This window comes from Mytilus californianus, unplaced genomic scaffold (genome assembly GCF_021869535.1).
Source record: "Mytilus californianus isolate M0D057914Y unplaced genomic scaffold, xbMytCali1.0.p SCAF_3, whole genome shotgun sequence".
Classification (NCBI taxonomy): Eukaryota; Metazoa; Mollusca; class Bivalvia; order Mytilida; family Mytilidae; genus Mytilus; species Mytilus californianus.
Window position 1 is genome coordinate 42,051,667 of NW_026262679.1, and position 144,179 is coordinate 42,195,845.

General features: G+C 32.4%; 1 protein-coding gene and 1 long non-coding RNA gene across 3 annotated transcripts; both read left to right on the forward strand.

Moving 5' to 3' along the window:
- Positions 1 to 12,798: 12,798 nt before the first annotated feature.
- Positions 12,799 to 107,123, forward strand: LOC127734599 (adipokinetic hormone/corazonin-related peptide receptor variant I-like). The gene is made up of 6 exons (XM_052244551.1): positions 12,799 to 13,856; positions 91,400 to 91,604; positions 96,434 to 96,556; positions 99,547 to 99,610; positions 104,396 to 104,484; positions 104,749 to 107,123. Exons 1-6 carry the CDS (start codon positions 13,230 to 13,232, stop codon positions 104,874 to 104,876), a joined length of 1,236 nt encoding a protein of 411 aa, XP_052100511.1. The 5' UTR covers positions 12,799 to 13,229; the 3' UTR covers positions 104,877 to 107,123.
- LOC127734600 (uncharacterized) lies at positions 43,320 to 47,048 on the forward strand. 2 transcript variants are annotated; one of them, XR_007997672.1, is made up of 4 exons: positions 43,320 to 43,450; positions 44,923 to 45,021; positions 45,693 to 45,813; positions 46,739 to 47,048. It is a non-coding gene; the product is annotated as an uncharacterized LOC127734600 (long non-coding RNA). The 2 variants fall into 2 exon arrangements; XR_007997673.1 differs by having other exon boundaries at positions 44,926 to 45,021.
- Positions 107,124 to 144,179: the final 37,056 nt, after the last annotated feature.

Here is a 144,179-nt window from a genome sequence, read left to right on the forward strand (position 1 = left end):
TCGTTGACAATCAAACTACACCTACTTAGTAAACGGTCAAGTTTGCCCAAGGCTGTAGTAATCTTAGTTTTTAAACTACAATATCATAATTATTCATAAACTGGAAATTTACCAACAAAATGTTTTACTTAAATCATTCCAGTACCGACGCACTGGATACATACAGTGTACCTGGAGCTATTGTTGAATACTCACCATCATTCCGAAAATCGTGAAATATATTGCTCAAGCAATCCATGCCTGCTGGGGTAAAGCAAGTACATGTAAGTGTTTGAATAATGCAACATTTTGTAAACAGTTATCTAACAGACAATTATCGTATCAATAATAGTTCATGTCAACACAGAAATAATCACTACTGCCCCTGTGATACCCTTGGTGACCAAATGTCCACCGTTAGTGACATCCAAATAGAGGCTCAAAGATACCAGACTATAAGTTATTACGCATAAAACGTATTCCTTCAATAATATAAAATATATCGAATCTTTTGGTTTTTTTTTTGGGATGTGTATTTTACCAATTATCATTGGCTTTGATTCGGTTAATGTGTTGAATGGTCGTATACGATTGACTGCATCACAATTTACAATGTTGAACAGTTCATTTTCATTTGAAAGATAAATCGGTATATCTAGATCACCTCCATTGAGTTTTGTAAATTAACTATAACAGGCTATGAAACGTTGTGTTTCACGTGACAGACCAGCAACACTTGACGTCAGCTTTTAGTCATCACATGCAATATATGTTTGCTATTCATCGTTTCAATGCAAAGTTTATTTAGCTTTTGTGAATTTGTGGATGTTCATCTAAATTATAAGATTTGCACTTCACTTTTTTCCTGTAAAGATGTAGTAAAACCGTAGGTTTTGATTAGAAATTCTTTTGTTTGTATCGTCGCGCTTTGTAAAAGTGATGACTGCCAGTGTCACATTTATTTGTGTGTCAACACGAAAGGTATAAAAACGGCCGTTGCTATGCAAAAGCAAAATCCCTTGCAATGCATCAAATAATAACAAATTGTTTAGAAAGAAAATGATTTCAGTAAATGATTAAAAAAAAAACGAAAATCGCATAACTGTGGCAACATTGTTCAAGAGTCAAGCGTGCTTTAAATTCTACTCAACTTATTTAGTATCTTCAGTCTAATTGACAAAGTGCTTCAAAAGAATGTCGCCAAGAGAAATACACAGACCGATTTCAATAAAATTATATATCTTTTATAGATACCAACGAATATATATCTCCTACAAAAATACCAAGAAATTTAAAATCAAACTGATAAGAAATGACTTAAAATAAAAAAAGATTAAAGCCAATTTGTACGAAACGTAGACTAATTGGTATACATGATCTCTTCCGTTGGAATCGTTGAAAAGTAATGTACTGAGAGTTCCTCACAATAACATGGATAATTAAATTATTACTGTTCAAGTTGTCCGTATTAAATATTTGAGTGTCATGCACTTTTATTTCGTTATGAAAGAAGAAAATATATCCCCCGAAGTAAAAAAAAAACTTCAAGCCATTTTTTAAAGTGTAATTATGAAGATTGGAATTCAATGACATACAGATTAATGACTGGAAGTCGAAGATTTGTTTTTAGACTTAAGTAAAAAATGCATGTCCAACGTTGTAAATGCGCTTCCAATTTTGATCGAAATTCAAGAATGGAAGATATAAACCAACTGATATATTTGTCTAAATATTAAATTGGATTCTTAAATTGTCAACATTTACCTAATGATATCCGAAACTTACTATTATACTTGGCCTTTTTTTAGTTCTAATTGGCTGTTTTATTCAACAATGCCACTGCAAGTTGACATCAAAACGTTTACATTTAAGGTTAATGTGCTACAATTTGCTAGACTTCATGGATAAATTGAAGAATAATGTTGCTGTCGCTTACCTAACCATGTTAACATCCAGTGGCAATTATTTCATGTAAATCCATGTACATTTTGACCGCCATTGGAAATTAACAATAGAATGTTGGATTGATGCAGACATTTTGCTTCGCAACAGGCCACCTATGGACCCATATAAGGTTTTGCAAGAGTTCTTTAACTTGTAGAGGGCTAAGCCATCACCCTACATGAGACGTCTGAGTTAATTCTATTCTACTGCTTGATGCCGAGAGTTTAGACATTTTTCACAGCAAAACAATACGCAGCACTAAAAGTACTTAAGCAAGGATTTCACTGCCAGAGGAGAAAACTCAGAGAATGACTATATTTCTATACACCAGTCATCCCGTGTGTTAAAACTTAATTGAAGTACGATGTCCTCTGTAAGTAACGAATCCATGGTTACTGCTGATCTTATTTTGAAATGCCTATTGATCGTTATCAGATTATCAAACGTACGGATTCTTATGAAACATACACGTAATGTTATTATATAAACATGAAAAAGGACAATGGAAATCCGCTTTGATACTGGATATCTAAACGTCACAAAAAATCCTATAAAGAACGAAATATAGCTGGGTTGTAAATATTTTCGACTAATCATATTTCTAAAGTTCTTTCAATATTTAAAAATGCATTTTCAAGACAAGAACATGATAATGTGATATGAATATAATCCTTGCTTTGTTCTGACCGAAACGCTGAGCCGGATTTTTATCTAGGTAACAGTTCGCAGGAAGACATGTCACCCTAACTGGGGACGTTAGTCTAACTCCGAGTCAACCAGTCTTTGCTTTACACTTTAAATACTACGTGCTTAGCGGGGACGCAACTAATGCCAAATTTTAAAGTCTCTTATTTCACCCTGCCGGGGTTCGATCTCCCTATTTGTAAGGGCAAACAGTGAGTGAATTCAATTTTTTTTCTTTTTGGGGAGACACTATAAATAATGTCCATATCTGTATATTTTTCACAGAAAAACAAAATCAATTAACTTATGCAATTTAGTTATGACCTTTACATTACACATAACATTTTAAACTGGTAAGCTAATAATTTTGAATAGCACCACACGGAAATAATTATTTTGATCAGATCTGAAAAATGAAAAGGACGAGCAACAATAGCATTGTCTAACAGTAAGTCACAATTTACTTTTTTTATTTTTCTATATACATGTAATCCTTTCACATAAGGAGACGGTCCACATGTTCGGGTAATGGTGTAAAAAAGAAACAGGCTGAAAATTATGTACGCCATACGGGTGCTTCGTCTTCAAAAGACTTATCAGTGACGTTCGGATAAAAAAGTTAAAAGGCAGAAGAAAGTACGATGTTAAAAAGCATTGAAAAGACAAAGCTACAAATTCCAAATGTCATTAATTCAAAAAGGATAGATTAAGTATATGAAAATATTGAAACATAACGTGAAGTAAATACAAAAAATGAAAACAACACTAAGTCTTTATAAATTTCATGTGTCCGAAGCGCTTTTCTAGATTTACATGCATCAGTAACACTCAAAGCCAAAAAATTGAAAGCAAAGGATGAACAAGAATCTTGCAATCATGCCTGTCTCCCCAATTTTTACAAAATACGATACATCTTTAGAGAGATTTCAGAAATTAATGACGTCTATCTTATATATGAAATGGTCAATTCCAATGACGATCACATTTCTCGATTATGCCGGTTCTTGAAGGTTGTCTCATAACACTGAAGCTTGTAATGAAAACACCAAAAGGATAATAATTTGTTCTAGCATTATTCATATGTATCGAATGTTGAAAATAGATTTTTTATCAGACTATACTCGTATATATGTCTAAACGGAAATAAAAACTTAAAACCAGTTTACAATTTGACGTCTTTGTTAAAAAGTAATTTCCTTCTTACCAGCTTGTCAGAGATGCAATGATGTCGATCGTCTCATTATGACGCAAGTATCTAAAATATTAAGCACAGTACGGAAATGTCTCGGTTCTATTTTAAAAGTTCTTTGTTTACCACACTAGGAAAACATACGACTGCCACATAACTTACGTATATGTATATGCTCTAAAATAAAATCTAATTGAATTTCATCATCGGGGAAAAAAATATGTTATTTATTAATTATGTTACAACGATTTTACCGTTAAAACAGAATTCAAATGGTAACTGTTGAGTACTTTCCTTATAGAGATGTTATTATTCGTTGATTACAATAGTTAAATATCAGCTTAGTAAGATTCACTCCTCGTGATAGTTGACCATAACGCAATCTTTATTTAAACAAAGATTTGTCAATCCTACATGTATTGGTAGTAACGGATCATCGATGTTTTTAAAAACGAGAGAGCATTCCTCGGCTTCAATCTAATCTAACTGGAATAGCCCCAGATGAAATGTAGCGGAGAGACTTCCCCAGCTTCAAAGATCATATAAAATCTTGTAATCGCTATTTTCTAAGGACTGTGTCATCATCGCAGTCTAGAAGCATGAGATATATATCAATCATACAGAAAGATCAAGAAATATTAAAGAACATAGCTATGGAATATCCTGAACGCAATTGTTGGTTTGTCAACAGCAAACAAACGACAAGAAATCAAAAGGGCAGCTTAGAGTCTTCAACAATAGACATCTTTCTATACAACATGACGAGCGTTTAATCATTGCATATCTAGAACATTTGTGAATAAATTAAACACTAATCAATTTCTCTAAATAACAAAAACAAAAAACTAAATATTAAAAGACAGGCGAAAGATACAAAAGGGACATTCAAACTCACAATTCGAAAATAAAAAAGACCAACAGACAAATAGACAAACAGACAAACAAAAGTACACAAAACACAAAACAGAAAACTAAAAATTAAGCAACACGAACCCCACCAAAAACTGGGGGTGATCTAAGGTGTTCCTGAAGGGTAAGCAGATCCTGCTCCATATGTGGCACCCGTCGTGTTGCTCATGTTTGTACAAACCCCGTAGTAAGTCTTAATCAAAAGGTCACATTCGGGGAAAAGGTAGCGGGATTGTAGTTACGACATTTGGAATATATCCGCTATCATCTGTGAAACGGATATTTCATAACGGTCAACCAAATTGTGATGGCGTCCGTAAAATTACGAAGGGATAATTTCAACTTCACCACTTGGAACTCTTGGTTTAAAAGCCTCCTTGTGAGCAACAACCCTCTATCAAGGAAATCATGATAGGTAATACAAGAATATCGTATCAACTGGGAGATATATACTTCGTATGCAGGCGCTGCTGGAATGTTGCTACATAGAAATGGAAAGTTCAAAATTGGGAAGCTGAAATCTTCTCTTTTGTCGTAAAGTTTTGTTTTCAACCGACCCTCATTGTCAATTTATAGATATAAGTCAAGAAATGAGGCAAACTTAACTATCTGTTGTATCCTTTATCTCAAGTTCGATGGGATAGATGCGTTCAACATAGTCACCAAATGTTGAATTATTTTGTGAGAGAATATCATCTATATAGCGGAAAGTAAAGTTAAAAAATACTGCTCACTTCTTTTCTTTCTTCCTAAGAAGTTCCTGTATGAAGTCAGCCATATATGAATAAAGGAACAAGTCGGCAAGACGAGGGGCGCAGTTGATTCCCATGGGAATGCCGATTGTTTGTTGAAAATCACGTCCTCCAAACGTAACAAATATGCTGTCAATCAAGAAATTAAGCATCTTGATAATGTAATTTTTTGTTTGAATCAGTGTGATTTTTTACAAAGTAGGATTAAACCCTCCCTAAGACAAGATACTTGTATCTACGTTGGCCATTCTTTTTTATGAAACAAAGCATGACCAACTCTTCCAATTGTATAAAAATTGAAAGGTACAGACTGATCTATAAAATAGGGAGGTGTTTTCGAGTGAACTGATTTATGATGAAGGATATTGCGCAAGTTGATCTTTTCCAATGCGAACTGGTTTGAAAAATCTGTGACTTGCAATATCCGAAACGATAGCTGTTATTTTTTAAATACTGACGAGAATTGTCGTTAAAACCTTTATCCTAATTATTACTGCGAGTTGAAATTTACCTGCCCTAAATTGGAAATATTTATATGTGGTTTATTCGTCATTAGTACAGTTATTTGATAACACAATAAAACAAGGCACATAATAAGCTGTCAACAAATGTCATATGTCAAATCAAAATAGTTATCATCTACCATACTACGTAATTCCTACTATATTTCCAATCAAACTGGATTACCTAGCAGCAACTACTTGTATATCGGGGTGAAAAACAATTTTACGTCTCCATCAGCAGTCTCTTCAGAGATGTCTTCATTTAAGCAAACTAGCACTAGTGGCATGGAAAGGGAAATTTCTTTCGCGTTTATAGGGTCTAATTACGGATTCTTTTTTGAAAGGGTTAAAAATTTAGGAGAGATATTAAAAAGTGTAACTCATTCAGGATGTTAACTTCCTCCGTGATAAAATTCCAATGTTTTGTGCAACGCAAATAATGAAACTTTGGAATTGTGCGCCTTTAATTTCCTACTGACGTCTGACAACTCAGTATCTTCTGTACGAAGAGAAAGGATTTCTATAGATAACATTTAAGGAGTTATTCAAGAAAACTGCTTCGGAAAAACGCAGTTAATACAGTTTATTTTTATATATTTGACCGAGATCGGTTTATTTGAAGTTATTTAATTGTTCTACTGGGGTAATGAAAACATGCTTTATTGTCCAACTTAGTGCCATAATATGTATTACAAGTTTCAAGAACGTGTAATGCTGAACTTTTTGGGGGGAATGAAACAAAAGTGAAATCTGTTGTACTATAGCTCCTTTATTTTACCGTTGTTGATTTTCAGTAATTTCTATAAAGTGCAGCTTATATCTTTTCAAAAATCATATGGTTAAAGGGTTAAGATATTGTTTTAAAGCTTCAGATATAACTATGTGTGTGTAGAAAAACCTGATATTTTTACGTAAGGCGAATGTGTGATTATTATTATTTCAATTTCTAGTTATTTTAAGCGTTTTGTTTAGTTTGATCTCTGTTTTGTTATACATTTAGTATTCGTTTCTTGAAAATGGTTATACATTTTATAATACTAAGTTGGACAATATAGAGTTACAGTAGAACCATGAAATGACTCCAAATAAAATGATCTCGGTGGAGTCGTTAAATGGTAGGAAATGTCAGTGTTGATTTGAGGTGCACTTCGTTATACAATATTCCGATGGCCTGTTAGTTATAATTTAATCAATTTAAGTTATAGCAAAGTAATAAAACAGATGATGTCGTCTTGTATTACAGAAAAGTAAATGAAGACGTATCTTTATATCGCCGTACATCTTCCTTTATATGAATGTAAATTCCAGACTACAGCTTACATAATTATTATGGTTAACCATTCAACTTTGCGATTAAAAGAATTCGAGATTGTCGAAAGCGTGCACCATTTTGCAATTACAAAATAGGCGGAAGATATCAAAGGGATATTTAAACTTGTAGACAACAAATTGACAACGCTAAGGCCGAAAAAAGAGGGGATCGGTTAACCCTTCGGGGCACCTAAGATCACTCCCGGTTTTCGGTAAGGTTCGTGTTGCTCAGTCTTCAGTTTTCTATGCTGTGTATTGCATACTGTTTTTTTATCGTTCTTCGTATTTTGCCATCGCATTATCAGTTTTTTCCCGACTAATGAGTTTGAAAATCCCTTTGGTGTCTTCCGCCTCTCTTCCGTTTAAAGATATTTTAGCAAGGTTGAGTATAATGACAGAGTTAACAGACAAATAAACAATGGACACTTAGATTAGATGACAAAAATCAATAACATACGTAGCGGATATGTATAGATGTTAAAGAGTACCGCATAAGTCCGCTTCGTAATTGCTGTCAGATGTTAGTTTTTTGTTTGTTTCATCGTTTACGACCACCGTTAAAGCAACTGTAAAGGTGGAGAACAGCAATTAAAAGTGTGTGCCTTGAATAGATATATTAGTTATTAAATAATGCTGAAAGATATTTTTGTCTAATATTTCCATCAAAAATCTTTATCTTTCCAGATAAACTATATCGAAAGAATTCAAATATTCTTATTTGCATTTGATTAATGATTACTGCTGCATATAGCTATCAGGAATCTAATTGTTTGCTGTGATACGACATATGCATAAGCAATTCTGTTAAATGAAATACTTGTAAAGTACATGTTCCCTTAATTTTCTCTTACATTTTATACTTATTAGTATTCTGCAAGCTATGATTTTAAAGCCTTTACAAATGTTGCAATACGCTTTAATGAGTTCTATGAATAAATCGTGAACAATATTATAACCAATAACTGTAGATTTATCAAAATATTATAATTGTCTGATTTGAAAGTCTCTAGTGAATCTTATGGAAACGAAACGTGTGTCTAGCGTACTAATTTATAAGCCTGGTACATTTATCTACGCCGATTTTTATCTGAATTTGCAAAATAATGTTTGTTTGTTTAATTCAAAGGGAACTCTGTTGTATGGTGACTTATTCGCGCGCGATAAATGATATGAAATTCCTTGAAAGAACATATTATCAAGACTGATTCACTTACTCATTGAATAATTCATTATGAATCTAAGTATATCCTGATCTCCAATTAACCTGTTGATTATTTTGTTTTAGACCATTCGAAAAAACATGTTGGTCAAAAAATGTCAAACATTCGACATTTTTCGAATGTATTAATATTTTTGCTAAAATGTCTCATAAATGACACAACAGTCATGTTTAATACACAAAATGATAGAAATGTCTTTAAATTTGTACATATAGAAAGGCATATTTAATTTTTTTTAAAATAGGAATAATAATAAACCTTATGTGGATTTAGCTTTCCTCTTTAGGTGCCCTTTTGCGAATTCTATGCGACTATCATACAAGTCAGAGGTTTAGCTAGCTATTTACCAGGTTTAATCCACCATTTTCTACATAAGGTAATGCCTGTACCAAGTCAGGAATATAACAGTTGTTTTCCATTTGTTTGATGTGTTTGAGCTTTTGATTTTGTCATTTGATAATGGACTTTCTGTTTTGAATTTTTCTTGGAGTTCAGTATTTTTGTTATTTTACTTGTTTGGTAATATAGCTCCTAAAAATATTGTTGTTTAAGTATTTATTCATTCTTGGCTTTATTGGTTTGGTCTGAATCTCCTGATACATGTTTATTCAGTTTAGTGCTTTAGGCGCACCAAATTTATGAAGTGTATGTTTATTCATTATACATCATATAATCAGGCATAGGGAAATCGTAATCAATAATCGCAATTACATGTAGCTGTAATCGATTACATTTTGTAATGTAATACCACGTAATCAGTAATCATGAATTTTTTGTATTACAAGTAATCGTAATTTATTCGATTACAATGTAACAAACCGGTGTAATCATGATTATACTGTTTCCGATTTTTTGTATTACTGAATTATAAAAGACATATAATCCAGTAATACAAAAAATCGGAAATTTCTTATATTAAGAATTGATATAGAACACCCACTTATACTGAAGTAATGAAGATTGATGAGCTATCGATTGATCCAAAACAATTACTTTTTACAAGATTTAGAGAGAAAAAAACATGTTAACTGTCATCATTATAATTATAAAACAATAATACTTCTGAACAGAATTCTACGATAGCTCAATTCTATCTTAAGCCAGATTTGCCTCAATGTTTTGTAATTTGTTTTAAAGTTTGTTCAATTTTTGAATTTAGTTTAGTATTCCAAATGTTATGATTTTGTCACGGAAGGGTTACACGTAGGCGACGAATGCACGTTTGGCATACTAAATTACGAGTCTGTTTTCCTTGAATTTTTACTAACAGTTGTGTAAAAATAACAGAGCAAAAATCAATAATTCTAACAGGAACGACTGTTCATGTGCTCAAGTTTAATGATTATACTGATGTATTAAACTCTGTCTAATCTTATATTTAAGTAGCTTTTGAACATTTTTTATTACATTAACATGGTTTTTACCTACTAAATACAGTACGTTATTGAACGCTTACTATAACAAAAAAATATCCGGACTCAAACTGTTTATATTTCTTACTAATTGTATCACTATATGCAATAGGATTAGAAGCTCAAAATAATTATTGACAGAATTTAGCACCTTTCGGATCACGAAAGTTTTAATATGATTTAATTGTGTTTTTCTCTCTCACTATTTTGTGGTATTTCTTGTTCCTTTCGTCGTAATGTGGTAATATGGAATTTGACGCCAAAATAATTATTGACCGAATTTGGCACTTAAAGTAAGTACCTTTCGGATAAAAGAGAGTTTCAATAGGATTCAATTGTGTTTTTCTCTCTCACTATTTTGTGGTATTCCTTGTTCCTTTCGTCGTCTTGTGTTAATGATAAGATGTAGTTGACAGTTCAAAACGACGATAGGGAGTATCGTTCAAAAACGACGAAAGGTATTATCGTTCAAAAACGACGATAGGGAGTATCGTTCAAAAACGACGATAGGGAGTATCGTTCAAAAACGACGAAAGGTATTATCGTTCAAAAACGACGATAGGGAGTATCGTTCAAAAACGACGAAAGGTATTATCGTTCAAAAACGACGATAGGGAGTATCGTTCAAAAACGACGAAAGGTATTATCGTTCAAAAACGACGATAGGGAGTATCGTTCAAAAACGACGAAAGGTATTATCGTTATGATAAATGGATCAATTTTTGATAATTTATTTCTTAACGGCCCTTTTAGGACAGCGATATATTTGTCTCTTCCTAAAAAAGATGATTGAACAAGGTTTAACTAATTCTTTTTATCAATCTCGGTTTAGAATGAGAATGATACTAGTGTTAATGTTTGAAATTAAAACGTTCAAATACTATCCCATACGGAGGGGGACTTTGATTGAGTATAAAATTGAGAATGGAAACGGGGAATGCATCAAAAAGACAACAACCCGACCAAAGAGCAGAAAACAGCCCAAGGTCACCAATGGGTCTTCAACATAGCGAGAAAATCCGTCTCCCGGAGGCGGGCTCCAGCTAGCCCCTAAATAATATTGTATACTACTCTACTTAACCTTCCTTTTAATATGTTTAACATCATATCATAATTAACTGATGTTCAAAACTCGTAGAATCATTTTAAATATAAAAGCCAAAAGATAGAACCCGAGGAATCGAATCTTCAAATGTAGTGAGACCGGTTGCGCTGACAGGATAAGTATCTCTTGCTTTACATGTTCCATCCGTCATGCGAATGCAGACTTAGTAAAAAATGTCCAGCTAGGTGAACTTTCAATGAGATCTGTATGCTTTTGTTTTCGTCTTAATAATGAGTTAGCCGCTTTCATCCAAATAAGATGTGAAATGTTAGGACATGCTTGTGTGATAGACGTTTACTGTATGGTTCAATATTAGTTTTTAAAACGATTAACTTTCGTTTTGTTCAATCACGTCTATTGCTAAGTATTAGCTATTTACCAAGATGTAGATAATGAAGTTGGTCTGATAAAAACCAGATATTATTCAATGTGCAAACTTTTGTTAAAACAATTTGCAAAATGGATCTTTCAAGGTTGTTTAAAATAAAGTGCATTATTGATTCAATGTGTGGTAAGACAGTTGCACAGATTTTTTTAGAATTCCTTTGTAAAAGAAAACATACAAGTGCATACCGTTTCTAATCATTTCAATATCTTGTATTTATAGTCTATTTTGTGCGCATGTTGTTTTGCGTATAATTCAAAAGAGTAATTTACTTTGAAATTACAGTATGATAACACGAAGGTTTGTAATCGGTAAAATTTCACTATCGATTTGATTTAGGTCAGGAATTTCTAATTATCATTTATAAGTGATTTTCTGATACGAAAAGAGTATCAATTCTTTTCACCTAACTAATTAAATAAATTCATTAAAACTAAATTTCATTCATTTTTTCATTTGTGCTGCAGTATTACATCTTCTACAAGAGTTCTAATATTTTGTGAGATTTAAACATCGGTAAACTAGTGTTGTCTTAATTCAAAAAAGATTAAATACAGGATTCTTTTAATAGTATCATGAATGTAACCAATAACTATTTACTGGCTTTTTGTTAAAAAAGATTCAAAATTTATACCGATTTGATTTCAACCTGCCCATTATATTTTAATAACTTGATAAAATCTAAAACGTTCAAAAAGTTACAATGTAAAATTGATTGGGATTTGAAGATATGATTTCAAATGAAATTCTTCGGAAATTCAATGTGTAATCGCCATTTGAAAATGCGCCATCGATGTATTTTGCAGCTGTCTGTGCATTTTCCTGTAACTATTAAGTTTTGAATAAAAGTCAATTTTTTTTAACATTGAATTAGATGGCTTTGATTTATATACTTGTACTAGTGTAGAGCATAAGACAGATTAACGGTTTATAAGACATTCTAAATATTACAATTTTAGTACAAATGAAGATCCAATTGCTTTTTATAAAATTCATTAGACAATTTCTTCTTTTCAAATTTTCCAGTTCTGTAACTTCTATTACAGAACAATTACGTTTTATTATATTTTGAATAAAATAATGATCTTTTCACATATTTTGTTCAATGAAATACTGCATGTTCAATTAATAAATCCAGCAAAGCTATTTTAATATGCATTTACCACAGCAAATAACATTAACGGTACCAAAGCTTTTAAATCAATTCCCAATAGTTTTATTAATTTTCATTCATGTTTCCTTAATCATAAAACTCTCCATCCTACACTCTCTGCTTGATAATAACAAAATAATGATCAGTGAACGGTTTTAAATCTCTTTAACAGTAGTTCCGTAGTACCGATGAGCTCAGATTCATCATCACATGTAAAACCTCCTGGTGTCATTGATACGATATATTACAGATTTGTTTTAGTATCACCCTGTAAGATAAGGGCGTTACAATTCGACCTGCCAATCAGACAAATTGTTAACAGTTCATTACAGACTTCCTGCAAATGGACATTATTAGGAAGATTTCTCGTAAGTTAGCATGTTGACGGTTGAACTCGCTGTATTATCGTATTGACTGACATATCGATTTGAGAAAATAACTGTTCTGTGTTAAATAAAGGATAAGAATGTAACTTCTCTTCATTCACAAACTTTTATGGTTGGCAGTCACTACTAACTTTAATTGATTTTTACCATACCTGCATTTAACATTATACCTTCGCATACATTTCAAATGAGAATTAATAAGTACTTATTTGTAATTTGAAATGTAAAAGCACTTGCAAACAGGATAGTGTTATTATATAAACAATACACATTGGTCAATTTTGTAAAATAAAGAAAATGACTGCACAAGAAGATCCGTTCGATTTATTTTCATATCATATGCCAGAGGTATCACGCTGGAACATTTCCGGTGGGTTTGATTCAAAAAGACCATACTCTTCTTGTACGGAAAATGGCATCTGTAACTGGGATATAAACTCCACGGATGGTAAAACTCACATTGTGAACCATTTCAATGGTTCAATTCCGCCGCTTCCGCGTGAAATGACATTTAATGATGACAGTGTTCTTTCCGTGATTGCATATTCTTGTCTTTTTGTGATCGCTGCTACCGGAAACTTGACCGTTCTGATAACTTTGTTAAGGAGTCGGACTATTAAATCACGTGTAAACACCTATATTATGCACCTCTCTATCGCCGACCTAATTGTTGCCTTTGTTATGTTGCCTTTAGAAACCGTATGGAATATCACCGTTTCATGGGAGGCAGGTGACGCTGCATGTCGAATCTTAATGTTTTTTCGTGCCCTTGGATTTTATTTATCTTCCTTTATCTTGGTGACGATAAGTCTTGACAGATATTTTTCAATAGTGCACCCTATGAGTATCCATGATGCTGAACGCCGGGGCAAATTAATGATATCCTTAGCTTGGGCTCTTAGTGTGATTGCTAGTCTTCCACAGGTAAGTCAACGTTTTTGTTTACTAGTTTGGAGGAAGGATATTTTTCGGTTTGTAGTTGAAGCGATTATTTCGAAGAAATTCGGGATTTACCCGGTAAACGTACGGAGTTTTAGATTATGATATAAGAATAAACAGGAATTTTTGTCATATCTATTTCGGGATTTTTTTTTTATTTCTCGGAGTCTCTTTCTCTTATAGATAACATATTTTTAAGTATCAATCAACGCAAAAAAAAATAAATCTAACTGTAAATATTTTCATAAGTGTTATGAAGGGCCATTCGGGTCACAATGCAACTTTTTACACGTTTTTGTTTACTAGCTAGGAGAAAGGATATTTTTCGGTTTTGAAGTTGAAGCGATTATAAAGCGATTATTTCGAAGAAATTCGTGATTTACCCGGTAAACGTATGGAGTTTTAGATTATGATATAAGAATAAACAGGGATTTTTTGGCATGAACACTTTTTGTCATATCTATTTCGGGATTTTTTTTATTTTTTTTTTTATTCCTCGGGATCTTTGTAGAAAACATACTTTTAAGTATAAATCAACGCTAAAAAAAAAAAAAAAAAAAAATGAATCTAAACGTAAATATTTTCAAAAGTGTTATGAAGGGCCATTCGGGTCACAATGCAACTTTTTACACGTTCGCTAGAGAAACGAGTTGTAGAATGTTCGCGTAGTTCTAGAGCCATGCGTCGCTGTTGGTTCCTGTAGGGAATGTGTATCATTCGAAAACCTATCATATTTATAACGGACTAATTGAATTATCTGGCCCTGCAACACTGTATCATAGATATGCAGTGCAATATAGCATATGTCTTGTTATATAATGATAACCTTGAAAGAACTTATGACAGCTTTTTATGACTTTTAAGGGCTGAATACAGTACTTATCTGACAAAGACACTGAATTTTCATTTGATATCATTTAAAAATCGCGTCGAGTTTTTAAATTCTCAGAACAGATGATTTCATTACAAATGTAAGGTCGTTTATACCGTGAACAACTTGAAACATGCAATAGTTGCAATGCGTTACTCTCAGTAACGCGAAGGAACTGTAACGCGTTATTCTATGCTACGTGAACTATGTGGTTTGCGTTGCTCTCGGGTACGCGAACCAACAGCAACGCGTTGCTTTAAGTTACGCGAATAAACTGCAACACGTTTATCTAGTCAATGTGTCAACAATTGCATTGTGACCCGAATGGCCCTTCATAGATTGATATGTACTGACGACTGTCTGCTGTGTTAAAACCAAGACATTCATAATGCCTTTAGTCATTTCCACAAGAGCATAAACAGGGTTGAAAAAAATCCTTGTTTGTGATTATTTTTAATTATTGTTGCGATATAAAATGATGAACAGTATAAAATACGGTTTGTATTACTTAACAACCTAATGTTTCGAAATTAGTTTTGATGAATGTGCTTATCTGATAAAAGTCAGTTTAAGGGATTGAAAGCGTGTGGATTTTAATACAATGTATTTTTACAGAAAACATAAAATGTATATGCATCGCTTGGTTTAAAAAAATAATGGTTGCATGTTAATCAAACAGTTTCACTTTATAGACATGTTGCATATACCTATTGAGACGCATATCCTTGTTATGTGGATAATGAAAATTATTGTTCATATTAATCAAAATATTGAATTTGTTTTCGAAAGTATCATGTTTCAGTAAGTCTATTTACAATCTAAAATGTGCAATCCTGTTTTTGCAATATGTTTTTTATTAAATAACTTTGAAATCAACAAGACAACTATTATTGAAAGAGTGAATAAAGTAATGAACATTTATTAATATTCTTACAATAACAAACTAAATTTATTTTACGCTAACGAACAACCTAAATGATAGGCATCGAGGGCAATTAAACAGATAGCAAATTTGTTTCGGAGTTCAAACACCAGGCTATATGAATTTTCAATTATTCCTTAATATACTTAAATGCTTATTTCATGAAGATTAACCTGACTTCTCAAAATAAGCGGATAAAATCGACCTTAGAATATGTAACGGTAATCTTCATACCAACATTATTTACAAACAGGACGCCTTTTCTTTTCCTATTGATACTTTTCCTTTCCTCAATGAAAATGATCCGTTTGCTTTTTCTTATGGCGCGTACATTTCTTATATGTTTCGACATGAACAAAATTCTACTGATATCTTAAATATTTTACAAGGATAAATATATCATAAATTGTAACGTAAATATAAGGATTAAGTTTAATGAATATTGAATTTAAAGTAAACACCCAGGTGTTATGGTAATATCTTTTATAAAGCTAACAAGTTTAGGAATGAACATTCATTTCTTTACAAAATTTGTTGTTGAAACAGAATTTAGATGGTCTTTGTTTCACTCATCATATTTTACTCGACTCTTGGCGATTCAACCTGAGATCAAGGGGCATGTTTATCGAAGCAGTCGTAGCACTAGAACATGACATTGCCAAAGCCTATCTAAGGACATATATTTTTCTTAAAAAATGAATACAACACGTTACAAATGTCCGAAGCGCTTTTCTGGATTTACCTTCATCAGGAACGTTAAAAGCCGAATATTTGAAAGCCAAGGGTGTATAAGAACCGAAACAGTTGCAGAGCTATATAACTAAAATGGGGCATAAAAAATAGCCAAATCCATCTAAGGTCAACTTTGCCTGAGGGAGTTGAATCCTTAGTTTCTTTATAATTTCAAAATTAATAAGCGGACAATTTTAGAAATATACGCTATTAATCATGTCAGTACCGAAGTTCGGGCTACTGAGTTGATGATACCCTCGGGGACTGACAGTCCACCAGCAGAGGTATCGACCCAGTGCCGTAAAAAATGAAAACAACACGTTAAAAATTTCATGCGTCCACAGCGCTTTTCTGGATTTACCTTCGTCAGGAATGCTCAAAGCCGATTTGAAAGCAAAGGATGTATAAGAGTCAAAAAGTTGAAGAGCTATATAACTAAAAGGACCTAAAAAATAGCCAAATCCATCTAAGGCCAAACTTGCCTGAGGGAGTTGAAACCTTATTTTTTGATAATTTCAAAATTTATAAGCGGACACTTTTAGAAAGGTTTGTTATAAATCATGTCAGTACCGAAGTACTGACTACTGAGCTGATGATACCCTCGGGGACTGACAGTCCACCAGCAGAGGTATCGACCCAGGGCTGTAAAAAATGAAAACAACACGTTAAAAATTGCATGCGTCCAAAGCGCTATCCTGAATTTGCCTTCATCAGGAACGCTCAAAGCCAAATATTTGAAAGCCAAGGATGTATAGGAACCGAAACAGTTGAAAAGCTATATAACTTAAAAGTGGCCTAAAAAATAGCCAAATCAATCTAAGGACAACTTTGCCTAAGTGGGTTTATCAAACAGATCCCAAATTAGTGTAAATATTATGTATTGTCCTGTGTTCAAGACATTAATTTAGGTTTGTTAAGAAAATTCTAATTTTAGGATATATTTTATGATGCTTAATTTGTATCTGAAAATCCCATGTTAGCACTATTGTTTGCCAAATTGGACAGTATAAAGAAAGTAAAGATTTATGCTATTCCACAGTATCCATTATAGTCCGTTGTTCGGAATCTGTAAAGTTAGCGTTGCTTCTTACGCTCATATTCACTCATTTATGTTTTTGTCTGTACTAAAGTAGTTTATCTAGTCTCAAGTTTCTTTAAATAGTGTCCCATTCTATGATTAGATTTTACGACATGCATAATTCCGTCTTTTAGTTGGTATTACAATTTTGAAAGTCTTTTCACTGAACCATGCTGCCAGGTTACTATACGATTGTAATATAAAGACTTTGACTAGTAGAGTCAATACTTGTCAATTGTTAAAGTTGTTGTCTAGCTGTCCTTTTATTTTTGGAGTCGTTTGGTTAATGTCTCATTGAATTACCCCACAACTTCTTTTAATGTATAATAAATATTTTTTTTAGTCACAATTGAATCAATTGGTATTAAATATACAATAACTGCTTCGGATAGACAAAGATTCAAAGATTAGTTTTTCCCGCCTGTAGATATCTTTCAGAAAAGTCATAAATATGTGATAGTAAGCTTGATAAATAGCAATTACTACTTTTTTATTTGAAAAAAAACTATAAAAGTGTATATCTGTTGGTTAAAGTTTGAAGATGTCTATCGTAATTTTGAGATGATACATGTAGATGCTGTAACCATAATGTCATTAATTGACTATGAATACTGAAGATTCATGAAGTCGATTATCCATGCACTGCTAAATTCTTTGTTTTAAACAGCGTAAATCACAAGGGATTTTGATTTTGTGCTTTTAAATGTTATAATAGTTGACAGGAAATAGATAATGAATGCTGCAGCTTCATAAAGTGGATTATCCACTACTGAATTCTTCGTTTTAAACAGTATAAATCACAAGGGATTTTGTCTCCAATGATTTTGTGCTTTTATATGTTATAAAAATTAACAAAAAATAAAAATTTGGAATTTTACATAAAAAAATACATATAACAGACGTTCATAAAAATGATTTAGTACATTAGTCAGTTTGCTGTGAACAATGACACCCAAGTATTTGGTAGAACTGAACTCTTACTGGCTTTTTAACACTTCATTAGATACAGTTATAATTGTATCGCCAGCTGTATTCCCGGGTTAGTTTTATTGTATTAGAATTGCCATTCATTTTCGCATGTCCAGAATTGTTTAGATGACTGTATGAACTAATTAGATTACATCAGATTCGTAGTCGCGAAATGGAGTTTATGGACACAGTGATAGGTTTGTCTGATCTTTATGCTAAACAAATTAACAAACACCTTACTTCAATTTTGCTGTTAAAGCAGCCAGTCACGGAATAGAATTTGTAAATCTTCTTGCAGATTACAAAAACACTCAAAAAAATACAAAGATTTTTGTCCTTAGTGTTCGGCGAATGAAATCGTCGGATCAACGTTTTATAAAAATAAGGTCATTAGTTGAACAACCATGCACGAGTTTACGTCATTCACTGAACATATTCGATTCGTGTTGTTCGAACAAATATGACAAGTTGAATTAAATGCAGCAATTACAGAAGCTGAAACGAAAAGAAAAACCCGCGCGAGATGGTTGCATAAACCAATTATTACACATTCAAACAGCAGATGTACATGAACCTGAAGATTTGTCAATCAAATCTCCAGGTGACGGTGCCAACTCTTATAACACAGTACTGTTTTTCCTATTCTAACGAAATACTCATAAAGAGTTCTATAGAAAGCATTTGAAATATCCCGGAACATCGACTGCAACTGTGAAACGTTGTTGTCAACTACTCCGATCATTAACGGTGAAACTGACGACAGACGTACTCCAATCAAACTTGTGTTACAAGTCATTTTCCATTAGAATGAACATTAAAGTATCAGTCTTCAGACCTGCCAACTTTCACGCTTTATGAGGGATTTCCCCAATGAGAGATGTTGACCGGAATTCTTTATTATATCATCTTAATACCCCAAAACAGCCATTCAAATGAATTGAAAGGGTATTTATGCACAAAGATACTCATTCAAACAATATAGTAGTAGATTTTAATTAAAAACACTAATGACAATATAAGATGTCCACTTGCGCTTAAAATCCACAATGAAAATTTTGAAAAATTTGCAGGTATGCGTCTTTGTTTTCTTGAAATAACCGTGTACAAATGTCTGATTTCATTACATGTCACAGATACATGTATCGGCAGTACTCAAGTTCTACTAGGTCATTCGTTATAGATGTCTTGCCAAACCAATGACATCACAATGTCATGATTGAGACTTGCATCATGTATCAGCCCAAGTTTATTATAGTACATATAAAATATACGTACATTGTCGAAAAAATCAAAATATAATTTTACGAGATTTAAAACCATGCAGGAAGAAGAGATAAGCTCTACGACATTTTTTTTATGTTTCGCAGAAAAAAAAAAACAAATTTCATATTTTAATTTGATTTTGTACCTAAAAATAGACAGTGTTTATCCAGAAATGATCATCGAATGGAGCAAAAAAAAAAAACGGAAAGATTTACTGTGATTTTCGAAGTTTATTACAGAAATGCTGTTCAATATGTGGCTAATAAGGTTACGAAAAGATTATAAATTGCCTCATTACCAATTGCAAGTTATAAGTTTTCACCTCTACATGCAATTGCCGTTATGCAATAATGTTTTGGGGCCTTGCAATTGGTCTTCGTTTCCTGTTAAACGTAAAATTATCAAGAAAATGATGCAAAACCAATTAACTACCATCTGTTCCATATAAAGGTATCAAGTGCATGTTGCGTAATTTAAATTTCAGAATGGGGAAATTCGTGACAACGTTTATCGGTTAATCCGATAAAGTGGATTAGGACATACAATATTAATTAAATGTGCGTCAAAAACACAGCAACCACACAAAAGACATCTAGCCGAAGAGGTCAACAAGCTGTCTTCACACACACTTTTTAATATGATATGTCAAGCACTAAATCAAACAATAAATTTAACAGAGTCTATCAAAGATCTGCCATCATAACTAAAACAAAATTCCCTACATGACAAAGAAACTAAGATATAACGAAAGGCAACTACTGGTAAGATTTCCGGCTTCAAACGCGCGTCTGGCGTACCAAATTATAAGCCTGGTATCTTTTGTGTTGAAAGTAATATCAATGTTTAGGCCATGAATGTTTTTTTTTTCTATCCACAGGCATAGATTGCCGTTGCCATCTATTTCTATCATTAATAGAGGAACAATTTTGCGCGAACGTAGAATAATGCCTTCTACTTTCGATTTTGTTTACTACTAAATTCTTTATTTATTTATAGCATCTAAATTGACTAATAGTGATTGCTAATAGTTTTTTCTTTTATATGTAACAGTGATGGTATAGATTTTAGTTCCTTTTAAAGGGACATTAATTACGAATTCGACCAAAAAAAATAAAATATGTTTAATTTGTTTTGTTTCGAACATTAATAAAAGCGGAATAAAAACATATATTGACAGTCGGTTTGGTTCAATTTCGTCAAAACAAGCTGAAACACATCGCTGGTGTATTATTGACTTGCAAGTCAATAATTCAACTCATTTGAATCCGTATTCATGCAACCTTTTCATTTGTTCTTTAGATGAGATGGGTGCGCATAGGTTTATCGTGTGGCTCATTCATTAAAAAGAAAAAAAATGTCATTATTGAAAAGTAAAACAGGGGAGCAACCAGAAATAACCGTTTCACTGACTGATCCAGCCCACAAAAAAAATCATTCTTATGCAGGTAAAACGATGATTTACATGTATTTTTTTTTATAAAAGGACGTAACACTGCTACTAACCGTGTATTAAAATACTAACCCAATATCAAAAAAACAGGGTCTACATGTGTTCGCTTTTAACCAATGATATTCATAGAAATGTATAGGAGGTACATGAAAGAGAATGTATTATATGACTGTCGACAGTCTTCGGAGTTCATCTCGATGGATAATCAGATGGCGTCTGGTCTAAAATATGTACGAAATGTGGATACGTTAGAGCTCATGCATTGTTAATTGTTTCGTTTGGACTTTTTGAAATTTGTATATTTGTTTTTTATATGTTATAAAAAAATTGAAAATTTGAGTCAAATCTGACAGGTAATGCCCCTTTCACAAAGGATTGCAAGTATTTTGATGGATTTTTATAATTGTGTACAAAAGACATGTACTTCATATTTCGTAGAACTTAGAAAGTTTTTTTTTTAATTATACAAAAGCAATTTCGATATTTTTTTTTTGCTTAATTCAAAACAATATTAAACAAAAACCAAAATCATAGGACCCGGTTTGAAACTGTATCAAGTATCGTACTTAGCGTACTGTGTTGCCATCGTAGTCATTTGTTAAAAAATATGTCAGTGGCTGGATTGAAGCAATAGTTGTATGTCACTATAATTTATTTCGAAAAAAATCAAACAACGTGCATTGGGAATTCAGATTTATAAAATGAGTTCAAACAATATTTATAAACACTTCTGAATTATCAAAGAAATACAATATTGAAACAATTACGGAGCACAATAGTTAAAACACTTTATATGTACAAGCTAAAAAGTCGAAGTCTAGAATAGTACTGAAGATGTTTGATTATCAGATGATGAAAAAGATAAACTGCTTTTTGTTCCAATTATCCTTGGTACATGCATTTCTTTACAGAAAAAAAGAACATAAATTTATTGTTGTTAAAATGGAATAATGTACATGTTAGTACTTTGTCCCCTTTAAAACTGCACTTGCGACTTTAATTAAATAAACAATTGAATTTAAATGAAGCACTGCACACTTGAGAATAATCACCTGGCGAAAAAATATGTAATAGCGATATGCATCTGTGGTCTGCATCATACAATTAAAAGAACAAAGAGTTATCTGTAAGTTAACAAAATTTTGATATACATTTGTACCGTCTGCTTATTTACGGTGTTGTGACCTAACTTGATTCGCACTTTGTACATTCTCGATTTGACCGATCCTGACATACAATATACGAATTATTAACAAGAACATGTTCCCAATATCGATAGAATTTCATGGGTGGACATCTCATTGAAAACGGATTTAAAGCTTTTCTCGTAGACACTTCATAAATCTTTCTTGTATTATTTCATCATGTTTTCTATCATCACTACAAGAATTAATTGTCCTATAGTCTACAGTATGTCATTTCTGTTGACAAGTGGAAAAAGTTGACTTTTATCACAAGTTTCTTTTATCTTATTTTCTGTCAAAAGTCAGTATTGAAAACCTTAATTCAAGGAATTGGAAAAAAATTTTAATTTCAAATTTAAGTCAAGTGAGTTTGGAATTCTTTCTTACAACAACAATTTTGTTAATCTCATATTAATACCAATGGAAAAAACTGCTCCCCTGTCTTTAGGGAAATGAGAAAATAATCTAATTGATATAGCCACGTTTGTAATTTACGTTCTGCAATCTATAACAAATACCTCTTATTGTGCAACTAATAATAAATTCTCAATTAGCAGCCGCTTGGAAAACTACAAAATAATTAAATTTTCGATTCCTTGACATTTAATTCAAAATGTTATTTAGAATTTTTAAAGTTACTCACTCTGAAAATAATACTTCCAGCGATAAATAATTTCTTGTTCTGAATTACAGTAGGATTTCAAGCTGTCCTCACCTTATAGAAGCGAAAGATAAAATGAAATTTGAATAAATAATTCAATTTAACTAGTGCATAGACACTCCAGAATACTCGTCCACATCAAAAAGAGTTTGAATCTTAATATCAATGTTGAGCATTTATAACCGAATGTTAACGTTTAGCTGCTTCTTTCAAGATATTATTTTAATGACTTAATCATCCAATTATTTTCCTGAATATAATTATGAAATGGGGGGGGGGGGGGGGGGGGGGGGGGTGATTGTTTGAAAGCTGTTGGTGGTGGGAGAGTTAATGTTATTGTTATGCTATCTTGTAAAAAAGACTACACTAGTGAACATAAACGTTTTTCTATGATACAACTGCAATAGGATATCTATCCATCCATGACACAAAATCAGTACATGCACAGCAAAAAAAACCAAAAAACAAAACACACACACAAAAAGCAAAGGGCGTTATTTTTTTGCAGAAAAGTACAGAAGAGCATACATTTCAAGAACGGGGGAACTTTCTACGCATATTTAAATTACTTGAATCACCATGAGTCTGTTTTGTTTCAATATTATATATAAATTGTGCAACCATTCTCTGGAGATTATAGTTTTACAATACTGATACTCAGATTGAGTGCTACATCTGCATAGATCACAAGTGATATAACAGGTCTCTACATAGCATCAAAATGAATTACCCTTGAGTCTAGTTTATTTGCTTTATACTGTTCCTCCTTGGGAGGAAAGATATATGATCGATTCCATTTTTTATTCAATGTTTGTATTACTGTTAAATGAAGTAATGCATTTCAATTGAAGAACTGAAGAAATAATCCCTCGAACAACTGTTTAATACTTAATACTGAAAAACAACCTCATGTGCATGTTTTATGCTGTAAACTTTTAAATGTTAAGGAATACAAAGCACATTTATTTCTGTTATTAAACCTCTCTCAAATGAATTGGTTTACTGCTTAGTTGGATTTATTTTATTCGATACATAGCATCATCCTAGTTTGATTTCACCAAAAATATCATTTCAAACCATCTATATGTGTATAAAGAATACATTGGAAAGAAGTATTTAAAATAAACTATACGTCACTGTACGGCATATGCCAGAAAAGAATGAAACTAGAAAGAGAAAGGCTCTTCGGTATCGGTAAAAAAAGTTATCAATAACGAAACTTAATTTAATTCAAAATTTCCGTTTATAAGCTCTGTAATTGTACTCTACAGTGATTGCAACTCCGTCGGACAAAGGTAACAATATTGAGGTTTTTTTTGTCGATCTCTTTATGTTCGTTCTTCTTCCTGATGCTCTAGCAAGTTTTATGTATAAGGCTTTCAATACTTTTGGGTTTTGAGCATGCGTACATGAAGGTTATTTCACAAACACGTGACTTGTATCATACTTTTATATCGATCCAAATAGTCTATCCCTTAAACCTAATAATAAAAATAAAAATAATTGTGGTAATGATAATTTTGAAAAAAATATATTATTAATATTAAAAATGAAATAGTAACAAGTAAACAGGCAAAGAGAATCACTTAAAATCCGTCATTGGCAGGTCATGAGTTTAAGTAACAAACATTGTTTATGTAACATGTCAAGTCAGAATCGACATTCAAATGGAGATTCACATAAAATTTTCATGGTAACACCGATTTTCAATGATAAAATTTGATTGATGAAAGCAATTACTTTGGTTTGGTAGACGTTTGTACCCAATACAAAATACAAACATTTATGGATACATTATTTTATCTGATCTTTCCTATGCTGTTTGATACAGAAGAAACATTTCATTATTTAAAGCAACTAGTTTACCAAGAAGTGAAAACTACTACTGACTGATAAAAACATGACAAAATATTATATGCAGCTACATTAAAACTGCATTGAGAAAAGTGTTCATGTGCGTTTTAAGATGCAAAAAATCAATAAATTTAGGTTTGACGTAAAGCTGAAATATTATTATCATTATTTTGTGGTTGTGCGTGTGCATGTATATGTATAAGATTTTTGATTAATCAATTTAAATTCACTACTTCTGAAGAACTTGTGATAGATTATTTGGATAAAACAAATAAAAGGTAACCCTTTGATTCCAAAAAACATGAAAACTCAAGTTTGATCCTGGAATATTTTCATTTCCTTGTAAGAGCTTCAATATCACAGCTATTCCTTCATTTTTGAGTTGCAGTAATAACAATGTATCTATCGGCAATATAATGTTGTCGTATGTAAGGGGAAAAGCATAACTAGAATCAAATAGTTTTGTAAATATTCTCTTTGGATTTCAATTTTTACTCCATTCTTTTTAATTTTTTCACACCTAAAAAGTAAGAATATGCCTATGATGCACTCAAACTAGTTTGAAAAAGGACAGACACCATCATAGCATTATCAAAAGATAAAAAGACGAAAAGACAAACAGCAGTCCACAAAACTAAAGACTGAAAAGAACGAACCCCATAAAACCAAAACGGTGGTAAACACAAATGTTCCAAGAAAGCAGTAACTGTTATTGCTTTACTTGTTGTACCGATTGTGATGCTCCTGACAATTCAGGATCCATTGATAAGTCTCACAATGTAACATATAAACGAGGATTGTGTCTACGACAAATTGATCATAATCGTAATCATCTATAAAACAATTAACCGTAACGGTCAACTTAATCATAACAGAATCCGCAAAGGTTTCAACTTCATCATTTTAATAACTTTTTTATAAGTAACAACCCTCTATCAGCGAATTTCTGATAGAAATCGTAAGGTTTGAAATATATTATTAACTGGGAAACATATGCTCGTTATTGAGTTTCTGTTGGAATATTGCAACATAAATAACGATAAAAATGAAGTAATCTGTCTTGTCTTAAAAGTTTATCCTTAACCAAGTATCATTGTCGTCTATGCATAGTTAGGTGTATATAAGTCAAAGACTTATGAAGTATTTGATCCAATCGTGTGGTATCTTGTATTTAAAAAATACAGTATTTGATGGACGCGATCAAAAAGAAATGAAAGGACAAAGTATATGCCAATGAAACAGCCGTCCTAACACACCAGAACAGAGATCTATTAATAATAAGAACACAATAGACAAGTTGTTATGCCACCTGTCAAGCTCCTAATCGTGCGCACAACATGTTTTTTTCTGGAACAATATTCACCAGACACGCGCGTGACAAAAAGTTTAGAAAGCCAAAAACATAAAACCGTTTAAAGACAGTCTTTGTGACAACAGAGCTCTGACTGAACATATTAACTAATAAACGGGATTAAACTAGTCATGATAACTATTTTATAAGTAACACACCTCTATCAGCGAATTTCTGATAGAAATCAACTAGTATACATATTTGTTTAGGGGCCAGCTGAAGGACGCCTCCGGGTGCGGGAGTTTCTCGCTGCATTGAAGACCCATTGGTGGCCTTCGGCTGTTGTCTGCTCTATGGTCGGGTTGTTGTCTCTTTGACACATTCCCCATTTCCATTCTCAATTTTACATTGTTACTAAATATTACTTTATTGCATTTATATATTTTCAATTGCGCTAAAATTTACAAGAAAACAAGTTATTATTCACTTTACTTAAAAGCCTTTTCCTGTTAAATTTCAAGTTACTGACAAGGCCATACCTCTGACGTCTTTAAGATGTAACCTCTGATATTAAAATCTAATTGATATCAAAGTCTGGGTTTACATCAAACAAAACAAAATCAAATTGTATGAATCTTTATTGAAACAATTTAGAAGTTATACCAATACCACTTCGTTTTACAAACTTGAACTGTAATAAAGGCTCCAAATAAATAAATTTCCAATATCACGATGTTTTGTATTTAAAGTGGAATGATGTGTTCCAGGTTTAAGCGATTCTTATTTCAAAATTATTGACTAATAAAGTGCTCCTTCTTTAATATCAATACAAATAGCAGTCTTTTAATTAACACAATTAAAAATGTTTAAGCTAACAAAGACTGCGAAACAAATCGATACTTTCAAAATGAACCGGTGCTTTCTGTAGTCATGGTAGTAGGTCTTTTGTTGGCATGAAGCATATGCATGTTATTATACTTATTGGACATCTGTATACTTGTCAAGAATACTTTGATTCATTTCCTACTAAGTGAATGAGTTCTAATGTTGCTCTGATCTACAATCCTGACCACTACCAACCCCTAAGATTACGCTTGAGATCGAATAAACCTTTTTTCATCTTCAAAGAATACCGTAACGATTCAATTTTGGTTTATTTTTCAGTGACATAACTTGTCGTGTAGATTTTTCAGAAAAAAAGGCATGTCTTCGTTTAGTTTTATTTTCCTCAAGTAGAAATGTTCAATATCAAAATTTCTCCAAGCAGGAAAACATATGTTGAAATTTGCGAGATGGGAATGTACATGTGTTATTATCATATGTCATGATATTGACCATTTTTTACAAAAATATATCAAATGAAATCATCAAAATGCTGCAAAATATTCAAAACCTTAGTGGTAGTAAGACATGTCATAACAATAAACGAATTCACGATATTTACCTCCATGGTGAATTACTATTCTTCGAAGGAATCAATGGTGAATCAGATTATTATTTGAAAAGCGCCGTCGTTCAAGATGCTACGATGCGTTTGTTCTTTACGATATGTTGATTGTGCCAATAAACTAAAAAAAAAAAGAATTGCATTTCATTTTTTAAACCCTACAGTATTATTTTCCCTTTCAGTCAGATGGTTTTTATACCTTAGATAATATCAAATATATGGGAGAATTTGTAATCCTGTTTGACATAAGTGGTTTTCATTAAGAGTCATACATCAAACGCTTCCAACACTACTGTTTCGGTCTTATATAGACGTATAGTACGGATTAAAGAGTGAACGACTCGCACCGATACAAGAGCTTGAGAAGATAAACACATAAAACATGTGACAAGTTCGAACATAAATCTACACATTTCATTGACGAAATGCATAATTACTATATGGTATTTAACTCAGTAATATGAGGTATGAATAACCTTAAAGTGAAGTATAAATTTTGGATGTTAAAATGAACTGAAATTAAAGACAAAGATTAAAATATAAGAAACATTCCACGAGACTTTTCCATTTAGATTAAAAAAAAAGAAGAAGAAAAAAAAATGGAATATTCTACAGGAAAAAAATGTTTTGCAAAGGATTAAGTATTGTCAAGGCGTTATATATAACTAGAAGAAGCCCGCGAAATCGCGGTACAATTGGGCAAGTGTTGTAACAAAGAGTAAGGGTGTTGTTTACACATAAAAAAGGGGGAGACGTCCGGACGTCGGGTGCCTGTGTTTACACATAAAAAGGGGGAGGATCACTTACACACGTTCAACGCCCATTTCATTTCTTGACAGTTCTGCACCTGAGTAAAAAGGGTGGATGTCGTTTAATTTAGCAAAATGATGTACTTACAATACAATACAGGATCCTTATAGGCCGAACTGTCCTATTTTCTATCCCTTCTTCTTACTTTCACTTGGATTTCGCGGGCAGTACGTCGACTGAGCATGCGCGAAAGCGTATAAGACATGGATCGATAACGGTCTCCGAATTTGGATATTTTCTCAAAAATTGGGGTTTTCTGTGGAAAAAAGATTGTTTCAAAGACAAATTTAGGAAGTACAAAACATTACATTTATACGTCATATCACAAATATTTCCGACTTAGTATGGTTTCAGAGGAGTTGCGACAAATGAAATCGGTCTCTTCCTTTAGTAGTATAGATATATCAATGAACTCTCATTCCTTTTTCTTCATTATACATATTACATAAGGAGTACGACTTGAACTCGTTTTGTTCGCGGTATTAATTTTGTCAATGATAATGATTCCAATTATGATATCGCCTCAATCCCTTTCCTGTTCGACGGCCATTAAAGTAACAGAAGCTACTCAGGTATGTCAATTATTTCGAAGAGCGTAAATTAGTATCAAACCGATTCATGGTTTGTCAAATGTTTGTAAGTATTTTTTTGTACTAACTTTCTATTTTATGTTTTTCCAGTAATTGCATAAATCAAACGAAAATCAAGTCGAGATCTTCGGATGGGTATTTAAATGAAATGCGTTGTCAAGACGTCGATAACGTCGGATCAAAACAAATTGTGAATGCGTAGAAAAAGATATAGTTCCTTACATTTTCTACTTTAATTTCATAAAAAAAGCCTTTTGCCAATGTAATAAAAAGAATAACTAATCAAAGATTTCAAATATCGAAAAATATTCAACTCGTGACCGAACAACTCTGATAAATAACTCAGGACGTACGCGCATTCGTGAATTAATGTGTTGTTCGGTCACTCGTTGAATATTTTTCTCTATTTGAATTCTTCGATTAGTTATTCTATAAGTCTAAATTGAAAACAGCGTTCAAACCTATGATTGCGTTGGATAAAAACCGCAATTTTATACGTGTGCATGCAAAACAAATTTCTTGGTAGAGGGGTCTAAATACAGCACAAACAACATTTTCCAAAAGACCAAAAAGTGCAAGTGATAAACATATATATTATAAAACATGTTGCCTATAAACTTTCATGTACAAATTATAATTTGTACATAATTGTTATATAAGTTATCATTTTATCATTATTTTATTAACCTCTTAACATAATTGGATAACACAAGCACACTGTCTTTATTATAGCTTATCACTATCATATTTTCAGGCTTACATGCTACAGTCTTATACATAAACTCATCATAAATACCAGCCTTAAAACTGTGTACTCCAGACGCGTCTCGTCTTCAAAAGACTCATTAGTGACATACATAGCACTGATACAAAGTTTATATAAGAACACCAAAAGATATTTCGTGGACATAGAATCTGGTATTTGGGAAAAAATAAAAAATAGATTCTAAACCAGTCAGGTTTCCTCATTTTTAGTTTTCTTACAAAGAGAATAGTGCATAATATTAGATTCATGTAAATTTGTGAGTAAACCATCAAGTCGGATACTTATGGAAGATAAACTTGTATCATCCTGTGAAAAAAAGTGTGCATCAAAATACTGATAACTTGTACAAAAAAACCGAGCTAATTATATCTTGTACACTTCATATATATATCATTAGACGATCAACCAATAAATCGGGGTTTTAATAGGCCTTTTTGGTTTCTGTTTTTGTGAATTCGCTTTAGTACTCCAGCTTCTTATTCCACGGTGGATTTTGAACCCAAATATTACACAACTCATTTAATCTGACTTCATTTCTTTCTCGGCTGTTAACCGAAGAAATCGTAGAAAGTACTGGTTATTAAGGCCTTTATTTGACAATCAAATGTCTTTCTGATTAAGAGAATTGCAGTAATCATCAGTTATGGCCTAGTTATATTTCCATACCGGAAATAACGACAGACAATCTAAAATTCTGTATTTACTTTAATTACTTTATGTTTTCTATTTTCCCTACATTTGTGCTTCGACTACTAGTTAATCAAATCGTAAAACATCTTACAAGTGAAAAAAGGGAAAATGATTTGTCGGTGCAAGTATTTAAATGAAAACTATTAAACTGCCATCTATTCTGTTATGTGTTGACTGAAGTTAAAGTCATATGAGACGAATTTCTTGAAATTATAATGTTAAGGAAATTATTGAAATAATGCATGCATATATACTATACTAAGTCTTCTATGCACGGTTTATAAAGAAATTATTATGAATCTAGAACGTATTATCGACAAAAAGAATTTCAATCAGTGATTGTTGATCGCAAGCTTATCAACATTCGAATTTTTTGCCGAAGTTTCCTGGATCATGACATTGATAATCAATCAACATAGAATCGTGGAGCACGTGAAAAAAACTGAATTAATAGAGCGATGTTTTTCTTTTTATATTTTCAATGCGTTCCCATTTTTTTATCAAACTTTTCCATTACAGTTGTTAAATGGTTTGGTGTATTCATTTGTTGTTTAAGAATCAATTATTACAAGTCACCTTCCAGTGCACGTTTGTTTACATTTCTTCATCACGGTTTTCCCTCGCACTCGTGCTGTGTGGTGGCCGAAGTTCTAACGAGAGGTCTCGTAGTTAAGGTCACTGCATACGGAAAAATTTCGGCGAATTACATTGATTCAGAAGCAGTACTTTTATGACAATTTTGATAAGATAAAGGATTTTCTGATACAAGAAAGTCTACGTACACGTACGTTTTATTTAAACTTAGACATTCAATTATATAAAACATATTCAACTTTTTTTTATATTTGAAGTATCATATTTAAATTACCGTTGTGGTGTTGGATTTATAAAAAGTCTGTAATAAACCCTTATAATCTTTTATTTAGGAGTTTTTTTAAATTATTTTCTGTAGCAAAATTACGATTTGTATGCATATGTGTACTCTGCAAACTACAAAGAATCTGAATAAAAAATCCTTTGTTCTTAACAAATCTGGATTTATGTCGCTTTGTTGTAACTTTAAGGTCATTGAGATTACTCAAAAGAAATATAATTGTAACTTGTATAGCTAACTCTTGTCTGAACTTTGTTGACCAGTCCCGGCTGTGCTCGATACATACTTGACACGATGCGATCAAACATACTGTCTAGTACTGTCCTGACAAGTCAGTACTAACCGACGAACACAGGAGCAATGTATATAGATCAAGCTTTTTATGCTGTGACTTAATTTTCTCAGTCGATCAAGGGTAATAAATTGTAAACAGACGTCGCAAGATACTGCATGGTGTCATCTACCGTAACACGCTTACGCCGTTTTTTTTAGTAACGTTAAGAACAGATTTCTGCAGAACATTTTTTAACGTTTCTTTCTCTAAATAAAGTAATTGTTTAATATTTGAAATATGATATGCTATTTACAGACTTTGGTTATGATCTTCATGCAAACATTGAGACTATCTAAAATGTCTAAACGTTATGATTCTGGTTTTAAAAAATGACATTGTTTACATCAATTTCGGAACAGATAAAAGTAACCGTTGCTACACGTATAATGGCTGTTTTACTTGGTAAGAGGTTTGCATTTAAGGCAGAATCGTCAGTAAACACGGAAACTAAATAACCGACGGACACCAGGAGCTGCTACTTCTTATTGTTTATCTACCAGGTCAGCTTCATTATTTACCGGCCTTTCTATGGTGTGAATATGAATTATGCCAATTTTTATTGATTTAAGCATACCCCGCGGCTGTTTCGACACAAACATCATCTGTAAAACATGAACATGGTTTCACAAGTGGAATCATTGTTTTAATTTTTCTGAACTTGAGGAATTTTTTTGTAAGTCTTTTACTTGTAATAACATCAGTGCGTTATATGCATACTGTGGCATTCACGCTTCTCAACGGTGAAAACTTTGAAAAATAGCTCGGGGGACATTGGCCTGGACACAACTATTTATTGATATCTTTTTTATTCTTTAACGCACTATCAACATACACATACCAATACGTACTTTAGTATTTGTACTTTTCAAGTCTTGTGCAAATTTGAATCATAAACCTTGTTGAATGCAAGTTTCCTGCCACTGAGAATACACATGTAATGCAGCACCGTATAATATTTTGTGCTGAGGGGACAATTCTTTGAACTATATACATGTCATACATATATCGTAAAACGAGTTTCGTTTGAATTTTCAAAGCGAGAAAAAGTACAGTAAATGTACATTTTTTTATATAAAAACATCATACTTGTGGTCATTTTCTATATAGCAATTTTATCTTTTAATCTGATATAACGTTAAATTTCGCAACAATAACTGACACGGGACACACTTCATGCGTCATCTGATTCCCATATTTTTCGACTCCAACCGTTTTTAAAGGGAAAACGAATATTGCGTTATTACATGTAAGGTGTTATGATGTCCATGAACGGGGAACAAAATGGAGCAATTTCGCGGAAACAAAAATCCACTACACTCGATTTATGTCGAATAGCATCATGCAAAATGTAACGCGGGACAGAACACAAATTAAAATTTTACGTGCTTTGGACTATTATCCCTCTTAAATCTATCATTGCACTACATAATGCTTGCAATATTAAAAAAGGTAATATAATAAACTTGTAATTCCTTTGATATATCGCATTTATACTGAAAAATGTTCAAAAATAGGTGGAGCACGTTTTTTAAAAGTAACACCAGTATCTTGCGACGTCTCATTGTATTTGTAATTGGCAATTTACTGTTAATACTCTTACCTGTATATGTTATTTGTTCGCTCAAGTTTTTATAGTTGCAGACCAGAAGTAAAAAAAAACAACTATGAAAAATTGAGCGAACAAATAACATGTACTGGTAAGAGTGAAGGAAGTAGGTGAGATGATGAGCCAGAGTAGTCTATCACGTTGATGAATCCTTGATGATATCTGGCTTTCAGTAGCTGAAGTCAGGTGTCTACAACTCTGAATTAGGGGTCTTAATTTATAGACGAACTCCTCCCGCTGAATACTGGATAATTGTACATTCTGTTACTACTTGGGTCTTCTTGAGTAGTTGGATGATCTCGCAGATGTTGGTGTGAGCATGTTAAATTCTCTTGAATTCGTTATCTTTTTGTGCTCTCCTTCCAATTGGTTGGTGGTGCTGGGTACTTTGGTCTAGGAGTGGTTCCATAAAAAGAGGTATCTTAAACCAAAACTCTGTCATTTAGTCGGTAAATATTGTTGTATTGGGTATATTTTCAGCTTCTCTAATGTCTTTAAGAGTTGTAAGCCAAACATCTTCGAGTATGTATATTTCATCATAGTGTGGCTGAAATCGCCATATGATTCACATAGACAATTAGGAGTTTTTTCATATAATGAATCATCAATTTGAATGTTAAAGCACACAAAGGTTTTGAGCAGACGGGCATTAACGTTGACATTGATTGACAAAAAAAGACGCATATAAACAATGCCAGACAAGTCGTGTTACATAAAAGGAGCTCACAGAAAAGATCATGATGTAACATTTGGTATTACCATTTTATTGAATAAAAATAGCAATTTTATTGGTAATATATTTGAGAGAAATTGCTTGTCATGTGTCGTTTGATATCCTTATTGAAGCTCCGTTAAGACTAGACATTAGTATAAAGTAGACTAGAAAAAAACATACAAGAGATGTAATCATTCATCGTTACAGTTACATTGTTAGTTACGTACAAGAACAGTTTTTGTTGCAGCTATTTTCAACAGAATTGCTTTTTGAATTGGTCCAAAATTGATGACATTCCAGAATAAAAAAAAAAGACCTGGAATTCTTCTGTTTGTACAGCACTGCGACTCATTTCACAAACAAAATCTAACGAGAAAAAATATTCGTAAGTCATGAACATTACAACTATAACTTTTGTCGTAAGATTTGTGGTGAAAAGAGCCCCAGAAACAGAATTAGTTTAAACTTTATCCGTCGAACATTGTATGATGACTATACACAGCATAATTATATAAAGCTATAAATCGGTCCTCGTTTGCACAACAGTCAGTACTCCAAGAAAACCTCGCGTAATTCACTAATGTGACATTATATAAATAACACATAGCTGAGAGGGTGATAGAGCAGATTGTTACCCCGAGAAAACATTGTCAGCTGAGGCGAAGCCAAGGTTGACCATGTCTTTTCGAGGGGTAACAGTCTGCTCTATCACCCTCTCAGATATCTGTTATGTAATTTATTATACTGAATGTTCTGTTATTACTGTCGATTAAATTTCAAATTCAAAGTAATAATCTATGACGTCTTTTACATAACAACCATCCGTATTTAATAAAGCGCACACTTGATCAAGCGTCTCCTTGAAGGGTATTAGAGTATTTGCCATAGAATAGAGTAAATTAACACCCTCGTATAAGCCAATCAAAATATTGCATTTTTACGCGAAGTATAATAAATTGTAAAGACGTATAGAAAAATTCGGTTTGTTAATATAAAGAATAACCCTTTAAAATGTTTATGTACTAGTGACTGATCTTTCCAGAGGTCGGGAACCTCACTATTGGCTGTTAGTCTATAGATATATCTTAATGTAATTGTATGTTTAATGTTGATGGCAGAGGGAACCTCACTATTGGCTGTTAGTCTGTAGATATATCTTAATGTGATTGTATGTTTAATGTTGATGGCAGAGGGAACCTCACTATTGGATGTTAGTCTGTAGATATATCTTAATGTGATTATATGTTTAATGTTGATGGCATAGGGAACCTCACTATTGGCTGTTAGTCTGTAGATATATCTTAATGTGATTGTATGTTTAATGTTGATGGCAAAGGGAACCTCACTATTGGCTGTTAGTCTGTAGATATATCTTAATGTGATTGTATGTTTAATGTTGATGGCAGAGGTAACCTCACTATTGGCTGTTAGTCTGTAGATATATCTTAATGTGATTGTATGTTTAATGTTGAAGGCAGAGGGAACCTCACTATTGGCTGTAAGTCTGTAGATATATCTTAATGTGATTGTATGTTTAATGTTGATGGCAGAGGTAACCTCACTATTGGCTGTTAGTCTGTAGATATATCTTAATGTGATTGTATGTTTAATGTTGATGGCAGATCTTTGGTAGTCCCTGTTAAATTTGTTCAAATTCTTTGTATACTTGGACATATTTAGAGCTAGACATATTGTAAAGACTTTTGTCTATTTTTATGACTGTATGTTGACCTCTATATGTTCGTCTGTTTTGTGTCGTTGTGTTGCTGTCCATTTGACATAGGTCCAAGTTCTTCTTTTATTGATTTGTAGACTGATTTAAGAAACTAATAAAACCAGTTCCAGGGAGAGTAATGGGGTCCTGAAAATGGATGTAGGTTAAATGTTAATATCCCTAGTGCAAAGTAATTATAGTTATACTTTTTTTTCAAATTTACATTTTATAACAGTGTACAAAAACCCACAATTAATTTTTATGAGTGTGTAAATTATTTTAGAATTCAATACACTAGACTTACTAGGAAACTAAGAAAGATATCTTAATATGTAGATACAGACACGGTGCTCAAATTTACAGACTCAAAAGAATACACGAATAACAACAAGCTACTACATAACCTGGATAGTAAATGTTTTCCACCACAAGCTTATAACTATAACTAGGTACCGTTCCTGACAGATATTCATGTATGTGATGGATTATCAGGTACATGTATGTGATGGATTATCAGGTACATGTATGTGATGGATTATCAGATACATGTATGTGATGGATTAGCAGATACATGTATGTGATGGATTAGCAGATACATGTATGTGATGGATTATCAGATACATGTATGTGATGGATTATCAGGTACATGTACATGTATGTGATGGATTATCAGATACATGCATGTGATGGATTATCAGGTACATGTATGTGATGGATTATCAGGTACATGTATGTGATGGATTATCAGATACATGTATGTGATGGATTATTATTTACTAGAAAAAAAATTGTCAACTCCTGACCATATTACAATAACTCCTTTTTTTATCTGAATGGGATGTTTCTTACTTATTTGTACAATTTTAAACTGTGCGTATGACATGATGGTGTTAGTCCCATTGAATATACCCATGTATCTATACCATGATATTTTGATTTGAAGCATAATGATAGTGTTATTTTTATTAAACAATAATTTAGAAGAGGGTATTTCAGGAATTCGACGTTAGTTTATAGTTTGATAAATGCAGAATATCCAATAACATTTACTGACACAATAATGTATTTAGTACTGACTGCTCTTTTCATACTTTACATGACAATACATCAATTATTAAAGTGTGTCGCTTGGTTTCAACAGTTTGTTGTTGACAAGGACGTTGAGGTCAATATTAACTTTTTTTACAAATCATTAAAGAGTAAAAATTGTCATTACTGACCAACGAAATCATAGAAGTCAGCGGTAAGGTTTGAGGTAAGAAAAGGAGTCCTGTAAAACAAGTTTTACGTATTTGCTTCTGTACTAACAATTTCCAATAAAGAACGCATGTTTCACCGAACAAAGAAACACACTTAAGAAACGGACTGGGCGCTCCCAAACATGAATAAACCGACCACATTCTTTATGAGCTGGTTAAAAGTCTAGAATATGTAATTCAGTGGTTGTCGTTGGTTGCTGTCTGTCATATTTATTTCGTTTATTATTTTGTAATAAATGATACCGTTGGTTTTTCATTTTGTCTTGTCGGAGCCTTTTATAGCTTACTTTACGGTATTGATATTGATCATTGTTGAAGGTCATAGAGTGCCCTTTAGGTGTCTATATCTTTACCAAACGGATACTTGTTTCATTGGCAATCATACCACATCTCATTATATTATATCATAATTATGTACTATTAACACTCTTAAATAATCTATATCCAAGTTGAATTTTGTACTTTCAGATGGTACCAATTAGAAATTATGCATTATGTTTCATTAGCATTTACACGTATTTTAATGATCTTCATCATCAACAATAATTGTAAATAATCCTACTGAGATTGACTGAACCATATTTACATAATATGGTATATCTTTTTGTCAATATCTGATTATTTGCGAAATTAAAAGATTTTACTTTAATTTTCTGTGGTAATTAGGAAGATCTTTAAATAACCAGATTTCCTTCGATGAGCTTTTTAGGTGCGTTTGGAATGTTCCAAACAACATTCGAATGTATATGTGTATATTGGCCTCTATTCATGAATACCACCAGGAATAAATCAGATATCCAGTGTTTGGTCTATTACAAGTCTTACAGTTGTGTAATGACAACTTAAATTCATCTTTTTTTAAGACTAGGAGTAAGTCTCAGTTAGAAGACAAAAATCAAAGGAAGTCATTAATTTTTAGATTGGATGGTATTTATTTATCTTTTTTTCTTTGCATATAATTATGGCTTTTACATTTATGCCCAACTGGCATGGTTTGTTTTGAATAAATTCTCAATCGATATTTTTGTGATAAGGTTTACTTAAATCTCTATCAGGCAAAATGTCCTATATATAAAATATTGTTTTTATAAAAAGAATTGCAATACGAGATTAAGAAGGTATATGAAAAAGACGTCAACAAAACAAGATGAATTACAACAAGATGTCTAGTTGGAGGCAAACACGTCGGTAGTGTCTTCAATATAAGTTCAGTATGTCAAGATCATTGCTGACAAGATCCTGCGGTCTTGACATATTGGAAATAGAGTAATCAGAAGGTTGTGCCTTCCTGTATGTTTTATTACATTATTATATGAAATCTCTTCCGAAATAAAGCCACTGATAGTTTGCGGGCATTCTTTACACATTATGTTTATTATTGGTTGGCTGGAACTTGGTGTTTTTATTATCTATTAAACCGGTATTACAGGGATGAGTGATTTGTCTGTGCCCATTATTGAACGTTCTTTAATATACCTTTAACTTATCAAGCTTGAGAGTAGGAGGATTGAGATTTAGATACAACTAGTCTAATTCGGTCACTTATATATGTACACGTGTCCCAATTCACTGTTTAAGATTGGTTGTCTTTTATTAATCATACATACCTGTTTTGTTTTTGTTTTTCGTTTTTTTGTTCATAGGGATATTTCGTGTTGATGGCAAATCTTTTGAGTCGCTCACCTATTCTTCAATAGGGCCATTAAAAGCTTGATGTATTGTATTTACACTTACCTATTGTTGAAGACCACAATTGTGTTATCTCTAGATGTATTTTGCTAGTTCCTTCTTTTTTGTAGGAAATCTTCCCGCACACCACTTTTATTCAAACTAACTAACAAGGATGACATTCACATTGCTATATGGCGGAGTAAAACAGTTTTCAGTACTCAGCACTGCCTTTTCTATTTCCATCAATGGAATAACAAAAAGCCTGAGAATTATGTTCAACAAAAAGTAAAAATCATTTCAGAGAAAGCCCTCGAATCCGAAATAACGATAACAATACAGCTGCGTGTAAAACGGTAAATAAATAAATAATAAGTATCAAAATGCTTTTAGTTCAAAGCACTTGATTTGATAATAAGGAAATCAAAGTATCTTACACTCTAATGATGGCTGATATACTTTTAAGTTGTCAATAAGAACAATAAAGGTACTTAGTACATTATCTGAAACTGATATATAATTCACGTGTATGACCTTTAAGAACAAAAAACGTGCATTGCCGAACTTTTCATCTCTTTTGTAGCAAATACAAATACATTTTATATTATCCGACAATGAATATTATTGTATTTATCCTGCAATTAATTTTTCACGCCCATATATTTTGTTTTATAATTAACAGTCGTTATCCTTGTTTCTCATTGGTATGACTTCGACAGCGAAGGCAACAAAAAAAAGAAGATTTTTTTAACGTCTACCACTTTTTTTTAATTTTACCGTTCGTCCATCATAGAAACGGGAAATTAGGAGATGATAATTCATTTGTATAAACAAGTTAAACTATATCATAAATTTTCTTGTAAACACAAGGACCATTTTCAAAAAAAGTCTTTTAATCTTTACTTAAATTCATAGTATCACAGCCAAATATGTGACTTTTATTTTTAAACAGGTCATCAAATTTTATACGCCGTAGATTGCCTCAAACCTCAACTTTTAGACATTTTGGCAAACATTGAGTATTAATCCCAAAAATGTACACGAAGGACATCCTAAACCAAGATTGTGTTGGAGGTAAGTAAGGGATTTTTTTTTCGAATACAATTTATTTCTTTTTGGTAAGCGATGTCTTTCGATCCAAATTTGACCAAAACAAGTAAAATTTGCAATTTTGCATGAAAATGCCTTCAACAGTAATATGTAGTGATTGATAACTATTTGAATTCTATGGAAATATGTTGAATTGTGTGAAACATTATTTCAAGTATGTGATAAAGGCTTACTAATATACATGTAGCAGTAGGATGATAAAGGCTTACTAATATACATGTAGCAGTAGGATGATAAAGGCTTACTAATATACATGTAACAGTAGGATGATAAAGGCTTACTAATATACATGTAGCAGTAGGATGATGAAGGCTTATATACATGTAGCAGTAGGATAATAAAGGCTTACTAATATACATGTAACAGTATGATGATAAAGTCTTACTAATATACATGTAGCAGTAGGATGATAAAGGCTTACTAAAATACATGTAGCAGTAGGATGATAAAGGCTTACTAATATACATGTGACAGTAGGATGATAAAGGCTTACTAATATACATGTAGCAGTAGGATGATAAAGGCTTACTAATATACATGTAGCAGTAGGATGATAAAGGCTTACTAATATACATGTAGCAGTAGGATGATAAAGGCTTACTAATATACATGTAGCAGTAGGATGATAAAGACTTGCTACTATACATGTAGCAGTAGGATGATAAAGGCTTACTAATATACATGTAGCAGTAGGATGATAAAGGCTTGCTAATATACATGTAGCAGTAGGATGATAAAGGCTTACTAATATACATGTAGCAGTAGGATGATAAAGGCTTACTAATATACATGTAGCAGTAGGATGATAAAGGCTTACTAATATACATGTAGCAGTAGGATGATAAAGGCTTACTAATATACATGTAGCAGTAGGATGATAAAGGCTTACTAATATACATGTAACAGTAGGATGATAAAGGCTTACTAATATACATGTAGCAGTAGGATGATGAAGGCTTATATACATGTAGCATAGGATAATAAAGGCTTACTAATATACATGTAACAGTAGGATGATAAAGGCTTATATACATGTAGCAGTAGGATAATAAAGGCTTACTAATATATGTAACAGTAGGATGATATAGGCTTACTAATATACATGTAACAGTATGATGATGAAGGCTTACTAATATACATGTAACAGTAGGATGATAAAGGCTTACTAATATACATGTAACAGTAGGATGTGACTACTTTTAGGTCTTCCTTTTACAATTGATGCCGAGAGGAAAAAACGTTGAAAATTGATTGTATGTTTATACTTTTAAATGAAAAGAAACAAATGAAATATTTTAGTTGCATTCCAAACTCTGGTAGAGAGTGTCTCACTGGCAATCTTCTTATTTTGATATTAATAAATAAGCGATTCGAAATCAAAATAAAATATAAGCCGCAATAATTTTACAGTATAGTTATATCCCTTCATTTTTGGCTTATTAAGCAAAAAGACAATGCTTATTATTGTAACATTTCATGTATTTCTCCGGTAACGTATGGAGAAATACTGACTGAATATTAGGGTACTTAACTTGGACATTTTTTTTTTACTATTTTTTTAGGCGATGATAATGATCGCGGTTACTGTTAATTGTTCTATTAGATAAACTTTCATGATTGTCTCGCGAAGATGCACAGGGGACACATTGGAAATCAATTCCGATGTGAAATAAGATCGAATCAATCTTTTGTATCCTCATATAGCTGGTACTAGATGTAAATAAATCTACTTATCTGTGGGTAACAGATGTCATTTATAGCGTCCGTTGTAATTGGTTCCAGTCAAAAAGCACTAAAAAAATATCCATTTGCAGCAACATCAAAATAAACATAATTATTTTGTTGTTGGATAATGTCTAAAACATAACAAGTCAGATAAAAATTGAAAGTCAATTATAATTACATTTGATATTTTGTTCCCGAATTTTGCAATGCCGTCATTTACCAATGCATTGTTTTGTTCTTATATACTAGTACCCGGGTTTTTTTTTCGCAATCAATAACACGAAGTCCGTAAGTGTCGTGCGGTGCTAAAAGTCATTGATGAAAAACTAAAATTGAATCCGGCTAAATTGTTATTATTGAAACGCGCGTTTAAAACCAGGAGTGTTAAATTATAGATCTGGAAAAATATATTCTTTAATGTTTTACTCTACATGTCAATCTTATAATTATAATTAGCATTAACTTTCATGTTTTGACACTAATACACAAGATATGATTGAAAGGGGGGATACAATCGTTAGTATTACGACAAAAGTTGTGGGCGTAATGAAGCAAATCAGATTTCGTTCTTAAGAGTTGTTAATATATATCATTGAGAAAAACCGGAACTGCTCAAGTTGCAGTTTAGTTTAATGACTTAAGAATTCAATGCCGATAAGCAATATCAATGGAATATTTATTTACTTATTTGTAAAATAAAAGTCTTTGGTAACTGATGTGACCTTGGATCATAGAACAATCACCCATTATATTCACTAATTCATTATGTTTTACAGATTTATCTGAATAATAATCTCTCATTATTGTAAACAATGGTTTCAAGTTAAGGTTTACTGACATTAGATATGATTATTACGGATCAGGCAGAACATAATAGATGCCACTATTCATGGGATTATATGTAAGGTCGCAAGGCTTTTGTTTTCTTTCTTGTCAGTTGTACGGTAGATTTGAATGTATGATGAATCATTGATGTTTTATTAGTAGGATATCGTTCAGAAACAATGGCATACAACAAAATCAAAACAAAACAACAAAGAAAATTAACAAAACAAAGCAAACCAACACAACACAACACAACATATCAAAAGCAAAGTACAAACAAAAGAAAAACAAACAAACAACACGCAATAGAAAGGCGGGATTAAATTTAAAAAAAACGACAAGAAAAACGAAAAAATATAAAAACAAGCAATGCAAAAATTCGGTATGCAATGTAGCACTAGAATGCCAGTGAAAATATGTGCATTGGCAGAACAAGCTTCTATTACATTTATTAAAGCAGTTTCTGTTTATTTGTGGCATCAGTTGTGAAGATTATGCATTACGTTTATACACTGTAAAAACAAGTGTAATTTTAAAAACATTTCAAACACTTGTAAGAAAATCGCAAATGTTTTATTTTAGACGCAAGTGTTTTAGAATAAACATGTGTGCTTTTGACAAATTTCTTCTGTTTATCGTTAAACACTCGTGTTTTATTTTAAACAGTTTATAATGACGGTAAAGAAATAGCCCCAATTTATTGTTTAGCGATTTATCAACATAAAGTCGAGTGATCAGCTTCAATAGCAAAGCCGGACACTTTAAATAGTAAAAAACGTCATGTAACTAAAGCTTTAAACCATGCAATTCAGATAAAGAAAAGTAATTCTTGGTCTTTTTTGTATATGATTTCCTATGGATTATAATTGAAATTTGGTTGAAAAAAACTATAAGTACTGAAAAAAGGGTAAAATTAAACAAATACTAGACATGATCATCCGGGGGTGCAGCAATAAATATTGACAGAGGATCATCGCTCAGATATTGTCAAAACGGATAAGCGTTTTCAACATATGAAAACTAAACACACAGAAAAACACTCGCGTTTTCGTAATATGATACACACGTGACCAGCCTTTAATACCGCCAAAGGTATCCAGTGTCCTAGCTGCAGCTGAGAGGGAAATGTACACAGGGCTAGAAGAATCATGATTACAATCTGGATTAAAAGGTAAGTTTAATTGTTATAAAAATTATTGTCATCTAATTCGTGTTTTACTTTTCTTGTTTAATTTCATTGTGGAATTATCCTCGGACAAGCAAATTAGTATTAATATTTTAACCGATGTGGAATGTTTTGGTCGAAAGCCGCATCCCAGATTAATTTGGCGGCAATTTCTTTACAAATGCTTTTACACGACTGACATAAGCGTTATAATATTTAATCCTAATATTTAATATAACTCTTTCTTTTGTGATCATTTAAATAAAATTGTTTTAAGTTAGGCTTAACTGCTGGGGTACAGCAAGGATTTTCATTGTAGTAAATTCTTCGTTTAGCGAGGATAAACAGTATATCTTCCCATGTGATATAGTGATAAGCCTGACTAGCTTTCGTATGTGTATTCACAAAAGAAAATCTAAGAAACGACTGATTTACGAACGACAATACTCGACAAATTGTATTTTTGTTCATCTGAAAATCACCCCATTTAGGACCCCAATATATTTAGCAAGATAAGTTTTCTCCCTTGAAAGCAATCTTCTGTATTATTTTCCCGTAGTTTTTCAACAGACACACAGGTCAAAACAAAGATGTTAGTTAATTTTTGTAAGACTATAATATTAACAATAAGATTACAAAATGTAAATTATGCTTCTTAATTGTTATCTCATAATCAATAGAAAAAATACATGACATCATGTCAGGTTAACTTAAGGTGTTTCACTGTTTTTGTTCCTGTGTCGATGTGTGTATAATCACTAAATCAGGGACTTTCTATAGTAAGTACTTAGTATAGAAAGTCCCTGGTGTAATACTAATCATGCTAATAATGTAGTTTGTTGATTTGTGGGTATGTATGTGTATGTGTCTTTTGCATGTAAACTGTTATTAAAATTGAAAGAAAACAAATGAAAATCGAGATATCTACTGACAGTACAGTAGCAAATATAGAAAATTTCAGTGGAGGATCCAGAGATTTTCATTAGGGTGGGGAACTGACTGCCTAAGAGGGGGCCCGCTCCAGTCATGCTTCAGTGATTCCTTAGATAATCAACCAACAAATGGGGGCCCCCTACCCCCCCCCCCCCCCCCCCTAAATCCGCCTCTGTTTTTACACCTGACTATACATGTACTGTTATAGATTTATATAGTCTCAGTTCATATGTACATTCTGTAGCAAGGACTAGGTCATGCTAGTGATTTAAATATTTATATTGAAAAAAAATCATGATTATGTTGCAACAATTAACCTGTTAACTGAACAAATATAAAATTTTCAGGATAAAATGTACTTCTGTCTTCAGAATTCCATTTTATTTAGTATAAGTTGTTGTACAAATGTAAGACTTTACAAGGAGGTAGAATATCAGGCTAAAGTTAAAGATTGTAAGACAAATTAGGTTTATGGCCTGCAATCATAATTGTGTTGCCTATCCAATTTAACTACCTCATTTGTCTATTATTTTACTGTTTTTCAGCAGTGAGTACATTGGACAGCATTCAAAAGAAAAAAAATGAAGAACACAGAAACAGACAAAAGAAAAAAAAAAGAAAAAGAAGAAACACCTGAAATCATGGTATGTTATTTTTATGCCCCGGCCATAAGTGGCAGGGGCATATAGTGCTACCTATGTCTATCCTTCTGTGACTTCAATATTTCCAAACAAAACAGTTGTCTTGACTTTGTTTTGAATAATGAAACATAAATGTACATATACTGAGTCATGTTAATATACATGCATAAGAAAAACAATAGTTTTGAGATATTTGTATTTGTGTGTTGCAGTACATATTATCAGGGTCTACCTTTTAATTTAAAGTCAACATTTTAACCAGAGCATTACATGTAAGCTTAAGGGTCCTCATATGACCATGATTTCATTGAGAAGAAAACAGAAAAAAACATTGAAAATACAAACTTAGATTTATTGGTAGAGTCATGCCAAACAAAATAATATGTGTTTCAGGTTTCAGTCATTTTGTCGGTATTGATTACAAAAATGGGATGTAGTTACATATAAGAATAAAATGTAGTATGATTGCCAATTAGATAACTCTCCATCAGAGACCAAATGATGTAGAAGTAAGCAACTATAGGGTACTGTATGGCCTTCAACAATGAGCAAAACCCATAACCAAAAGTGCAAATGCAAGCTATCAATTCAAACAATGTACGTTTTCGTACATTGTACATATAAATTATACGATTGCAGACTAAATATTATAAAAACAAATATTTCTGTTCCAGATATTGGATGAATTTTAATTTATCAAGATGCTGAAGTTTAAATGAATCTGAAGGTTATAGGAAGTAGACCTGAAAAAGTTCTGAGGTGTCTTACCAAAGATAAACAAAAAAAGAATTGAAGGTATGACTAGATTTACATAGTAACATGTATTTTTCAAGCAACTCCTATTTATAAAATCATTTTTATTCGTTTAAGATATTAACAAGATATGATAATTAATTTTTTATGACAGATATCATCAATATTTTGAGTATTATAATGAAAATAACCTGGTGTCATATATATTACCATTAAAAATTCAATATGACATAATATCTGTACATCAACATATATGTATAAAAAGAAGATGTGGTATGATTGCCAATGAGACAACTCTCCACAATAGACCAAATGACACAGACATTAACAACTATAGGTCACCGTACGGCCTTCAACAATGAGCAAAGCCCATAACGCATAGTCAGCTATAAAAGCCGGTCTTAGACCCCGAAATGTATCTACTGTGGACTTTATTTATAAGAGTAATATGATTGGTTGCTTATTAATAGAATGGTGTAACTAAAAAGATGTATAATGTTAACCCCATATGAAAGTACAGCTGAATAATTGCTTATCAGTTAACCCTTTTATAATGGAAAAGTGAGGTTTACCACTGATCTGTTAACCATTATCATCAGGGAACAGTGCAGCAATTCTCACATTTGTTTACTTTCTTTTTTTGCGCACTCAGTCTTAACATTTGTCCATTAGTTTTCAAGGTTAAGGTTTTTTTTTTTTCTTCAGAAAATCACTTTGAACACAATGAATTTGGTTTCTGTTGATTTTTAATGAACTTTACACATATATCTGCATATGTTTTGTAATTAACTGTGCAATATATAAATAGATTTTATTTAAAATGACAATATATCAACTCACAATTATTTTCAAGAAAAGGGGCATCTAGATTCAAGTATATTAGGTAGTAAAAATTCACTTTTAAGTTATAATTTAAACATTTAATACCTTCAAAGGCCATACATAAATGAATTGAACAATATTTCAGGAGGCAGAGTACAAATTTCTTCCTGAAACTGGATACTCAAAGGCAAAGGGAAGAAGTCGACTACTTTCATATCCATACATGAAAATGTTGTTGAAAACGAAGTGGATAAGTACACAAAAAGCCACCATGAGGAGGGACTCAGATCAGCTTTATATTTGAAAGGGACAAGAACAATTAGAAATGTCAGATATAGCGACTGAAACTTTATATTATTTTACATGTTACATCTATTATACTGTATCAATCTTGGAAAATATTTGTGATTTTATAAAGAATAATTGCAATGAATAAAATTTCATACATTTTTTTTTATTTCTCAGTATTTATGATGCCTATACAAAATTTTATATTCGTGTAGGAGATTACTCTTGGTATAACATGTACCTTGTTTTGGAAACAAACAACTGGTTGCACTATGCAGGGTATTTTTTTGTTCGAACATTAATGAGTAAATAATGACAAAATACTCCAGTCATAAAACCTGACAAGTTTAAAATATTTGGGGTATAGGAAACTGCAAAGGACAAATTTTAGTGGTAAGATTTTCTATACAAGCCAATGATACAGATCTTGTCATTTGAAGAGCTAAAGGAACAATACTAATGCTTAGCTAAAACACATTTTAAAAACACACATTTCAAAACATACAATGCAAAAACACTTGCGGTGTACACAAAAAATCACACATGTGTTTAAACAAAAACATATCTCATTTATAAACACTTAAAAGTGTTTTAAAAGTGTGTCTCCTTCATAAACACTTAAAAGTGTTTTATATTAAACGCTGAAGTGTTTTAGGTAAAACATCATAGTGTTATTGACAAAACATGTGTGTTTTGAAGGAAAACATTAGTGATTACTGTATAAAACATTTTAAACGTTTTACATAAAACACAAGTGCTTAGAATTAAACACTTAAAAGTGTTTTAAAACTGTGTCTGATATGTGTTTTAAAAGTGTTTTATTTTGAAACACTTGTTTTTACAGTGATATCTGGATTATACCTAGTTTTGCGAGGAAAGTGCATAACGCTTATGCGAAATTTTAGCCGCTTTTAATCTGTGAAAAAATCTTGCAATAATATTGCACATACTTATTATTATTTTATTTTTTTAGTATTTCGATCTTCAATTACATTATACATTTACATTGAAGGAATACAATATACACACGAAGGCATCTAAAGATACATCATTGTTTTGTCAATTTGTTCAGTGTGTTACTGTTATTCATACACGTACTTCTGTAGTAATGGCTTCATGTGCTGCTGTTATAGTCATTATTTCAACAATGGATGAAGAACTGAAAATTTCCCTCATCTAAGTTTCTTTCGACCTGAGATTATATTGTACAGATACATTTTTTTTTACCTTTCTATTGTTGAAGATGATGTATATTGATCTCTAAGATATGTTTTTGTTTGTGTTGTTGGGTTGCTGTCTCATTGACGTATAATCTAGATCTTCGTTTTTCATTTTGATGCAGTTACTTTAAACTGGTAGATTTGAGTATCCCGCATCGCATTATTTATGCCATGGGGATGTTTGTGGTGCCCTTGTTGATCCCGAATAACAATTTGAATGACGTGAAATTATATCAGTCTATCGCAAAACCGTTCATCGGAAAGTTTTAACAAATATGGCAATGTTGACAACTGAAAATTACAGACAAAATTGTACACCTGAAAAAGTTTTTAAGACATGACAGGGGATAGATATATGAAGATATGTGCATTGTGTGTTTAAGGAAATAAAATAATTTCTGGATTTTGAGAGTCAATACTGCAAAAGATGGAAAAATAGATTTAACATGGTCCCCTCAATTACACTGCTCTAATCACGTATAATTGTTGTGTAGACTCTTTTGTACGTGTCATTTCCGTTATCTAAGCTTATTTTGGCACCTTCTGTAGCATACAAAAAACACATCAAAATCCAGATAAGTTTTGAAGGTTTTGCATTTAATCTTTATAAACGTCGTTTGTCTGTTTTTACGTGTACACTTTATGGTGAAAACACGGTTTGATTTTTGTCAATATTAACCTTAAATTATACGTGGCGGTTTTCTACGTTTAACACTTGAAAAAACAGTATATTGCATAAATGATTATTGATTTATTGATGGCAAATAGTACTTACATTATAAAAAACATGTTTATTTACTTAGAAGATTACGAGATTCATGTTTACTTTTTAGCTCTCCCGGCATTGCACAATCATATTATCAATTAATCCACGGTAGGTATAGTGTCCGGCTGGGATCATGGTTTTGCGAGTGATTTGATCGTTTTTTTCCAGTGTGGCCACTTTTTTTCGAGTGAATATGATCAAAAATGTAAACAAACAGACTTAATTTCTGGTAAAACGTGAAAAAAATATGCTACAAAAAACCTGATCTACACTCGAAAAGGACCGATTCACTCGAAAAACATGATCTCCGCCGGACACTATATCTACCGTGTAATCTTTCAGACGATTGTAAATACTTGATCAGTTACTCTCTCATTGTAACAACAATATTCAAATCCTTTTTATCAACTTTTAACTTGATATTCTAATGGGGTTTTAATATAAATGTTTAATAAGGGTATACACATGCTGGTCATTGTCAGTCAATTCATATAATTTATCTGCTACATATTATGAATGAAATTTTCCAAATCAGCTTTATAACTTTCCTTTCTAATACATGTCGATATTTGAACACTGCATGGTGTGTATTGTACGGCATCACTTACATCTTTTATAATGTGCTTTTCGTGTACGTCCATTAAGTATTACAATAAACCCATTCATACGAAATTACATACTTTGGGTAGAGCTAATTCGATTTAACTGCTTCCCTTTCGTAACATGAACGTGGCATAATGTGTGGGAGTTATCTCCCATTATGGTTTAAGCTTTCGATGGTTTGTTTATATCGTTTTAATTGCCTTATTTGTCCCCAGTATTTTAAATGTTTATGTCTTGAACATCCACCTGATATTGTTTTTTCTTCAATTCATTTGATATTTGATATATTTATATATTAGTTCCATTTCTCAATACATTGTATTGTTCTTCATGGCAAAGGCAATCTGTATACAGATTTATAAATCTACATTTTATTCGATAAATAATTTTCGCAATAAGTGTTAATATGATTGTTCTCGAAAACTTGTTACGATCACACAAGAATAAAATAAGCCAATTGTCTAATGTATATCATCTACATGACAATGCAATTTATAACGACTGCATATGACAAAAATAAACAGATATCGATTTTGTTCAGTATGTGCGCTAATGCTTTGATCTGACAACGTTTTAAACAAAGTGGACATGTGCAATTAATAATCATTCATGAAATCAAAGTGACAAATCGAATTGTGTCGCATTTGCCAGTCTTAATCGTTATTTCTTGAATTGAAAACAAACAAAAATAGGTGTTTAAATTCATGATATTCTGGTAAAAATTATAATAATTCGCTCATTACCTGACGTTTTGTCTTTTGTTTGTTTTTATTGTTCTTTATTGGTTCAGACTGAAATAATTTGTTTAATTGATTGGTTGGTAGGTTGTTTTGTGTGTGAGTGTGTGTATTTATTTTTTCATCGTTGGTAGTGGCTTAAATTCTTACAGTAAAGTTATCATTGAATAAAAATATATATATATATATTATTAAATATTTGAATCATTTCATGCGTATTTCAAAGTATTACAATTTTATCACATTGGTCTAGTTTACAGACACCCGTCTGTGAAAGAAGTAATATGTGTCTGCCAACCACATGTTATCGTAGCTATCATACTTAGGGTTCTAATAGGCTCTTCTATCAATTCAGGTAAAAAAGCACAACAGGTGTGTACTATCAATACAGAAATGTATTTAACTTTAATTGCTAATTTTTTTTGGAATTGATTGTTCATCATGTACAAATATCTTTCAGCATGTAAACTGAAATAGTCTTTTGATCTTTCTTGTCTGACGTAAAAAAAAATAATATGAAGTTATAAAATTGTTTGTTTTTTCATGCAGTAAAATTCCTTTGAACGTCACAAAATTATTAGCACATACTTCGTGAGAGCTTTGATATTTATACTAAATTAGGATTTAGTTACCAAAAAGAGAATTGCATTGTAAAATAGTCTTGCTGTTAGCATAACAATTAAGTAGAATATTTAAAGTGTAGTTTCGAGCTGAAATTGTTATCTTAAATACCGTGATTATACACACACAAAAATCAAAGTTCATATAGAAAAAAAACTTTCAGTTGGTATGATTGCTAATGAGACAACTATCCACCAAAGACAAAATGACGTAAATGGAAACAAATATTAGTCACAAATATCTTTCAGTATGTAAACTGAAGAAGTCTTCTGATCTTTCTTGTCTGACGTAAAAAAATAATATGAAGTTATAAAATTGTTTGTTTTTTTCATGCAGTAAAATTCCTTTGAACGTCACAAAATTATTAGCACATACTTCGTGAGAGCTTTGATATTTATACTATATTTGTTGCCTTCAACAATTAAAAACTATACAAGGTACTGACCTCGAATCATGAATGTGAAATAATTCAAACGAATGTACAAAACCATAAATTAAACGAAAAACAATTATAATAGACAGCAACCAATGACAACCACTGAATCACAGGCTCTTGACGTGGGACAGACACATAGAGAATGTGGCGGGGTTAAACATAACTGATAGTGCTCACCTTACCTATAACCCGGGTCAATGGTTTAACATTACAACAATAAAAAAAAACTGTAAAGATAAGTTAAAAAAAGGCTTGATTCATAAGATCGACACAAGGACCTCATTAAGGAGTTCTCTTTCGGGAATAACATATTTGAACTTAACTAGTATTATTAACTCATGAAATATGTTTTTATCTTAAGTTCATTATACATTATAGACACGTGTCGATAATAAAAGTCAAAATGTTTTAGACTATCTTATATGATATACTTTTCATAATCTTGAGCTTTACAGCTTATCGGTTTATACATAATATAAAAGTAATATTTGCAATAAACATGAAGAAAAAGAATGTTAAAATATCAGATATATACCATCAGCACGAAATAAGTTGATGAGCAAAGAACACTTAAAGATGTAAAACTCATTAAAGATACCAAGTAAACAATTGAAAATTTCTGAATTTGTTTCTGACCTGGAAATGAAACACAAGCATGTTAAACTAGTTATGCAAGTAAAAGGACATCTTGAAAATAGGCTAAACAGTGAATAATACATTGTAGGTTAAAATTGTGATAATAAGTAATTGTTCAGAAAAAAAAAGAAATATGTTAACTTTTGTGGACGAATACATTGCAGATGTAAATTGAATTTCATCCAATCATTGTGAGTTCTGAAATAGGAAAAGCCAATTCATTTTATATTGATGTGTTGATTGATCAAAATGTTCTACTACATGGTTTTTGAATTTCAAAAACAAGAAATATGATAAAAAGTCTTGTATGGATACAACACACCGATGTGACCGGGTTGGAAAAAACTCAAAGATCTCTATAACACAAAACTAACCACTTTTAAATTATCAAAGTTTTTATTTGATAGTATTTTCCTTGTGAAAAATTCACAAAAAGAAGATGGTCTGAAAATCAAATAAACATTTTGAAGAAAGAATCAACATTACGTGAATTTTTCAAGTCGCTGTTTTCTTAATCTAGCAACAATATTGTTTTAAAGAGTCGCTTCATACTTGATCAATATTCTATCATAAACTGAATTGATTTTTAATCGTGATGCGATATCGGCCCATCTATAATTGCTGAAATAACAGAGAAAGACCTGATAATTGACAAATAAACAGTTTATTACAAATGTATCATTGGCGTTAAATTAAATTGTCGATACTTCTAGACAATACGCCCCTTAATGAAGAAATAAAATCTAATTAAGAATTTTTAGAACTCTTATCAAATATAGTCGATATTCCTTAAAGGCACGCAATTGCTCTTATCAAAGCCTAATTTGCCGATTTTCTATCGAACTATTATACTGCCTCATTTCAGTGTTTGTCTACAATATAAAAATAAGGAGACGATTGCCAAGGAAACAACTATCCACCTGAGTTCAAATGATGTGGATTCAAGCAGTTATTAGTCACCGTATGGCCTTCAACAATGAAAAAAGAACTCATACCGTATATAGTCATGCAGCTATAACAGGCCCTGGCATGAACAATGTGAGACAATTCAAAGAGACAACTAACGGCTTCATTAGGAACAATACATTTAAAAAAAAACAAATGTGACAGACATGAACCAACGATAACCACTGACTTTTTTTCACTCCAAAGTAAAGCCTATTTTGTTTTTAGTCTTTAAACTTCTTGGAACTCTCATATAATTGTATATATAAAAGTAAGGAAATTAGGTATGATTGCCAACGAGTAAAGTATCCGACAGAGCCCAAAGGACGAAGATGTAAACAAAAATGGTTCACCGTGTAAGGCTTTAACACTTATCAACACACATACCAGATAGACAGCTGTAAAAAGATCCAGCTTGACAAAATGTGAAATGATTCAATTTATGAAACCAATGGCCTGATTTATGCAAACAGCAATTAGCGAAAAACAAATATGACAGACAGCAACCAACGAGAACCACTGATTTACAGACTTCTGACTTGGGACAGGCAAATGAACATATAGCCTAGTACGTTGACATAAATTATCTATTAGTGAAACCGGAATGCCTTATTAAATTTGCTGTTGAGCAGAACAAGTACTATAACTTTTCTCATTACCAAAACAAAAAAGTAATGTTAACTACTTCAGAGTGGTGTACATTAATACTAAAGATATTGCACTCAATCGAAAGAGAAAGGCTTATACAGTAGATGAATTCAGATATTCAGGAAAGAATAAGCAGTTCCTGCTCCACTTGTTGCGTCCGTCGTGACAAGTAAAAATTCGGATCAAGGTAAAGAGGATTAAAGACATTAAAGTGTGGCTATGACAAATTCAGTGTCATCTTTCAAACAGATATTTTATAACCTAATTCCACCTATTAATGCTGTCTTTTGATTGGATGAGAGACATGGTATTTTTCACCAATTTTCTATGTATTGAGATATTTTTTCTCTGCCGGTGAATTTGTCATTAGGGAATTCCATGTGCCGGGGTATTTGCTAGCAAATACCATGGCAGATGGAAAATACCTGATCTAAAAATAACACGACTTTCAAAGACTTCTAGACTTTTCGTTGAGAAATCGATAAGTACAAATACACAAGATGGTTGACATTGCAGACGACGCGTCAGCCAAACAAGTTGAAAATCGCTTTGCAGATGCTTCTTAGTAGGAAGTAAATGATCTTCTAACAAACATTCACTCTAAAAACACTGCAAAGTCCACAAAATTTGCTGTAAAATTGTTACGGGATTCTTGTTTGGAAAAGGAACGTGATGTTGAATTTGAAAATTTGCCGGTGTCAGAACTGTGTACACTTTTGAAAGGATTTTATATCAACTTGCGTCGCCACAACGGAGAACTTTATACCCGTAGTATTTTCTTAGTGGTTCGTCAGAGCTTGAATAGGTTTCTTAGAAATCCGCCAGTTAGTAAAACTTTTGATATCATCGCAAATTCTACGTTCAGCATTGCCAACGATGCATTTAAAGCCACGTGTAAAAAATTAAGGCAAGAAGGAAAGGGAAAGATCCAACACAAACCCAGTATTGAGAAAGGTGATATAGTCAAACTTTACACTCATCCTCGTGTATTCAATCCAAACATACCTACTGGACTTCTTAACAAGGTGTTCTTTGAACTAATTTTGTATTTTTGTCGTAGGGGACAGGAAAACTTGAGTAACCTTAAAGAGTCTGATTTTGACATTCAAACTGATGATTCGGGTAAGCGCTACGTATGTAAAGTTACATCAGAGTTAACTAAAAATCATCAGGGTGACCAAACTGAGGAATTTGAACCCGAAGGTGGTAGGATGTATGAAACAAAAACAGCTATGTGCCCACTGGCATCCTTTGTTAAATATTTAGAGAAAAGAAACCCAAATTGTTCTGCGCTATTGCAGAGAGCTAAGGATGACTTTGATGAGGATAGTAATAGTTGGTTTCAAAACAAGCCATTAGGTAAAAACACACTTGGTGATATGATGGCTTCTATTTCTAAAGCTGCCAGTTTGTCCAAAGTCTATAGTAACCATTGTATTCGTTCAACTTGCATTACTCTTTTGAATGAAGCAGGATTTGAAGGACGTCATATTATCACTATATCTGGCCACCGTAGTGCGGAAAGTATCAAATCTTATTGCCGTGACACAACAAACAAACAAAAACGAGAAATGTCTAAATTTGTGTCTGAATTTACTAACGTAACTGAAACAACTCATAGTGAAAATCTAACTGTTCAAGCAAGCAATGTTGAATTCGACAACAGTGTAACGGAGGATGAATTGGTTCTTTCCGCTTCACAAACTGATCAAATAATTGATGAAATTGTGCAGGGTGAAGTGGAGCTTCAACCGTTATCCGATATCACGAATATTCCAAACACAGATCAACAAGTGAAAATTGACTCTAAAGTTGCACCTAGTTCAACATGATCTAGTTTAATGCTTCACAACTGCAGTGTTACAATTAATATGGTTCAGCCATAAAAATTTAGACGTCTGTTGACTTATTGACCGAAAGTGTTATTAATTCAAAAGTTTAATGTTGGACTTTTAAATTTTACATTTACAAGTTACTGACTCGAGCTCGTTACATGTATTTTGATTTGTTGATATTTTTGGAATATTTAATATCAACTATCAAACATATATTATGATTTGTTTTACAGTGCCCAAGTGTCAAAATATGAATTCAAAATCTGAAAGTTGAATCTTCATGTCCGAATTTTTGTCTTTTTGCATCATGAATTTACTCATAAAAACATGGAAAGAAAGTCATGAATTTATCTTTGTTTATTGTTGTTCTTCATCCTGACTATTAGGTATGAGTACTTATATTTAACAGAAATTTCAAGATGTACCCCCAGCATGTAGATTGAAGATATTGCTAATTTTTTAAAGTTTGTTTTGCTATTCTTCATCTTGTATCACATTTTGTGGTAGGATTTTGTGTCATTTGAGTCTGTCACACAGTTAGTTGTTTACCTGATTAAGTCACAATTGTTGTCTGGCTTTGTCATTGGTTTTGTCATTTAATTTGTCGCACAAAAAATCCATTATGTTATACAATTAAAATTTGCAACCAGGCTATTTACAGTTTAGTTTAAAAACAAGATTATTGGACAGTGAGGAACACGTTACGACTGATTACCATTTATACATATACAAGTAACAAAAATTAAACAGTCAAGCAGAACCTGATAACAATCAAAATTCGGAGGTCAAGATGGATACAAAGAGCATTTGGTGGAATTAAACTATTATATCATGCTTACAAGGGGTATTTTTCCGAAATACCGGTTTTGAGGTCAATTCTATGGTCAAGATGGATACAAAGGACATTCGGTAGAATTAAACAATTATATCATGCTGACAAGGGGTATTTGCCAAAAATATCGGTTTCGAGGTAAACAAATTTCCCTCGCCTAACGGCTCTGGAAATTTGTACCTCTCAACCGGTATTTTTGGCAAATACCCCTTGTAAGCATGATATATTTGTATAAAATCATGATGACGTTCGGAAAACTTCCAAAGAGTTGATTTCAACTAAGGAATCTTTTGTTCAATATTTTCCTCGTTAGCAGAAAAGCTTTGGAATATTGTATGAACTCAGAAATATATATAATATCAATATTCAATCACTGTTTGAATGTTGGTATACAGTAACATAGATCGAAATGAAGAAAAATGTTATGGAGAAAAGAAGAAGCAATTTTAGTGTCTCATCATAAAGGCAGATGGCAGAGAAATATTTGGGGAAAATTATGATGTTGGCCAAGGCCTTTTCCAAAAAGACATTTTATCAGCTTAACTATCCTTGTATAAGACATCTTTTAAGTTTAATCTTTCAAATCTGATCCATATCTAGATATATATGGCAAGATCTCAAAAGGAGGGAATGAAGGATGTGTAATAATGTATTTATGGTATTTTTTAAACCCATAGGAGCAAAAAGTGGTCTTTCATACCATCTCCTTTCCCGAGCTGAAATACATATGGTTTAAAGTAACTTGGTTTTACCTAAATTTAGTATCGAAACATATTTGTTTTAATATATTTTTTAATCTACTAAATACGTACATACAATCTACATTGTACTAAGAAATTACATAAACAAGGGGAGATGCATTACACATGTAGGTGATTTTTTCTATTTTTTATTAGGTATACCGAAATCAGTTCATAGTAATAATTCATTTTTCAATATATTATTAGGCAGATCATTGAAAGTGTTGCTTTATCTGGAAAAGCATAGAGGTGTATGGTAAAACAAGTTTGCAACTGCTATTTAGGATTTTTGAGAATTTGAACTAGTTAGCATTTGTATAGTTGCTAGATGAAATTGTAGGACAAACTTAAAATGCCCTCTTTTAATGTGGATTGAAAACAGAAGCTTTTTAGCTGACCTGTGGTCTCAATTTTTGTCTGTGGTCCGAAACCTTTTGAAAAACCTTCTTATCTGAAATCACTTAATTGAGCAATTGAATCTGTAAAAGCAAAACACATTGTCTTCTTGAGGACAGGGTGCGGAGGTTTTATCAGTAATCTATGCACCTTTTAATTATTTTTGTTTTGTTAGATATTTGAATTCTGTTTTTTTTATGGATAACTGAAGTGGGCGGTTAATTTCTTGCAAATGACGTGTCTTGTTTTGGAAAGATTTGGCGAGTACCAACATCCTGCTCTTTTTTTTTTTTTCTACACTCGTTTTTCTTGAACATAAATATATCATATCCTAAATTAAGGATACAAATACTAGCATTTTTTATTTGTATTCAATTAATCAAAAGAACTATGTTATCCTATAAACATGTATACCTTCCTTAAAACTCTTAAATGTGGCGCGTTATTTACGCCTCAAATATGAAAAATAATGTATAATGCAATCGATTTTATTTAGTAGTCAACTTCAGTTGACTGTATTTTAGGTGATCTAAGTCAACCATATAAAGCTTCATCCACACCAACTGCTTAGACCACTGTTTATAATTCGAAGGGAAATGAACATACCTCCGCAAGGTGAGGAACATTATATACCCATATTTCCTACAAAGATTGAACAATCATATTGTTCTTTTTCTTATTTGTTTATTAAATTGTATAAATTAGAGACCTTTTAGGGGTAGAAAAAGTAATACTTCGAATCAACAAAGCGATAACACTTGATAAGTGTAATATAGTTTAGGACTTCATCTCATAGACAACACCAGTGTATTGACTTGACATAATACGGATATAAGGATTCGGCACGAAACTGGAAACATGTAATAATACGTCATTATTGTCTGGATTCAAAGGATTCAGACTTTCATATTCAATTAGCGGATATCCGTTACATTAAATGTTAACGTCATTTTGGACAGTTAGTACACTTAAGTCACGGATTAGGATTGTCATTATCCAAATGTTCTATAAGTTGATATGATTTTTTTCAGCTTTATTAAGAATTGGTGATATTTGAACTGCGATGTTTGAAATTAGTTTTCATTTCCCACATACTGATTTTTTATTTCCTTTTCTCACAACTAAAGTACGTACGTAGTTTTATAAGTCTTTTACTAAATGTTTAATTCTTCGATATAAATGATAGAAAGAGGAAAACAAAGACGAATATCATCTTTATCATCGACATTTTCCCGAATGTACACTGTAAGCCTCGTCCGTTAGCTACATCGGTTTTGTGTAAAAAGTTAATATTTGTTTATATCCTGCATGTTACTCAGAAAGTTTACATTTAATTCGTTTTCTGTAGTACAAATGAATATAGATGTAGTCGAGAATAATAAAGAGGCTTTAACGAACAGATAAGTAAGCCTGAAAGTTTTGGTCGTTATGAATATGTATCTGACATTCATTTTTTGCCACTAAAAATATACAAAAGTTGGATATACGTCCTTGACGTAAACAAACTACCCCCCCCCCCCCCCCCCCCTCTAAAAAAATCATTCACTCATAATAGATACCAGGCTTAAAAGTTTATACGTCAGACTAACGTTTCGTCTTCAAAAGATATAGTACAAACTTGAAGAGCATTGAGGACTCAACATTCCGTAAGATTTTGCCAACTAAAGCCAAAGTAATCTGTTCTTTGGATACAAAATTCTTAGTATATCGAAAAATTCAAAGTTCTATTTATGGTTATGACCATATCAATGATAATTCAATGATAAGGTTCAACTGCAATCCGACAAAAAACAATTCATTTCTTTTTGTAGTCACGGTACTAAAGTTTGATAAGAAGTTGTGTTTCGAATTTGGTCATGGAGTAATTAAATAGGCCGGATAGGGAATATGAATATCCATTTGATTCTCCGCTTGAAATATACAAATAAAACTACGAAACTAAAAGAGAATAAACATGCATAGAACTATACAGCCAATCCCTTTCTAATTTGTCGTTTATTCAAATGAAAGTGAAGATGTTTAGTTTGCTGTGTGTTGTTACTTGTCTATCTAATTGCTCTGCCACGTCTTCCTATTTTCATATGCTTGATTGGCACGCTCATTATAGACGTCATCTTTGATAGAATTGACTAAGAGAAAATATTTTCGAAATGCTGTAGCAAACTCTAAATATATTTGAACTATCTGGACTTATACAAAACAGATTCATCGAGATTTGAAAACAAACTTACACACGAACTGTATTAAGTGTTTATTTCATTTACTAACACTAGGTCGATACTGCTGCTGGTGGATCATTAGTCCCGAATGTATCATTAGCTCGGTAGTCAGGGCTTCGGTACTCATATTTATTTAAAATTCCCTGTTCATAAATTACGAAATTATTAATAAACAATGGTTCCAACTCACTCAGGCAAAACAAACAAAAGATAAATTTGACTATTCTGTTTAAGTTCTTTATGCTCATTTAGCCCATAACGTTAACTTTGCTGCGTATTTACGCATCCCTGGCTTTCAAATATTTAATTTGAGCATTCCTGATGAAGGTAAATACAGAAATGCGCATCTGACGCACGGAATTAATAAAGTGTTTGTTTCATTTACTATCACTGGGACGATACCGCTGCTAGGGGACACTATATCAACAGCTTATTAGTCAGTGCTTCGTTACTGACATGATTTATAGCAGATACTTATATTTAAAATTCCCGTCCATAAATTACAAAATATCTAAGATACTAAGGTTCCAAATCCATCACGCAAAGTTGACCTTAGGTGAATTTGGCTGTTCTGTTTAGGTCATTTTTGGTCATTTAGATCCTAATGTTCACGTTGCAGCGTATTTTCGGATCCCTGATTTGAATGTTAGGTTTGAGCGTTCCTGATGAAGGTTTATTCAAAAAAGAGCTTGGACGCATGACATATAATAAGGGTCATTTAGAGTATAAAAATAGTGGTATAGTAAACAATTATGATACTAAAGTAAATGCCTTTAATAAACACTTTGTAGACATTGCTGATGGTTTCATAAAAGCATGACATGAACTTCATTTTAAAAGACAGGAAAGTTTAATACCATCAAAATGCAGTAGCGATGATGCTAAATTTTGTATATAAAAATGAGTACACATGGTGTGTAGTTAACTTTTAAAAGACTTGAAAAACCTGAAGCAACGAGATTGAATGACGTAGGTACCAAAATTTAATGTATGTGTTATGAGGTACTTGCATCTTTTTGACTACATATATTTAATCACAGTTTAATATCTGTGAATTTTCCATTTATTTTTAAATCTGCAAAAAAACTCATAAAATATACGAGGCTTATAGTTTTATACGCCAGACGCGCATTTCGTCTACAAAAGACTCGTCGGTGACGCTCGAATCAAGAAAGTTAAACGGCAAATAAAGCACGAAGTTGAAGTACATTAAGGATCAAAAATTCCGAAAGGTTTTGCAAAATACAGTTTCGGTAATTAATTTCCTGGGGTAGAAAATCCTTAGTATTTCGAAAAATCCTAAGCTCTTAAAACAGTTAAATTATAGATTTTACAAAATCAAGGATGATGCATGTCAACACAGAAATGCTGACTACTGAGCTGGTGAAACCCTCAGGAGGAAACCGCCACAAGCAGTGGCATCTATCCAGTGGTTTAAATAAACTAAGTCAAAGGTACCAGGCTTATAATTTTGTAAGCCAGACGTGCGTTTCTTCTGCAAGACTCATCAATGACGCTCGTATCAAAATTGTTAAAAAACTAAAATAGTACAAAGTTGAAGAGCATTATGGACCAAAAATTCCGAAAGGTTTTGCCATATGGAGGTAAGGTAATCTGTTCCTGCAAGGCTTTGTCATATTTTTACAGGACGGAAATGAATGCAATATCAGGTCTACTGTGCCATCAAAGAAGTTGATAGACACGTAGCTGTACAATTTTATCAACATTTAAATCTTTAAAGAAAGTTTCTGCTAAACTCAGTGTCAGTATTCAGACCTGTGCATTCATGTGTCACTGTACTACGGCAGATATCATCCAATCAAAATTGGTGTTAACGGTCATATATTCTTAATTGACCAATACTCAACTCATTGCGAAATATAAATAAAAATACAAGTATGTTTATGACGGTAGTGTGATATTTTAAAAAGATTTGACATACAGCATTTCACCTACTTTCCTAAACATGTTTAGGGGCCAGCTGAAGGACGCCTCCGGGTGCGGGAATTTCTCGCTGCATTGAAGACCTGTTGGTGGCCTTCTGCTGTTGTCTGTTCTGTGGTCGGGTTGTTGTCTCTTTGACACATTCCCCATTTCCATTCTCAATTTTATCATGTTCCCTGTGAAATATGTACAGAAATATAATACTTTATTTTTGTTGATCGGTAACCATTAAAGCGGATTGAACATTAGACTTATTAAGTATTGTCTGGCTTTTGCATCTGATTGCCATATCGAGTTCTGAATAAATATTTACGATTGTAATAATGCATGAAAAGCCGATAGAATTGATCCATATGGAAAATTATATGTAATTATTCCAAATAGGAATGTCCCAAAAGTACAAATTGTTTATAAAGTAAATCCTACACGCCATTCGATGTAGATACGATTCTGATCCTACTGATCCCTAATTAGAATACTAGTAAGCGTAGATCATCTTTTACGTATTAATGTTGTTATTGTTTTGCTTATACCAGTATCTAAATGTACATACTACGTATTTACAAAAGTAAATATTAACCTAGTGTTGCGTGATTTCAGGAAAAAACTATAATAATTTGTACTTAAGATACCTTGTATGTTGGTGTGCCTGTTCCTGTACTGTTCTGAATCACAGTTTACCAAACTCAGTAAAACCCTGTCTAAATTCCATTTAATCGTTTAATTCAACAACACTTACTGCAATCATGATGATAATTTCTTTAAATAATTAAGAAATGCTTAAATGTAATGCCAAAATTTACCCAAAGAAAAACTTACTTTGAATAAATCAAATATTAACAGCAATTACTGTTCTTTCCTAGATTTAAACATTTCAGTTTTACAAGAGAATTTCTACACCAAATTTACGACAAAAGGTACGATTTTTCTCTTTTTCTATTGGTGATTTCCTATATGGATGGTGTTCATTTGGCACGGACTTATGGTGTTTATATATCCCAAATCGTTTGCTTTGCCCGTGTCTGCAGTGCCATTTTAATTAGTGTAATTTATGTATTTCTGATAAATTGTTAAGACAGGGATTTTGATACCATAAAATACCTAAAACCTTTTCTCAATTCTACCATAGATACAAAGACTTAGATTGGAAGTTTAGCTGTACCTGTATTAAACTTATTTCAAACGGATATAGCACATCCTAATTTTGATGGTGATGTTGTTTACCGAGCCCGTAAATCTAGACAAAATCCGGATAAACTTATCAATTCTTTAAATAAACTTCTTCTAAAAGGTTACCAATTCAACACTGTAATTAGATCTTTGAATATTGTTTTATTGTATGTTATCAGTAAATTAAAATCATACTTAATATTATTATCATACACATATCTACATTTGTACATTCGCGGTTCTACAATCTGTCGATACCTATGTTTTGGCATTGCACAACGTCATGTTTTTCTCTGACTGTTAATTACGTCTCTATATTAAATTCATTGGATGTTGGATGTGTACTGATTAATATTTCACTCATCGATACATGATTTTTTTATTAGTAGTTATTGGCTTTGAACTAGCTGTCAGTCAGTAACTGCGAGTACTCTCAGATCTGTACTTTGTGTCTTCTTTGTTGTGAGGGATGCATAAATTCCCTGCCATGTCTGGTCTGTGTTTTTGTTAAGGTTTTTCTGCTTTGTATCGATCTGATGAGTTAAGCCCTTTTCAACCGATTTTTATAGTTTGTTCTTATGTTGTGCCGTCACAGCACTTTCCCATGAAAGGGAAGGTTTCAAACATGTTTAACCCAGTCACATTCCAAATGTGCCTATCCCAAGTCAGAAGCCTGTACATGTAGTTCAGTGGTTGTCGTTGGTTCGTGTCTGTCATATTTGTTTTTCGTAAATTGGTTTATTATCAAGTAGGCCGTTAGTTTTCTCAATTGAATTGTTTCATATTTTTTCATGTCGGGGCTTTTTTGTAGCCGACTATACGGTATGTTTTTTTTCATTGTTGAAGGCCGTACGGTTGCTTTTGATTGCAAACATCCACTTCATTTGAACTTTGGTGGATAGTTGTTTCATTGGCAATCACACCACATATTACTATTTTTTATATTTTTTTATTTTGCCTTCATTTCTCACATTCTTATATAATCTTTTCATAAAAGGCTTAACAAATATACTTAATTGCCATCTAACTACCATCTGTAACATTTTACTCGTCAGACTTATTACAAATATTCAAAAAGGTGTCATGTTTTTTTTTTAGTTTAGTCATACTGTGTGATATTTTAACTGTGATGTACGAAATTATACTGGATTTAGTATACAATAAAAGCGATTTATTTTATAACAATAAGGAGATGTTGTATGATTGCCATAATAAAGTTATCTAGTCCAAAATGATGTTGATGTAAGCAACTAAAGATCAACGCACGCTTTTAATAATGAGAGAACCCTGACCATATAGCCAGCTATAAAAGGTTTGAATAAACGAAAAACATAAACAACAGACAGCAACCAAAGACAATCATAGAATAGCAGGCTCCTCACTTGAGACAAGCGGGGTTAAACATGTTTGTGAGCTCTCAACACACCCTTTACCTTGGACAGTGGTGTAACAGCACAACATCAAAAATTGTTTATTTCATTTTCTTATCATTACTTAATTTCTACGGGTCGTTTGAAGCCATTTTCTTAGTGTATACTGTTGAATATTTGCCTTTAACAGTTATTCGATATAAAAAATCGCAAATGGAAAACGAAGAGGAATCTTATTTGAACAGACATCATCTTCAAAAATCAGTACAAAGTGAACGACATATTGTATAGCCACATGACTTGTTGAAGTTTGGATGCTTCCTATAAATATTTTTTCTGGGTTTATTTTGTTATAAGGGCTGCTGTTTTCATTGTCTTATAGCCCTAGATTCTATTAACTCGTATTAGATCAGATATTATAGGTAACGTGAACACGTGGTGGAAATAACAGTAAGAAGATATCTTTTTACATTTATCTTCCATAAACCCTTTCTAATTTTGTAAATAACTAATTGATATTTATAATAGAAAATGAATTTTAAACATCAATAATGGTTTTTAATCAAATTCCACGCACAGAAATTACAGATAATAGTTGTTGATGTATAAAATGTACAGATGCATTACATTTTGTACTCAATTTGTGAACAAGAATTGTTTTACCTTTGATTGTTTATATTTTAACAGCTGTCAGAACGTGCGAACATCACATATTACATCTAGTTTGATGTATGCGACGGCAATTGATCTTGCTTTATGTTGTATTTGATTTTCATTGAAAACAAGACTTAAAAAATCAATTTAATATTTCCTTAACATTTGTAAAATATTTTTATCGTAACCCTGAACCGCATTCAAACATTATTATAGTTACGATACATTTTGTATATACACTACAAACCTGTAAAAGTCTGAAATGGCCTATATCTGTACTCGACTGTACTGATTTTTACTCAACCAGTCTGAATTGGTCTGTAATTTACTTGATATTATTCGACTGTAGTCTGAACCATACTTAACAGTCTGAACTAGTACTCGACCTTTACTCGACCAGTAATTAACCATTTTAAACGCGTCTGAACCATTCTCGACATAGTCTTTAACCATTCTCGACCTAGTCTGAAGCATGCTCGACCTAGGCTGAACCATGCTCGACCAAGTCTAAACCATACTCGACCTAGTCTGAACCATACTCGACCAAGTCTTAACCAACCCTGACCTATTTTTTGTATCTATCTGTTGTATTTAATCAATTTAGGAACTGTTTTTAACAACAGTTAAAAACCCTGGCTAGGAATTTGAACAACAATTTGAAATTAAAAATGTATTCAATATAGCATTGAAACCAAAATTTCACAATAAATATAATTTGACTTCAACACTTATATACATACATATATATCACCTTTAAAATTAAAATAAAACAAGGTGATCAAATAATCTAAAAAACTGAATTATGACTAATATTGTCAATGTTATTCAACATTTTTTTAATGTTTCAGATATATTTTATGGGTACTGGACAATTTTCACCATTAACTTAACCCTAGTATAGATTTATGGTGTCAGTCGAGTTAAGTTAATAATGCAGTGAACATTTTTTTTTTATTAGAATATATATAAAATAGTATAAAAGCAACTTAATAAATTTAAAAACATGACACCGTTGTTTTGTAAAACCAAAAAATTAATATAATCATGATAATAGAACTTCCATAGAAATCCTTGATAACCATTTAAAAAAGGAAATGTGTTCCAAAGTTGCAGTAAAAATTTATTTTAAATAAATTTAAATAAGTTTTGTCAAAATTAAAGACATGGCATACAAGACGCACTTTAATAAGGTTTGATTACCTCAGTACATGTGTGTTTTAAAAAGAAAGCCTTATTTTTCTTAAACTCGTGTATTACTTTATCTAGTGAATTCAAAAGGCCTTGCGATTTAAGTTTTACAGGATGTTGCAATTTTGAATGAATGTTATTTAAAATTTGTTACTCTCTGACCAGGTGTGATCTCTTTAATGAGTTTGACCCAAGCAGGAGGTATTACTTTATACAATACCACTAATCAGAAGAACAATTTTATACATTTCTTTAATTTTTTATCCCATTTTGATATATATTATATATAATATATATAATATATCCCAAATTATAATAAGAATAGATATATTTCTGATATAAGGTTAAACAATGTCAGTGATTTTGTTGGCTGTTGTTACCTCATTAAAAAGATAGTTATATAACTATTGTATGTAACCATGAACCTATGTAGTTTTTATTAGGAATTTAGGAAAATTAAGTTTAAAAAAAAACACATGCCAAACAAGAAGCACCCTAATAAGGTTTTATTACCCTAAGTATAGGTGTGGTTTTCAGGTAAAAGAAAATCTTTTTTTAATAAGACTAAAACTTTAAAATTAATATTATTAAATTATTATATCAGATAATTTAACTATCTCGATTTGATAAATCTGAGAATCATGTAAGGATGTAAAAATCTGTTTCTTTATATATCTTTATTTTATTGTTGCTGTTGTCATGTCAGTTAAAAAGAAATGTATTTTAACAGTTAAAATTAAAACAAAGTAGAGGTTATTTGGTCAAGTATAGTTCGGACTGGTCGAGTATTGTTCAGTCCTTTGGTCGAGTATGGTTTAGACTGAAATAATAGGTCGAGAACTGGTCAAGTATTGGTCGAGTACAGGTCGAGAATGTTCAGACTATTCAATGGCAAAGATAAGGGTCAAGTACAAATCAGTACAGTCGAGTATGGTTAAGACTGGGGTCGAGTAATGTCATGTAAAATTCAGACCAATTCAGACTGGTCGAGTAAAAATCAGTACAGTCGAGTACAGATATAGGCCATTTCAGACTTTTACTGGTTTGTAGTGATAGTAAGGTGATAAAAGAATGATTTTATAAATTTAAGAACTCTCTGTGATTTCAGGGTTCTGGGACAAAAAGTGAAATTATCAAATCGTCTTCAAATATGATTTTAAAGTAAATATGTACAGCAAAGATTTTTTAACGCACTCGCTAATGTTTCGTTTAAACATTAAATCAGTCAATATGATTACTGCTTCCATACATGTAGCTAAAATGTCTCCTTTTTCAAATGTTTCTGGTGAGAACAAAATCAAACTGATTTTGAGGAAAAAAGCCTTACACGAAAGAAATTATGCTGTTGTATAAAATTACAAAATATTATATGATAGGACTTGATAAAAAACTTTCTAGTCGATCTCATGTCTTCTCAGTTCATAAAGGTTAAGTACACAAGTCATTCACATTGATTTGATTTAGACAGCAATTTTGAATAAAGTGCGCCTGAATAACTGTCAATGAACTGCAGGAGCAAATTTGTGTGAATAAATCTGTAATCTTCAATCAACAAAAACCAATTAGATTACTACATATGACAAACGATTAAAAGGTTGAATATGGTTGTCAGAAAACTGTATGGAACATCAATGAAAAGGTTTCTAAATGGTAAATCACATTAAACATTCAATGCATTCATAATACGCTTCAATCCCAGCTTAAGAAACTACTTGTATAAGCGATTTGCAAACATGTTATAAAATGTCTCGTAAAATACGGATATTTAATATTACTTTTTTTTATTCGTACTTTGCCGCCTACATTGTCCTTGTAGGTTGTTTTGGAATTCTTAGCCTTAGGCCTGGAGGGTATTGTAGACATATATGTTATTCGCACGGAACTCCGTATTCCAAGAGGTCTTTTAACAACATCTCGATTAATTGCTTAAAATTTGCCATTCTTTTATTTTAGACATAAAAGTTTTTCATTTGTTCGTTGAATTAATTCAAATTACAATATAAAGTATCGTTGCATTAGCATGAAAGTAAAAGCCTTGCTCGAAAGATATTTTGCTGGGACAAAATTTATTATCAAAGTAAGGAATATCCCTCATGCAGTAATTTCAGCATTTTAAACAATGTTTTTATGTTTTGGATTAAACGTTGTTTTGCTTCATTGAATAGACTTCAGTGGAAAAGACTTAGTATGGTTCATTGATGCATGCATGACACTAAACCTTTACTGACCATAGAAGAAAAATGAAAAAGTGTAAATATGAGAGAAGTAATCTCAACTATAAAGTCGGCACATCTGTAAGAATATAAGTGTAAACATTGATTTTGGAAAGTGCATTTGATTCATCAATACATTTACTGTTTAATTTCATTAATAATATTAGCTCGATACCTCTACTGCTGAATATTTAGTCGCTTTAGGTATAACCAACCCCGTAGCTCAGCAATTTATTTTAGATTGGTATTGTCAATTTAATTTAAAAGTATGGAGTGATACAATTTGAAGTGAAGGATCATTTCCTTCATACAAAGCTCTCATTCCTTAGCCGGAATTGAATTTTTCTTTCAGATTTGGAACATCAAATACTTCGATATTAAAGGGGCATTAGCTACGAGATATAAAAAAAATGAAATACGATTTTTTTTGTTCAATCATTAATGAAAGTGAGATAATGTAGCCAGTTTGGTTCAATTTTGTCAAAATAAGCTTAGAAACATCGCTGATGAATTATTCACTTGCAATTGAATAACTGGACCTCATTGAATCCGTTTTCATGTGAACTTCAATTTAACTCCTTAGCTAGAGTTTGGTTACGCATGAATTAGGCGTGTTCAAATATTAAGAGGAAAAGAATATCAACATTGAAAGAAACAAAGGTAAACCATTTGATTGACTGATTCGATCCGCAAAAAAACTCATTTTTATACAGGTAAAAACGATGATTAACATATATTTTTAACCTATATGAAATCAAACAGACCTAGAAAATTCCAATTGCACGAGTTCGTATCTATTTATGTCTATATTTATGTTTATATCGGGTTATATTACCGTCGGCAGTCTTCGGAGGTCACCTATATGGTTAATTAGATATGGCGTCTAGACTGAAATACACACGAAGTGCTGCTACATGTTATCGAGCCGAATGCATTGTAAATTGTTTATTTTAGACTTTTTATAATTTGGATATACGTTTTAGTATGTTATAAATCAAATATGAGAATTTGACAGCTAATGCCCCTGTAACCCTTCATTGAAGAGGAATTAAATTTGTTGCATGCGTAACTATGGCATAAGCATTTGTCCTGTTTAAAATTAGAATTACCACTTAGTCGATATTTGCTAGTTGACAAATTATATTTTATGGTATCGCATTACCAATAGTTCACTAGATTAACTTTGGTATGAAAATATTATTGTTATGAAAATATTAATGCTGTTTGAAAACAAAATTGCAGTGACAAACTGATAAATGCATTAATCTCCTTCGAGCTCAGTTAATTCTGTAGTGTAATTTGGTTCTGCGTTTTAAACTTTTTCTCTTTGTAGTAACTCTTCACTTTATATTACATGATTTTTATCCAAAATATTTTTTGCCTTTGGTATCAATGAAGGGACATTATCTGCGGTGCATCCAAATTTGTGAGTTTTTTTTATGTAACTAGTTATCTCCAAGTAAACCATTATTTACTTCCGCCGGATAATCCCTATCATAACATTTCAAGGTTTTTCACAAAAGAGATAAGCTGTATTATTATATGGTCCATTCCTGCTTTACATGTTTCAGTAATTATATATCTTGTCCGCAATTCTTTAGTTAAAATCGAAAAAAAAATATCTAAGAGCGTATCTGAAACTCTCGCACTTGGTGATACCATTACCATCAGTATTAGTGATTAGAGCGTAATAAATAAACGGATAAGTGATGGCTATGGAAATGGATGTCAGTCGTAGAGCCGTCATGACATTAATCATTGCAATTTGTCTCCCTTCATTTGTGCGATCAAATGTGTCTGATGATGAAGTCTGAAACCTAACAACATGATAAAACCTTACATTAACCTAATTCTAATTAATTGAATCGAAAGGAATCGAAAAACTAGGCAGTATTAAGTGCACCATTTAATTATAATTTGTAGACACGAGATGGTTTTGATGGGTTATAAGTTTGTAACTAATCAAGATTTATTTGTTCGTATACCAAAGTAAAATGAACCGAGCATATAAGCATTCAAATATCGTCCGATATTACCTTACTTTCAATCTGACTAAAAAGACAAATCCTGTGTTTACGCTTTTTTACAAGGACCTGACAGCGCACCATCCTTTTTTCGGTTTTGACGTTCTTTTGGGATCTCCGAATTTTATCGAAAGGTTACACCTATTTAAAAATCTTGAGGAAGTTGTTTAATTGGTGGACGTATCAGAACATAAAATAGAACAGAGTAGTGCCCGATCCTTGTACGTGAATCGTTGAGACATGATCTGTATTTTAATCAGATTGCATAAATTTCAGCTTTCAGTTTCGTTGTTGTATATATAAATCTGTATTAATGTTTAACTGTCTTGTGTATTTTTCCCTTCTATGATAGCTGGTAAGAATTTTTTTTTTACTTATATTAGATTTGTAATTGGCGAAAACGAAACTCAGAACGAGTGCATACTTCTATTTATTTAGGTAATCAAAATTAAGGAAGACTCGAATCCTTACATCAGAGATGATTGGTTGCGGTGATTTGTCTACAAAAATGATACTCTATCGATAATTGTTAACTACATATGGAGATAAAACATCAAGGTTCACCCGCAGCCTACAACCTATTAATGTTTATTTTGTTTTGCTTTTTATTGTGGTTTTATATGCTTATTTCATTCATATTTATGATGAAATTGCCAAACCTCAGTTCAATAGTTATGTCTGATCTGGTATTGAATTTGATGAGAAGAAGAAAAATTAAATTATAGACTCCCAGCGTGCATAAAAAACACTATTACGTAGTAACAGAAAATATTTCTCCTCTGAAGCAGATAATTATCTAAAAATTGATTAATGCATGTTGTATATTCACTCATGACATCAACTATTTGTACTGTACATCAGCATACTTAGCGGAAAAAATGGTACCTATGAAATTTGTGTGTTTAGTTTACTGCTATTTAACTTCTAATGAATAAAGCGTACTGATGAGAAATTTGAAGTTGCAACAAGTCACCTCTCATGAACAGTTTTAAGTACTTTTAATCGAAAGTATGATATACAACCAAATGATTAAAATCACATTAGCAATAAGTTTTTTAGGGATAAAAGGAACACTTACAATTTTGTATGTTTCGTCAAAAGTAGTTGCATATGAAAGGAAATGGAAAAATAGAAACAATAATACTGAACTAAGTTTTTCAGACTACTATCTGTCCAACAGTTTTAACATTTACACTGGAGAAACTTCAAGGTTACATATCTGTAAAGATGGTGTTCTATATCTAGATAGATCTACAGTGTTTGTATAAATAAAGGCAACAGTAGTATACCGTTAGTTTAAAAAGGTGCTAATTTATTTTTTTCTCATTTTTAGTGTGTGTTTGTGTGTGAGAGAGTTTTGCATGATTTTCAGTCTTAATTCTCAATTTTACAACTACTGCTTAAAAGACATCAACCTGTCTCTTTCTGTATGTAATGACTATCATGGCAGTTTAACATCCCAAACATAAAAATTCTGTTATTACGTGTTGATCTAATTGAATACTCAGAACTAAAGCTTACTAGTCAATGTCAATCTGAAAACTCGAGAGAAAAAGAGAACACAAACATAATAACTAGTTTCCGATTCCTAATGTAGTGCGGTTGCTTAAGATTTATCAACTGTCATTTAAAATATAGTATTATTGTATAATTTTGAATAACACATTGACAATACAAACATTTTGGAGTTTTGCTCTTTACCTTCAATATGCAAACTCATTTTTGATGTAATTTATTTTGGGATCTTATTTAAGAGCCATGAAAAACGTAACGAGTTTTTATTTTGTCGTCATCGACAAATAAATCTACGATTTAAAAATTGCAAGAAAGGCATTAACTTTCAAATGTTCATGTATATACTACCAAATTTTTGAAAATGATATCATATGATTATCATTGGGACGATTGGCAATTCTGACTTAGTAAAGGCACAATGCAAATAAATGCATCCAGCTGATCTAGTTTTTAAGAACGTCAATATGTAAAGCAATACTTTTCAGCTTAAATCAAATAACAGAAAATTTAATTTGCACTGAATTTAGCCTTATAGTGCAACGTGTTGTAAATCATCTCCCATCACTCATCTATATTGCAAGCGCAATTATTCAAGCTGCAGTTCCGTTATCTATTATTACAACATTGAAATCGCATTCTTTCTATCCTGTTATGTCATTTTGGTATATGATTGATGTTTGTGTCTGGAATTTCTTCTCAAAGTGATATGTAATTTTCTACAAGGTAAATTATGCATAAAACAATGTATCAAAAAGATCTTTTAAGACTGAAAGCAAATGCAAATTTTCAATAATTCATATTTCATATGAGCATCCCAAAAGTATGTATGAAGAGAAATGGAGATGTACTTAAAGTATTGCCGTCTGTTTAAATGTAAATAGGAAACCAATTTAAGCACAGTAACAGCCACTGTGGTAACATTATTCACTGTCTAAGAACGGCACATTTAATGTCTTGTAACCAAATTGTCTGATTAAAAACGATATATGTGTCGACCTTAAATAATGAACAGACTTTATAACTTGTCTTTGGGTTGTCATGCAGGGCGATACACATCATACATGCATTTTAGCAGCAAATCGTTTGTGTCACCATAGATACTACTTCCTTTACTGAAATCTATCATCTCTTTGTGCAAATAACTGTATGCAAATAAACATAAAATTATGCGATATTCAGCTATTATGTTCACGTGTGTCGTGATAATTTTGCATTTAAGTTTTCCCCTTAACTTTGTGCTTAAAAGGAGTCGATTAACCGCGGTGTAATGTCTTAGTCATGTGTTGTTTGAAGGTCTCATCGTTTTGATTTTCTTTGTAACGCAGTTGGTGCTTTTCTGGTCTAAAACTCATCACCATTATTCATGCGGAATTATTTGTTATTAATAGGTGACTAAAGTTGTAAAGAGACTTTACTTTTATTCAAGTCATTAAATAATGTGTTGCGTCTTTGTTTAAACGACATGGTCGGCTTACCGTCCTCGTTTTCATGCTTCTTGAATTTGCCTTACGTTCATCACAATTGTAACTGTTTTGTAACATTTATATGTGTAAACTGTACTGTTTTTACTTCGTGTTAAAATCAAGGACAGAGTTAATGATTATTAAGGTTAAAATACATATATATCGCCAATGGCAGTCAGCAGGGTTTAAGAACATCCGTTGTTCGACCTGCTAGTCAAATGCGTTTTGTTAAAATATACTTTTTCACTTTTTTTGGTCTTTTGGAAAATGTTGTTTGTGCTGTATTTAGACACATCTACCAAGAAATTTGTTTTGCATGCACACGTATAAAAATTGCGGTTTTTATTCAACGCAATCATAGGTTTGAACGTTGTTTTCAATTTAGACTTGTTTATATTTTTTCGTTTGGGCTTGTATTATATTAGCCTTCGGGTTTATATGATCCGTTCATCCTATTTCGACTCTTCAAAATTCAAGAGTCTATCCTAAGTTGAGGTAAATTATATGGCCTTCCAAATACCGTTTCGATTCCTAACATCACTGAAGAGACATTTATTGTCGAAATCCGGATATGGTGTACTTGTTTGCGGTATACCATCTTTTCCGCAAGTTTATTGTTTTCTGTTTGGTATTAAATTAAGTTAAGATTCATTGTGTTACATCTGGTGTTCCGTTTATTTGGCAATCGCCAATGGCAGTCAGCAGGGTTTAAGAACATCCGTTGTTCGACCTGCTAGTCAAATTCGTTTTGTTAAAATATACTTTTTCACTTTTTTTGGTCTTTTGGAAAATGTTGAAAAAAACAAACTCATGGTAAATTCAATGAAGGGAAAGTCCATAAAACATGACAAATTCAAACGCTCGAATATATAAAACAAAAGGGCGACTGGAAAACAACTGCCAAAATACCGATTTGGTTCAGGTATTTTCCGAAGAAGAAATTGGCTAATGCGAAAATAATTGGGATCCAAAAATTGTGTAATCATGTATTATAGATATATTACATGCAAATTGAATAATCTAACCTGACTTTCTTTTATTTAAGTTACAGCACAAATTACAGCATGTATTAAATCCTTCTTATCATTTGTCTTAGTGTCTCGAAGGAGTCTCGATATAATAGGACTAACATATATATTACTTGCCATGAGCAACACTACTGGTGTTCTTTGTGGAAGATCTAGAGGTACTGTCTTTCGGGCACCTGAATCATATATGTACGTTTTGTTAGTCCATTGGTCGCAAAGGAAATCTGTCTGTCCAAGATCAAAACCCTTGTCGATGGTTGTCAAATGTCATATAGTAAGGTTTTTATTATTTAGAAATTTTTGTGTTGATTGCAGATCTTAAAATTTCATATAGACGCGGGAATGATTTAGAGCTTGATACACCTGTCTATTGTTGATGACAGTAAGCTGCCCTCTAGACGTCTATTGGTTATTTTGGTCGATGCGTTGTTGTTTAATGGACGTATAACCAACATCTGTTTTTCAAAAAATTCTTCTGTCGGTTTTGAAACTTGTAGACTAATTAACATATACTGCGTTCAGAAGTAGGTGTGTACTTCAATGTATAGTTTGTATAGAATTAACAATACCAGTCTAGCTAATCAAATGTTTATAATGTATAACGGGACATGACTGCGCATGTATGATTATAACTGCATATTGATTCAGCCGTGTCGTCATTCAGAAGCCTGCAAGTGTTTAATTTAAATCTGTTGTCATTTCCTTGCATTTCAGATTTTTATCAGTACCATACCCATTTGTTCTGCAGATTAAAAACACTACGTTCGTAAGCTAATTTAATTGATCAACACTGAATTCCTAGAAAAATATATGTCTGGCGTTTTGAAAGTTTACGTCTTTTTTATTGCTTCGTTAACAGAGCTTTTCACGATAAACATAACAAAGGCATACTTAATGCTTAAGTTTGAACTGCACTGCTACAAAGGATTTGATCAGCCGCATTACCTTTTTATGGCACATTTGTCCTTCACAAGTTACTTTTTTAAGTGTTATTATTTTGCATTTGCTCTGAATGATATTTTTATTTAGTGTAGATAGGACAATATAACGGTTTTTGTATGCTAATATTCATTTCGGACTAAGAATGGGCGAGACGTTAGTTTTCAATGTTGGATGTTTCCCTGTGAGAACCAGAAGAATTTATTCGAGTCGAGTATGTAGTTTGGTATCCGTATATTTTAGTGGTGTTTACTCCCATATCAACAAAGTAAAATGTATTCATCGAAGGGGACCGATTGATAAGTTGACTATTAATGTCTATTCGGTGATGCTGACGAATATGTTAAATCTGGACCATAATGAAATGATGAACAGCTGAATTTATCAAAGCAGTTCATGAAGTAGATCAAACCAAGCTAAGATATTGAAAACACAAAATATTACCCTTTGAAATCCAATCAAAAATAAAATGTAACAAGAACGCCTTCGTGTGTAACATTGTTAATTGGATTAAACCTAAATGATGACAATCCTAAACTGCATTATCTGGGGACGTGCGAACTTATCGAAATTCGTAACATTAGATAGACCATAATTATATTGATATGGTAACCAATTCTGTCTGAGATATGAATTATGTAAAATTAAGTTATATTCACGTCACAAGCATTTCAATTTAATTTATTTTATCAAATTATAATAGTCTGTAGAAGTCTTATAAAATATGAGAAAAAGATTTAGAAATTTGTCATGAATAATCAGATCCAAAATGCTCAGCTCAATATTTATATTCCATTAGCCTGAAGGTGTAACCATAGCATTACAATTTTCCATTGTAAATCAACCTATTACATAATCAGATACTCTAAAAAATCTGAAACAAAATAAAATATGTAAGTCTTCAAACTCATGAATTCCAAAACACGACTATCAAAATGAGAAAGCATTAAACCCACTAGGAACTCACGTCATATACGTTTTTATAGAATGTAAAATAAGGAGCTGTGGTATTATTGTACAAAAGACAACTATCCAACAGAGTCCAATAACGTTGATTTAAGCAACTAAATGTCACTGTAAGGTCATCAACAATGAACAGACCCAATACCGTGTGTTCTATAGAAGACCCCGACATGACAAAATGTAAAACAATTCAAACGAGACGACAAGATATATGACATTAAACAAAAACAAATATGACAGACAGCAACCAGCGACAACCACTGAATACAGGCTCCTAGCTTGGGACAGGCACATAAAGAATATGGCGGGATTAAACATGTTTGTGAGTGCTCAACCCTCACCTAATCTGGGACAGAGATGTAACAGCACAGCAAAGGAACAGCATGTAAAAATCAGTTGGAAATGGCTTCAATCATTAGATTTGCGCTAATCAAAAAAACATATAACATGAAGACGTGCAAAAGAAACATAGTACCAATCTAAGAGTACTTAGTCTAGCAGTTACTGAAAACAAGTTCAAAAACCAATAACAAATAATGAATTACAAATCATGTTCTCCTACATTAGAATATCAATCAGTACACAATGAACGGATAAAGTGTAAAGACGTCATAAACAGTCTGAGAAAGGCATGACCCTTTTTATGAAATAGAAGTTTATCAGATAAAATGAAATACTTACTAAAAGATTGGCTTAAAATAAAAAAAAAAAGGATTTATATTGTTCGAAAATGGGATTGAGTCAAAATTTTGGAAAGGTCTTTAAATCGACATTTACTTTCGATTGCGTGAATTTCAAAATTTGCATAAACGAATTTCTTGTTCATTTTATTTATAGCTTCCTATAAAATGTATAGGAACAAATAGATAAACAAAATGAAGAAAACAATGTTCCAATCGTATGGACACTTTTGACTTAACAGCAGTGGTTTGACCAACCGTAATTTATATATCAAAGCACATGCATTTGTATGTTTAAAAAAATATACTTGCAGTAGTTGTTAGTACTCATATGTACTGGTGTTCCGTCTGACTATAACAATTCTATAGATTAATTTTTACGGTTGACTGTCCCGGCTCTAAAAAAAAACCAGCTTGAATATTTTTCTTTAAATTCTTATAATATTTTTGATAAAGCCTCTTTATGGTGTCTTTATAATTCCTATACTAACTAAAATATCAATAAGTAAAACTAAGAGGAAAGCAAATATCTTTTATGTGAAGTCTTCTATCACAAGGATAATTTCCTGAAGTAGAATGTTGTGTTTGGTTGTCTTGTACAATATCATTTATATTGACTTATATGAAAAACCTGCAGGCAGTTATAAACAGCCATTAATTTCTGCTGTTCGATTTATTTCTTGGTAAAAGATAATTAGTATTTTTTTCTGTGTTACATTATACGTGGAACAAAGTAGAATTGTCGTATATAAATCAAATGTCTGCTGTTACAAGCACAATTTAAAGAAAGCAATTCATTACATGTAGTCTAATATAAACATGGATAAGACCCGAGGAGAGTGCTTTGCAGAATTTTGAACTCGATCGGAGTCTGGTGTTAGGACGATTGTTTCTGAAAGCTATATATCAGTAAAGTTAAATTATTTGTATGATTAACTAGAGCTATAATTAGTTCTGAATATCAAGCATATGGACCAGGCAATTACCGTCTATAATCGAACAGCACGAAAATTGAGAAACAAAAACAAACGTGCAGAACTCATGTGGCTAACAATTATTCAGTGTCAGAATACTTATAAAGCACTTCAATGTCAATAAAATCCTGATTGGCTGCAATAATTCCAATGTGTGTGTGTTATTGATATGTGCTGTTGGGTAACGCAATTTAATTAAAACAAATAATTGTAATAATTATGACGATCTCTCAAATAACGACGACTCCTTTTAACATACTATTTGGCAATGGTTTGTTGTGTTTATTTCAAAATTTTGGATTTCATAGGCAAAATATTAAGAAATCGACGTTGGAATAACTAAAAAAACTTGTAAACATTGAATTATGTGTTTGAATTTGTTGTAACAACATATGACTAATTAACCAAGGTTAACCAAAGTAAATCATGTGGAAATAAAAGTGAAAAATAATTTATATTACAATATTTCATTCAATTATTTAATATCATTCTCGGTAAATTGTACATTTTATGCACAACATAAACCTAATAGAATTATTTTCCTTAATAAAAACAGTAAATAATTTCAGAAGGATAAAAATATTTATTAGATTAGAAATAAATGTGATAATATCAAATGCAAGTGATTATTTTACAGTACTAAATTGTCATTTGAATGTATTATGTAGGATTGGGGATAATTGTCGTTTGCAGCCACTAAAGTTGATATGTTTTTGTTTGTTGATGGTGGTTGGACAGTTACGAGTAGACCTCTGCCAGTAACAGTTCCCTCCAAACTGAAATTAACTTGGAAATTGTAATAATTTTGTATTGATTAATTCTGGTTGGCTACTCTATATTACAGTAAATCTAACATTTATTTGTACATATTAGCCTTGGTAAACTAATTGTGAATGATAGCAAAAACCTTCTTTCCTAAATCAAATAGTCTAACATCCTATCTTTTTTTGGATAAATACTCGGTGGTTAATTATTCATATTTCATTTATTTCCGGTTTCCTTTTTATAAATAAAATTGTATTTTCCGTATTTGTTCGTCTGCTGATAACACTAAAATAAGTGTCTTTAAATTATTAAACTTTGTGCATTATTTAATCATAGATTTAATATGATCTTCGAATTATGGTTATTCCTAAACTGAAAAAAGTAAAATGCATACCAAATAAAAACAACATGTATTATTCTTTACATGTTAGAATAGGAAAATTCAAACTGTTGGAATAGACAGAAAACACCCTTACAATGTTTATAATAATAAGAAATTTTATGATTGCACATGAGACGACCGTCAAACAGAGACCACATGACGTAGAATTTATCAATTATAGGTCATTGTATGGCATTCAACAATGAGCAAAATTCATACCGCAAAGCAAGCAAGCAATGACAAATGTAAAACAATTCAAAAGAATTACAGAATGTGGCGGGTTAAGCATGTTTGCAGCCGTCCAACCCTCTCCCTATCCTAGGACAGTGGCGTAACAGTACGACATTATATTCACTTTAGTTGATTAAACACAATTTCTCCTTCATTTGTAGAAAACGGAAAATGTAAGGATATCTGATAACGATACTGCACTTACAAACAAGCAGAAAAAACGTAAACAGTAGTATGTTTTTGAAATAATTTGAATAAATGTGAAAGGCTAAATAACATTTTAGCAGATGGTAGTGCATCCAGTGGAAAACGATATTCAATTATGGAGTTTGCACCATGGGTTTAATTAAAAGTAAAACCAGTTTCAGCCCTTTGAACTGCAATCAAAAATAATCCTGCATAGAACCCTGGTTCAGCAAACCACACCAATTAACATTTAGATGCTTCATGGAATTTTGAGTAATTAAATTATCTTTTGTTTTACTTTTTGAATGATACAATGTAATTAAAAGCATATTTAAGATGCGTTAATCAACACTTTGTTGTGATACATCTTAGATTCAATCCTACACTTACCTTTTGATAAAGCGTCTTTTGGATTTAGTGATTAAAGAGTTTGAAATGAAGGTTAAAACGGAAATAAAACCTATTTTGAAAAGGAAATCTGAGAGATTTTAAAACGTTGTTCATCAGTCATTTTGACGTTAAACGGTTTTTTGTCGGGATTATTGCACTGAATTTCAAGGACTGTTAAATAAATAATAGATATTTCTTTATGCCTAAATAGACTTTTCTGTGCAAAAACATTTGAAGTAGATGGATTGATCTGATGCGTGACTAAACTACAATATCTTTGACACAACATTTTTAAAAGATATTGGTGATTTAAGTCTTAAATAAGAGTCGAAATAACTAGGGGAATCTTAATTGGTAAAATTATAAAGTCAGTTTTTACATTTGAGAAATGAAGTGTACGGCATAATTTCAAACATCTGCACTTTGAACAAAAAAGTGACTACCCATCCCACTAGCAATCATTTTCTGTCTCAAAATAAACAATCATAATTGTGAAATTGACAGATTGTTTGCATTTTTACTATCACTGACTCATTTGCACACTCTTATCATGTGGTCTGATTCCGAAAAGGCATAGTTGGCATGATACGGGTTATGATCTTCTCATATATTTTATGATGGTATGATACTAAACCCCTAACGGGAGGGACTGTGCTTGATTTTCATATGATGAAGACATAATCTTTCAATCAGTTTAATTGAGGTCTGGAGCTGGCATGTCAGTAACTGCTAGTAGTCCTTTGTTAATTTATGTATCATTGTCATTTTGCTTAGTTTCTTCTGTTACCTATTCTGACATCGGACTCGGACTTCTTTTAAACTGAGTTTTACTGTGCGTATTCCTGTGTGTTTGTTTATTCTACATTGGCTAATGGTATAGGGGGAGGGTTGAGATCTCACAAAAAATATTTAACCCCGCCGCATTTTTGCGCCTGTCCCAAGTCAGGAGCCTCTGGTCTTCGTTAGTCTTGTATGTTTTTTTAATTTTAGTTCATTTATATGTTTCCGAGTTTAGTGTGACGTCCATTTTCACTGAACTACACATGTATGTTTAGGGGCAAGCTGAAGCCCGCCTCCGGGTGCGTGATTTTCTCACTGTGTTGAAGACCCATCGGTGGCCTTGGGCTGTTTTCTGCTCTTTGGTCGGGTTGTTGTCTCTTTGACACATTCCCCATTTCCATTCTCAATTTTATAGATATATTTTGACATTGCACAAGATCATGTTTTTCACTGAATGCTAATGATGTCTTTACACTAATTCCATTGAATGTTGGATGTGTACTAGTTGAAATGAAATTGCGAATGGAAACGGGGAATGCATCAAAAAGACAACAACCCGCCAAAATAACAGAAAACAGCCCAAGGCCACCAACGGGTCTTTAACATAGTGAAAAGTCCTGCATCCGGAGGCGGGCTTCAGCTGGCCCCTAAACAAAAGTTTAGATCTTTACTTGTCTGTAGTATTTTTTATTAGTTGTTTTTGTGCTTCGTATCGATCTGATGGGTTAATCCTCTTCGACTAATTTTCATAGTTTGTAATTATGTTGTGCTGTTACACAACTGTCCCAGGTTGGGGGGGGCTTTGGGTTGAGCGCCGAAATGGTCTCTCATGGAATGTTGTCTCAATGGCAATTATACCACATTTTCTTATTTTTATTTAAAAAAACCAGTCCTTGGTAGTCAAGGAAAATGTCAAGTTAGTAGATGCTAAATGTTCAAAATGAATTCAGTGTTTCGGTACTGCCATGATTTATAACATTTTTTTTATTTTTCAATTTTAGATTTAGAAATTAATAAACAAGATAGACTAAGGTTCCTAGTTCAGTAAAATTGACCTTAATTGGAATAAATTGTCTATTCATTTATGCTGCTTTTGGTCACATAGCTCTCAAGTATTTACATTTATAACTACTGGCCAAAATAATTCCTAAAGGGATGAGGAGGTCTTCTTTCCATTTACTAATCACTTTAGCTCAAATTTAATATTGAATGTTTCTGTCCTCGATTCTACATGAACGTATTTTTAACATTTTTTTTAATTCTAAACAGGCCGTACCTCTATGTCATTTAGTCTCTGTTGGAGAGTTGTCAGATTGAAAACGTGAAAACAACACGTTATTAATTCCATGCGTCCGAAGCGCTTTTCTGGATTTACCTTCATCAGGAACGCTCAAAGCCGAATATTTGAAAGCCGATGATGTATAAGAACAGAAACAGTTGAAGAGCTATATGACCAAAAAGTACCTGAAAAAATAGCCAAATGCATCTAAGTATAAAAAATAAGAAGATGTGGTATGATTGCCAATGAGACAACTCTCCACAAGAGACCAAATGACACAAAAATTAACAACTAAGGTCAACTTTGTCGGAGGGAGTTGAAACCTTAGTTTCTAAACGGGCAATATTAGAAAGATTTGTTATAAATCATGTCAGTAATAAAGTACTGACTACTGACTTGAAAATACTCTCATAAATATTATGACATTTACTGCGCTGGTGGGATCCTGTAATTGATGACTAAATGCAATCTAATGATGAAGGATATTGATGGTGCATATTGTTTTTAAATGCATGCAATTACATCAATGTTATTTTAGATATGCTTTAAAACTAATTTAGAAATATTATTTTATTATATTTGAAACCATTGCGACTATTTTAATACACGAACAAATGCAAAACTAAATAGATTGTGATTCAACAGCTGAAAAACAAAAAGGTCCCTAGATGCTTGAAAAACATTGTCGTGTTCGTCTTTACAGTTTAATCTTCACGTAATAAAATTTGTTTTATGAAGTGATCAAATAATCATTTTTACTTTGTGATTTTTGTGTCTGAATTATGCAATAAAATTGTATAAACAGATTCACGCTAACACATCTATACAAATTCGAAAAATTGTATAGTTACGTTAGCGTGTAATCAAAAATTTTACTGATCTCATTTTCGAGTTCATTATTTTACTCCTACATCTATTTTCTGATTGAAGGTTCATCTAAGTAGTTCAATATTTCAAATCAGTGAAACCGATTATATAACTTTTCCACAAGCTGATTTTAATGTTTAATGCCCTTCTTATTGACAAAGTATATGAGCATTTATAAACTGATTTTCATAATTATACATGTACTAACATCATTCGACCAAGGACAGCAATCAGTGCTCGGGACTACCATAATTTATAACATACTTTTTTAAATACTCCGTTGTTAAAATTCGAAATTATTATAAAACTAAGGTTTTAACTTTCTCTTCTAAGATGACCTTAATTGGATTTGGCAAATCTTCTAGTTCCCTTTTGTTCACATTGATCTACAAGTATTCAGGTATTCTAATCTCAATCGTTTTTTCAAATGTTTGTATTATAGCGTTCCTAATGAAGGTTACGCTTCGGAAGCACCGACATTCATAAAGTTTTATTTTCATTTAACATACATTTGTTAACAAAATATACATGCGCATATTTTACAAACTCAGAAAATAAGTTGTTTTTAAGACTTATATTGTTTGCGAAATAGTAATATGTTATTGTGAAAGTTCTTAATTTGGTGGACATAATTAGAAAAACTCATCTTGAACGATATTTTATGTTATAAATGAAAACGGAGAGACTTTGGTTATGCTGAGCCGGACTCAACTAGTTTAACCAGGTGACTGAATCGCAATCTCGGCGAATATATAAAGAACACAAACTTGTTCGGAAATTGTAATTATAATATTCCACCAGAAAGGTAATACAGTAGTCAGTAGATTGTTTGGTAAATTGACAGTGATATGTCTCGATTTCCTCAGAAAATTAAATGTCGTCCATGTTACATGTGTTGAAATATTGAAGCAGACAGTAGTGTCACAGAAATTAAAGGCAGTCAATACACACGGTGATGTAAGAAATCGGTCCAGTGCGATTTGTTCCGGATGATTATGAAAACAAATAGTAAACATTGAATGTGAAACAGAATACTCCCCGTCTGATGTCTAACTGATATCACTATTCCAAATATATAACACACTTGAATATTTCACTGTAAAAATCCATAGTATCACTATTAACGAAAACTATATACAGTCGTTCCCTATGAGAAGAATCAAGTCCACGATTGGGCGTGTGTAGATGGTGGCTTTTCCATTTACGATGATTCGTACTTCTGCTTTCCGGACATGTTCGTCGGAACTTTTAAATGGGTTTACTTTAACGCCTATGGGCCATTGAGTACGGCAAAGGTTTTTGTCCTTTAGGAGAATGACGTCTCCTTTGATGAGATCACGGCGATCTTCGGTCCATTTTCGTCGTGGTTGTAGTAGCGGCAGGTACTCTTTCCTCCAACGGGACCAGAAAACACTGGCCAGAGCCTGTACACGTCTCCATTCGGCTAGACATAGATCCCGTTTGTCAAATTCTCCAAGCTGATCTGAAGTGAAGAAATAATCAGTCTATTGTGTCAATAACATAGCTGGTGTTAAGATTAACGGATTCTCTGGATCTGTCGATACCGGTACCAGAGGTCTAGAGTTCACTATTGCTGAAACTTCTGCCATTAGCGTGTTGAGCACGTCATGCGTTAGGCTCCTTCCGGCGGCATTCAAAAGCATAGAATCAAGTATTCTCCTGACGATACAAATCATTCTCTCCCAGGCTCCACCCATGTGGGACGAATGCGGCGGATTAAATATCCATGTTGTACCAGAATTGTACAAAAAGTTCTTGAAGGGTCCGTCATCAAGTCATCGATTGAGCCAATAAAGTTGGTTCCAGCCCTCGTCACTAAGCATGTGAATAGAATTGCCCAACGTTTTGAGTTAGCGTATCCACCACGGGTTTTACGTGAAACAATTGTCCATGGTCCAAATGTGTCTATTCCAACGTTAGTAAACGGAGGTGAGGGTTCAAGACGGTCCTCTGGCAAATCAGACATGATTTGACACTCGGTTTTTCCTCTCAGTTTGCGGCATGTCACACATTTGTGAATAATAGACGAAATCAGGCGTTTCGCTCCAACGATCCAGAATCCTGCGGATCTAATAGCTCCATCAGTGAAATGGCGACCTTGATGTTTAATATTGTCATGGTAGTGTCTGACTAACAGTGTTACTATATGATGGCGTCCAGGAACGATCAATGGTTTCTTTTCACGGATGTCCAAGTCAGATTTGACGATACGGCCTCCCACTCGTAGTAGTCCTCGTTCGTCCAAATACGGGCTGAGGTTAGCTATAGGACTTCGCTTATGAATTTGTTCCTTGCATCGAATGTTATCTATTTCTTCTCCGTAAACTTCGTGCTGAGCGGACATTAAGATGAAGTTTTCGGCATTCGAAAAGCTTTCAAGAGAAGTCACTGATTCTGCCTGTTTTGGCCCGTGTAAACGGGAGAAACGTTCCAAAAAAGCTATTGCTCGAACAAGTGATGTCCAGTTGGAGAATCGGTTGAATCTTTCAGTTCCGATACCTTTACGCTCAGTTGTGGCAAAAGTCCTCTGATCTATTAGTTGATAAATATCCTCGGAATTCTCCTCCTGTTCTGAGGAAAGAAGTTGTCTCGGTCCCAATAACCACTAACTACTATGAATTTCGTGGGCTGGTACGGACCTTGTTCCCGAATCTGCGTGATTACGGTTCGTTGGTACATAATTTCATTGACTTGGAGAGCTAAATTTCCTTATTTTCTCTACTCTATTGGCGACGTAGATAAAGAACCTTCTTGTCTCGTTACTGATGTAACCTAAGACCACTTTACTGTCTGTGTAGAATTTCACGGTGTCTATGTGTAAATCTAAATTATCCACGATGGTTTGTGTGATCTAAATTGCTAATACGGCAGCAGATAGTTCAAGTCGTGGAATAGTATGACCACTTGTTGGTGTAACTTTAGCTTTCCCAAGAATGAACCCAATGTTTGGTTCACCACTACTGTCGGTCGTGCGTAGATATGCAACAGCTGCTATGGCTTTTTCCGACGCATCCGAGAAGACATGTAACTCCTTTGTGGTGGTTTTGCTGAGATACGGCACGTAGGTACGTGGAATGCGCAATGTTTCAATAGCAGTTAGAGTATCTCTCCAAGATTTCCACTCAGCTGCTGTCTCATCAGAGAGAGGTTGGTCCCAATCGACGGTTTCTGATACTATTTTCCTTAATAGGAGTTTCCCTTGTATAATCACTGGAATCAAAAATCCAAGAGGATCGTAGATGCTGTTAATTGTTGATAAAATTCCTCTCCGAGTGATCGGTTTGTTTTCTGGTGACAATTGGAATAAGAAGTTGTCAGTGTTTACGTCCCAGTTGAGTCCAAGACTACGTTGTAGGGGTTTGCTGTCGCAATCTAAGTCTAGATCTTTAAGATTTGAAGCCAAATCACTGGCATGAAATGCAGACATAACTTCCGCACAATTAGAGGCGAACTTGTGAAGGCGTAAGTTTCCGTATTTTTCTAATGCTTGCTGTGTATCCTTCATGAGATTAACAGCTTCCTCTTTGGTAGGACATGACGTAAGACCGTCGTCAACATAGAAGTCTCTTGTAACAAAGCTAGTCACGTGACTGCCAAACTCTTGTTCTGATGCCTGAGCTGCTTTTCTGAGTCCAAGCGTAGCAACGGCAGGTGACGGACTATTTCCAAAACCATGAACTCTCATGCGGTATTCGACAAGGTTCTCTTGTAGGTCGTTGTCTTTATGCCATAAAAATCTCAGATAATTTCGGTGGTCTTTTCTGACTACAAAACAGTGAAACATGTGTTGAACGTCTCCAGTAACCGCGACCATTTCTTTCCTGAAACGCAGCAGTACTCCCAAGAGATCATTGGTCAAGTCAATACCTATTAGCAGGACGCCGTTAAGTGAGACTCCGTTACATTTTGCGGAAGAATCAAACACACCCCTAATCTGATCGGGTTTCTTCGGGTAATAGACACCAAACAATGGTAAATACCAGCACTCTTCGTTGTCGTCTAATGGTGGAGCAAGCTCTGCATGATTGTTGTCCAGAATCTTACTCATGAATGTGAGAAAGTGTTCCCGTTTTACTGGGTTCCTACTCAGACTGGCGTCTAACAGATTAGCACGATGAAGAGCTTGTTGTCTGTTACTTGGCAATGGCTGTCTTGGCACTCGGAACGGTAACTGTGCTACCCAACTTCCTTCCGAGTCCCTCATTAATTCGTTGTCCATCTGCTTCATGAACATTTTGTCTTCATGTGACATTCCAGGCTTATCATCGTTCCTTGTTTTTTCAAAGAGTGGCGATTGTAAATCTTTCTTTACAGGGTCTGTGAAATTTTCCCGGATGTTAATCTTGCTTGTGCATGGTTGAAAAGTTGACGGTTGTCCTGTAGGTAAAATGTTGGTTATTTTGACGTTTAGTTCATAGGGCACGTGCTGCTTGTTAATGCAAGTCTCTCCTATTACTGTAAATTCAGAAATTATTGCGTGCATTTATTATTGCGATTTTTAAAAAATGGACAAAAATGCGAGTTTAATTATTGCGATTTCAGCAAAATCTACATACAGATCTATGTTTTAGTTATCAAAATGCGAGTTCTTATTATTGCGATACTCATCTAGTCGCATTATTCGCATTAATAAAAACCTCGCAATAATTTCTGAATTTACAGTACTACCCAACCCAGTTTCAGTTGTTGTGCATATGGAGTTTTGGGTGGTCCTATACGCTGGTCAAGGACGTGGTGTGCCTCTATAAGGTCTCAGCCAATTAAGAGAAGAATTTGGCAATGTTCCTCTATTGGTGGAATGCTTCCTCTGAGTTCTTTTAAATGAGGGTGATGCATTGTGACTTCAGGAGTAGGAATTTCGTCCCTATTATTGGGAATATGATCACATTCTATCAGTCCAGGCAGGTCAAATTTGTCATTACCATTTATTGATTCCATGACGAAACCTCTGCCTCTTTTCCCGGAAGTGACTACTCTGCCGGAGCATGTTGATAAGGTATAGTTTTTCGGTTTATCTTTTACGTCGAAAAGATTGAAGAATTCGGGCGATGCTAGTGACCGGTTGCTTTGGTCATCAATGATGGCGTACATACGGATGACTTTGTCCTGGTTATCCTTGTGATAAACATTCACAGGTAGTATTTTAGCACAGGATTTCCCGCTATATGTATCCTTGCAGATCTCGGTACAGGTAGAATTAACTGAGGTTGACTTAGTTTCAGCCGATTCTGTTGGCTCCCCGCCGTAGGCTTGCTTGGGCGGGCTAGACTGAGAACTTGCAGGTTGCTGTGGTTTAGTGATGTGAAGTGCAGTAGTGTGTTGTTTACTTCCACATTCTTTACAACTTATGCGTGCATTGCATTCCCGGCTTCTGTGTGTGGTGGAATCGCAACTCTTGTAACAGACATTGTTTTGTTTCAAAAGACCTTTGCGTTCCTCAATTGATTTGGCTCGGAACGCTCGACATTCATTTAAGGAATGCTTTGTATTGTGCCGAATACAAAGACCTTGTTTGTTGGCGTCTCCAGATTGCTGCTCAACCGCTGTTTTATGAGCACCAACTTTAGTCTTGGGGTGAGACGTCAACCTAGGCGCAGCACCTTTTGTATTAGGTGTGGCTTTTGACCCAAAGATGAACCCAGGGTCGTTTTTAATTTTGCTAATTTCACTGATGAATGCAGTTAGCTCCGTAAAAGGCGGAAAGGCAACATCGTGGTTCGATTTATATCTAGATGCCCTAGTTATCCGCTTTTCTTGAAGTCCATAGGGTAGTTTTTCAATGATAGGGTTTATTCCAGACGGTGAGTCGAAATAAGCCAGCAGGCATCCCAGCTTAGGATTTTCCTTGTGATATTCTATTTCTGATAAAATATCAGACAGTTCATAGAGACGTGCATTGTCTTTATTTGTCAAGGTTGGAAAATTGACGAGTTTATTCGTGAGAGAAGCCTCCAACATTTCTGGAGCACCATACCGCTCGTCAAGCCTCTTCCATAATCTTTGTATGCCTTTTGTAGGATTATTTGCGTTCGACGCTCTTATGCTAATGGCATGTTTAGCAGACTCTGGCCCGAGCCACTTGCTCAATAGGTCTATCTGTTCAGAGTCAGAAACTTGTAATTCGTCTGTGACGTTTTTAAAGCTGGCTTTCCATGTATGGAAGGATTCTGCCCGGTCATTAAAGCTTGTTAGCCGGGAGAACAGCAGGTCCTTGCGTAGGAGAAATCTGGTTATCTCCGACGTAGGGTTGATTTGTTGCTGTCGTGCAACAGGGATCTCTTCTGCAACACCCTGTTTTTGGTGTTCAGCAAGGATCTCCTCTGAAACGCCTAGTTTTTGGTATGCAACAGGGATCTCTTCTGAAACGCCCTGTTTTCCTATGCAAGTTATTGTTCCCAGATCTGGGAATACATTAACTTCCGGTGACTTAGCATGTGTAGGCAAGACTGCAGGTGTCTGTGATGGCAGGTTCAATGCCACGGAGGGCCCGAAGTCTGGCGCTTCATGACTTAGCTCAATCTTAACAGACGTTTGTTTTTTCTGTTGAGAGGCTGTCACTTCCTGTATGGCAGTTGGTTCAGGATGTTTATTAACAAAGTCTTGCACACGTTGGAGCGGGTCTTCCGTCTCGTCAGGGAGATCGTCTAGCGCTTGGCTGTCATCGTACTCTAGGATACGAGCCTCGGCATCTGCGGCTGAAGCTTCTTTCTGTGCTTCTAGAAGGTTCAAATTGGCCTTTAGTTCAGCTCTTTCCCGGCTTACACGCGCAGTCTCTTGTTCCAATTGAGCTTTCCTGCGTATTTCGTGAGCTTTTCTTTGAGCGGCTTCCTGTTCTAATTGAGCTTTTCTTTGAGCGGCCTCCTGTTCTGCTCGGATGGCTTCTTCCTCCATTTCGGCTTTGACTTCCGTTTGTATGAACAGAGCTTGTACTCCTAATAAGGCCTCCTGTTTAAGGATCAGGGTATGTTTTTCGGCAAAGGCAATTTTAGACTTAGCAGCCTCTGCTTTGGCACGCTTCCTCTGTGCTAGGCTTGACATATCAGAGACGTTTGAGCTCCCACTGTGCGATGTTTTCTTGCCCTTAGATGTCTTTGTTTTTGTAGATTTAGCCTTTGTCAGGGTGAGGTAATGCTCGTGTAATGTTTCAATTGCCAGGTTCACTTTTGACAGTCGAATATCTGTTGAAAGATTACAAGTATCAATGTCTTTAAGACTGTCCAACGTTCTGGTATTTTTTAGAAATTTCAGGTACTCGTCTGTGAGCCTGCGATAATTAGTACAGGCTTGTACAATTTTGTCCTGTGCTGTTAGCAGTTGCTGGAGTTCGTTAGGAGGCGTGGTCACTTCCAAAAACTGGAATTCTAGATCTGACCAGAGGGCCTCTAGCTCCTGACAGAACTTGTCACGTTTCTCTGTGAATGCCCCATGACCCCTTTCCGTGAGGTCACGTATTCGCCTAGTCTCGGGTTTTTCATCTTAATGTGTGGTTTCAGACGGATTTTCTAGTAGTTCTTCACTAGCGTCACCCTCTGGGGGCTGAACCTCGTCTTGCTGTTCCGCGTGACTGGGATCCATGATGTAAATCAACTTACTGTAGGCAATGTTTCTTCAACGTTGTTGGTTTGCTGCCTATGACACACAAGCTGTGTTGCGTAGTGTCAATGTAACAGCTACGAACGATGCTCCGTTGTATTTCCTGTTCAGGAGATGTGTAGACAAGTTGTTGTCAATTTACTATGCTGAGCCGGACTCAACTAGTTTAACTAGGTGACTGAATCGCAATCTCGGCGAATATATAAAGAACACAAACTTGTTTGGAAATTGTAATTATAATATTCCACCAGAAAGGTAATACAGTAGTCAGTAGATTGTTTGGTAAATTGACAGTGATATGTCTCGATTTTATTCAGAAAATTAAATGTCGTCCATGTTACATGTGTTGAAATATTGAAGCAGACGGTGTCACAGAAATTAAAGGCAGTCAATACATACGGTGATGTAAGAAATCGGTCCAGTGCGATTTGTTCCGGAAGATTATGAAAACAAATAGTAAACATTGAATGTGAAACAGAGTATGGGTTATATATTGTGCTACTGTCTGTATTTAAGTCGACTAAATGATCCCTCTTATGGTTATTTTACAGTTAATATCTTAATTGCACATGTTTGACAGCTATCATATATAGAAAGGGCATTGGACACTAAAATCAGCTTGTAGAAATGTTTTACAATCGTTTTCATTTAACATACATTTGTTAACAAAATTTACATGCGCATATTTTACAAACTCAAAAAATAAAATTGTGCGCATGTATATTTTGTGAAAGTTCTAAATTTGATGGACATATTTAGAAAAAAAACATCTTCAACAATGTTTAATATTATAAATAAAAAAGCACAGACTTTGGTTATAGACTGTTCTACTGTCTGTATTTTAGTCGACTAAATGATCCTTCATACGCTTTTTTTTAAGTTAATTTCTTATTATCAAATGTTTGACAGTCACTATTAGTTAATTGATTTTGCATCTTCTTTTGCTTGGTTGTCTGTGTCCTTCAGTCGTTGATGGTAATTTCTCCTCAGTGAAGCTTGAGGACAAAATATTTTAAAATTACAAAATCTAATACAAACGGCGAAGAGCTGAAAAATTAGAAATGACCAAACGTATTTAGAAAAACTAAGACAAGGAAGCAGAGTTTTGCAAGATAAAATATTGAAATTCAAACTTTGAAACTTGTTTGAATCTTTTTTAAACATCTTCAAGCATGACACTTCTTCGTAAATTGTGACGCCCATATATGCTTTTAAATATTTATTCTTATTATATGTGTTTATATTTATATTTTTTCTATTTATAGAGTATAATATTCCATGTGGAACGACATCCAATTTTTACTTGGTATACACAGTGTGTGACATTTGGATTTTTTCCGACGCCAAGACATGAGCTAGCTTACAACTTGTTTAATCTTATCACAGTTTATGTTACACCTTTGATAATCATCACTACATCTTACTGTTTGATACTTCATAAAATATCAAAGAATGCAAAGCTAGCTAAAGGTATGTCATATCTATTTTCTTATTTGTGATTTGTCATATAAATGCAAACACACTGTTCAAAATTATTCTAGAACTTACATTAAATTTTTTGTACTGAATGGGACATTTATTCTAAGTTTGAACTGTAAATAACGTGATATAAAATGCTTGATCTAAATATAGACTGGAAAAAAACGAGACAGACGATACCAAAAGGAATTTTTTTTCCAACAATCATATTTACGGATACAAGAAAATTACAACTAGGTCTTATCTAATTGTGACATACTGCCAATGTGTTCCTTTACATTTTGGATAATAGAATTACCAAATTGCCTTAACAAAAGGCTCATTCTTAGTTTGAAACTTCTACTATGACATCAGGTAAAGGACAGCTCCTGACGTACTTTCAAAAAGTCGACTTAAGTAGTGGTGTGAATTTGATGAAGATTGATAAAAGTCTAAAGATTAATTTGAATTTACCAAATCTTAAAATACATCTTTCTATAGTACTGTTAAAACTATTTTGATTTTTCTGAACGCCGCATTTGTAAAAGCGAAATAACACTTTACATGTTTAGTACAAATACATTGATTAAAATTTATAAAAAAACTTTCAAGTTACCCAGCGGTAATAAGTAAACACGAACTCAAGAACGATAAACAACACAGACCAAAACACAAAAACTAAACATTGAGGTATGAATTCAAGGTCTGGAAGTGTCCTCATATAACCAGGAAATGCAAGTAGTTACTGCTCTAAATACGACACCGGTCGTGTTTCTAATGTTACAATACTATTTTAATTTTCAAGCATTACTGAACAGACATTGATTGTCGAAATTATCAGCATATGCAGTAAAATTTGTACCGCTAATGTTATTGCAGACTATTGACTCTAATAGAAAGAAAATCAGGCTTTTATAAATGATTCCTGGTTGGAAAAGGATGTCTCTTCATACTAATTTGAATGTATGAGAAGAGATAACTGATCAACTATATGAACGATTTAGAAGAAATCCATGATATATATTTGAAAATGTATTTCCCTGTAATGTATTGTGATCTATGGATATGCCAGACAATAATTGTAAGAGTATGAAAGGAAAATCAATATTTATGACAGTACTTCCTAAATATCATGGAAAAAATGAAAAAAATGAGAAGGAAGCAGTCTAAAATACGACAGGCCAAGGAGAAACAAAATATGGTGACGTTTGTTAACATTTTACACTGACGCCTACAACCTTACCATAAGGCAGACTGGATAAATGTATTACTTGTCACAACAACTGGCAAAATATTTAACAAGAAGCCTTTTTCAAAATAATAAAATTGAAAATGGAAATGGGGAATGTGTCAAAGAGACAACAACCCGACCATAGAGCAGACTATAGTATGCTTCACTGATGATTATACTTTAGACATCTGTTTACCAATTAGATTAGATAATTATAAAAAAAGAGAATACAACAGAAAGATATAAATTTAACATAAAATCAACTTTGATCTTTTGGCTCAATCAGCTATGCCAGCGGATAGCAATTAGTTCATACATTGAAATGCGGTTATGAGAAGTTCCAAAGGTTCATCAATAGTTCATCATATCTAATCCCAACAGGGGAAGCAGTCAAAGCTGGTTATTTCAAACCAATGACGATGATGTTTTTCTCAACTCTGTAATATATCAAAAAGTAATTTAGAATCTAATTAATGGCACACTGTGCCCGAGTTTTAAACAAAATATCGGTCATATGGTCAAATATAAGTATAAACTCGTATACCAGATGTAGTACATTTTCTGATATGATAACAGTTAAAAATTAAATTATTCATCCTTTCATTATATAAATGAATTTTTATGATAACAAAATATCTTGGTTACTATAAGGCAAAAATGACATTTATGAAATTACTGTGACGTAAAGAAAGCGTCAAAGATGACATTGCCGATCTACAAGTGTTATTTCACACTAGGTTTTAGTGTAGCAACCTGACCAACAACGGTGTTAAATCACATCAACATCTTTGAATAAGATATCTTTTTTGTAGCAAATTTTTTTCTTCATAAAACTATGTTCATGTCTGGATTGATTGATTGATTGGTTGGTTGGTGTTAAACGCCACTGTTAGCACGATTGCGCTATCTAGTGGCGGTCAATTTTCATTGGTGGAGGAAGCCGGAGAAAACTTCGACAATCGGTAGGAATACTGACAATCCTAGTCAATTAAGATTGGAGTCGAACGCACATGCCACGTGCCGGATTCGAACTCAGAACCTCAGTTTTGACAGGCTAGGGATACAGTATTTCGACTACTTTGACCACTCGGTCACCAAGGCCCCTTAATGTCTGGATACTAATGCCTTGGCTCAAAATGAGGCTATTATGACAATTAATTACTGTCTACCCTTATTTAAAAACATTCAGAGACCAATTTTGATCTGAAACGGTTATTTTTATATGAACAGCTCGTAAAAAGTTGAACAATATATCATTCAGTCATTTTCAGTCTTTCGGTCAATTTTCAGATCTATCAGACAATTCGTTTGCTGTCAGTTAATATCTGTTCAATTTATGTTCAGACTTTTCCGTAGGTATTATTTATATGTACACATGAACATTATACTTAAGTGTCTGAAGAAACTACTGTACCTGACTGAATCGACTGCAAGTGAATGGTCTGAACAGTGTTGAGTTTAACAAATTGGATATTCTGAAAATTGACCGAAAGACTAAATATGACTGAATAATTGTTCAGACTTATTATATGATGTTAAGATCAAAATGACAGATCCAGATCAAAATCGGTTTACTATTTATCAATTAGTAATAATACTGAGATTTTCTTTTAGTGTCTTCTTTTATTTAAGAATGCATTTGGACAAATATTTGCACCATCATTCATTCTCTAATTGTACATAATGCTAATGATTCAATATTGATAAACTTATCAGTCATACTCACCACTGTTTCTTATCTTACTTAAATAATTATTCTTTCATGTCATGCTCTTTGCTCATTTCAATATTAGTAGGAACTGTATTTGTCAATATCTTTTCATTCGGGGTAAGAGTATGACATGAGAGATATATTCCGAATCAAACAAGTTCTTGTTTTCTTTGTTGTTCAAAGCGGATCAAAAAGACACGTTTTAAAGGCTACCTTGTGATTTGACGAAGCAAAAACAATTATGAAAACCAACCGTTTCACGATTCAGTAGTTTACAAATGCATATAGACATTCTTTTCAAAACATTTTATTTTTTGTCGTAGAGAGCAACACCAACAATCATTATAAAAATAAGGAGATGTGGTGTGCTTGCCAATGAGACAACTATCCACCAAAATTCAAATGAAGTGAATGTCAGCAATTATAGGCAACCGTACGGCCTTCAACAATGAGAAAACCCCATACCATATGTTCATTTTGACCTCCGTTATCGTTCAATATGTAGCGTCAGTTTAATTGTGACGTCAAGGAGGTATATATATAAATTATATATTTCAAAACAAAAGAAGAGCCGCATATTAGAAATATCATTTAGACTTATAACCACAATGTAAAATAACATTAATTTATCAATTCAAGTAGGTCTGATCCATTGCAAACAGGTTATTTGCCATCGACAATTTACTTTATTAATTACTCCAATATTTAATCAAATACATTTCACCAGAATTTACAGTTCATGTTTTTGTTGTAAATTTACTTGAGTAAAAAATTCATTTCCGTTAGATAAAGTTTTATCCTATTGATGATGTTTCGTCTTAAGTGATTTGTGTGTATCCCACTAATCCAATTTCTTCTCACTAGCGTGGTTCATTAATCATGGAGTAATGTTGATAGAGATGGCTTCCTCTGTAATAAAGTATTATCTCTTTCCCGTTTATCTTATATTTATATCTGATGCGTTAATGAAATGAAGCTAGAAACGAGGAAACCAATTTGCACTCAAACTGTTGACATACATGACTTTCAATGATTTTTGTATCGTTGGGCTGTTGTCTCATTGACACATACATTAGAAATTCTTTAACTAGTATTTAATCTGCAAATCAATAATTATAACATGTAAGTTTGGTCCTTACCAATTGTATTTTAACTTGGATTTAATCAGGAATAGATTTTTCACAAAATGACGCATTTTATTATAGAAAATTAGAAAATACCAAGGAAAACTTGTCTGCACTCACATTGTATCGATGAGAACTGGATGTTGACCTGAATATGTCTTAACTGGTTAGCTTCTGTTGAACAGTTCGTCTCATTGACATTCATTCACTTTATTAATGTTTAAAAATTACGTAAGAACAAATGTGTTTCAAAATTTCTTAAACAAAAACAGGAAGACGGGATTGGGGTTACGACAAATCTTGTATACTGTTGCTACAAGAAGGAACTTATATTGTTTGTACTCTAATACATCCTTGGACTGTTATATTTTTTCAACTGATTTTTTTAGCTTTCAAGGTTAAAACAAAACTTGGGAAACTGCATGAACTCCAATTTGAGTGAGACCGAGTTCGTTGACAGAAGCATCTATTGCTATACATGCATAATTGGCCAATCGAATCGATTTCAGTTGTTTTTCCTCATAATCTTGTTGGAGCCGTTTTTATGTCAGGAGCAAACGCCCTGTTTATGAAATCCGTATAGTGTGAACATGTACTGCGTAACGTACTAAATGAGATGTGTATACGACAAACGATGAAGCAGAGGGTATGTTGCTGCTGAGATATAGGAAGGTGACAATTTTGAAATTTCAATATTGAGGAAAAAATCAAGATATGTGCATAATAAGATATAATAAGTTAGCAATGAAAATCTATCTCAATTTTCAATTTTCAGAGGATTGCCTTGAATATGGTGAATTTAAATATAGATGTCATACGTTTCCAGCTCATCACTGTGCCAGAGCAGGAAAAATAGGAAAAGCAAGAATACGCACATTGAAAATGACGTTGGTAATAGGTATGTTTAATACAATATCATGGAAAAAGTATCCTATAGTTACCATCAAACATATATTAAACGATATCATTTATTCTGTTTAGATAAAAACAATACAATTAGTATGCTATTAGTTTGTAAGTTGAAAGCACAAATAACGAGAAAAACTGTCGAATAAACATAGTTCGAGGTCATAAGGTAATCAAATACCTTTACTTCAAAAGGACAGACAAAATACCCAGGTCATGATGAGTCAACGACATAAAACATCAAACCATGGAAATATGGAACGAATAACAATTTGATCTATATTAGCAACAAGTACTGGACCAATTTCCGTTCTGCATAAGCTATATTTTATAACTCTATATCCCTATGTGTACACGGGCCAATAGGAAAATTTAGTTTATGACAGATGTTGTGGAATGTTTTGAAAGATTGACGGCTAAGGCAGTGACAGTCGACTAGGCGAACTTATTTCATGTATTAACTAGAAAATACACATATAATGTATTGTTTACATGACCAAATAGCTACACCATTAGAAATTATATTGAAAACATAAAATGAAATCATGTAAAGCGTTATATGTATCTTTATTTCCGTAACTAAAACATTTACAAGTAAATTACTTATTCTGCAGGCAATTCGTATCTCTGCTTCATTACGTTTTACTTATAGAAACATAATGAGTTACAGACTTAGTCTGACTATATCTAATGATCACAAAAGTCACTCTTCAGTCTGTGTCACATAAAACTAAACTTGCCATTCATCTAAGCTCTATTTATATTACCAGCGACACGCATATGAATCAAACATGAAGCAACAATAGGAAGGGTAAAATAAATGGCCTGAACTGTGAGGTTATACAAAAATACAAAAAGGGTGTGTTTTCGGTAAAAAGTCAGCAAAACAATGACATAAATACCAGAAGATATCTAGGGGCCAACAAACGTTCTTCTTCAATAGACAGGTTTCAACACAATAGGCCAAGAGTCTGTAATAGAAGTGAATACATTAGGACAAACTATCAAACATCTGCTACTAACACCAAATACTCAGAATAACAACATACATTTGTAGAATACTTAAAACACTGACGAGGTTGCTGACATGAGAGAGGCACACGTTTTTGTGCGGGGTTAAATTAAGAGCAACAGGAGTTTAGGGTGTTCAAATCTTATTAAACCATTTAAATATACAGATCAAGATACAAAAAGTGTGAGTAATTGAGGGACAAAACAAAATCATACATATGAAAAAGAAATTAAAAAACATTGTGAGATGCTGTTCCTGTAAGTCTTTGAGATGGGTTTTCATGCATTCTTCTTTATGTGATTAAACAAGACAAGTTGGAGAGTAAGGGTACCCGATTATAACCCACTAAAATATCGACTGTTTGTTGAAATATTGATTCACCTAACTCAACTAATATGTTGTCGATCAAAAGGTCTATTATTTTGATGATATTGTCATGTCGTTGGAATCAGTTTAGTTCTGACGAGAGGTACACAAAAAGTATACAATAAACATCAGTACACGAAAATACTATATTATAACAGTTAAGTTGATTAAAAAAACATCTGGGCGAATATTGGTTATTGATTAGTTGAAATTGCTTTGAACTAGGTTTTATTAAATGCGAATACTGTTAGATAGGTACTTTGTGTCTTTAGTCTCTGTTATTTGTTTTGTGCTTTGTACCGTTCAGATAAGATAAGCCCCATCCAACTGATTGCAGCACTTTGTTCCTATGTTGTTTTACTACACTGTCTTAGGTTTAGAATGATTAGGCGCTCATAAATATTAAAATTATTTCACCCCGTTACATTCTTTATGTGCTTGTCTCGAGTACCGAACATTTAAATCCGCGGATGACGTTAGTTGCTGTCTTACATGACTGTTTTGTATTTCAATTTCATAGTATACAACCCTAAGAATACAGTCATGGTCCTTCGATTTTGGTTGTCTACTAAATTAAATATAGTCCCTAGTTTGGACAGTTTCATACTTGGATTTTTTTTGTACACCTTCCCAATTTATTTCTTCATGGTTAATGCCTCAAATAGCAAGTAGAAGAATGAAATTACACTGTAAAAAAATTTGGGTCATGCATTTTAAAGTGAAATAGTGATTTGGTCCTGTTAGAAAAACGGTCACAAATTAGAATATCTCAACGCTGTCAAACATTATTTAAGACCCCTTAACACAAAATTGTCCACATCTTGAGTTAAAGCTGATGAAGTTTTCTATAACTTTGATATCATTAGTCCCAAATGTAGTACACCACACTGTAAAATTTATTATTGAGAAAGCACAAAAGCGATTTTTTATTTTTAGATTTATTGTGTTAAAGAAATGCACTATGAAATAACTGTGTTCTATGGCCATACACTAGGCCGTTGATTTGTTTTCTCTTTTGAACTGTTTCACATAGCCTTTTAAAGCATCCCATCTGATATTGGGTCTGCTTATTACTGAAGGCCGTACGGTGATTTGTCACACCTGATCACACCTTTGTAATTTGTTCTTTATTGGTAGTGTACGGAGATGTGGTATGATTGCGAATCCAGCAAACACCAAAATGATGTGGATTTAACCAATTATAGGTCACCGTATGACCGTCAACAATGGACAAAACCTATACCACGTCCCAACATGACAATTTGTGTAGCACTTCAACGAGAAAATCAACACCTTGCTAATGAAAAACAAATATGACAGACAGCATATAAAGACAAATTCTTAATTAAAGGCTCCTGACGTTTAGTTCTATTATGTTAAAATAATCTCATTGCATTATAGAATATATTCATTTTCATCACTTAACAAGACGAATTAACTTAGGTATGTTAATTTTAAGATTTAATTGATCAAAAAGTATAATGGCAATTGGAATTTCGATTACTATGGTAAAAAATTAAAAGATACCCGATGATGCGCCAACTACAGATATAAATCGCTATCATCTAACAATTCACTTCTTTTTGTTTGTTTGTATATTTTAGTTACTGTATTTATCCTGTGTTGGACACCTTATTTCTTTATGGCTGCATGGTGGTGGATAGATAAGTAAGTTCCATTTTAGCTATTTGATAAGTTTACATCTATAAACATAAGATAATAAGACTTAGATTTTGGATCGGAATGTTTATTTGTTTATTTCGAATGCCATAATGAAACCAACAATTAAAACTAAAACGAGTGTCGAAAATTAATGACTTAGATAAAAGAAATATAAAAAAAGACATTCGTACGATAAAACAACTCCAACCTTTTAGCGACAAGTGGCAAGACAGACTACATTTATCTGGTATATGTTGGGCAGCACAAACTCTCATGAAAAGCCAGGATACATGTACCAGTTAATCTGGAAGAACATAAAAAACCGTGAATCTGTATTTGTTTATTTGTTTCATGATCGGTTAACAGATGAATCACATGAATCATTGTTTTCAAGTATTATCAAAGTATTAATATGATTACAAAGTTCTCATTTAACGACTGATGTCGGAAGCGCTTTTCTGTGTTTACCTTCATAAGCAACGGTCAAAACTGAATATTTGAAAGCCAATAATGTTTAAGAACCGAACCAGTTGTAGAGCTATATGACTAAAAATGACATACTAGCCAAATATTAGCCAAAATCCATCTAAGGTCATCTTGGCTTGATGGAGATAAACTTTAGTTTCTTGATAATTTATAAATTTATAAACTGACAATTTAAGGAAGGTTTGTTATAAATCATGTTAGTACCGAAGTACTGACTACTGAACTATTGATTCCCTCTAAGTGTGTTGCTTTTATACTATTGTGTCTTCCTGTTAATTCTTTTTATCTAATCTAAATGTGTCTAATGTACATTTTTTTCTTTCTGCAATTATTGATTTACATAACTATTTATTCATAATAACTCATTGCATCAGGAAATGTTGATATCAAATTAATATTTGTCAGGAAATGCTTGCACTCTGTATCGTCACAAAGTCATGTGGTGGTCTTTTCAGTTGTTGATCATGTTCCTAGTCAATGATTGCATTCAACTGTTCTGTTAATATCGAATTGAATGTGATATAATCTTAGAATTTTGAATGATGAAGTTATATTTACTGAAAACTCACATTTCTGTCTTTTAAGACGTTAATGGAAAGATCAAAATTTAAAAAATTATTATGTATACAACTTTATGTGAATAAATGATAAGGGGTTTATGTAAACGAAACAAATACAACTCAAAACACATCAAATCTCAACATTTGAATACAGTATATATGATCTTCATGAATATGATATATACAACTGTTTTCTCAATGTGCTAAGCCCAAAGTCTACTTGACTCTAAACATAATTTCACAGAGACAAATAAAGATCTGCCAACGACACCTGCAATGTAATTTACTAAAGGACAAAGTACGTCATTGTATAAAAAATACAACCACTATTTTTTTAACCGATTTTGGGGTAATTTTTTCATCGGAAATACTACATTCATCTTAACGGACTTCAATCTGGCAATCAATATTGTGAATGGAGTAAAAAAGGACACACTTTTAGCATTTATCACACACAAATTTCAAACATTCTTCCATATAAAATTAAGGAGATGTGGAATGATTGCCAATGATACGACTATCCACCAGAGTTCAAATGAGATCACCGTACGGCCTTCAACAATGTGAAACCCCATACCGCATAGTCAGCTGTAAAAGGCCTCGAAAACAAAAATAAATACATGAAAAGTTTAAAACAATTCAAATGAGAAAACTAACAGCCTAAAATTTATAACAATACAATGAACGAAATACGAAATTTATATGACAGACATAAACTAACGACAATCACTGATTTGCATGCTACTGACTTGGGACAGACACATTTGTTTGGGTTTTTTATGTTAATTTTATATCTGTAGTTGATCCAACAAATCTGGCAACTTAACTGCAAAAATGTAAAGCTTTATGTTACAACCAGGTCATCAAATTTATAATCTGCCCTTTTTACGAAAAATCGAAATTTCTATACATTCTTGTTATTGTTGAAACATTTACTAAGTATATTAAAGTCGTATCCAAAAACATATTTATTACCATTTCATTATTTTTGAAAACCATCTGACATTCGAAAAAGGTGTGTAATGTAGATGTGAAATAAGAAAACAATGTAATTGCGAATGTTCCAACCAAGTTTGATACGTTAAATCAAATATATATGATTTTAAGCGGATATGTGAATAGCATCGTTGGTGCATATATCTCACAGAGGGAGAATTAAATGAGTCTTTTTTAATTTTTTTTTTTTTTTTTTAAATTCAATAAGCTAAACCAAATGATACTTATCATGCGTTCTTCCTTTAATGACGTTACGTAATCGAGAAATTTGGCATTTGCTGTTTACTTTATTAGACTTTAATGGAGTTAAGATATAAGGGATAGTGAAGTTTTTTTTTTAATCTCTATGGGAAGATTATTTATCGAATGTTCATGAATATTCGATATTAGTTTAAAAATACGACTTTTTGTATTCGTGATATATAGGACTTATATTGCACAGTTTCAGTATTTGATTTACATTCTGACAATAGCCACATTGACATCAAAACGATGAGTATTGCCAGTTGTCAGTCTGGTGATTGACAAAGTTAGTAATTGGTTTTTGTTCTGTTTGTGTCGGATGTATTGCATTATCTAAACCGATTTCAACAGAGAAATTAGTATTCTATTTGTTTTATCATAAAGTTCTGGAAATGCTGTGCTTCAATAGCTGTCTGGGTTGCTGGTTAACCTTATTCTAATATCTCTTCTTGCAAAGTCATTTGACGCTATATTACTACGACACCAATATATTCAAATTATAAATTATGAATTATAAAACTATCAGCATCTAGTTCAACTTTGTAATTAAATATATAAACTAATCACCGAATATGGAAACCTGAAACTAAAAAACAAAATTGGAAAATGTTTCTTATAAAAGGTAATTATAGAATGAACAAAAAACTGAAAATAAACACAATTAGGGATCGAAAAACGCTCAGCACTTCACACAAGTTCATACTGCATAAACGATTGAGCGGGTTTTTTTTTTAATCACGAGCTGTAGACTTTTACTTTATTACATTAACCCTGGTGAAAATATAACTCGGCCTTGCAAATAATGAAATTTGAAGAGTAAAACAATCAAAAAAACATTTTGATGGTATTTATTGGTATGATATCGTTACAGGTCGAGAACCAGTTACCGTTAGAAATTCACAGTTTTCTCAAATAGGAACTGTTTTGTGAAATATTCTTTAAACATAAAACGGGTTACCAAAAGTTAGGTGTAAAACTATAAATTCAGACTTCAATTCCTCTTATAAACAACGAAAACACGGGTTATTACTATGCCGATTTCTGCAGGAAATATTATAGGTACGATGACCAGTTACCGTCACTTTTGAATCTTGTCTTAATAATTTCATTTCGTGTAGCAATAAGAGAAGAATGTACGTCAATTGAACCAAACACATCACCATTCTGACAATTAATTTGGAAGATTTAGAACCCCCCATCCCCCTTCCTGTTCAGAAAGTGAACTTTATGTCACTTGAAATCAACAGCTTACACTGTTTTGAAGAGAATAGACTTTAATTTTGAAATTTATGAATATTTTAAATTCTTTTTAAAGAAATTTTATGTTTTAAAGCAAGAAAATTGAATATTAGTCAGTCTTAAAACGATGAATTTTCAAAAATAGAGAACAGCATAATGCGATGACGTCATGTCCCCCACACGCGGATCTTCCCCCGACTCGTTTAATTTAAAGAAAATTCGGCTAACTTACTCGGATAGAAAAACAGAGTTTTACAAATGAAGTAAAAATATTTGTCTGAAGATATCAGCAGTTTTTATGCAACGTCTCCATTATTGAATAAAATGGTAGTTGATAACTTACGGAAACTTGTAACACAAATCAGTACTCTTTTTTCTCTAAAGTTCATATCTACCGAAATAAAGAAAGAATACTTAAACTGTAAAATCAATCAGTAAAAATATCATGATTTCTTCAACCGAAAAAAAATTGTATTTCACAGAGAATTTGAGATAATTACGCAAATGACTTTTATATATTCAGAATGATTTAAAACTTCTAAAGTAATAAAAATAAACTGTCGCCTGAAATCAGAATCCAATTATAATACGATCACCGTTAAATTGCAATATCAAAAACTTTCTAATAAAGCATTAGATGTTAATAGATGTTAGATATTTACAATTATATAGACTTTGAACAATTTAGAGCCTGACATATTGTATAGACATCTATTTATGATAGAACACTGAATGTTTCCCTCTGGATGTATTGTCGTTATGTTTTTAGTTGTGATGCTGTATCATTGACGTCTCCTCCACAATTCCATTCATTCATTTATAATAATTTCATTTCATGTACAAATCCTTATTCAATATATAATTGCCCAAAAATCATCAATCAAATATGGTTTTTAATCATTCGACTATGCAAGATGACTTTTAGTTGCAGGCACTGAGATTAAGGATGAAGACATGTTGACTTTGTATTATAACTTTGACCACATATGAATCTTGTTATTAAAAATCATCATATCATGTTCTCCTGCTAGCAATCTAATTCGGTTCTTTTTGTTATATGTGCTCAATATTTATTTTGTAAGCAATGGTTATAGTTTCCTTAAAATTGTAATTCCATTTGTGATTGAAGAATCACAGGAGGGCATTCTAATGAGGAAATGCATGACTTATTTCATAAATAGTTTTTAACATTGTCCTGCAGGCTACTAACCTTGTTACATTGTGTGTACTACTTACTGTGTGTTTCTGAATATCTCTTTTTTTTCAGGCATTCCGCACAGGCTATCAACCCAAAGGTACAAAGAGGATTGTTTATATTTGCTGTGTCCAATTCTTGTATAGATCCTATTGTATATGGTATGTTAAATGAAGTTTACATCATAAGTAATTTGATGCTTAACTAACTGTTTAACGAATGTTACTCATTTTACATATTTTGTAGCTACAACTTAAAACAAATATTTCCCTGATGGTTGCTACACTTTTCCGATAAAACAATGATAACTTGGTGATTAAATATCAATTACCAAGTAATAAATTTGTGTTATTGTAATATCAAATATGAATGCATTTCTTTCACTATGTATTGTTTTTATTATCAACTTGCAATATCTATTGTAGGTATGTTCACAACAGCGTTTAGACGTGAAGCACGGAAATGGAGGGGCTGGTTTAAGAGACGACTTAGTGAAATGGGCTTGTATACGTTAACACCAAATACTGCAATTGCACAGGAGTTCTTCAGATGAATCGAATAACATTCTTGTGATATATGCCATAAGTGTCTTACGCAGAGGTCTGATGATTAATCATCAATTGTTTACTTAAGATAAAGAGTAAACGATTCTGTACATTTTCTTACATGAGTATAAATTTAATGCTTATTTGAACAAGAAGCAATTTAATGGGATGTATCAATATTTTATATGTACAGCATTACACAAACATTATACCCAATTACAAGAATTGCATTCTTAATTTGAAAAACAATCGTTTGTTTTATATTTTGACTTTTTCTGACGCATATGCGTGTTATGTTGAGCAATGTAAGAATCTCCTACGATGATAATACATCCATCATGCATTCCAGTATTGGATAAGTAAAGTAACAGATCTCTTGTAACGAAGGAATTTAAAGAAATGTTTATTAACATTTAGTTAATGTTTCGTCTTCAATTTACAGTGAAGTGATACAACCTACAAAACAATTGTTATATGGTTACTGTTGGCATAATATATACATTACTATATAACTGGTAAAATTGATGTCGAATATGCAATTTTTGCTGCACACTTCTGATTTTACTTTCATCAGGGTCACTCAAACTGAAAAAAATGAAACACTTAAAAAAGATAAATAAATGAGAGGGTGCATAACCAAATTGTTGTCCTGAAAATAAAGACAACTCAATAGTTATCAACAATCGGATTAATTAATTTATATAAAAATAACTTGGCATCATTATAAAAGAATACACAAGATTTGCAATATTACCACTGCATCCTTCTCTCTATGACGTAAACCAAATCTCCGTTATTGTTCAGAAATTAAACAAACGGATTATTACCAACTAATCAAACCGGAATTATTCACTTCCTGCTTTACCATTAAAAGCCTTTATACTAACCTTCCGTTACAACCTTTAAATGGTTGATTGTTCCTTTTTAACTGTTGTCATAGAATTGTTTGAGACACAAATTCCACTATTATATGACTATAAAAATTCTCTATGCTCGTTGGCTAAAAACGTAGGGAATCTTCTTTTATAAAACGTTATATTCACCGCGGCAAAAATCACAGGAGGTTACAATAAGATTAGACAATAGCTAACGTGTACCTATCAATAGTTTTTTTTCCTACGCAACATCAATAACGTAGGTCTGTTACGCCTTCTTTTTTGGTGTTATTTTTAATAAAAATTTTGATACATCTTATTGAATATTTCAACTTATAAAAGTTAAGCAACTGACAAAGCAGATCATATATTTAGTATGAGAGGAGCAGATATATATCTTGAGCAAATACATTAATTGGAGATGGATAAAACAGTAACATATTAAAACAGTTGTTGACTTTTAATATAAGTTGATACAATGATTCATCAATCCCAATGATAAGATATTCACACTCGGCCGTTTGCCTCGGTGAATATCATATCTCTGGGGCTGGTAAATTATTGTAAGTCAATAATTGTATAATATCATACGTGTAAGTGATTCAGTTGTTTGCGAATATACGATGGAACAGTTCCTAATGATACTTAGGTTTGAACAAAAAGGAGATGTGAGGTATACATCAATGATATAGTTACCATACGACGACAAAATTAACCAAAATACATGTATATTCAACAATAAAAAAGTGTCTACAAAATATGTCAAGCTCTAAATCTGAGTCTGTAATAGATGTGAATTAATTTAACAGAAGCAATGAAAGTTGTGCATTAAAACCAACTAATTCTCCAAATAACAAAAAAAACATTAAGATACAATGTATGACATACGACAACTCAAATTTTGATTTTGTCAAAACTTCACTTTCTTTTCAACTACACAGAGGAATTGTGTGACGTGGTTTGAAAAGTTAACATTATAATGAAAAAAATCCTGTATTTTGTTTCCACCTTATCCATCCAGGTGTCTTTGAAATCTGAAATGAAAACGTCGTTACACAAGTTATATATTTGACATGAATTGAAAATATGCAGACTGTATTCTACATTTTTGTGCTTATTCAATATTTAATTTTTACATCATTTTCAAAACATCATTACAATTTCAAATTTAAAATACCAAGCAAAAGAAGGAATGCAGTTTCAATCTCTACATATAAATTAATAAAAATTGGCAAATAAAAAATTGTATGTCAATGCTGATTCACATGATAACAAACTGTAGTTCTATTTATTGGTTAATTTTATGTATTTGTATATCAACATTATGTGTTAGATGTTTGTTAAAAAATCATTCCTGTTAAATTAAAGTATAAATATTTCGTTGTGGCTTTGTATCATTATTTAATCAAACTCCTCCTTTTTACTCCCGTATTAAGGTTGGGTTCGTGTTGATCAGTCTTCAACTTTCTATGAATTTGTCTGTAGACTATGGTGCTACTTCTTCGACTCATATTTTATTATCATATTTGTGATATCATATTTGGTTGAGTTAAAACCAACAAAAGTTAAAGTTAACAAAGCAATTTACAAAAATATACATGAATTTTATAAAACACAAACATTTTGCAAATAAAAATCTACACCTATAATAGGCTATTTAGTTTAATTTATATCCGAAACCTATAGCAATCGTCTATGTGTATTGGAATATGTACGAACAATACATGTACACACTTTCAGCTTGTCAACATAAAGAAAGAACTGCGTGTATCTTTGTTTTAAATTAATTCTCCCAACGTAAAATATGATATCCAATATTGAGTTCGGATCTTGGTATGAACGTTTGGCATATAATAGCCTAGCACACAGTACTAAGTCATCGTCACCAAGATAATAATTCAAAGAACAAGCCAAATCGGTCTAAAATGATGGTATAAATACCTATACAGATCAAATGTAAGTGTTTACATACTTGCAGAAGATTTTATCGAGGAGTGGAACCTTCAATTTCTACATCATAATGCAATACAAAAGAAAAATTGTTTATCTTTTTCTTTTTTGCAAATTCCAAAATTATTGTCATTTGTCAAAGATTTCAACATTTTTAAATATAAACAAAAAGGCCATGCCAATTTGCTGTAATCAAGATGTCAAACACAACCACTGGATATCGTATCAACTGGAATATATGACTGAGTCTAAATAATTTATTAACAAGCAAGCTAAGAAGGAATCGGATTGCTTACAAATGACGATGCTACACCAACAGAAACATATTAAAATCTAAAGATTTGTATCATGATACCGAAAAAAGATATCTGCGAATAAGATTAACGTAATCTATACCTTATGGAAAGGCAAAAAGATATCGACACTAACTAAGGCCGTTTTTGTGCTTAAATATTTGTCTTTTTATACGATAACATTTCATCTTTTTTCCGTCTATTTTTTTTCCAGTAATATAAACCGAACTGCTGATATGTGCATGTATCTAAAAGAACGGATTGCTTCAAATGAAAAAAAACAATAAAATAATTGTTTTATTAAATCATTAAATTTAGCAGCAAGTCCTCACTGTCGACATCTATAAATTTGGTTGTGTGACATCAACATATACAGCTGTCAATTTTAACAAAAATACAAATAAAAATACGACAAATTAGGAAATCTGGCATCATGGTAATTCAGATTTTATTTGTTACTCCAGGCGAATAAACAGCATTTCTAAAATATACATTTAGTTTTGATAAAAAAAACCTCTTTATTTGGGTCATATATTTATATGTCTACTTCGTTTTTTTTTATATTATGTTTTATTTCTTACTTATTGTTAGATTGATTGTGTGATTGCATATCAGTCATTATTCAAGAGCGTAATTGTGATAGGCTCATTTATAAAGGCTGAATAGTGACCTTTAATTTTTTCATATCTTTATCCCATGGTATGTAACGGACAGTTGGCAATCATACGACATCTCCTAGATTTTATTATCAGTAATAGATACAGAGATTACTTTACTCTTCTTTATTGAATAATTGAAATACTTAAGGAAATCAAATAATTTGCAAGAAGTACAACTGTATGCGAAGATAAAATTCGGTGTTTAAATCAGTCAATTCTTATGATGCAAATATCAGATGCTCATTTCTTTCATTGAGTGAGTAGTGAGCCTACAAAACTAACAAATTCTATTTGCAGTACTAGATGCATTTTCATCAGAACCTTGCATAAAGTTTGTAAACCCAAACTAGAACACATCCTTACTTAGCACAAGCTTCATAGTCAACCACATCCTTACGAAAATACAACCGTAATGAATTCAGTTTTAGGTCTACGCGTACTTTGCCTAAGGGAGTTAGAATCTACGATTGAAAAAAGATGATTATTTTACAGACACAAACTCATTTTGGTTACCTCCAAGTCAAGAAAAGAACAGTCTAGAGTAAAACGTTAAGCATAATAACTCGTCACTGATGAAATTGATTATAATATACTTGATTTTCAAATACAATTTTGCAAAACAGATCAATATAACATGCAAAACAAATTAAAATGTTTTATAAAAAGTTATATTGACAGTAAAGAAGATTTCATGGAGAACAAATTGCACGGGGAGTTTTAACATATTTATCCTCGTCGGCATTTAACTCTTATGTTGTTTGTAAGTGGAAATAATTTTTGATGCGATAAAGGTTATAATCTTGCACTTAAATGCAGTCAGAATAGGGAAGTAAATATCATCCATTAGTATGGAATCTGCTTTTAGATAAAACTTGCTGCTGTCACGTAAAATACTTCAGTAGAAAAGTTTATGACCATATGACTGGTACTTAAGTGGACGTTTTATGACAATGAGATTGGTACTTTTCGGGAAAGGCTTATTACTTTAGGATTGGTACCTTTCAGGAAATGTTTTTGACCTTTAGTTTGATACTTCACGAAAAAGGCTTTTAACCTTAGCTTTGGTACGGAAAAGGTTTACGACCTGAGATAAAAGAGACAGTAGTTTGCCGATGATACCATCTCGTTTTTCGATTAAAAACAGACAAATCAACGGAACAGTCACAAACTGAAGGAATCGCATAAACTCTAAAGCAGCGAGAACGGGTGCGTCTGCTACGGATGTATCCCCTGCCATGACAATTTACACTCAGTAATATATCACAATCGGGAATAGGACATTATCGGTAAAATTACAGATAAGACGACTATACTGGTACTAGTATATGAAGATCAAAGATCGCGAAAACATGTCGCATTTGAGTTGAGACACCGAAATGTATCTGTCAACCAATTTGTGATGCTGACAATAAAACTGATGTAGTGTTGATTTCAGTCGTTGTTCCTCATAACTCTGTTGGAGTAGTTTGTGTGTAAGGAGCACACACCAGTTTATGAAGTCCATTTAGTGTGAACATGCACGAGCGTAACGTATTAACTTAGATGTGTAAATGTCATACGATTACTGCTGTGAATTAGGAAGCTGACAACTAGAAATTTGAAATCACCCAGTTTGCCATAGATTCCAGTTAGAAGTCTTTAATTTGTGTCAATATTGAAGAACAGATCATTATATAAAGCAGACCTTTTATTTCGGTAGTTTCCTTAATTTCAAGTTCGTTGGGATATATAAAAAAACATTTCAAAGTTACCAGGCTTATAATTTTGTACGCCAGACGCGCGTCTTATCTTCAAAAGACTCATCGGTGACGTTCGAATTAAGTTTATATACGCAGTCCACAAAGTAATGCCAAGTAATACGTGGTCCACAAAGTGATAAAAAGAAAAACGTGGTCAACAAAGTAATACCAAGAAAAGCGTGGTCCAAAAAGTAATACCATGAAAAGCGTGGTCCACAAAGTTAAACCAAGAAATACATCGTCGACGAAGAAATACAAAGAAATTGTTGGTCCCCAAAGTAATACAACAATATAATATGTGATGCATATGTAATATTGTGCAAAACGAATTCCATATCGGAGGGAAAAGTAGGTGCGTCAGAAAATAAGCAATGCTTAAAAAGAGATAGTTTATCGAAAATAGTATGTGTTATTTGATTGAATAGATTTAACATTCAATATTGCAATTTAAAAAAAAAAACCATTCAATTATGGGACAATTATTCTTTTTTTTCTTCTCAAAGTATATAGTAAAATGAGGCATAAATTTGAGCAACTTAAACAAATATATATATATTTTTACATCTTTACATGGTTTAAGAACATCCGTTGTTCGACGTGCTAGTCAAGTGCGTTTTGTTAAAATATACTTTTTTACTTTTTGGTCTTTTGGAAAATGTTGTTTGTGCTGTATTTAGACCCCTCTACCAAGAAATTTGTTTTGCATGCACACGTATAAAAATTGCGGTTTTTATCCAAAGCAATCATAGGTTTGAACGTTGTTTTCAATTTAGACTTGTTTATATTTTTTCGTTTGGGCTTGTATTATATTTGCCTTCGGGTTTATATGATCCGTTCATCTTATTTCGACTCTTCAAAATTCAAGAGTCTATCCTAAATTGAGGTAAATTATATGGCCTTCAAAATACCGTTTCGATTCCTAACACCACTGAAGAGACATTAATTGTCGAAATCCGGATATGGTGTAATAATTTTTGCACCTTTTGTTTGCGGTATACCATTTTCCGCAAGTTTATTGTTTTCTGTTTGGTATTAAATTAATAGTTAAGATGTATTTTGTTACATCTGGTGATCCGTTTAATTGGCAATCGCCAATGGCAGTCAGCAGGTTTTAAGAACATCCGTTGTTCGACCTGCTAGTCAAATGCGTTTTGTTTAAAATATACTTTTTCACTTTTTTGATCTTTTGGAAAATGTTGTTTGTGCTGTATTTAGACCCCTCTACGAAGAAATTTGTTTTGCATGCACACGTATACAAATTGCGGTTTTTGTCCAACGCAATCATAGGTTTGAACGTTGTTTTCAATTTAGACTTGTTAAATATCTTTACATGTATATATATATAAAATGAGAAGATGTAGTATGATTGCCAATGAGACAACTCTGTACAAGAGACCAAATGACACAGAAATTACTAACTATAGGTCACCGTACGGCCTTCATCAATAAGAAAAGCCCATACCGCATAGCTAGCTATAAAAGGCCCCGAAATGACAAATGTAAAACAATTCAAACAAGAAATTAACGGCCTATTTTATGTACAAAATAATGAACGAAAAACAAATATGTTGCACAGCAACAAACGACAACCACTGAATTAAAGGCTCCTGACTTGGGACAGGCACATACAGAATGTGGCGGGGTTAAACAAGTTTGAGTTTGCCAACCCTCCCCCTAACCTGAGACAGTGGCGTAACAGTACAACTTAACAGAACAAACTTTAAAAATCAGTTGATGAATATGTACGCTAATAATACCTACATTGTGGATAAATTGCACACGTATCCGTCAAAACAAATTAATCAGATATGAGACCTTGACCTCGTAATCGAAATCAAGACAAACTTCTAATTTTATTAATTCTTAATATAAAGATAAAAAATAATGTAAGAAAATATCGAAGTCTGTTACCTTTATTTAAAACATCTATAAAAAAACACCGACGTGATACCGGTACTTTTTTAATTCCGGGATATTGATGAATTTTTCAAAATAAGTACAACATAGTAATGAATTAATTTGTTACATTTTGCAACATGTCATTTCGCTCTCATTTTATGCAAACAATATTGGCAACTGATCCATTTAGATCAAAATAGAACGTAATAAATAGACAATAAATCCAATGATTTAGCCTATCTTTCTGAAGTTAACAGAACATGAGTCTATTTTAGTTTTTATCTCTTGGATGAATTATTCTATTTCTATATTCTATCTGTCATAAGATGTGAATTTGCATTGAAAAGAAGAAATACTTAGTATTTGTTAGGAAATACCTACCGTTTGTATTGTTAAGTAGTCACTGGTGGTCTTATAATCACCTTTCAGTCGACCGTTTCAAGTTAAGTTTTCCTGATGAAAATAAATTGACCCAGTAAATTTTAAAATTCTGAACTTAATGGTTATCGTTAAAGAATCTTCAAGTTGCTTTACAAACACATTAAAGATACCAGGCTTATTATTAGGTACGCCAGACACGTTTGTTTCCAATTGTCAACTTCCCATTTTGCAGACGTAATATGCCCTCTGCTCCATCGTGAGGCGTTTTCATATATCAATTGATACTTTACGCTCGATTATGTTCTTGCTATAAGAACTTCATTGACAGGTGTATACTTCTTACACAAAAACTGCTCAAACAGAGTGATGAGGACGAACGACTCAAGTCGACACCTCATATGTTTTACGGTTATCATTATAAATTGGTTTACCGATACGATATATTTGTGTCGCGGTCTTAGCTTTTTAGACACACGAATAGTCATATAATCTGTAACTTCACTGATTGTGTGCTATTCCCTATTGTTATATTTGGACTGAGTGTGGTCTCGAATAGCGGATGATGCATGTATTGCAAGATACGCTTACCCTGTCGACGCAACCGGTATTACTTCTTTTTTTTTTTTTTGCGAATCCTTGAGATTTTTTGTTGTAACTTTCTTTGTCTTCAAAATTGATTCATGAAATTTGAAAAAGTCAGTAAACTATCATTTCCTATATTTAGTTTTAATGCGTCACATTAGTGACGAATCAAATTATTAAGAAGATAACATCAAATACGAAGCTGAACACCATTGCAAACTAAATATTTAATAAAAATAAATGGTGCAAAATAAGGCTAAGATCAAAAGATGACATTATATTGAAATTCTATTTAACATATATCATTGTTTGACATAATGCATGAAGGGGACTAAAAGTCCGAAAGCTATGCGGGCTTACCTTGCGTTTATGATGTTTTAGTTAACTATTGAACGCATGTTGGCTACTGAAATAATACCAAGTTACGTATGACCTGTAAATTCCTTTACATTATGATTATCTTTTAAAAAAAACCATGCAGATAAATTAAAACTATACAGTTTGTTCATTTTCATCGAAAATCTTACACTTAGGTTGTTTTGACAATTTCAATGCAGAAATGAGGATGATAATACTCTGTTATATAAAGCTATTCTGGATGGGCTTTGTTCTTGTCTATGTTTAATTAGTATCTCATATGTTATTGTTGCATTACATGGAAGATTAATATTGGATAGATTAGAAACCAATTTGTTCTAATTAAGTTTCACCCGTTTTGTTTGGTGGGATTGTTTTGTTTCACTGTTTATACGATAATGATAATAGACATATATTTCTCTGATAATAAAGTCGTCTCTAGTGTTGTCGCTGGTATTGAATCAATGCACAATTGGATTAGGTGAAATGCAACGTACAGAAAATAGACATGTTTGAATAACAAACAATAAGAAGATACCTAGGGAATTTTCGAGACCATAAAAGAATGAAAAATAGACAACTCGATGGTCTAAAGAAAACAGACAAAACGACAAACAAGTTTTTAACAATACACAGAAAATTAATGATTTAGCCACAACAACTCATGCAAACACCAGACGTGAACTAAGATGCACAGAAGACTTCTGTGTTGACATGAACTATGATTGATATAATCATAATTATAAATCAACTGTTTACAAAACTTAGAATTTTTCGAAATACTAAGGATTTTCGAACAGAGGAATATATGACCTTAGCTGTCTTTGGCAAAACCTTTCTGAATGTTGGGTCTTCAATGCTCTTGAACTTCGTCCTTTAGTTGACCGTATTATTTTTTTTCTATTGAGCGTGACTGATGAGTCTTTGTCGACAAAACGTTCGTCTGTCGTACAAAATTTTAATCCTTGTATCTAGAATTAGTTTATTGTACCTACTCCAATATTGACATCCTTTCTTTTGTTCATGTAAAGATATGGTAAATCATAGTCATAGCATAGGTCTGATTGGTAAATGTCTCTTATATAATCCTTAAACATAAACAAGTTCATAAACAATCAGTTCAATTAAGCTTTAAAACCAAGTATGAGTGTGAAAATTTGAAATGAAAATACTATAAGTTTTAGGAGAAATGATAGACAAGACTTCGATCGAACTCAACAACATTAAAATCTAACAGTAAAATTTAAGACAGACAGCTAGATACCATAAACATACTATGTATACACAGGCCAGAGTCTGAGCTTGATGTGCTATATGATATAAAAACTAAACTGACGAAAAAAGGTCATTTATTCAAAATCATAAAATGCAAAAAATACATTTTATATATAACTTGAAAAATTTACAAGCATGACATTCACATACATATACACCTAAAAATAACACTTTAATTTTGTAAAACGTTTCCACATTGAGCAGAAATATTAAAAGTTCATATGATCATATACCAAGATATTACTTTTAAATTATCTCTTACTTATAAAAATGATTAAAGGTGTAAATCTTAATCCGGTCAAGACCACAGCTATAAAATTACAATATAATCGTCGTTAAGTATATGTTTCAGAATTCATATTTCGTCTTACATCTAGACATTTAATAATAGTATATCCTAAATATTTTAGTACGGACAATTAGTACATTGATTAACCAAAACTTTATCTTTAATCTTAAATCTTCAAACAAAATAGAAGTACATTTTTACGAAGCCCTGGATTTTTTCTAAATACAAAGTTTTAGATCTGACTATTTCTATATGGGATCATGAGCAACTGATTCTCATACTTGACATTTTTCAATCAAAATTGTATAAAGATCATAGATTTATTAAATTTCTTAAGGGAAAAGGTTTTAAATTGAAATTAGTAAATAAGTATCTAATGTAGACCTTTTTAACCCTCAGTTATTTTTGTTATTATTGATATGAGACTTTAGAAATATTTTTGCGAAACTCAAGATTCGGTAAAAAGTTAAGCTTTAGTCATAATCTTGAATATACAGCTTTTTAGAAATTTAATGACTGGTGAATACCACCATTCAATATTAATAGTAATAATTTATATCGATAATACCACTATAAAAATAACGGGAATCCACCAAACTTACTTATCCAGCACTGATAAGCTTGGGGACTTTTAATTTACACTAAAAATATACTTAATATACATCGGGAATTTGATTTTTCTATTGAAAAAAAATAATAATAATAATAAAATAAATAAATAAAAAAATAAATATATAAAATAAATTCATATTCATTTTCTTCCTGGCATGCTACATAACTTATTCTGAACATACTGATATTCCAATGCAATACATTTTAAAAGGTTTATATTGTATATGGTCGTAATAAAGTTGTAAAATGAAAAATATCTTTGAAATAATATTCCAGCTTTTAGTGATTTTTTGTATAATTTTTATTTACCTTACGATGAACATGATGAAAGTTAAATGATGTAAATTTTAACCGAGTAAATATTTATAACTTTTGACACATACTCTAAATTTTTTCTCGAAAGAGAAAAACCCAATTTATTAATAACCTGTTTAGTTAAAGATAAAAACTTTAGTTTGTGATGGGTTTACCTCTAAAGACCATAGCATTTAGTACATCATTGGGATAAACCATAAAGTCCTTTTATATATATATATATATATATATATATATATATAATTTGAATAATTACGAATTTGAATTAAATAGGCAACATTAAAAACCATAACATGATTTACGAACAATTCATGTATACATACAGGAAGTTAAACCGAGCCATAAAATTTAAAAAAACAATTTAATGGTAGCCTATCAAATGTCCACATTGACAGTCTGAATAATGTGTAAAGACAGCATCGGCATAGGCAATATAGACCCCAATCGTATGAAATAAAGATCATAAACGTTTTGGCTGGCAATACTGACCCAGAACAAGATACGGTTGTAATTATATGAAATAAAGATAATAAACGTTTTGGCAGGCACTGACCCCAAAACAAGCATAGCATTTTATTACTAAAGATCATATACTAGTAAACGTTTTGGCAGCCAATGCTGACCCAAAACAAGACATTTGTAATTATATGAAATAAAGATAATAAAACGTTTTGGCAGGCAATGCTGACCCAAAACAGAAGCATAGCATTTTATTACTAAAAATCATATAAACCGTTTTGGCAGGCAATGCTGACCCAAAACAAAATAGTTGTAGTTGTATGAAATAAAGTGCATAAACGTTTTGGCAGGCAATACTGACCCAAAACAGAAGCATAACATTTTTTTACTAAAGATCATATACTAGTTAACGTTTTGTCAGGCAATGCTGACCCAAAACAAGACAGTTGTAATTATATGAAATAAGGATCATAAAATGTTTTGGCAGTCAATACTGAACCAAAACAAGACAGTTGTAATTGAATGAAATAAAGATCATAAAACTTGTTGGCAGGCAATGCTGACCCAAAACAAGGTAGTTGTAAATGTATGAAATAAAGATCATAAACGTTTTGTCAGGCAATACTGACCCGAAACAGCTGAAGCATAAAGTTCTGTTACTAACTTAATTCTTTTTATGCTGTAAAATTCCATAAACACATTTGACTTCAATCCTTGAATCACGGATAGGACAATTCCATCCACGAACTGCAGCAGAAGACTTTGTTTTTCCTTCTTCTAAAACTAAGTGCTGTATAGTTACGAGAGTCAAAGACAATTAACGACATAGCCAACTTTAAAGAGATGGTGGAATAATAGCAATTGGTGCTTTAGACTTTCATTGGAACTAGGGCCCAGTTGTGTATCCAAATGCTGATCGAAGTCGTATTTTGTAAATTTGTATTTATAAAACAGTCAAAGTAGGCTTTGGTAAGTCAATGATTCCTGTTGATATGACTCGCACGTCTTGATCAAAATTCTAATCTCGAAATTAGGTATGTGTCATTAAATAATATCAGTGAAACAGCAACCAATCAACATTCGTATGTTTGTATTATCGGAACTATGGCATACCGCCTATATATGAAAATATATGTAAGTTGTTGATATCACGCTTTATTGCACATTTCCTTCAATGGGAAAAAGTTCTTTCGTAGATCAATACCAGACTCAGCGCTCTTTGTCCATATTTAAAGCATGAAATTAACAAAATTAGAATGTAAAAGAATGGAAAAACTTAAATTCTCATTAAAAACAAACTTGATCTTACTCTAGGACCACAAACATAACGCATGTTAAGGAATAGTATGCGATGATTTAATTATCATAGTTTCTTCTTCTTCTTCAATAATCAACCCTTAAACAGACATGATTTTTATATATTCTGTATTAAATGAAGAGTATGAACTTTAAAATATTATCAGTATGTCTTGTCCATTGTTATTTTTAATAATAAATCTAGTATAAAGTAAAAGCAAACGACCTTACAATGCATAAGTATTGGCATAAAAATTATCAATTCCGTTCATCGCAACCCAAACTATATCATGTACATGAATTATACTAGTAAACATAATTATAATAAAATAATACATTAAAAACATGTATTATAAACTGACAAACATGTGAATCTAGCTACATGTCTCAAAATAATCGCAATTTTGTATGTAGCAAAAGGATTGATTACAAAAATAATTTATTCCAAACCAATCACCATGACGAAATAATAATTAAAAGTAGCATGAGTTTCATGACGAAGCATAAAACAATACAGAAATCATAGACCAAGCTACTACGACCTCTGCAAAAAAAAAAGTAGCATGAGTTTCATGACGAAGCATAAAACAATACCCACCACATACTAACATATTTACAAAAGCAAATACACAGAGGTCATAGACCAAGCTACTACGACATCTGCAAAAGTAGCACGAGTTTCATGACGAAGCATAAAACAATACCTACTACATAATAACATATTTGCCAAAGTAAATATATAGAGGTCATAGACCAAGCTACTAGACCTCTGCAAAAACAATACACAGAGGGCATAAGTACAAGCAACCTCGCCCTCTGCAAAAATTAAAATATCGTCCACATTACCCAAACAGGCAAAGACAGGTAAATTGGTTCGTAATAAATAAGCATTGGGTGCGATATAGGTAAGAGACATATCCTTTTTATACCGTTAACAGTAAGCAAACAAGGTACACCTGCATAAATTAAGATACTAACAATTATAGCGATTAGGCTAACTTGCAAAATTATAAGCTCCAAACAAACCACCGTGACGAGATTTACGAAAGTAGCATGAGTTTCGTTACAAAGCATAAAACAATGAACACTAAATAAAACATAATTGCAACAGAAAATACACAGAGGTCATAAGTACAAGCAACCAAGCTCTCTGCACCAATTGAAATATCGTCCACCTTACCCAAACAAGTAAGGCAAATGGGTTTGTAGCCCATAAATAATAGCATAGCCTTAAAACTTAAGGTAACACGATACCGAATGGCATATCTCCCAATTTCCAAACTTTTTGACACACGTGTTCTTTGAATCGAATTACATCGGAATATGTAATAAAAAATGGGGGTCACCATTTTTGTTTTCTTAGTATTTTGATAGGAATACGTCAATTTTGGCGACAAATTTACATAGGTATATAGGAGAAATGGCTTTTTTCGGCTTTCCTTTTTAGATTTTCCAATGGATGGATATGTTCTTATATACGGAGAAAAACAAAAAACTAACATAATATCCAGGATTGCATACTGAATCCATACACTTAAAAAAACTCATATGTCACCATCCTTGTTTTTGAGATAAATGGCTTCAAAGTTGATCGATATGCCTAGAATTTGACCGAAAACGTATGACGTTATTGAATACAGAATATAACGTTATTCCTACTCAGAGATATGGAAAACAGAATATGTGTCAGGATCTGAATGTTGTTTTTTTATTTTCATTTCCGCTGTCGGGTTTCGTAAATTTCCTAGTTATGCAATATGAAATTCTACTGATATAAATTTATTTCGTCCTGCACATGGAAATTTCACTCACATGAATTAACATTAATCTCGTCTGAATATCACACCAAACGAGCATATACTTGAAACTTGCTTGAACTGGTTGGTTCCACGTGAATCTTATGATAATAGTTCATGCATAAATCAACGGAATTTGGTACACGTTGAATTCACGTAAATTTTTATAATAAGATTATTCAAATAATATCTTTATTCTAAATTTAATTAAAATCATGAAAAATACCTCCAAATGTTTGTAAAGTTCACGTGAAAATAACACGAAAAATTTCACGTGTGGTTCATTTGAATTACTGAGATTTTAACTCCATCATTTAAGACAATGGTGGTGTCATCGCTGCATCCATGCAGAAATAGAGTACTTTAAAAATTTGATTCAGTTAACAGATTTATAATTGCTTGGTTTTTGATGGTTGTTTAACGTTCAGTGGCAAATAGTTTATGCATGTTCGGGACGATACAATACAATTTGGAAAACAGTTGTTTATAAAAGACAAATTTGATGCACCAGTCAAAAAAGGTTAAACATTCTGTTAGTTGTGAAAATTATGAGGGAAAATAATGATCCTGATAAAATACACATTCTAAAAAATAAAATAACAAAACTCAAAGAAAAATTCAAAACTTAAAAGTCCCTTATCAAATGACGAAATCATAAGCTCAAATACATCGAAAGAATGATAAACAGCCGTCATATTCTTGACTTGGTACATACATTAGTATAGTGTACTCTACGTGGTGTAAATGTGTGAGTTGGTTGGTTGAGCAAGTCGGACAAACCTTGCAAACTGTATGCAAAATTTCACAAAGTTCAACAGTCTGTCATTTGTGGAAAATTATTTACAAAACAAATCTTGAGATCATATATTCATTCTTTATAAGTAATGCAAACCGCGAAATATAAAAGTTCCAGCTTGAAATTCCACATGTAGGAGATGTAAGCCGGAGTCTGTACACTGCGTTCCTTTTATATGTTATCAAAATGCCTAATCCAGCAATCTGACATGAACAAAAAATAAAGAAAATCCAGACGACATGCGTACCTTTAATATGAGTAGTAACACCAGGTAAATAATTTAAACCTGAAGCAAAAAGACTGTAGTCCTAAATAATTAGCCGTATGTATAAACCCTATGTATATATGTCAAGTGCGGGATTGACGGTCGAACGGACACGGGTGAAACAATATGATGATATGTGCTCTATTGGAATTTTGGTGACAAAACATATTTTTAAATATGCAGTTCATATAATGGAATGGTAATTTGGAGATCTAAAATGAAGTAGCAATGTAAGCAAGCTACCATTTCCGTCATTTTGTCTTTGGTGGAAGGTTGATTAATTGGCAATCTTACCGCATCTCCTTATTTCATTATGGTTTGAATTTTCTCAAGAAGAACAAAAGTTTTAAGACTTAACAAATATGTACTAAGAGACTGAAATGTTACTGTGATAATTATACTACACATACTTTCCAATTTAGGGGACCAACGTTTACTAAAACTACAAATTAGAAATAAAAAGATACTCGTCCAATTAGCATTAGTCACAATTTTCTTGAGGTCTTTGGTTTTGATGTCGTTAAATGTCCAGATGTTGCTATCTTATAAATTGCATATCCCATATCTCCATTTATCATTATAACAGCCAACTTTTGTACAAAAAACATGTACCATATATTTTTTTGTTTTATTTGTACTTGTCCTTTTACAAATAAAGTCTCATGTTACCCCACTTCCATAATGAGCAAGCGGTCGATTGCTTTGAAAAAATTAGAGGCAATGATTTAAATTTTAACAATTAAAGTTATAAGTGACGGGTGTAAATTATAGGATTGATTGTTGGTTGCTTAACGTCCAGTGGCAAATAGTTCATGCATGTTCAGGACGAGAACAAGTTAACAATAAATACAATAGCTAGGTTTTGTAATAGAGGCCATCTGGGATGATGGTCGAGAAAATTTGGACTGACACTGGAAAATGAGGGTATATTGGATAGGGACAGACATTTTGTTTCGCAACAGGCCACCTACGGACCTCTCAAAGAGTTGTTTCAAGGGTTCTTAATGTTCAAAGAGCGTAGAACTCTCTTTACACGAGGCATCGGATTTAACGTCCCCATTCTGACCGGACGTGGCTGCAAACTTGATACATCCCGCACAGCCAAATGGACGCCCCACTTTGGAAGCATTTTCTGACTGCAGGTCGGAAGAAGACCAAGTGACCATATTACTATTTCCTAGTCATCCTTGGGGTGTAAATTGCAGAATAAAAACAAAATATAAAAATTATGTACATTGTCAAAAATATAAAATTCAATGTATTTGTACTCACTACGAAACAAGTGAAAAGGTCGGCGAGTCTCGCTTTTCATCGTGTTTCTAAAGCTCGTACACATACATTTTATATTACAATGTACATATATATACTAGTATATAGTATATTTATCCACACAAAGAAATAAAAACACTTCTTTTTTACATGTATATAGATATACTTTTATACTTGTTCTAAAAACTCCTTTTAAGACTGTGAAACTCCTCGGGCTTTTCCTGACGCCTAGTATGTGAGCAATATGTCCCTCAGGGCCTCAAAAGGCAACTATGTTTATTCTCTTTCAGTCGTTTTGTCTCCGAACTTGTAAATGTAAATTATTTCCAACTCAAATCACACCAAAAAAACCACACTACCACCGAATACCCATGCAAGCGTAAATTAACACGAATATAAAATCTAAATGATTTCAAGATCAAGCTATTTCAGTCTCTTTCTGCCGTTTGAAAAATAATTAATCAGTCGTTTGCTTGTAAATTTCGAGAGAAAAAAATTGTAACTGAACCAGTCTGACTAGAGCAAGCCCGAACTATCAACTTGCGTTTATAGACGCAAGTGGATACTTGGAGCTGGCTTTAATCAGACTGTAACGGGACCTGAATTTTTTTTATTTTATATTTGCCGAATCAAGTTCCCATGTATTTCTCAGCCTACGTTAACTTTTTCAGGCCTCATTCCGATGTTGCTGTCTGCCCTGTGTAGACTTGGTCTATAGGGTTACAAAGCTAGCACTTTATTTTTAAAATGTTTCCGAAACTATATCGGATTTACTCTGTATAAACCAATGATTTTCAGAGACTGTTTACACTTGGAACATAGGGAAAGTTATTCGGCAAAATAAGCAAGTTAAACCACGTTTTTTACATTCCATACTAACAAACTATTTTCTGTATGAGTATCAAAGTCTGCTTATATTGTGCTTTTTCGCCTAATTCTATCAGTATTCTCATTCCGATAAATTTCCTTGTTCCATTTTGCCCGTGCGGTGTTTTTGACGACCATTTTAACATGAATTAATAGTTGTTTTTTCACACATCATCCCAAGTGTCTATAGATTAGATTTCGACTTTCAAAACAAAATTTCATGGCGATACGGCGCGCATCATGAATAAGTATTTATTGCAAAAATAAACCAAGAATAAAATAAAGTGTTAAAACTCAGTCTGTTATGCATAAAAACATATATAAGATAAATCGTGCAGATGCTTAAATATTAAAGAAACACAATATTTAAAAGTAAAGTAATACATTTTTAAAGGTTAACAATGAGCAGAAGAATTGCCGGAAAACGATAAAGCAATCTATGTCAAATAAGTTAACCGTTACGTATTGCATCAAAACTCTCAGCACTCTACATCTAGGGAAAGTTACCGTTAAAAATGTCACATAATGAATTACCAAAAATATTTTTTTTATTATTTAATCACTTTGTGATTGCAGGACCTGCTGCATTGGCTTGTATGTGTGAACGTTATTCGATAACGTAAGGAACGATAACTCGTGGCGTAACGTCATTCGGTATCGTGTTACCTTAAACTGTCTTGCTTTTTCATATCAGAGTGTTTAAATGAATGGAATCGTGAATAACATCGTATATAAGTGTGTAACTTTGCATTCTATCATGTATGGTATTATTATCGTTATGCAAAAAATTTGTATTTGTAGTTAAATTTAAATGAACCATGTCTCCTACAGATACACAAGGCGGATATACGTTCCGCAAACATTAGGATGCTATTAAGGATTCAGTAACTAGTAAAATTACAACATCGGGTTAATCATCAGCTATCATTTTTATAAGTATGGTAAATAATTTCATTTTGATCGCAAATTCACAGTGTCGCCACCAACACCAAAATGAATTTGACCCACAATCTCTTTGACAAAGAAATGAATTTGACTAATTAACCGCTTTAAATGTTTTGCATAAATCAAAATCGTGAGATCTATCCGAATGAAAGAATGGTAAAAAATTAACTGTGCGTTTGTTCAGGATGTAAGCATAAAATAGCTAAAAAATAAAAGTTCAGTTCGATTTTACCTCAAATTGCTAAAATGAAATCACACCAGTTCAAAATTATCCATAAAATTAAAATTTTTAACAAATTGTTTGATAAGAATCACAAGTTAACACATCAAATGCTGATGATAAAAGAAGTGACCACAACGCACTTACACGTGAACTCGTGCTGACCCCGAAAGATCATTGACCTATAAGAAAGATGTAATCCAATCATGCACTGGTCTTAAGTGAAATTTCTCTGCACGTGAAAACATGTTATCTAATCTCAACAATTTATCGTTTGGTTAAGTAGGACACTCTGACCTTTTGACCAGACTAGAGACATCATACGTTTACAGTATAAATAGCTCACTCTTCATTTAAGTCTTAATAATAAACAATTAAGAATAGAATTAACTTCTCTGCTGTCCTTAATTATTTTATTCTGCTTAATTTTCAATTAGCAAATAAAATTGGTTATACAACAACATACAAGGGTAACAACTAAATTAAAAGCGAGAGAGAAAAAGGAAAGCTACTAGAATCTGTAACACATTAGGTAAGCGGGAAAACAGTTCCTGCACCATTATTGGTATCTATTGTATTGGTGATGTTGAAGATGTACAAATCCGGGTTAAAGTCATATTTGGGGATAGTCATAGAATAATTAATTTCTATCCTTTTTCAATTTCTGAATCAAATAATCAAAAATGCATTTTCTGCCGTACATTAAATAAATTATTAGGTAAAAACACTAAAGTATAAATATTGTACAATTTGTAACTAGGTCTTTTTGTTCATCTAGGGGCCTTTTATAGTCTTCTTTACTTTATTGATTTTTCTCATTTATAACGGCTGAACAGTAACGTCATTTCCTCTACACTCGGATCTTCCATTGAAGAGTTCAATTTACAGAAAATTCGGCATTTTTCTATCTTAATCAGACCAAACAAATCGGAGTTTTTACAATGAAGTAAAAATATTTGTCTGGAGATATCAGCAGCTTGTTGTTTTTATGCAACGTCTCCGTTATTGAATTTGTAACTAGGTCTTTTTGTTCATCTAGGGGCCTTTTATAGTCTTCTTTACTTTATTGATTTTTCTCATTTATAACGGCTGAACAGTAACGTCATTTCCTCTACACTCGGATCTTCCATTGAAGAGTTCAATTTACAGAAAATTCGGCATTTTTCTATCTTAATCAGACCAAACAAATCGGAGTTTTTACAATGAAGTAAAAATATTTGTCTGGAGATATCAGCAGCTTGTTGTTTTTATGCAACGTCTCCGTTATTGAATTTGTAACTAGGTCTTTTTGTTCATCTAGGGGCCTTTTATAGTCTTCTTTACTTTATTGATTTTTCTCATTTATAACGGCTGAACAGTAACGTCATTTCCTCTACACTCGGATCTTCCATTGAAGAGTTCAATTTACAGAAATTTCGGCATTTTTCTATCTTAATCAGACCAAACAAATCGGAGTTTTTACAATGAAGTAAAAATATTTGTCTGGAGATATCAGCAGCTTGTTGTTTTTATGCAACGTCTCCGTTATTGAAAAAATATGGCAGTTGACGGTAACTGGTAACTGATAGTACTCGACCAGTAGCTGGAATTGTTTGGTTTTTTTTTAATTTAAAATAAGTCGAAAGTTGTTACCATCTTATACTTGAAAAATATATTTTCTACATTTAATTGCTATCAAATGCACTACGAAATACAAACAATTGTGAAATATCGATTACTCGGTCACGACATTTTCCTGTATTATAGAATTTCGTAATTTATGTTTATATTCGTAGGTATGAAGATTAGATGAAACAAACCTCAGTACTCTTTTTCTCTCAGATTTAGGGTGTCACACTTTTCAAATCTACGGAAATAAAGATTGAATACTTAAACTGATAAATCAATTAGTAAAAATATCATGATTTCTTCAACCGAAAAATCATTATATTCCACAGAGAAGTTGAGAAAAATACGCAAGCGACTTTCACCGGGCTTGTGTTTCCTATCATGATTTCCTTGATAGAGGATTGCTGCTCACAAGGAAGCTATTAAACCAAGAGTTCCAAACGGTGAAGTTGAAGTCATCCCTTCGTAAATTTTACGGACGCCATCACGAGTTGGTTGACCGTTATGGAATAACCGTTTCACAGATGATATCGGATATGTTCCTTATGTCGCAACTACAATACCCTCCCTTTTCACGAATGTGACTTACCGAATTAGACTATTTACCGGATTTGTAATAACATAAGCAACACGACGGGTGCCACATGTGGAGCAGGATCTGCTTACCCTTCTGGAGCACCTGAGATCACCCCCAGTTTTTGGTGGGGTTTGTGTTGCTTAGTTTTTGGTTTTCTATGTTGTGTCATCTGTACTATTATTTGTCTGTTTGTCTTTTTATTTTTGGCCATGGCGTTGTCAGTTTGTTTTCGATCTATGAGTTTGACTGTCCCTCTGGTATCTTTCGTCCCTCTTTTATATATCCATAATGATTTAGAACTGATAAAGTAATAAAAAAACTGTCGTCTGAAATTAGAATCCATTTATAACACCGCTAAATTGCAATAACAAAACCTTTCTTATAAAGCATTAATCTTTCATAAATGTTAGACATTCACAAATTGTATAGACTTTGAACAATTTAGAGCTTGACATATTGTGTACACATCTATTTATTGAAGAACACAGAATGTTTTCCTCCTGATGTATTTTGGTTATGTTCGTAGTTGTGATGCTGTCTCATTGATGTCTCCTCCGCATTTGCATTCGTTCATTTATAATAATTTCATTTCATGTACAAATCCTTATTCGATATATAATTGCCCAATATTCATCAATCAAATATGGTTTTTAATCATTCGACAATGCAAGATGACTTTAGAACAAATCTGTTTGTTGCAGGCACTGAGATTAAGGTTGAATACATGCTGACTGTGTATCATAATGCTTATTTGAAGAAGAAGCAATTTAATGGGGTGTATCAATATCTGATATGTTCAGCATTACACAAACATTATACCCAAATACAAGAATCGCATTCTTAATTTAAAAACAAAATCGTTTGTTTTATATTTTGGCTTTTTTCTGACGCATTTGCGTGTAATGTTGTACAATGTAAGATTCTTCTTCGATGATAATACATGCATCATGCATTCACGTATGTTAATTAACAGATCTCTTGTAACGAACGAATTTAAACAGATATTTAGTATCATTTAGTTAATGTTTCGTCTTCAATTTACACTGAAGTGATACAATCTACAAAACAGTGCAACATTAACATTCATGTTTTTTCATTGTTATATGGTTACTGTTGGCATAATATATACATTAGTGCTAGTGTTAAACTGGTTTGAACTCTATGTAATTAATGTAAAAATCATCTTACTGGTAAAATCGATGTTAAATATACAATTTTTGCTGGATTTCATGCACACTTTTGAATTTACTTTCATCAGGGTCAATCAAACGGAAAAATTTGAACATAAGAGAATAAATAAATGAGAGGGTGCATAACTAAATTATTGTCCTGAAAATAAAGGCAATCCAATTTTTATCAAAAATCGGCTTTGTTGATTTATATAAAAAGAACTTGGTCATGTTTTTCTCTGACTGTTAATGAAGTCTTTACACTAAATCCATTGGATGTTGGATGTGTACTGATTGATATTTTAGTCTTAGATACATGTTTTTTTTCATTAGTTGTTATTGGCTTTGAACTAGCTGTCAGTAACTGCTAGTACTCTCAGATCTGTATTTAATGTCTTTTTGTTTTTGGGAGGTATAAGTACCCGTCCACGTCCACTTTGTGTTTTTGTTAGATGTATTTCTATTTGTATCCATCTGATGAGTTAAGCTTTTTTCAACTGATTTTTATAGTTTATTTTATGTTGTACTGTAATACCACTGTCCCAGGTTAAGAGGAGGGTTGAGCGCTCACAAACATGTTTAACCCCGCCACATTCTTCATGTGCCTGTCCAAAGTCAGGAGCCTGTAGTTCAGTGTATGTCATATTTGGTTTTCGTAAACTGTTTTGTTATAAATTAGGCCGTTAGTTGCCTCATTTTAATTGTTTCATATTTTTCATGTCGGAGCCATTTATAGCCGACCATATGGGTTTTTCTCATTGTTGAAGGCCGTACGGTTGCCTATAATTGCTTCCATCCACTTCATTTGAACTTTGGTGAATAAGTGTCTCATTGGCAATCATACCACATCTCCTTATTTTTATATTAGCATTATTTTAAAAGAATGCACAAGATTTGCAATATTACCTGTGCATCATTCTGTCTATGACGTAAACCGAATCTCCATTTATTGTCAACTTATCAAACCGGAATCATTCACTTCCTGTTTTACCATTAAAAGCTGTTATATTAACTATTAACCTTCTGTTACGACCTTTAAATGGTTCCTTTTTAACTGTTGTGATAGAATTACATAAGACATAATTTCCATTATTATATGACTATACAAACTCTCATTGGTTAAAAACGTAGGGAATCATCTTTTATTAAGCGTTATATTCACCGCGTCGAAAATCACGAGCAGTTAATATAAGCTAAAGTGTACCTATAAATAGTTTTTTACGTCATGCACATTCTCATTTTTCTTCTTCTTTATTCGATGTAATTGTTTTTAATAAATCTTATTGAATATTTCAACTAATAAAAGTTAAGCAACTGACAAAGCAGATAATATATTTAGTATTAGAGAAGCAGTTATATATCTTGAGAAAATACAATAATTGGAGATGGATAAAAAAGTAATATAATAAAACAATTGTTGACTTTCGATATCAGTTGATTCAATGATTTATCAACCCCCATAGATAAGATATTCACACTCGGCCGTTGGCCGTAAGTCGGCTATTGTATAATATCATACGTCTACGTGATTAAGCTGTTTGCAAATATACGATAGAACATTTTCTAATGATACTTAGATTTGAACAAAAGGAAGACTTGAGGTGTACATCAATGACATAGTTACATTACGACACAATTAACAAAAATACATGTAGAGGGCATCATACAATATTTAACAATGAAAAAGTGTCTACAAAATATACCATGCTCTAAATCGGACAGGGTCTGTATTAAATGTGAATAATTCAACAGAAGCAATGAAAGTTTTGCAAAATAACACCTAAGTCTCCAAATAACAAAAAAACATTAAGATACAATGTATGACATACGACAACTAAGATTTTGATTTTGTCAAAACTTCACTTTCTTTTCAAATACATAGAGGAAGCTTGTGACGTAGTTTAAAAAATTAACATCATAATGAAAAAAGAATCCTATATTTGATTCCACCTTAACCACCCAGGTGTCATTGAAATCTGAGATGAGAACATCTTTACACAAGTCCTATAATTGACATTAATTAAAAAATATGCAGACTGTATATATTCTAAATTTTTGTGCTTATTCACTTTCAAAACATCATTACCAATTTCAAATTTAAAATTCAAAGGAAAAGAAGGAATGAAGTTTCGATCTCTACATATAAATTTAAAATTGTGAACTTAAAAAATGTATGTAAATGCAGATTTACATGGTAACAAACTATAGTTTTATGTATTGGTTATTTTTAGATATTTGTATATCAACATTATGTGTTAGGTGTTTGTTAAAAATTCATTCCTGTTGAATTAAAGTATAAATAATTTATTGTGGCTTTGTATTATTATTTGACCAATCTCCTTCTTTTTACTCTCGGACTTTGATAGGGTTCTTGTTGATCAGTCTTCAACTTTCCATGAATTTGTCTGTAGACTGTGGTGATTCGTCTTGTGATTTTAATTTTGCTAAGGTGCTGTCTATCCTTGTTGCCATTGTATTGTCGATTCTTTTTCGACTAATATTTTGTCGATTCGTTTTTGACTAATATTTTGTTATCCTTTTTTTGACATCCTATTGGTTCAGTTCAAACATACAGGAGAAAACATACCAAATAAAGTTAACAAAGCGATTTACAAAGATATACATGAATTTTATAAAACAAACAACTATTTAGTTTTATTCATATCCGAAGCCTATCGCAATCATCTCTGTGTATTGGAATATTTACGAACAATACATGTAAACACGGTTACCTTGTCAACATAAAGAAAGTATTGCATGTATCTTTGTTTCAAATAAATATTGCCAACATAAAATATGATATCTAATCTTGAGTTCACAGACGGGTATTAACATTTGACATATAATAGCCTTGCACACAGTACTTATTCTACATCACAAACAAAATAATTCAAAGAAAAAACCAAATCGGTCTAACATGATGGTGAAAATACCTAAACAGATCAAATGGAATCATTTAGAGACTTGCAGAAGTTTTTATCAAGGAGTGGAAACATTCCATATTCTACATCATAATGCAATACAACCAAAACTTTGTGTATCTTTTATTTATTGTCATTTGTCAATAATTTCAATATTCTTAAATATAAGCAAAAAGGCCATGCAAAATTGCTGTAATCATTATATCAAACACAAGCACTGGATATCGTATCAACTGGAATATATGACTGAGTCTAAATAATTTATTAACCAGCAAGATAAGAAGGAATCGGATCGCTTACAAATGACGATGCTTCACCAACAGGAAAAAATTATACAAGTCTAAAGATTTGTACAACGATACCAAAAAATGATATCTACGAATAAGATGAACGTAATATATACCGTATGGAAAAGAAAAAAGATATCGACACTAACGATAGCAGTTTTTTGTGCCGAAATATTTGTCTTTCTGTTCGATATCATTTCATTTTTTTCAGTAATATAAACTTTATAAACCGAACTGCTTATATGTGCATGTCTCTAAACAAAAACGGGTTACTTAAAGTGGAAAAAAATCAAGCAATTGTTTTATTATAAAGGTTAATATTAGCAGTAAGTCCTCACTGTCAACATCTATAGAATTAGTTTGTGTGAAGTCAACATATAATGCTATCAATTTCAACGAAAAAACAAATAAAAATACAACAAATAAGGAAATATGGAACATCTTTCAATCAGTTTAATTTATGTCTGGAGCTGGCATGACACTAACTGTTAGTGGTCCCTTGTTTATTTATGTTGATCATTGCCATTGTGCTCATTTCTTCTAATACCTATTTTAACATCCGACTTCGACTTTTTCAAACTGAGTTTTACTGTGCGCTTTGCTGTGTGTTTGTTTATTCCACATTAGCTAGAGGAAAAGGGGGAGGATTTAGATCTCACAAAACATGTTTGACCCCGCCGCATTTTTGCGCCTGTCCCAAGGCAGGAACCTCTGACCTTTGTTATTGTTGTGTTTTTTTTTTTTTTTTAACTTTGGTTCATTGATATGTTTCTGAGTTTAGTGTGGCGTTCATTTTCGCTGCACTAAAATCAAGCTACTCTTTGTCGTCAAGGCACTGTTGAGTATAAAACAAGTATACAAGACAATAAACAAAAGGACTGATTAAAGGTGAAAACAATAATTAAACTTGTTGTATTTTAAATTACAATGTATATGGTTTATACCTACATGCATATGCATATTTTATTTCACTGAAATTTCTTGTACTGTGTATCGGATAATAATAGAAAAACGCCGTTACCAACAAATATAAAAAATTGTACGTTTCTTATATATATCCTTTTAGAAATGGGATAAAACTGATGAAAAAAACAAGATATAATTTTTCTTTATGGTATGATTAAACAAAAACGGGCGAGGGATATTTTGATTTATGATCAACTAACAAATCGTTAAAGAAAATCAAGCATATATATAGTACAGCAAGTTTGCAGGATTTTCTTGGATTTTTATCAGATTAATCCAAATATATCATGTCATAAACGCAAGCACAGATTTTTCTTCATATGAAATTTTCCTAATGGAAAACCTATCACAATTACGTTCTTGGATGACATGCAATTACACAATCAATCGAACAGTAAGTAAGAAATAAAAAGCAATATAAAAAAAAAAGAACAAGTAAACATACAAACATATGACCTAGATAAAAAAATATTCTATAAAAAATAAATGTATATATTGAAATGCTGTTTAATCGGTTGGAGTTACAAATACAGTCCGATTTATCATGGTCTCCTTCATATCAAACTTGATTGAAGGATTGTTGGCATGTACGCATTATACTTGTACCCTTAGATTTTACTGATGTTTTTTGTGTGTGTGTTGTTTTTTTTTAAGTATTAAAATACTGTTACCAACTTTCGTATCGGTAACATAACCAATTTAAAGCTTGGTGCTTAGAATTATATGTTTTCAACATTAGTTCAATGTCAAAACAATTAAATCTTTATGCGTTAGGGTAGCAAACAGAAAAAGGGTGAAATTTGGTTCACCAAGTCCTTCAGTATTTTTGTGCCGAATACAAAAAAGTTGATAATTGTTTAACTTACCTTATAATGTTTTTTTATAGTTCTGACAACGGCTTGATTTATGTTAAAATAAGTGTGAAAAAAATCTGTTTACTTGTTGAATTTGAGATTTGAACTGGCATTTAGTTGCTAGTTCTCTTCTAGCGGTTGTCGTTTGTCGTTGGTTGATGTCTGCCATAACTTTTGTGTCTTTTATTATTGTATTATGTATTAGTTTTTTGGGTTTAATTTTTGAATAATGTCACATTTTTTGTCATCTAGGGCCCTTTTATAGTTTACTTTACTATATTGATCTTTCTCAATTATAAAGGCTGACAGAAACCTGTAATAATTCATATATGTCTACCTTGGACTGTAATGGATAATTGTTTTACTGGTAATCATATCCCATTTCCTAAATACTATAATAAATAATAGATACAGAGATTATTTTGATCTCCTTAATTGAAATACTTAAGTAAATCAAAGGTTTCTTAAGAAGTACAACTGAATACAAAGATATAATATGTTACTAAAAGCATTCATTTCTTGTGATGAAAATATCAGATGTTTATTTCGTCTATTACGTGTTAGGACATAAGCATACAAAACTTTAAAAAAAACTATTTGCAGTACTCGATGCAATATCATCAAAACTCTGTAAAAAGTTTGTTAACCCATAATGTGACACATGCTAACGTAGCACAAGCTTAATAGTCGACTTGATCCTTACACAGATACAACCGAAAACAGTTCAGTTTGCGGTTACACATACTCTGCCGAAAGGAGTTTGAATATACGATTGAAAAAGACGAAACTTTTTTTACAGAAAGGAAGAGCTGGGTAACATCCAAATCAAAAACAGAACAATCTAGATTGAATGCCAGTGTATCCGCAGAACGATAAACATAATGACCCGTAAATGATGAAATTGATTGTAATGTACTTGGATTTTCAAATAGAATTTCACAAAACAGTTCGATGTAACATGCGAAACAAATTAAAATGTTTTATGAAAAGTTATATTGACATTAAAGGAGATTTTCTATGAGAACAAATTGCACGGGGAGATTAAACATATTTATCCTTGTCGGCATTCAACTCTTATGTTGTTTATAAGTGGAATTTATTTTTGAAGCAATGGATGATAATAATCTTGCACTTAAATAAGTCTGCATCAGAAAAGGGAAGTACATATCATCCATTAGTGTTGAATCTGCTTTGAAATAAAAGTTGCTGCTGTCACGTAAGATACTTCACAATGACGGTTTATGACCATAAGATTGGTACCTTACGGGAAAGACTTGTTAATTTATGATTGGTACCTTATAGGAAAATTTTTTGACCTTTAGTTTGATACTTAACGTGAAAGGTTTTTAACCTCAAGATTGGTACTTACCGCGAAATAAAGGCCTCGGTAATTCAATTGATGTTAAAATCTCGTTAATCGCTTAAGAACAGACAAGTCAAGGTAACTGACACAAACTTAAGGAATCGCATGAACTCTAAAAGCAGCGATTCCGGGTGCGTCTACAGAGTAAGCGTCTTCTGCGACTGTCATACAAGTGAGAGGTTTAGCTAGCTATGAAACCAAGTTTAATCCTTTATTTTCTACATAAGGAAATGCCTGTACCAAGTCAGGAATATGACAGTTGTTTTCTATTCGTTTGATGTGTTTGAGTTTTTTATTTTGCCATTTGATAAAAGACTGTCCGTTTTAAATTTTCCTTTGTAAATTTGTTATTTTACTTTCGGCTATGCATGCATTCCCCACCATGCAAATTTACATTCAGTAAAATATCACAATCGGGAATATGACATTATCGGAAAATTACAGATTAGACTACTTTACTTGTTCTTGTATCTGAAGATCATAGATCGCGAAAACATGTCGCTTGTGAGTCGAGACACCGACTTGACCGATTCGTGATGCTGACAGTAACACTGATTTCAGTCGTTATTCCTCCTACCTCTGTTGGGGGAGTTTTTGTGTAAGAAGCACACCCCTGTTTATGAAGTCTGTATAGTGTTAACATGCACGAACGTAAAGTATGAACTGAGATGTGTGAACGCCATACGATTACTGCTGAGAAATAGAAAGTTGACAATTAGAAAGTAGAAATCATCCTGTTTGTCATAGATTGTAGTTTGAAGTTGTCAATTTGTGACAATATCGAGAAACAGCTCATGATATACAGACCTTTCGGTAGTCTCCTTAATTTCAAGTTCGTTGGGATAAATAAAAGAAACCAAATCAAAGATACCTGGCTTATACTTTTGTACGCCAGACGCGCGTTTTGTCTACAAAAGACTCATCCGTGACGTTCGAATCGAAACAGTTAAAAGACCAAATAAATTTTAAAGTTGAAGAGCATTAAGATCCAAATTTTCCGGAAAGTGGTCTACAAAGTCATACAAAAAAATAAGAGATCTACAAAATAATACCAAGAAATTCATGGTCAACAAAATAGTATCAAGAAATGCGTTGTCATACAAATAAATCAAAGAAATACGTGGTCCACAACGTTAAGTAATATAAGAAATACGCTGTCGACAAAGTAATATAAAGACATACGTGATCCACAAAGTAATACCAAGAGATACGCATTTCACAAAGTAATGCCAAGATTAACGTGGTCCTCAAAGTAATACAAAGAAATACGAGACAAACAGACAAACAGACAAACAACGGTATACAAACGACAACAAAGAAAACTAAAGACTCAGCAACATGAACCCTTCCAAAATCTGGGGTGATCTCAGGTACTCCGGAAGGATAAGCAGATACTGCTCCACATGTGGCACCCGTCGTGTTGCTAATGTAAATACAATCCCGGTGATAAGTCTAATTCGGTAGGTCACATTCGGAGCACCTGCGATCACCCCAAGTTTTGGGTAGGGTACGGGTTGCTCAGTCTTTAGTTTTCTATGTTGTGTTTTTTGTACAATTGTTTGTCTGTTGGTCTGATTCTTTTTTAGCCATGGCGTTGTCAGTTTATTTTCGACTTATGAGTTTGAATGTCCCTTTGGTATCTTTCGCCTCTCTTCTTCGAGTGGTCCATAAAACACGTTTAATCGTGGGGTCCATACCCTCTTTTTATACTAAAAGTAAATACTACATTAAATATATGATGATGATGGTGATGATGGATGGCTGCTTATTGTCATATATATATATGCTTACATGTATATTAACGTTAATAATACCTACATTATGAATAAATGGGATGAACATAAATGGCACAACTATCCGTCAAAACAAATATAACAGATAAGAGACCTTGACCTCGTCAGTGGTGCTCGAAATTCAGACATACTAATAGTATTGTTAATGCTTAAAGGAAAGCTAAAAATAATGAAAGAAAATATGAGTTTGTTACCATTATCAAAAACATTTAAAAACAAAACGTGGACGTGAAATGATACTTCACGTTATTCCTGGATATTGAAGAATTTTTCAAAATGAAATAGTTTTTTAACCTTTTGCAACATGTAATTTCTTTTTCATTTCATGGCAAATAATTTTTGCAACTGCTCCATTTTGAGCAAATAAAATATTATAAATAGCCGATATATCTAATGGTTTAGCATATTTTTCTGAAGATAACATAATATGAATAAATTTTACCTTTATCTCTTATATGAATTGTTCTATTTCCTTAACGTTTCGTCATAAGATATGAATTTGCATGGAACACTCTTCATTAAAAACAAGATATGTTTAGTATATGTAAGGAAATACCTACCGTTTGTCTTGTTAAGTAGTCACTGGTGGTCTTATCATCACCTATCAACCAATCGTTGTAAGTTAAGTTTTCCTGATTAAAATAAGTTGACCCAGTAAATTTTAAATGTCTTTACTTAATGGTTATCGTTATTGAATCTTTACAAATACATAACAGATATCAGACTAATTATTTGGTACGCCAGACACGTTTAGTTTCCAATTATCAACTTCCCATTTCTCCACATGTGTTCTGCTCCATCGTGAGGCGTTTATATATCTCAATTGATACGTTACACTCAGTCATGTTCTTGCTATCGGGACTTTATAAGTAGGTGTATTCTCCGTTCACAAAAACTTCTCAAACACCTTTATGAGAAAGAACGACTGAAATCGACACAATATAAGTTTTACGGTTATCATTCTAAATTGGTTGACCGATACAATATATCTGTGTCTCAAGTCAATAGTGACATGTTGTCGCAGTCTTAGTTCTCTAGACACCAGAAAAGTAAGTCTACCGAATGTGTACTATTCCCGATTGTGATATTTTGACTGAGTGTGGTCTTCATATAACGGATGATGCATACACAGCAAGATACTGTTAACCTGTTAATGCATCCGATATTGCTCTTTTTTTGCGAATCCCTTAGTTTTTTTTTTTGTTTTGTTTTTTTTGTTACCTTGTTTTGTCTTCTTAATCGATTTATGAGATCTGAACATCGGTAAAGTATCGTTGCTAATATTTATTTTAAACGTCACTCATCTTTTTTAAGTTCTTTTATAAATTTTGAAATTATAAAGAAACTAAGGTTTCAACTCCCTCAGGGAAAGTTGACCTTAGATGGAGTTGGCTTCTTTTATTAGGTAAATTTGGTTATAAAGCTCTTCAATTGTTTGGGTTTTTGTACATCATTGCCTTTCAAATATTCGGCTTTGAGCGTTCCTGATAAAGGTAAATCCAGAAAAGCGCCTCGGACGCATGTTATTTATAACGTGTTGTTTTTATTTTTTTACAGCACTTGTTTGATACCTCTGCTGGTAGACTATCAGTCCTTGAGGGTATCATCAGCTCAGTACTCAGTACGTCGTTACTGACATGATTTATAACAAACCTTTTTTAAAATTGTCCGTTTATGAAATTTGAAATTATAAAGAAACTAAGGTTTCAACTCCCTCAGGCAAAGTTGACCTTAGATGGAGTTGTCTTTTTTTTTTAGATCTTTTTGATCATAAAGCTCTTCAATTGTTTCGGTTTTTGTACATCATTGGCTTTCAAATATTCGGCTTTGAGTGTTCCTGATGAAAGTAAAACCAGAATAGCGCTTCGGACGCACGCAATTTAAAACGTGTTGTTTTCAGTTTTTTTTTTTCATCTCTCAAAATAATAAGAAGGCAAGATCTCACCAACGTAGTTGAACACCATTGCAAACCAAAAATTTAATAAAAAAAATTGTGCTTAATATGGCTTAATATAGATCAAAATGGGACAATATATTGAAATTCAATAAAAAATAAGTGACTTAAAAACCATATACGATTATTTGATGCATGCAGGGATCAAAATGTTCGAAAGCTGAATGAGTTTACCTTGCGGATATGATTTCAGTTTACTATTAAACACATGTTGGCTACTGAAATAACACCAAGTTACGTATGACCTGCAAATTCTCTTAAAGTATAATTATCGTTTAGAGATGATCGATAATTAAAACAATACTTTTTGTTCGTGTTCATCCAAAATCTTGCACTGTGGTTGTTTTTGACTATTACCATACAGGAATGAGGATGACAATACTCTGTTATTTAACGCTTTTCGCTATTACGGATGGGCTTTGTTTTCGCCTATGTTCAATTAGCTGTCTTATCTGTTATTGTTGCATTACATGGAAGATCAATATTGGGTCGATTAGAAACCTATTTTTTGTAATTAAGTTTCACCCATTCTGATTGGTGGGATTGTTTTGTTTCACTTTTTATACGATAATGATAAAAGACATATATTTCTCTGATAATAAAGTCGTCTCTAGTGTTGTCGATGGAATGACATCAATGCACACGACTTGACAAATTGGTTTAGGTGAAATGCAACGTACAGAAATAAGTTGTGTTTGAATAACAAAGAATAAGATGATACCAAGGGAATTTCCGAAATCCATAACTTAAAAGAAAAAAAGTAGAAAAAAGACCATGACCAAAAGAAAAAAGACGAAATATCAAACAAGTCTACTAACAATACACAGAAAATTATAGATTCAGACACAACAACTTATCCAAACTCCAGTCGTGAACTAGGGTACACCGAAGGCTCGGTAGTATCTGCTCCATTACTCACATCCTTCCTGTTGCTCAGATTTACGTATGATAGATTATAGTCATTGGTAAATGTCTTTCGTCTAAACTTAAAACATAAACAAATTCATTAACAATCAGTGCATTTGAATTTTCTTACCCAGTGTGACTGTGAATGTTTGAAATGAAACTACGATACGATTTAGGAGAAATTATAAACAAGAAAATGATCGAACGCAACAACATTAAAATTTAATAGTCAAATATAACAGCAAACAACAATGAAAACTAATTTAAAAATGAAGAATCCGTAAAACATGAGGTGAACTCAATTTCTCATGTATGAATAATTTCTCATGTATGAATAATTTCAAAGAATCAAAAATGCATTTGTGTCTGCGGTTCATGAAATAGCAACATAATAGATATAATTTATTAAGTAAAAATAATATAGTTTATACAATGTATATGCTTGTACGCTTGTATTCAATCTTATTTTTTCGCAGTTAAAACCATTGCTCACTAGGATACACTTATTATGTTAATATTTTATATATTCAATATTGATGCGACTTTATTTTCAAATTCAGAAGCGATGAAACTTTTGTAGACATTAAATTTTGATCCTCGAATACCTAAATTTCGTGTACTCTCTATTGCTGTCATTTGAAAATTTCGTAAGAAGCAAAAGTACATAATTGTTATCATCACATGAAAATGTTCATTTCTATTTTTCCTTATTTCATCCAAATAGCACAGTTTATCGTAAGTATTTCATGACTTATAACGGTCAGATATTACAAAGCTGAAAAGTGGTGATTCAACGTATTCAACATGACCTGAGTACCTGAAATAGAAAGATGCATTTACTATTTTTTTTTTATCATATAACCATATCATAACTATTTTTATGTCGAACAATTGTTTACAACATGTATTATTACAACATAAACAAAGGCCGCATGCACAATAAGTTTCGTTTTTAATCAAATCATATTGAAAAAATGCTTGTTTATATCAGGTGTTTTGGAGATTAGGAAAACTTTTTATACTGGCAACCATTCACCATTTTGTTGTTGAAGACTGTATATTCATATTTCAAAATTTGGGGTACTTTGTTAATTTGCATAGCGGCCATATTGCTTATCATTATGGCAGCCACTACAATAGGATTACACATGCCCCTAAAATAAAAATTCAAATATGCCATTTTCTAAGTCGCATCAACAGTTTTTCCGCATATTGGTGACCAAAATGTAAAATCGTCACTTCCAACACACATTGAGCGAATGGGTGAAAAAGTTTGATGTTACACTGCACGAAATATTCAGGGAAATAATATATAATTAGTTAGTCACCCTCACTTGAGATAATGTGATTACGGAACATAAATTATTTCTAGACTATCCTGCAGAATGACGATCCAGAAGATGCTTGAAGCTTTAATAGATGCAGGTATACAGACACGCCTTCGATCTGGCAATTGACGTCATAAGGGAGTGCGTATATGACGATCTTTTCCGGTGAAAGACCTTATTAAAAAAAAAGCCTATCCGTCAAAGGAAGTTTTTAAAGAAACGGTAGTTTTAGTTCCAAGACGGAAAAAGACTGCATCATCCGCAAATGTTATATATTTTATATTTTCAATCTACCACTAAAGTAAGTAATTTTATCAAAAGAGTCAAGTGGTGCAAATCATATGAATAAAAATCATATGTGCTCTGTAGATGTCTTTTGGTTGCTGTCTTAGGGACGTAATCACGGATTTCTTGTTATTCTATTTCTATTTATTGATTCAGAAAGAAGTCTTTGCCAATAAATGGGTGTCTATACAAGATCTAAATGGTCTCCAGTCGGGAAAAACTTTGTGCATTATAAACTAAACAGAAGATATCGAGATCTACCATCACGCAAACATTTAAAAATGATGATATGAGATAAGACAATGACCGACAAAGTGTCTTACTTGAGACAGACATACGGAATAATTTTGCTTTTGTGTGGTTTTATTTATTTTTTGAACATTCAAATGATTACATTTTTCGAAAATGCATTTTTTGTAACTCAATGTTCTGTGATTCTCTGTTTCAAATCTCTCACCAGTATTTTATTCCCTTGTATCTAATCCGCATTACTCCAATTCACCTCAATCCTTGAACAATCACTTTGTGAAGGTTGCCAAGGGAAGTATCCTGTTGTTTCATTCCATTGTTTGAAATGGATTGAATACAATATACTGGGTATTTATACAATTTTGTCAATGTCCTTATCAGAATAAAAAATATCTATATCCTCATTTGAAAAGGTTCGCTGTGGATTTCCATTTAAAAATATGTCACATCAGCGAGACCAATTTGACATTCTTACACCGGTATACTACTGTTGCCTTTATTTAGCATATCGATATACGCAAAATTAAGACACTTTTTGTTGTCACAGAAATATTGTGAATACTTCAACGACTATAACAGTTACTGTACTGATGTACTGATATTGACTTTTATTTTACTTTAAGCCATGTAAGCTATACTGGAAAGGTGTCTTAGTGTATCTTTTTTTTCAGGGAAAAAATGAAATCCTTCTGTTTAAGGTTTGTACTATGCTAAAACTGTGAAGAATAATTAATACTGTATATCATATACCTAGAACCAGAATGTCATGATCATTGACATCATTGGGTTTGTTAACATTGTAGTTAATAGTATTGTTATGTGAAACATGATGGCTACTTTCAACTCCGAATTTTGTTTTGATTTTTTTTTTGTTTTGTTTTTGTTTTTGGTTTAGTTTTTTTTTTTTTTTTATTATGGTTAGTTTTCCTCAAACTTTAATTTTCAGCCTCATGGACTTTGACTTACAAATAGAACTAAAATCTCAAAAAACAAACCTGTTAAGCTATCACCACCCACATTTATTTAAGGTAAATTGCAGCTATCATTAAGTTTAGACAGATATATTTACAATATACTCCGTCAAAATGTCGAAATGTAAAATTGAAAAATAAGGTTATATGTTCGTTGCATTTTTTGCAAATTTTATTGTCTTGTTTTCCTTCTACATTTTAAACTTATTATTTATTTAGTGTAACTTCATTTCGAATTTAGCTGTCTAGTCTAACCTTATTACAATAGATAATTACTTCCAACCCACAAGAATATAGAATACTTATTACATGTAACAATGCTGAACAAACCCAATAATTATTCATCAATATCAGATTTATTTTACTGCCTTCTTTTTCGTTCATACATTTTGTAGATGTATGATAGTCTGGGTTGGGTTAACGAAATACAGAATAATGGCAAAAAAAACCCCAGAATAATAAATAATGGAAAAAGAAGCAAAGAGAATAACTAAAACAAAATAAAGAATAGAGAAAACCGACCGAAACAGTTATGAATACAGAAGTGAAGGGTCCCCCTTTCCCCCAAATTCAGACCCTTGTTTATACCTGTTATTCTTTTACTTTGTCGATCACTTTGCAGGAAACTACCTTGAAAGACCCTTTTTACATTTTCTCGCTTTTTTTTGGTAAAATATCTATTGTTAATAGAAACACAGCAGTATCACAACAAGGCTATACCAATGCATTTTGATCTTCCTTACAATACGATATTTTTATAACTGAATTGATTTACAACAATGCATGAGCTGCCAAAATGTACTGTCATTTTAAGCATTACTTTGTTAGGAGTAGATTGGTCTTATCAACAGAACATGTACATGAGCGTCAGTCCTCACGCAACATATATATCTGAGTTACTCATAAATTCCTTCGAATTTGTAATGTATATCGTAAGGCAGCATGACATAAATGTCCATAAGAAACTCATTAACTTCGTATCTTATTGAATGGACGAGAAATTGATTTCAGCACGATTGCAAACAATTGCATTTATGACTGAAATATATTCAAGGACATATATTGTGAGATGGTCTTATTGTTCCATTAGTGAAATTACTGTAATATAAATGATCAGATATTAATATGTGTTTAAATGTAATGGGGGAAAGAGAGGGGAAGGATACCAAAGGGACATTCAAACTCATAAGTCGAAAATAAACTGACAACGCCATGGCTAAAAAAGAAAAAGACAAACAGACAAACAACAGTACACAAAACAACATAGAAACCAAAAGACTAAGCAACACGAACTCAACCAAAAACTTGGGGTGATATCAGGTGCTCCAGAAGGGTAAGCAGATCCTGCTTCACATGTGGAACACCTAAATGTATAGAATGTAACAATCTGACATTAACATTTTCTTTTTTCTATAACAAGAATAAAAGAAAAGTTACAATTAAATATATTTTAAAATGGTAATGACCATATAAGATCTGCCATTTTGATTTATAAAAAAAAAGTAATTTGCAGATATTTTAGAAGTGTATTCCTTTTGAACATTTCAATTAGTAATATTGTGTTACATTATGCGGAATAATTTTTCTTTTTCGTACCGATTATCATCTAAACCGTTCTTCTTTCAGTTTTTTAAAGAAAGATTTTATAAGTAGAAATAATTTATTCTATCCAAGCCTAGAACTACAATTCATGCGTACGAAGCTAGATGTATGTTCTTCGATCCATTTTTGACTTTCATGCAAAAAGTGAAGACTATTCAGTATGTCTGTTAAATAGAAAGTCATGATAATGATCGCAGACATTTCTCATCTAGTCAAAATGAATTTAAAAAAATCTAAACCTGCCCCTAGTCTTTCACTACTGGGCGTACTTACGTCTCTTACATATTTCATAATATAGGTCAAAATACAGGACCTTATTCCAACAGATTAGATCAATGGAGGTTATATCAAATGTGTACAAATCATGGTATTAATTAATTTGTTTTTGTATGTTTTAAACTTTTCAATTTGAATAATAAATGATTCTATCTTCACCACTTGTACATATACAAAAGAAGATACTGGACATGTGCGTAAGACAACAACCAAAGAATACAACAAATACCAAACAACGATATAAACAACTATAGGTCACCGTACTACCTTCAACAACGAGAAAAACATATATCGCATAGTAAGCAATAAATGGCCCTTGCATGACAAAATGTAAAATGCATAAAACAAAAAACTAATAAATGCTAAATACAAAAACAAACTAATATGGCAGACAGTAACAAGCGATATTCGATGAATTACATGCTCCTGAATGACTTGGTAAAGGCAGATAAAGAATGTGGCGGGGTTAAACATGTTCATAGGCGCACAACCCTACTCATAACCAAGGACAGTGGTAAAACAGCTCAACGTCAGAACAAACTGAAAATCAGTTGGAAATAGCTTACTCCTTAAATCAGTAAAATGCACAAACAACAATTAACAAACAAAAAAAGCCACAAAGTACCGATCTACGATCCAGAGTTTTCGCGGTTACTGAAAGCTAGGTGAACATGCATTCGTCAATATGACTCTCTTATTAGTAAGACATTATAGGAAGTATATTATTTATAGGTAATCCCGGGCAAGTAATTTATTTATGCTTGGTTTTTTAATAGAAAACTGCTATTGTTATTCATATTTATCATTCATCTGTTATTTAGTTTTTTTACCGAAGCGGTGTGTTTCTATGTTCAACAATAGCGATGTCTGATTTGGTCCGACTTGACAAGAAATTTCGTAAATAAATATTGGTATTTGTATAAATAAAAGCTAATGCGCTGGCGATTCCTAATCATTGACTGTTTGGCTTGTTATAAAAATACGGATCACTAATAACTTTCAAGTATACTACTGGGCTATTGGACGTCGAATGAATTATCTGATGCAATCTTACAAGTTTAAA

Coding starts and splice junctions, on each gene's coding strand:
- LOC127734599 (XM_052244551.1), top strand. CDS start 13,230: ATGACTGCACAAGAAGATCCGTTCGATTTATTTTCATATCATATGCCA. Junction 96,557..99,546: donor GAAAATGACGTTGGTAATAG/GTATGTTTAATA, acceptor TGTATATTTTAG/TTACTGTATTTATCCTGTGT. Junction 99,611..104,395: donor GCATGGTGGTGGATAGATAA/GTAAGTTCCATT, acceptor CTTTTTTTTCAG/GCATTCCGCACAGGCTATCA.